The sequence below is a fragment of the Caretta caretta genome, chromosome 2, assembly GCF_965140235.1.
Source record: "Caretta caretta isolate rCarCar2 chromosome 2, rCarCar1.hap1, whole genome shotgun sequence".
Classification (NCBI taxonomy): Eukaryota; Metazoa; Chordata; order Testudines; family Cheloniidae; genus Caretta; species Caretta caretta.
Window position 1 is genome coordinate 168694713 of NC_134207.1, and position 144179 is coordinate 168838891.

At 41.2% G+C, this 144179-nt stretch overlaps 3 protein-coding genes across 8 annotated transcripts; 2 read left to right on the forward strand and 1 right to left on the reverse strand.

Moving 5' to 3' along the window:
* Positions 1–10423: 10423 nt before the first annotated feature.
* On the reverse strand, positions 10424–37369 carry C2H7orf57 (chromosome 2 C7orf57 homolog). 5 transcript variants are annotated; one of them, XM_048839227.2, is made up of 10 exons: positions 37170–37369; positions 36481–36544; positions 33800–33997; positions 32528–32636; positions 32216–32375; positions 24079–24123; positions 17992–18092; positions 16293–16429; positions 13911–14082; positions 10424–11717 (listed from the first exon to the last, which is right to left on the reverse strand). In XM_048839227.2, exons 2-10 carry the CDS (start codon positions 36533–36535, stop codon positions 11648–11650), a joined length of 1047 nt encoding a protein of 348 aa, XP_048695184.2. In that variant the 5' UTR covers positions 36536–36544; positions 37170–37369; the 3' UTR covers positions 10424–11647. The 5 variants fall into 5 exon arrangements, with proteins under 5 accessions (XP_048695184.2, XP_048695185.2, XP_074981679.1 ...); XM_048839228.2 differs by having other exon boundaries at positions 14068–14082; positions 37170–37362; XM_075125578.1 differs by lacking the exon at positions 13911–14082 and having other exon boundaries at positions 16286–16429; positions 37170–37365.
* SUN3 (Sad1 and UNC84 domain containing 3) lies at positions 37343–57833 on the forward strand. The gene is made up of 13 exons (XM_048839231.2): positions 37343–37418; positions 38486–38623; positions 42628–42725; positions 43806–43893; positions 44311–44372; positions 46141–46241; positions 48516–48556; positions 50425–50584; positions 52136–52220; positions 53128–53243; positions 53858–54025; positions 54804–54896; positions 55611–57833. The coding sequence occupies exons 2-13, from the start codon at positions 38511–38513 to the stop codon at positions 55755–55757; spliced, it is 1272 nt and encodes a 423-aa protein (XP_048695188.2). The 5' UTR covers positions 37343–37418; positions 38486–38510; the 3' UTR covers positions 55758–57833.
* A 1717-nt stretch (positions 57834–59550) lies between these two features.
* HUS1 (HUS1 checkpoint clamp component) lies at positions 59551–68646 on the forward strand. Of its 2 annotated transcripts, XM_048839224.2 has the most exons (8): positions 59551–59708; positions 61034–61161; positions 62917–63093; positions 63781–63888; positions 64955–65029; positions 67062–67161; positions 67537–67668; positions 68321–68646. In XM_048839224.2, the coding sequence occupies exons 1-8, from the start codon at positions 59657–59659 to the stop codon at positions 68401–68403; spliced, it is 855 nt and encodes a 284-aa protein (XP_048695181.1). In that variant the 5' UTR covers positions 59551–59656; the 3' UTR covers positions 68404–68646. The 2 variants fall into 2 exon arrangements, with proteins under 2 accessions (XP_048695181.1, XP_048695182.1); XM_048839225.2 differs by lacking the exon at positions 64955–65029.
* Positions 68647–144179: the final 75533 nt, after the last annotated feature.

The window sequence follows — 144179 nt, forward strand, 5'->3', positions numbered from 1 at the left end:
TAGTGCAACACTGAACATCACAGCACCTCTTAGGCACCGAGAAAAGTCACAAAAGCACTGCAGTACACAAAACCTGTGTTAGGTGCTCAGGTTCCCTATGCAATGAATGGGGAGAGATAGGAAAACAATCCACAAAAGCCAGCATGCTTGGAGGGAAGCTGCCTAATCTAGCCGATGGGAAATGCTGATCAGAGGGGCCTGCAACCTTGTGCATGGCCTTGTAGCATCATTCAGGCTTGGGCCAGCCAACCTCCACTATAACAGAGGGGTGGCTAGGCCAACTCTGAGTGAGTAGTGCTGTGACTTAGTGCATAGGGTCACAGCACCACTCAGGTTTGGCCTGGCACCTTCATGTTAGAGGGGTGGCTGGTCCAAATCTGAGTGGCACTGTGACCTGCACAAGGTTGCAATTCCTAAAGCAGGGAACCAGGCTCCCTCCCCTGGGGTAAGTGCTGGAACTAACTCACGCTCCAACACCCTGTCCCCCATCCCAAGGCGCCTTCACTTTGCATCAGGCTAAGACAAACGTATGTTTGCCTAGGCCAGGACCCAGTGATGGGTCAGTCCAGCCTGACAACCCATCTAGAACTTCCTTGTGACTCACTGGTGGGTTGGGACCCATGGTTTGGCAAATACTACTCTAACCACTGGGCTAAAAGTTAAAAAGTGGACATACTACCATCTCCTCCTCCAGTTAGATTTTGAATGGGATCCAATCTGGTAGGCAGCCTCTGTGTTTGCCCACTGGATAGGGCCCCACATGTGATGTAGGCAGCCAAACACCTGCCTTCTCCCAGTTTGTGAATTGCTCTGGGGCCCATGCAGGAGATAGGCAGCTGATTCCCAAGAGGGAGGCAGAAGTGCGTGTGCACAGGTAGAACCATAGGTACTGAGGGAACATCTTGACTGAAGACTCAGGCACCAAGTAAGTTTAGGTGCCTACAGGTTCTCCAGGAGTTTTGTGGACTGCAGTAGAGCATAAGCCTTAGGTGCCTATGGGATTGAGCGTAGGAAACAATGGTGTGCATGGTATGTGTTTCATATGTGCAGGGTGTGTACGGGAAGTTTATATGCAAACTTCATTGCAAAAGTGCAACCCAGTATGGTAAAGATGTGCAAATATATTTAAAACTAGACTAGACAAAGCTTTACAGGATATACTGCCAGGTGGAATCCTGTATTAGCAACAGGATGATAGGTGAAATGACCTTTCTAATTTCTATGATTAAGAGGTTAGCTCACTCAGGGCGAGAATTTTACCAACAATGTATATATGATATCATAATACCAAACAAATGGGAACCAATAGGAATTGAATAAGGAGGAAAGTTCTAGAAAGGTGGTGACCCTTACCTTCTGCATAACTAATGAAAAGTAGCCCTGTGTTCAGGTATCCTCTGAGTTGATTCCTTCTAAAACCTAGCCATTTTTTCCTTATGCCATACCCAAAATTTTCTTAAGCCACATGAGCACAATTATTGTGTCTCTATGAATTTCTGAACAAAATATAAATATTACCTAATGGACCTTTCACAGTGCGGTTTTGAAAAAGCAAAATAGCTTAGTGAGAGAATTTGATACTGTTTAGTTATTCTACAACAAATATTGTGTGATTAATAGATAATAAGACTTAGGCAAATCATTAGTGTTATGTTTTTATACAATTGTTAAGGCTTTATTATTGCAAATTAAGTGATATAGTTATGTAATACCAAGTCTGATCTTCAAGTCTGATCTTGAAGCTTAACTTCCCTCCCTGCTTAGGCAAAAAAGTGGAAGTGTTATCAATAGGAAACAAAGGAGGTGAAGCAGGATAATTTAAAACGTTAGCAATCTTAATCCATATTGACCCACGTATGGCAGGAGAATGGGTTGTTTAAAAGACATACATATCAGATTTGGAAATAATTGGAGGATCAGTTTTTCCCCTTTAAAATGGTGAATTGTTTAATTTCCAAGCAATGTTGTGTTGCATGTCACCACAGAACCAGATTTTCAGTTCTCTGGCATATGTTTAGATAAGCATTCAGGCACTCCCCATGATGAGCACCATAAAAATATCTATAAATAGGTTGCATATGACATGGATGTCAGATTTGATATTTGGGAAAATGGAACAATGAGGAATGCAGTTGAGCCTCTCTACAAATAAGATTTTTGTAGGATGGATTTTATTTCATTGAATGGTTCTTACTCACTTACCATTGGCATTGCTCCAGAATCATTTCCTTTAATACATGGGTTCTTGCAGACAGGAAGCTCAGGATTTCCCTAAACATATTTCTCTTATTAATTGATTGGCACAGCAGGAAAGTGGGTGAGAAGAAAAAAATTCCGATGGCTTCTGCTGTCTCCACATTTTGCTTCCTTCCTGTCTTATTAAGAACTGAGTTAGTCACAGGCATGCCTAAATCGCTGCAGAGTATGTCTACACTGCACCAGAGAGTGAGCCTCTCCCCCGCCCCCACGTAGACTGACTAGCACTTGTGGGGCTTGGCTTGAGCTAGCCCATTCAAAATAGACCTTGGGGCTTGGGTTCTCAAGCCTACAGGGAACAAGCTGCAGCTGGAGACACAACATACACTTGGATATTCAGGGGTGGCACCAGGGGCTGAGATGGGCCAGACAGAAAAATCAGGGGGGGCTGCACTCCCCACGCCATGAGACCTCACCCTGTCCAGGTTGGAGGCTGGAAGCTGGAGTGAGGCAGCACAGGGCGCTGACTGCTCACAGCTGATAAGACCTGCCTGGGTAGGGGGACCTGGGTCTAGGGCCAGCAGAGCCCTCGGGGAGCAGCAACCATGGGGGGAGGGCCCAGTAGCCTGGGTCAGAGTGGGTCAGTCCAGGCCACTGTGGGGAGTCCGGGGCGCACCACCCACCCTGGGCGATGCACCCTGGCAGGCGGGGACACAGGCTGGGGGCTGCTCTTGCGCACCCCAGCCTCCTGGCCAGGCATACTTCACTGCTGCTGCTGGAGGTGGGCACCCGGTCAGCAGCCACCGCTTTCTCTGCTCTACCTTTAGAGTTGGTAGCTGCAGAACAGCAGCTGCTACAGGGTGGTAATGGAGGGGCTAAGGCAAATTTTGGGGTGACTATAGCTCTCAGTAGCCTCCCTCAGTGCTGCCCCTGCTGATATTTTTAGTGTGCCCACTCGAGCACTGCTAGTATGAGTCTATCTACTTGGGCTGGGGGGCGTGCTCCAAGCTGCGGTATAGACATAGGCTAAAGGAAATTGACCACCACTATTGGGCTTCTTTGTAAATATCACAACTCAGGACTAAGGAATCAGGGGCCCAACAGCCTCCCTCAGGGAAGACATACTGAAGATGTGGGAGCTTCTTAGCTTCCTTAAGTTCCCCCTCAGAGTTGTGGATGGGAAGCAAGCTACTGCCAAGCAGTCTCTTACTGAAGTTAATTCCATTTGTAAACCCCGTATGACCCACCGTGAACAGAGCATCCAGTGTCCAGAACGAACAGAACTGTATACTGGTGGGCAGTTTCACCAGCCAGGGAAGGGAAGCAAATACCATGCCCAAGTCTTTTTAAAGCCCTTGCCCCAGGGCATGATTTATTGTTTGAAACAAAGGACTTAAACAGCAACATAATAAAACAAAGCAACTCAGGGATTGTCTTCACTCCAAAGTTAACTTGAGTATTGCCCCAATTTGCACCCCATCCACACACACAGACAAACTCTGAACTGGAGGATGTTTAAACTAAAGCTCAAGTTAGCACAGCTCATCAGCAGCTAACATGACCACTCTGCAATATGGACACAAGCTAACTGCACTCTAGTGCCTCTAGGACTCCAATCCCATCCCACAATTCCTACCATCTGCCCAGAAAGGACAGACACATTCTCCCACAATTCCCTTGGGAAATAATTCATAAAGTTGCTCCACTTACTGCAGTGCGAAGAACCCTGGGACAAGCCCCCAGAAACACTAGCAGCACGCACAAGAGGGTGCAGCACCAGTATGGACACCACAGCTTTCACATTATTTTGCAACGTAGCTATTCTCACTGGAGTTAGGCAACTGGAGCATAGGTATCGCCAGTTACCTGCAACAAAGAGAAACTCTGACAAATGCTGACTATACTCCCCAGAGGCACAGTGTCCCTCCACCTGTGAAGAAAAAGAGGACACACTCTTCTGCTTAGCTTTCTTTTTCTTATATACCCCACCCAGCTACATGATAGGCTGGGACCCGATAAACCTTTGAAGGCTGCTGCCTCACCTTGTCACAAGAACATTCAGACAGGAATCTCAGGCACATAAACAGATCAAATAGCTCTCCAGGCTACTTTCTACTGGAAACTAATGAAAGGTTAGAAAAATATGCACTTAGTAGAACCAAATGGAGGAACATATTCAATTTACAGTTCTTCTCTTACAGCTCTCTAAAAATGTGAGCTTAAAAAGTTAATTAGAAAGTATTCTTTAACATTATAATTTGAAAGATCCATCTTAAAAATGTCCTTAAAGCTCATTTATTCTTCAACTACAATACTGCCTGCTATTCTGTTCTGTATTAAGTATTCTATATAATATCAGGTTGTGACCCAACGTAAGCCCTTTGGGGCTGGGAACCAGTTACTTGATTGCACAGATCACCAATTCAGCAAGTCTGTGTACACCAGTTGTGCAATAAGAATATGTATTTTGGTAGAAATTAAACTGTTATCTGTAATATGCATATTATACTTACAGTCTAGGTATTAAAAGTGTGCTACATTCTTAAAATAAATATTAATTATACAACCGTATTTTGCAGGAAAAAAATAGCTGATGCATTACCTGGAGAAGGAGCAGGGACTTTGCTTTGAGGTGTTGGGAGAAAATGTAGGGTACTGAAAAGAAATTATATATATATATATATTCAGTCATCCAGTGTAAAATAATGAGGATGTGGATTCAGGAGATTTCCCTGTGTTGCTACAGACTTCCTATGTGACCTAAGTACTTAGACCCATATCTAAGACCCAAATTACAAAGGAGTATACGTTTAAAAAAAAATCAAATGAATAATGTGATTGCTATTGAGAAAATACACAGTATGTTTAAAGTAAAAGGAATGTAAGAATGATTGGGATAGCAAAGACAAAGACACAAAAATAAACAAGAAAAAAATTCCCAAGTATTTAAAGAACAAGAGGTCAGTGAGAGAGACTTCAGGCCCCTTATGACACAAAGGAGAACATGACACGTTGCTGAGAAGCTAAACATTTTCTTTATCTCAATAAGGAGAATGATAAAAATGTGGTAGGAGTGGAGATATATATATTTCCCAGGGGCAGGAAGTTTAGGGCCCAATCCCTCACTCTTCACTCAGACAAAACTCTCATTGACTGTAAGGAATGCAGGACAGGGACCTAAAAATTACCTGTGAGCTTGACAAAAGGTAAAAAGTAGATTAGAACAAAGGTTTTCCAAACTATGACCTAAGAGACATTGTTTGGAGAAGGTTCTACCATGAGGCACCTCTAGATGGCGGAAAATCTTAAGTGTGAATATGCAGAACCACTTGAAGAACTACAAATACTTTTTTGATGGACAAGCACAATAAATAATGCCTCTCCCAGACTCACCTGCACCTGGACCCCACCCAAATGAACCCCACCTCCCCTGCACCTATACCCCCCCCTGCAGAGCCCCAAACACATTCACCTGGATCCCCTGTAGAGTCCCATTGCCCTGCATCTGGAACCCCGCAATGAGCTTCTGTGCATCCAGATCTCCCACTGAGCCGCCCGCACCCAGATTGCCCCACAGAGAACTCTCTTACCCCCACCTGGATCCCTCTGCACTAAGTCCCTCTGTACTTAGAGGATTTGGCCAAAAGAAATCTAATGAAGTTCAACAAGGACAAGTGCAGAGTCCTGCACTTAGGACGGAAGAATCCCATGCACCGCTACAGACTAGGGACTGAATGGCTCAGCAGCAGTTCTGCAGAAAAGGACCTAGGGGTTACAGTGGACGAGAAGCTGGATATGAGTCAACACTGTGCCCTTGTTGCCAAGAAGGCCAATGGCATTTTGGGATGTATACGTAGGGGCATTGCCAGCAGATCGAGGGACATGATCGTTCCCCTCTATTCAACATTGGCGAGGCCTCATCTGGAGTACTGTGTCCAGTTTTGGGCCCCACACTACAAGAAGGATGTGGAAAAATTGGAAAACGTCCAGCGGAGGGCAACAAAAATGATTAAGGGACTGGAACACAGGACTTATGAGGAGAGGCTGAGGGAACTGGGATTGTTTAGTCTGCAGAAGAGAAGAATCAGGGGGGATTTGATAGCTGCTTTCAACTTCCTGAAGGGGGTTTCCAAAGAGGATGGATCTAGACTGTTCTCAGTGGTAGCAGATGACAGAACGAGGAGTAATGGTCTCAAGTTGCAGTGGGGGAGGTTTAGGTTGGATATTGAGAAAAACTTTTTCACCAGGAGGGTGGTGAAATACTGGAATGCATTATCTAGGGAGGTGGTGGAACCTCCTTCCTTAGAAGTTTTTAAGGTCAGGCTTGATAAAGCCCTGGCTGGGATGATTTAGTTGGGGATTGGTCCTGCTTTGAGCAAGGGGCTGGACTAGTTGACCTCCTGAGGTCCCTTCCAACCCTGATATTCTATGATACTTGGATCCTGCTGCCGGGCTGAGCCTGCTCACCCACACCTGGTACGCCTTGTACAGGGGGACAGGGCCTCAGGGTGTTTCTGGAACAGGCCTGGCCATTACACTGTGTCAGGGTCAGGTGAAGCCTCACTGCCGAGTCCCTGTCCTGGGGTGGGGTGAGGCTGCAGGGTAATCTCCCACCTCCATGCAACCAGTGGCCTGTGCTCCCCACTGCCATGTTGGAGCCTCCACATGTATTTATTGACAAATAAAATTTGCAGAATTTTAGAATATTGTGCGCAGAATTTTTAATTTTTTGGTGCAGAATCCCCTCAGGAATATGGGGTGCTGTGCAGCTGTGATGGTGGGACTGTGAGGAAGGTGGTGGGCAATGGGAAGGTCTATGGGCAGGGGGCGCTGGACAAGTGATGTGGTGTGCAGGGTACTGTGCAGTTGTGGTGGGAGGCCAGTGGGGGAGGTCTCTGGGCGGGGCGGGGTTGGGCATAGAGATCTGTGGTGGAGGTCTCTGGGCAAGGGGGTGCTGGATATAAGGGTGGGGCACTGGGCAGGGAGCGGTATGATGTGGGCCTGCCCTCAAGGGGAAGGAGCATGCTGGCAGCACAGGGCTGGGCAGGCCAGTGTGCATCTGGCAGTTGCAGGTTCGTAAACAGTGCCTTCCTGCTGGGCTGCACAGAGTGGGGCTGCTCCTGCCACGCTGTGCCTCATTGCCCCCAGCCCGCCCTTCATGCTGAAGACTGACCATCCCGCTCCCCTGCCCCGTGGGCGCCCACAAATATGTTTGGCTCCGGGTCCACAAAAAGTTAATTCGGACCTGGCTACATGGATGTTAAGCAATTGTTTTATACCCTCCTATTTACATTCTCTCTATTCAAATGTAGTCTACACACTGAAAAAGTTTGAGAGCTCCTGATGTAACTGCTTTTAAGTGAGTTAAATAGGACAGAGTGAGGTCAGAGGGATTCAGTGGCCAAGTCAGGAACAGACTGGTGAAGCCTGACTTCCATTCCCCTGCTACAATCTCTACACAAAATTGTTAGGTAAGAATCCTATCAGAGAGGTAAATTTCAAGGAAGCGGATTTATGTACCCAAGCCTGGATTTTTAAATTAATTTGGGAAATTTTGGATAGAGCTGTGTGAGGAGGGAGGAGGAAATATTACAGCTGTGAAACAGAAAGAGCAATACAGAAAAGGAAGGCCTAACCAGACTCTTCTGCTTTGCTTATAATTCCCCTGTCCAAGTCAACAGTATAAAATAGATTACCATATTCTCTGTAGCAGTTCCTTTAAACAATAGATTTTTTTGGCAGTGCATGTACCTTTAAGTCTGTATCAGAGGCTACAAACAAATAATTTGATTAATTTCAGAACATTTTTCTAAGAAAAGATTCAAATAAGTTGTTTCCCACTCATTATTTACTCAATTCCACTATATATGTTCTTGAAGGGAACTCCTTGAAAAGAAATTAAACAGGCTGTTAGTGCCCTGTCAAACAGACTGAAAGAAGTTCAATATCTATCTTAAGTATTTAGGTCACAAATCACCATAGTACATAGGAGTACAAACCCCCCCACAACATTAATAAGAAACAATATAAAGGATTTAAAAGTGGACTTTGCTCATAGCCATCCTTTAGATGGACTGCTTAAATTTGAAGAATTATTTCCACTTCCTCCCTTTTCTGACTCTCATTCCCTCTTCCTCTTGTTTTCCATCACTAAAGCCCATGACAGTGAGCATTGAAGAACATTCCACTTAACACAGGAGGGGTTTCTTTTACAGTGAAAAAGAGAGATTAAGATGGCAATATTACTTCTTACAATTTAAGTAATATAAGTTGTCATAAATATAAAGGGAAGGGTAAACCCCTTTAAAATCCCTCCTGGCCAGAGGAAAAATCCTCTCACCTGTAAAGGGTTCAGAAGCTAAAGGTAACCTCGCTGGCACCTGACCAAAATGACCAATGAGGAGACAAGATACTTTCAAAAGCTGGGAGGAGGGAGAGAAACAAAGGGTCTGTGTCTGTCTGTATGCTGCTTTTACCAGGGACAGAACAGGAATGGAGTCTTAGAACTTTTAGTAAGTAATCTAGCTAGGTATGTGTTAGATTATGATTTCTTTAAATGGCTGAGAAAAGAACTGTGCTGAATAGAATGACTATTCCTGTCTGTGTGTCTTTTTTGTAACTTAAGGTTTTTGCCTAGAGGGGTTCTCTATGTTTTTGAATCTAATTACCCTGTAAGGTATCTACCATCCTGATTCTACAGAGGCGATTCCTTTACTTCTATTTACTTCTATTTCTATTAAAAGTCTTCTTGTAAGACAACTGAATGCTTTTTTCATTGCCCTAAGATCCAAGGGTTTGGGTCTGTGGTCACCTATGCAAATTGGTGAGGATTTTTACCAAACCTTCCCCAGGAAGTGGGGTGCAAGGGTTGGGAGGATTTTGGGGGGGAAAGACGTGTCCAAACTATGTTTCCCAGTAAACCCAGTTAAAGTTTGGTGGTGGCAGTGGAAACTCCAAGGGCAAAGGGTAAAATTAATTTGTACCTTGGGGAAGTTTTAACCTAAACTGGTAAAAGTAAGCTTAGGAGGTTTTCATGCAGGTCCCCACATCTGTACCCTAGAGTTCAGAGTGGGGAAGGAACCCTGACGTAAGTATTCCCGAGGCTTTTATGAATGACATTGATCTTATGATCATAAGTCATCATTGTTAGAAATGTACAATTAGAACTGTCTATTGTACTAGAAGGTAGTCATTCTTTTCAGACACTAACAATAGATGTAATCCTGTCAGCAGGCATACAGTTTACAGTGCTGTTTCAGCTGACAAATGCTGAATTCCCAGGATGTGGCTTGGAGAAATTTATATGAGTGTATGGTTCTACAAGATTTTTATAAAGCTACATAGAGTACTTATTCTCCTGAATGCTTTGTGGAGCTACAGGTAGGTTGTACAAGAAGTATGGCATTTTGTAATTGACCATATCATCTGTCCATTATAAAGCAGGAGCTCTTATACAAAATATATACCTTATTATATTACCTTTTTGAAATCCTGATACAGAACTGTCCACAATCTGCCTGCTAAACGTAAACAATTTCCACACACAAATTCCCTTTCTCCCAAAGACACGAATCATTATGGAGAGGCAGTAGCCTCTGCATGGTTCAGGTTGTAACAAACTTTCATTATAAAGTCTTATTTTAACATCCCTATAATTTTGGGGATGTGTTTGGGCCCAAAGTTTCCACATTTACTCTTAAGGCAAAAGAATTCTGCAAAGCAGGAAGAAAATGTGTCAACTATTTTTGATTTACAGGTCGCAAAGAAATTGCCCTGAATTTGAAATTCTGACTTTCAGCTGACATTCTTTGTCTTCCTCTTTCTGAGAAATAGCTTGTTACTACCTTTTCAAATAGTTAAATCTCTTGGGAAAATTCATGCATTTCTTTATGCTTAATAGGAATGTGTTTGCTTATTTGCGAACATTATAAGATTTATTTAAGCACTTGGGTTTTGTAAATAATGTGATAAGTACAATGTTTGCCATTTATTTAGAAACCTGAACCGGTGTTTGAAATGACAAGTGAAGTCTTAATCCCACTTGCCTGAATGGCATAACTCCCACTGTCTTCAATAAGGTCAGGATTTCTCCCTAAGTTTTTTGGTTTTGAATTAGTAATAGGCTCACTTTCATAATAGTGTCTAATCAATTTTCATACCAAACTAATTTAAAAGTATTGCTAAATCAATGCAAACTAATTCAGAAAACACTGTATTCAGACAGATGCTTTTTTGGTAATATGACTTAAAACTTTTAATTTTGGATTAACAGATGTACAATGAATGGTGAGTATATTCTGAAAAGGAAATAACCAAATTAACATTTCAATTGTAACAATTTTTGTTTTTTTTTTCCCCACAGTATAAAAAGAAATTTCTTAATAAACCAAATCTAAAATTATGTCCATTCTCTAGTGGAATCTACTCAAACAGATTCAATGTTTGTATGGTTTATGGGATTCAAGGGACAAACACTAATTCAAACAGACAAAAGTAAATGTGAAAATGCAGTACTGAAGATTGTTAATACGTCCCAGCTTTCAGAGTAACATCTTTACCATTAATATGCATTGCTATTTCAAAAATATAACCTTTTTTTGCTTAATATGAACCAACAACACAGAATTCTAGCATTAAATAGAATTTTCTTTACCCAGTCAAAATTACAAGACGTACAAAATTATTAAGACTTTAAAGGCTTTAAGTGCAGACAGCATGCATTGCTCAGATCAGTCTCATTGTTTGCGCTATTGAACCACTTCCAGTGATGCAAAACATGCAAAACTATGACACATGATGCTACAGGATCTGCTGAGTTGGTCCTGTTCCTGCAGCAATGCCACTGATCAACCAATTCTTATGTAGCAAGTGCAGCGCCGCAGTACTGTAAGAAAGCCGTAAACCTGGTCTAAGAGTTTTTGTACCAGTATAACTTTTCAGTTGGGAGTGTGAGATTTTATCTAAGTAGTTATACCAGTACAATCTTTAGTGTAGACATGTTTACATCAGTATACTTTCCCTTCCTTAACGGCATAACTGTGTCCACAGTACAGGGGATTGTACTACTTTAACTATACTGGTACGGTATTTGTGTGTAGACAAAACCTTAGTGAAAGGCAAATTGATGGTAATGATGTAGTACTAGTCTGGTGGAACCAGTGATAATATAGGCTTCAATTTGTATGCTGACATGACATTAAAACCAGACCTAGAAGTATACTGCAGAAGCTATTGCCTATACTGTAGAACTTGCTGGAGTGAAGCACTGAACCAATTTCATCTCTGGTGTAAAGCTACTGAAGTAAATGAAGTTGCACCAGGGATGAATTTAACTACAATGGTTAGATACATGTAATTAACAAATATCAACCTATAAATATAGGAGCCTGTTTCATAAGCCATATCATGCTTTACTGTTCTTGATGCTCTTTTTGAAATATTAATATATTTATTACATCTCTGAAGCGGCAGCTTTTACTTGTTGTCTGTTGGAGTCAATTCGGGCTGGGATGTCTCTGAACCTGCAATACAAAAAATGAGAGACTAGATGACAACTTCTGATAATAAAACAACTTCTGACAATAAAACAATGTGGCCAAACGCTAACCTTTCACTTGCAAAAAATACCTACAAAGTCTAATACTTCTATATCTGTAAGTGACCGGGAGGAAAGACAATGCTACATGTGAAGTTTGCAATGCATTGCTGCTCTCTGACCAAGAATCAATGCCCTGTAATGCTTCCTTATCCATTGCTCACTTGTATGCATCCTGTGTGGTGGAACAGTGGCAAAACAGCATCAGATATAGCAATGCTCTCCACACATGAAGCCAGCTACAGAGAGAAACTAACTAAGACCCTAATTCTGCTAGTTCTGTGTGGACAGACCCTAGTGCATTTGCGGAAGTCAATGGCCAGTGGAGATGCCTAGCTGTAGATCTGCCACTTCAGCTGTACGATGCCCCTAAACTACCTCTGGCCGTGAAAGCACGAAGGGAGCCCAAGCAGAGCTGAACTCCATTTTTTGTGTAAATGTGTGCTCCCTGTGAGGGGCCCCCATATTCTGATATTCAACTGTTCAGCAGAATCACAGTAGCTGTGCTCCATTTGTGAAGCTCCATACCCACTAAGGAGGGGGCAAAATTTTATAACTTGATTGTAATGTAAATTTACAATCCTACTCAGTGAAAGTCACTTTAATTGCAGAAGAGCTCTACATTTGTAACCCTCCAGCCCCACTTCTATATACAAAGCTCACTCATAATACTACTGTTGCTAACTGTAACAAGAGGAGGAAGGGAACAAGATAAAAAATAAAAGACAGGGAAAAAAATGTTTGAGGTAGGGGAGGTAAGGATAGATAGAAAAAAGTAAGTGCTAAATACAAAAGTAGAAATAATCGTCCAAACATTTGTATCCCATATAATTTTCCAACTGATTATTATGTGGAATACCAAATTGAGAAGTAAAACAGCAATAGATGAACTTTAATAGCTTAATACCATGCAATAAAACAGTTTGTCCTCCCATTCTAACTAATCTTAGATGATATGGAATGGGTTATGTTTCATGTGGGAGATTTACAGGATCACAATCTAGGGAAACTTCAACACCTGTGCCCTTTTAGGTATTTCTTTGCATAGTTGTTACTCAATTTAAAGTTGCAAATTAAAAACACTTCATTCTCACTGTCACTGCACATAACTCAAAACAAGACCCTTAACAATTTGACATAATACCAATTGGCTAACTACATCACCGACAACTTGCCATCTCTCTCACACACCATGGAACTCCAAAATCTAGATACTTTCTGGCAATTTACATAACACCAGTCAATGTGGTGGGTGTTTACACGGACCTGTCAGTTTATGAAGTTAGTACTTTGGGACTGTTACAATTTAAGGATGGTGCTGTAGCCATTAACCCAACTGGAACCCAGTAAATGTGCACAGCAATTATAGTGGTAGTATCCTAAGTTCTAAATTATAACGTTGCCAAGCCTGAGCCTTGCTGTGAAGTGGGAAGAGATGTACTGCTTCAGCACCACTGACTGGCAGTACTAAGTCTTTGAAAGAGTGTGGGAGGTGGAGGGGCGTGGAAGAAGGTACCGCAAACAGTCCTCCCAATGCAGTTCTATCAGCATGGTTGATGTTTAAATTCTATTTGAAGTCACACTATATAAATTAATTAAAAAAATAAAAAAGAAAATGAAAAGTGAGAGAATCAAACAACTAGCCATTACCCTGAAATTCCTACATCATTGAGACAACATCTAGTCACACATACCTTGAGTCAGAGCTTGGCAGGTTAAGCTACCCTACCTAACCTGCCTCAGTTTCAGATGCACTACAGTAAAACAAACATTAAAAATTAAAACCATGCATGCTCTGAGACTCAATGTATGTGCCTTTCCTTCATTTCCTGAGATGCTCCTTCCTAGGCTCACACACAAACCTGCTTCTACTGAAAAAATTAAGTTGGAAATTTAATAATGCAGTATCTTAAATTTCCACATACAGAGACCCCAATAGTTGAAAAATTCAGGAAGAAGAAGTGTTCTGTGTTAAGTAAAATCCAAAACCAAGAGTAATAAAAATATTAAATGTTTGTGTTAGGGGAAAAGTTTTTAGGTTGTTTCGTTGATTAATGAAGTCTTTAATTCTCTAAAGACAGCAATGGGTTCTGTGCGGATAGGGACTGGGGTGGCATACATGTTGAGTTTGAAGAGTGACTTCTTAGGTGGGGCACCTATTTCAGGTCCAGATTGAGATCTGGTTTCATCCTTTATTTTTGCAACAGTTTTTCTTTTGAATGACAATTTATATCTTTTAGCTTTCTGCTTCTTTTCTATTTTCTTCTGGTACTCACTTGGAGGAAGAGACTCTGCAAGAAATAATGCAGAAAGAACACTTTACTAAAGATGCCATAATAAAAATAAGTGTATTTAAAAAAAACTGATTAAGCAAGTTTTAAAATTCTTAAACCAACCTAAATCAATTACCTGTCTCTAAACCTATTTATAATTACTGGCTCTGTGGATAAGGGGAAAGCAGTGGATGTGTTGTTCCTTTACTTTAACAAAGCTTTTGACACAGTCTCCCACAGTATTCTTGCCAGCAAGTTAAAGAAGTATGGGCTGGATGAATGGACTATAAGGTGGATAGAAAGCTGGCTAGATTGTCGCGCTCAACGGATAGTGATCAATGGCTCCATGTCTTGTTGGCAGCCGGTATCCAGTAGAGTACCCCAAGGGTTGGTCCTAGAGCCGGTTTTGTTCAATATCTTCATTAATGATCTGGAGGATGGAGTGGATTGCACCCTCAGCAAGTTGGCAGATGACACTAAACTGGGAGGAGAGGTAGATAACGCTGGAGGCTAGGGATAGGCTACAGAGGGCCCTAGACAAATTAGAGGATTGGGCCAAAAGAAATCTGAGGTTCAACAAGGACAAGGGCAGAGTCCTGCACTTAGGACGGAAGAATCCCATGCACCGCTACAGACTAGGGACCGAATGGCTAGGCAGCAGTTCTGCAGAAAAGGACCTAGGGGTTACAATGGACAAGAAGCTGGATATGAGTCAACAGTGTGCCCTTGTTGCCAAGAAGGCCAATGGCATTTTGGGATCTATATGTGGGGGCATTGCCAGCAGATTGAGGGACATGATCGTTCCCCTCTATTCGACATTGGTGAGGCCTCATCTGGAGTACTGTGTCCAGTTTTGGGCCCCATACTACAAGAAGGATGTGGAAAAATTGGAAAACGTCCAGCGGAGGGCAACAAAAATGATTAAGGGACTGGAACACAGGACTTAGGAGGAGAGGCTGAGGGAACTGGGATTGTTTAGTCTGCGGAAGAGAAGAATGAGGGGGGATTTGATAGTTGCTTTCAACTACCTGAAAGGGGGTTCCAAAGAGGATCAAACTAGACTGTTCTCAGTGGTAGCAGATGACAGAACGAGGAGTAATGGTCTTAAGTTGCAGTGGGGAAGTTTAGGTTGGATATTAGGAAAAACTTTTTCACAAGGAGGGTGGTGAAGCACTGGATGGGTCGGGGATTTTGAGGGGGGCAGGCAGTGGGCGGGAAGTGGGAGGGGGCGGATAGGGGGCAGGGGCCAGGCTGTTTAGGGAGGCACAGCCTTCCCTACCCAGCCCTCCATACAGTTTCGCACCCCGATGTGGCCCTCGGGCCAAAAGGTTTGCCCACTCCTGGACTAGAGAATTGTTGTAAACAGCTAGTAGGGTGGTAGGGAGTCTTGCCAACTTGGGGGAAGAGAGGGGGAAAAGGTTACATGAAATGGAAATGAACTGTAAAAGTCTGGTGGTCCAAACTATATTTTTGTATTTAGTATCAATTAATAATGGTTGTGTGTCAGTGAATATGTAGCTTACAGATTACCATATAATTATTAATAGAAGATTTCTTGAAGTCAATCGTTGCTTATGAATGTTGCTCACTTTAAAACACTCAAATACACAAATAATAACGCTATATATTTGTAGTTTTATGGAACAGTGCATGACAAAGTGAGATTCTAAAGCATGAGCACTGCATAGCTGTGTTTTATTTATTGTTGTTGGATTTTTTCACCCTAACAGTGTTTCTTCTAAACCTCCAGACTCAAAAGCAGACAGGAATTAGTTTTTGCATAATGACACTGATTGATCTACCTATCATACCGGTGTCTTTTGCTGTGTTTGGGATGGAGATTTCAGTAAAGAACTAAGAGCCAAGTTCTATGTACCCAAGCCAGGATCCAGAAGAGTATTTAAACATTTGCTTAACTTTAAGCACGTGATTGGACCTGTCTCTTCAATCTCTTAGATAAATAAAGCAAGCAGAATTTAGCCACAAGACAAAGCCAAAGCATACTTTCACAACTTAAAAGATATACAAAGCCACTGACAACTTTGCCCTTACAATTAAAGTCACATGTATTTTTTAAATTGAGCCTGTATTGGATTAATTAGAGCAAAATAATAAAGTCAGTGTAATCATATTCAAAAGTAAGATGTGTGAGCGGATAGAGCTAATATTGGTTACTAACTTTAGATAACTGCTAAATTAAAGAAAAAAATAGTCACAATACACTTCACCTTCAGGCTGCTCATTATTTTTTGAGGTTTGCTGAATCTTTTTCTCCCAGTCATTACGCTGCTGAATCCAATCATCCCTGTAACCATTGCTAATCAGTTTGCTGAAATTTACTGGTTCGTTGTTTTTCTGACCAGGCCTATACAAAAATAAATAAATACAAATATATAATCAGACAAGAGTTCAGAAATAAAACATAAGAAAGAATTGGCAGCAACAGTTTTATTTTACAGAAAAGAGAATGGTATCTTATACCAAGTTCTTTTATATGCAAGTAAATAACAAAAACAGAAATGTCATTTATATTATTTATTTTTCCCAGGGGTTAATTAGCATAATATGAATTTAACATGCTTCTTATAAAATGTCATAAGGTTTGCATAATCAATCATAAATAACCACTGTTTTTTTTATCATCATTAAGAGACAAAAATTTTTAGTCCTCATTCAACAAAACTCAATTAATGAGAGATTTGTGTGATCGAGGGCTGCAAGATTTGGCCCTGTAGCGGAATGGTAAAGTGAGATGAAAAGGGTAATTCATCTCAGAAATAGAGAAGTAAAGCAAATAAAGTCATTAAGTTCAAAAACTAGATTCCTAAGCAATGTTAACTCTAAGGGTATATCTACACACATTTTGGTGTGAGCCTCCCAGCCTGGGTGGACAGACTTGGGCTAGTGGGGCTCATACTAGCACTCTAAAAATTGCTGTGCAGACAGCGCTTTTAAATTGCAGTTCAAGCTCTGAAGCCCACGGAGAGGGGTGGGCTTCAGAGCATAGGCTTCAGTCCGAGCGGCAACGTCAAAGCACTGTCTAGAGAACTGTTTTTAGAGGGCTAGCCTGAGTCCCATTACCATGTCTACCAACCCAGACAGGCAACTCACTCTAAAATGCTGTGTAGAAATACCCAAAGTTACATAAATGTGGCATTTTCTATTCCCATTTTTGCTGTTAAACATATACATAACGTTTTTGTTCAAATTATTAAGCATAGATTATAAAACATATTGGGACTACACATTTATTCCTTTGTTTTATAATAATTAAAGTAAGTATTCTTTTAACAACTTGAAACCATCTAATTATACACATACTATTTGATGTAATCGCATGTTCCTATCAGTTACCCTGGTTCTCCCTCCTATAATTTGTTATACCACTTGTTTCTCGTCTTAAATTAGATGGTAAACTCTTCAAGCGAAGATGGTAACTTAATGTGTCTACATAGAACCCAGACCAAACATCAGTCTCAATCTTAACTGGATTCTTTGTGCACTACTTTAATACAAATAGTGATAATGGACATTATGGTCCATTCACTGCATTGCACTGAGAACCAAAAACAAACACTATTTTAAAGTCTTGTGTTTTAAAAACACAACAACAAAAAAGTACTGGATGTACACAATAAACTTCATTGTAGGAACCTAAAAGTTTTGAATGTACTGACTTATATGTGCTTACTTTTTCAACTTTGTAGTTACATTTAATGGTATATTCTAAAAATTAAACAACATGACTTAAGTTATTTATAAAACCATTTTAATATTTCAGATACTACATGTGCTAGCCTGAGAGTCAAGGTAGCTCAGGCCCATTACAAATATAAGCCCTGATCCTACAAACATTTATATAGGTGAGTAAAGTTAAAATGTTTTCAGAATCAGGGCCTTAGTTAATACAATGTGTGTGCTACTTACATAGGTGGAAAGTAAAGCCTATTTCCCCCATGGAATTCCTTATTTGCAATAGAGGGTTGTATTCGGTTTGGGTATTTGGGGTTTATAGCAGGAAGCTTTACCTGTGTTAAAGAAAACATTGTTATTAAATTAGGTTATGATTAAGGAAATATACATGATCAAGGGACATCAGAAAAAGGGATTACTTTGGTAGCTCTAAATATCTTCAGTATCTGCACAATTCAAGGTACAGTATTTCTAGCAGTAAGTTTAGGGAAGTAAATGATAAAACTGAAAAAAATTAGGTAACCTTATTTATTTATCACTAGTTATATTAGTAGGCTTTTAAGTGACACCACTAATAAATCTGAGCCATAAGCATTTCTCTCTGACAAAAAGAGTTGTAGTACATTTCTAACTAAAACTAAGCTGCCAAATTAAAATTTAGCAGTCAAAGGTTCTCATCACGGCTCAGTCCACTGCATGGAAGAAATGAAACAACTTTTGAAGTAAAATCCTGGTCCGACTGAAGTCAATAGCAATGCTCCCTTTGATTTCAGTGGGGTCAGGTTTCATCCCTAGTTTAAGAACCACAGTCTATTTGGTTAAGAAACAAGGTCTCCCAGACAGTAATAAATCCATTGTACTATATTATTCTGAGGTGAAAAATGCCAAACAACAGATACACTGAAGGTGGCCTCAAAACTGAGCTTTTGCCCTCTTTTCTTAATTATGTACACGGAAGACCTGAAAGGTGGTGGTTTTTAAATTCTGCTTGTTTATTTACACTGCAAATTCAGGTTCAGTCTAACATAGAATATTCTTTGATACTTGGAGACCTAGTGAAATGGTCACATCAAAAGAGCCAAGAGAGTAAACAATGAGTAACTGAAGAGAGAGAGGAATCTTAATCGGACTGTTTAAAACTGTTTGTATGTTTTAACATCTTTATCCAAAATGTTAATTAGCAAGTGAAGTTAAAGGAAGTCTTTGTTAAAGTTTCGATACCCTTGCCCCTTCAATTAAGGTGTTGAAGTCAAAATAAATATCCCCCAAATGTCTCAGAGGTTCTTCAACAATAATAGAGAAGACCAAACCTGACTTTTCCAATAGTTCTAAGGTTAAAAAACATAGAAATAATGTTTTAAAACATTCTTTTAAGCTTCCTTTATACATCATAAATAAGCTAAAAATGGCACAAGCCCAGTATTTAAAGGTCACCTCTAAGAATTTTTAAAATCTTTGTGTATTCTTTTGATTATTAGAATCAAAATTATATTTGAACATATTTTTATCTACTAAAATATCTTATGTAGCTAGTTGAAAGTCAGAGTTACCGTGACATTCCAACACCAGAAGATATAGATATAATCACTGCTATCATATTATTACAAAAGCTTCAAGACTGGATGATTAGAAGCGAATTTTTTTTTGCTATATAAATTAGCTGTATACTACTGGGCATAGAGCCATACTGTATTAAGTTGGATCTGATCATTACAAGAAGACTACATATAAACTGTTAAAGTACAAAATAATAAATAATATTAGTGGTTGCAACCCTTACAATATATTTTATTTTTGTATTGTAACATTCATATGAAAATATAATTGAAACACTTCCAAAACAAATGCAGCTCATTCTTCTAAATACAAGTATATTATGAAGGTTACAGGTAGCCTGTGCAGATGTGATATGAGATGAGTGAAGACGAGTGCAATAAAAATGTGAAATGATTGAGCATGTACTAATTAGGAGGCCAGTGAAAGACAAGGTACAATGAGAGGTGGTGAGGAGAGGAGGAAGAGGAGAGATGAATATTTGTTGAGTCTGAGGAACTGGATCATTTCCCCTGCACCTCTATTTTATGGAGGACACCTAAGTCTAAGATGGAGCTTTTGTACTGATTCTGAACTGGAAAGACCAGGGGTAAAATCCTGGCCCCCAGTAAATGGAAAAACTTTCAATGACTTCAGTGGGGCCAGGATTTCACCGAAGTTGATGGATTGCAGCATCTGGTAACAAGTAAGATGATGGGGTTATTTCATTGTGGACAAAATGACCCTTGAAGAGTTGGGGCTTGAAAAGATGAAGAGATGGGAGATACTGTTGTTAAAATGAAAAAAGTTTACATGAATACTAGTTTTATGTTGCGGTGTCTTTTACCCAGACCTGGGAGTTGTAAATTCTAGTGGTTTAGAATCAATCAGTCATTCTCCTACACTATCAAGTACTGAAAAATTGAGGCTCAGTTTTTCTAAGTAATTTGTTTGTGCCTTATATTTCAAAGTAATATGCTTAGGTGCAATGAATCTGTCTTATTGTTGCCTTCCTCTATCTCCATTACCAGCATTGTGAGTGGTTTTTTTTATTTTTATCAATTTAAATGTTCAATTGCACAAAATTATGTTTTAAGCATTATTTTAATTTTTATCAATTTAAATTTTGACAGTTGTGGGAAATTATGCACAGTCACATAATGAGGGGGTCAGACAATAATTATTTAATGACAGTAGACATTGAGATTCAAAAAGTTAAAGCTTTATAACAGTGAAAACACAAACTGTCAACATCACAGCTCAAAATATACAAAATAAATAGCCTTAAATCAATCAGTATTTTTCTTACTTTGCCTATCTGTAAATTTTGATTAGTATTGATGGAAATATTTTTTCATTGGTATGTGTGTATATGGTGAAAACAACATATATTGAAATTTGCTGATAAAAATCTAATCCTCCCGACCCTACACAGAGAGTACCACAGAACACAGTTTGATATGGTTATGTATATTATGAACAGCAGATGGAAAAACAATACATAACAGGAACATCAGATGGAAAAAAGAGAAGCCTAAACAATTACAAATAGTAGGACAGGGAAAACAAAGTAAAGAGGTAGGCAAAACCCTACTGCTTTTGATTTTTATTAATCATTTTTTATTTGTCTTGAATTTCAACAAACAGCCACATTGCAGCTGAAGGCCAAAGCATAATTCACTGAAGTGCTTCCTGAAGCTTACTTGATGATGGACATGAGAAAACTAAAAAGCTGTTTTGCCATACTTATTGTGTAGTCTTGTGCTCAGACTGTGATCAAGGCAGATTCTCATATTTTCATAGTTAATTTTGATTCTCATTTTATATGCATTTCATGGGAAAACATGAAACAAATTGTATGTAACCATAGATTTCCTTAAATTACAAATGAAGCGCAGATCTCGGTTTCTCAGCTAGAAAACAGCTCATTCTTCATCTTAGGAAAATCTAAATAAATTGGGATAGATGTTGGATTTAAGTTCAAAAATATAATTCTTCTCTTCTCTATGAAAAGTTTTTCCAACTGCCTTTATGCTAAGTATATATGAATAATCCGAAAGCCATTCAGGCAGCTAACCCACTTGGAGAAAACAGCTGTCTCCAGGGCTTCTCAGGCAACAGCCACCACAGCAACAACTCAAAGAAGCCAGACTAGAGAGAATGCTATCGGGGGCAATGAAGCCAAATGTCACTTACTTTTTGCTAAGGAGTACAGTTATTTACATTACTAATAGCGCAAAGTTCAAGCTATCACATGGGTGTAATTTGTAAAGTCATCTTTGTAAAAAAGCCAGAAATGGCTGAGAAATTTAAAAAAATGGAGGTTTACAAACTGAGAAACCCAGTGACAACCAAATGTGGTGATATTCTAAACAAAACAAGCTCTCTGCCATGCTTGCAGCTCTTTCCATTGCTTCACACTGACTGAACGGACATCGTAGGTTTCAGAGTTAAGTTTGGGGGTCATTGTGTGTACTGGTTCTGCTGTTGTATGGGTGGCTGTGTTGATTTCTGTGTGGATTGTGCTGTGCTGGGAAATTTCTTTTGATCTGTGATAGTGGGAAATGTGTTTGCAGTTGTTGTATGTGCTGGTTGTGTTGTTACGTGCTTGGTTTTGAAGAACTCTGGCATTTAGGCCAAAGTAATTCAACATCTGTTCAGTCTCTCTCACAACCAATGAAGCTGTTGCATGAAAATTAGCTGTATAGTAAGGGTGGTGATTGGTTGAGTTATCTCTGATATCACAGTGATCTAGGACTCTTGGCATGGCATAAATAAATGCCTTGCTGTAGCAGGGATGTAATTCATAAAAGTCATAATGGCTGAGAACTTAAAAATTGGATGGGAACATTCTGCAAAACCTAATGATGACTGAATCTGGTGATATTCTGAACAAAAAAAGCTCTCTGTCATGCTTATAGCTGTTTTCATCACTTCACACTAACTCTACAGCCATTTTAGGTTTCAGAGTGACAAATTGTGAAAATCATGGAATCTTATTACTGTATATAGCTACAATATTAAAAGCTGTGTAACTGTGGTTCACTATTACTATATTTTAAAGTCTTTTTTTATGCAACAGTGGGTCATTTATGCACATTCCAGTGTAAAGTGTTCCAACTTTTTTGAAGAGAAATTGACAATTAAAAAATGCTGTAAATAAATACATTTCTTTACCTATGTTTTTAAAAGCACCATCAATTACTAAGTAAAATATATTTTTAAATGCTCACATTTCATTATTTATGCTCTGCTTATTTTTGCATTTTCCCTAGCAATGAAGTTGATTCCAATGGGTGAAATTCCTCTCTGTGTAGGATGTCAGCACAAAATTTATGCATCATTTCAGTCTGAATAAGTGGACCACAGGCCTTGTGCTAGCCTTTTGCATAGGAGTGAATTTCACATTCAGGTTCTTAGTTTCATATATTACCTGGGACTGATTGTTTAAAAACAATTGCTTTCACTGAAGTTTTTTAAAACTGTGGAGGTGAGTCTACTGGCCTTATATTTTATAAAAATGTGTCAGAAGCACTTAATTTTCCTCGGAATAAAGGATAAAGAAATATGAGGAAGCAAAGAAATTTTAAGGTATCTATACATAAAACCTACATTTTATTCTTAAACCTTTTTGCTGTTGCTTCTCATATGCTCATATTGTAAATAATGACCTTTCCTATGTGTTAAATAAAAATAGATGAATTTAAGATTTCTATTTTTAGCAACAAGAATGAGAGAGGAAAGAAAGCTGAGTAGTTAAAGTAGTTCAAATAAAAATCGGTAGTAATATTGCACATCTCTGTGATTTAGTGTTTAAAGCCCTATTGAAGTCTAGGAGTTCTCAGATTACACTTTAGAGCTTTTTAAAACTAGTTTTTAAATTGTATGATGTGTCCTGCTAACTATATATAGGAGGATTCTGACATAATTTTACTACTGAGCTCAAATATAGTCATGGCAGAAAAACGGTTTCGTCTTCCAAGGTAACGGAGCAAGTCCAATAGTTCACTTAGGAGCATATTCTGAATTCCACTGCATATCAGTTGGGAATAAAAGAACAAAGATAGAAAGGGCCAAAGCACAGAACTGGTACACAGGAGATTTGAGTTTTAGTACCAGCTGTGTCACAGACTCCTTTAGGGACTTGAGCAAGTCACTTACTCTCTGTATCCCAGCTTTCCTATCTGTAAAACTGATGACAATGACTGCCCTACTTTACAGGTGGTGAGGCTTAAATCATTAATTTTTATAAAATGCTTTGAGGTCCTTGAAGATAAGGCACTGTAACAGTGCAAAATAACTATTATAAAGCATGTCCAAAAAAAGGAAGAAGATTGACTGAGTGACAATGATCAGGTTATCCTTTTAAAAAAATCTTTTTAACCTTTGATACTGAACTTAGTTTTTAAAAAAGTGTTAGACAATTGTAATTATAACCACATAGCTACATCTAAATCTTGTATAAAAGTGATTTAAAAATACATAATTCCCAAGAAGCTGTTTACAATACAATGTAAACTGTCCTGTACATAACAAAGTTAGCAGATGAGATACGTTTTAAAAAAAAGAAAAGAAAGCAAGAGTAATTTTAGCCCTAGAAGAAAGAAAATTTTAGCAAAGAAGTTGAGACGGTCAAGTGCAGTATTATAACATAGATTAAGTCTGCTTTTGGGAACAATACTTTTTGGAAAGGCAATTTATACTTTTGGACAGTACTGTAAAATGATTACTGCATGAGGCAAATTTCTTTTCTGTCAAAACACACCCCTATTTTAGTGATATACGCACCTCTTTTGTGTTGCCCACATGGACCTCAACTTGAGCAGCATTTTCCTGATAGGAGAATTAGCGAATATTGTAACTTATGCAAGAGACATGATTTAAGATGCTTGCCTTTTGTAAATTGCAATAAATTTTACTGATAGTTGTTGCAAAATTTGACCTGCAGGGTATCACAGCTAAAATGGGGAAAGAGACCAGCCCTGGAAACATTGTATCACTGCCTTAGGGAAAACTAATCCCACTGAAATACCCTTGCATACCTCTCAATCTGCCAATGCTCAATTGTGAAATAATGGCAAGGAAGGAGCGGGAGGAAAAGTTACATTTCAGGATGGTTATTTTTTAAAAAAGTCAGTACCAATACCTAAATGTCAAATTTCAAAGATTCAGAACAATAAGGCAGCATGATTTAGTGGCTGGGGAACTACACTAGAAGTGGGAGGTTTGGGTTCTATCCTCAGCTCTGTCGCTGACCTAGTGTGTAATCCTGGGTAAGTCGGTTCATCTCTTTGTACATCTGTTTTGTCTTCATTGCCCATTTAGATTGTAAGCTTTTTGGGACAAGATGTGTGTCTTTCTATGTGCCCACACAGTGCCTAGAATAACAGGACTCCAATTTTGATTGGGACAGTTGGGTGCTACTGTAATGAAAATAATTAATAATGTGTTAATCATCAGTACGCTGTTCATACTCTGTTCAGCATCTCTTTCCTTTAAACTTTGATTCCATGATTTCTTAGCATTCCTCATGCCTAATCAATGTGAGGTCATCATGGATGAAATCTAGCTGGTTTAATTCAATTTATAATATGAAATCTAAATAAAATTGAAAAGATGCTGGTGGCAGAGAAACATATTGAAACGCTGATGGATATTACGACTGCTCCTTCCAATGAACGGGTAATGTTCAGACTATTTCTAAATGGTTCACAGTTTCCAGGTCTTATTGGATCCTTCATTGCAGCTTCTCTGATATAGGCCTCATCGCTACAATACATGTTTTGGTTATTTTCATGTTGGACTAAGGTAATGTGATATACTTAGGGTTACTGTTAATAACTACTTGAAACCATCAGTATATCATAGCTAGCTATTCCTCTTTTAAGAGGCAAAATCCATGTGAACATCTAATACCAGTGTTCCATGCACTGATTTTCAACTTTCATCCGGGTGCAATTAAAGATGGTGGTTGGGTATCTTTAAAGCCCTTGAAGTCCCAGGGCCTAGCTATCTCAGAGACAGGAAAAATATATATTTTTGTAATTCTGCTTCTCCAAAAATACCACTTTGAAACATTCTCAAAGTGGGTCTTAGCCTCTTACAATAAGATTAGTGGAACTCTGCTAGCTCTTAGGCTTTTGACCATTAAAGGCAGTAGTAGCAGGGCTGAGAATGTTTCAGGCCTTAACTGGTTATCATGCATCAACTCCACTCAAGTCCAAATCCTCCTCTCCAAATAGTTCACTTAGTTCTGATTGCATAAGATGTGAAGCTCCTACTAGCAGTAAACCAGAACAAGATGATTAACATGATAAAAAAGCATTAAATAAAAATGAAAGAAAAGGTACAAAGTGAAAGACATCTCAAAAGATAATCGGTAAACTCTGAATAGAAGTAGGTGATAGAGAATCCTACAGCATATCTTCTGAGAAAAAAAGAATTATAAAGGTAAGTATTTTTTTCTTTAAAAATATAATCTATACAGGATTCTCACTCCTGAATAGTAAAAATTTGAGGGATGTCTGCCCCATAGAAAAATAATACAGCTGCCACGATAAGGCCAATGCCTATAATATGACCTAGGAAAGTATAATTTTTTAAAATAAATACATATAGAAGGCTACCTCTCAATAAATAACATCAGACATAATTCAAATCTTTAGAATGAATGACTAGTCAAGAAAGTTGATATAAAAGTTGGCTAACTGAAAATAAGAAACAAAAATATTTGGGGATGGGTGAGGAAGTTTGGCCACCTCTATTTGTGAACAAGTTCTAGGGTTCTGTTGAAACTGAATTCCTTCTTGAAACCAGAATACAAGCAATAATTATATGTAAGTATGCACAGAGATCACCATGTAGCTGCTACATATATGTCTGTGATGGAAACATTCCTGAGGTAAGCAGTGGTGGTCATCTTATCTTGGATAGAGTATTGACATGGTTTAGCTTCATGTCAGTCAGGTCATAGTAATGAGAAATGCAATCACACAGAACTTGAAGAATATTGGCAGGACAATATGCTAGGTAAGGTGGAACTCCAATATCACATTGGAGAGGAAATGAAAATGAGTCTGTAGCAGTACCATGCCCTTATGAAATTTGGCATAAGGCAGTTCAGTCACTACAGCCAGAAGTTTATTTAATCTATGAGCTGAGGTCACTGCCACCAGAAAAATGAAGTTCCATGTAAGAAATTCTTCTATGTAAATTACTTTAGGGGTCAAGAGAACACAAGCCACCTGCCTGTAGACACCTTGCCTACAGATCTCTATCATGACAGGAGCTACCAAGTTAGAGAGAGAGGGGGTCTGGAAATGGGATGGAACAAGGTGTCCCCGTTATAAGTGATTATCTGAGGCCAGACTCTCAGCTTTATTGGACTGAATTTGGCCATCTGCAGCAGAGCTGAGCACCTTATTTGTCTGAATCACCAGGAAACGCAAGATAAAACATAGTCTCGTCTAAGGTCTGCCATTAGCTTTGTTACAAATTGGATCAGGTGGAAGGCATAAAGGAGCTTCTCACCCCAGGGGATGGAGTTGTCACTTGCTAATGTGGTCTTTTCTTGGTGTCATTCATAATGTAACTTCTTGTTCCAGTAAATGGTGAAGAGATTCACCTTCAGTGTAGCCCACTGAAAGGTCTGACCCCCCCCCTCCACCCTCCCCCACACAGTGATACAGAGACCACTCATGAAGATCTGTCATTGTTTGACTCAGTATGTTTGTGATCATATTATTCTGCTCTGCTATGCGTATGACAACCAGGATTGTCTTGAGACAGAATGCATTTCCACCTGCAAGGCTTCTGGATACAAGAAGCCCCGAGTCTCACACTTCCTAGTGCCCTTCTCCAATATAGAATGTGGTGGCCTGCTTCTATGTTTGAATCAGGATCACCTTTTGGAGGCATTTTGAAGCTCCATACAGCATTCAGGATTAGAGCTGTCCGAAATTTTTTGGATGAATAGCTGATTTGCTAAAATATGCAGTTTCAGTTGACCTAAAACTATTTGCAAATTTGAAGCAAATGGATGAAATGAAGAAGAAAAAAAAAGAGGAAACCTCCTTATAAAGGTTACCCCAGTGGTTAGAACACTCACCTGGGCTGTGTGGGAGACACAGGTTCAATTCCCCTTGTGATGGGGTGTATCTACCCCGCACTGACCCAGCTGGGGCTAACTGCACATTGTGGGATGAAGAGGCAATGCCCCCTCGCTCCTGCTGGGCAGGCTCAACCTGAAGACAGGATAGAAAAGGGAGTGACCCAGCTCAGCTTGGGCTGACTGAGGAGAAGAGTGGATGTACGCTGCCAGCTCCTGCCAGGGAGTTACTGGAGCTACAGACTGCGAAGGCCGAACCAGTGAGATCAACAGTGCAAACCCCATTGACCCTGGAGGATGAAAGCGAGCCAGAAAGCCAAGGTCCCCAGGAGAACTGACAGAGCAGGAACCAAAGGTAGGAAGTGACCTAGGAAACATGATTGTTAAAATAGGAAACTGAGCCAAACTGCAGACCACCGATTTCACAGGGCCCTGGGTTGAGACCCTGTGGAGAAAGGTGGGCCTGGGTCCCTCTACCCCACCCCACACCTACCACAGGGTGTGGGCACTGCTTAGGGACTTTGGCCGTTATGCCATGCTGCCCCAAGAGCAAGAGCATGGACTCTGGCCAGTAGGCTGCAATGCCCTGCTTTGTAGATTAGGACAGCAGTACCTACTCTAGACACTTAATTCATAACGCCTTATTGTGGCACGCAACCGGACACCCTGTGGCACTCTTCCTCTGCCTTATATGGAGCAGGAATTTTAACTGGGGTCTACCCCACTGCAGGAGTACACTCTAACCAGTGGACTATGGGATATTCTAGTGTAGAGTTTTCTCAGTCTCTCCTGTTGAAGCTGTTCCACTTTGTATGAGTAGTCATTAGAGCAGGGACTTGAGTCATCCACAGCCTATGAAAGTGCTCTAACCACCAAGCTATAGAGTCATTCTCTCACTCTTTTCCTGGACCAGTGACCATTCATATTCATTTGCTGTGACAATTCATATTAATTCACATCACATGCCTCCAGATGTCCTAGTGACACATATAGGTGAGCATAGCACCAGTGAAGAGAGAGCTGAAATCTTTAAGGACTGAGCTTTGTTCACTTAAATGTTTTGAGTCTTAAAAGTACCAAGAACCACCTTAGAATATGGCTTTTGAAAAAAATTGCAAATTGTACAATTGTATGATTGACATGGAACTTGAGCTTCAAGCTTCTTGCCAAAAATTGTGTTCAACAGTGTAATACTGTCCTTAACATTTAAGTGAGGGGGGATGAAGGTTAAAGAAAAGATCTCCCAGGCCCCAGTTTTCCTGGACATGGCAACTGTCAGAAACCCATCTTTCAATATCAGGAATAAGAGTTTCTCACAATTCAAAAGATAGAGACACAAAAGGTTGAAGAATCAGCAGTAGAGCCCAGAAGGGAACAGGAAACCTCAGGGGTAAAATGTTTTTGCACTTGCTCTTAAGGGTTTCTTTCTATGACTGCAGCAAACAACTTTTGTACCCTAAAGAATTGTGCCTAATGATTCTGAACTTTAAAATGGCACTTTGCTTTCAAATTTTTAAACCAAAGATTGTCCTGTTTCTGCAGAACCTTAGCTCTACCCTAGCAGCTAACTACAAATTATCGAAAGCATCACCATAAAATAAGGAAATGGAAGACTTATTGGAAATTCGTTTAAACAGCATTAAGAACCATTTGTAAAAGTTCAACTATATGGATTGGATTGCAAGGCCAAGAAAGTAGAATAAAAATTATTTCATGATGCTCTCTCCATTTTATTTACTAGAAGAATCTGTAGGAAGGAGAAAATATTTGGTAGGAGGGCATTCTTAAACAATAACAAGATAGAAAATCCTTATGAGAGGCGGGCAAAGAGGTAAAAGTTGCTATGAAAGTGGGGCATGCCATGATATTTCATGTTAAATGGAAAATTCTTCATAACTGCAACCAGAAAAGATTCATGAACAAGCAGAGAAAAAACTCTTGAATCTTCCCCAGCCAAGACATTTTCTTCAGTAAAGGCAGACCATTTCCCCAACCTATACGAGTAGTGTTTGGATTGTAAAAAGAAAAGGAGTACTTGTGGCACTTTAGAGACTAACCAATTTATTTGAGCATGAGCTTTCGTGAGCTACAGCTCACTTCATCGGATGCATACCGTGGAAACTGCAGAAGACATTATATACACACAGAGACCATGAAACAATACCTCCTCCCACCCCACTGTCCTGCTGGTAATAGCTTATCTAAAATGATCATCAAGTTGGGCCATTTCCAGCACAAATCCAGGTTTTCTCACCCTCCCCCCCCCCCCCCAAACTCACTCTCCTGCTGGTAATAGCCCATCCAACGTGACCACTCTCTTCACAATGTGTATGATAATCAAGGTGGGCCATTTCCAGCACAAATCCAGGCTTTCTCACACACACACCCCCCCCCCCCCCCGCCCCGGGTGAACACACACACACACAAAGAAAATAACAGAACGCCACTAGCCGTCACCTTCAGCCCCCAACTAAAACCCCTCCAACGCATTATTAAGGATCTACAACCTATCCTAAAGGATGACCCAACACTCTCACAGATCTTGGGAGACAGGCCAGTCCTTGCCTACAGACAGCCCCCCAACCTGAAGCGAATACTCACCAGCAACCACATACCACACAACAGAACCACTAACCCAGGAACCTATCCTTGCAACAAAGCCCGTTGCCAACTGTGCCCACATATCTATTCAGGGGACACCATCACAGGGCCTAATAACATCAGCCGCACTATCAGAGGCTCATTCACCTGCACATCCACCAATGTGATATATGCCATCATGTGCCAGCAATGCCCCTCTGCCATTTACATTGGTCAAACTGGACAGTCTCTACGTAAAAGAATAAATGGACACAAATCAGATGTCAAGAATTATAACATTCATAAACCAGTCGGAGAACACTTCAATCTCTGTGGTCACGCAATCACAGACATGAAGGTCGCTATCTTACAACAAAAAAACTTCAAATCCAGACTCCAGCGAGAAACTGCTGAACTGGAATTCATTTGCAAATTGGATACTATTAATTTAGGCTTAAATAGAGACTGGGAGTGGCTAAGTCATTATGCAAGGTTAGTCTCTAAGGTGCCACAAGTCCTCCTTTTCTTTTTGCGAATACAGACTAACACGGCTGTTACTCTGAAACCTGTTTGGATTGTGTAACCCCTCAGAAACACATTCTTCCAACTTATCATAGAAGTCAGATATGTGCTTGCCCTCCTCTTTAGGGCCTAATTCATCAAGGTACTTAAAGCAGAAAAATCCGGAAGGAGAAAGCTGGAATGACAAATGCATGAACCAAGGGCTCTAGGGAGGACAATCAGGTAGGAAGCAAAATAAAATTTAAACTAGAAAGAGTTAAGTGGTCAGAGATCATCTTAGATATCTTAGGGCATTTAGCCTATGGGAGTTAGTTTTTAGATTTAGCATTTTTGGGTCAAATTCAGCAGTGGTGAAAATGGTGGCATAAATTGCATGTTGGCCCTCCACAGATTAGAAAGCAGGTCTAAGTAGCATAGTGTAATGTATTCCAATTTCAGATTCAGTGGAGCTACAACTTGAATATAAGTTACTGACTTGGCATGCTGTGGACCAAATTCTGGCCTTGGTAAAAATAGGCCGAACTCCCTTTGGAGTTAACTTGTTATGCCTGCTCACCCCAGGAATAAACTTGGCCCCAGATATGTTGACAATAGAGGGGGCATAAGCAGGAGGATCAGGGGACCTGTTTTATCTTACACCATCCTGTTTTCATCCTTTTAAAAAAGAAAAAGCTTCCTCCCTTGTTTACATCACCTTGAAATTTAACCAGGAGGCTTCCTTGGGAGCTAAAGCTTCTATTTTAAGTATTGGCTATTTAAGTCTTCTTGGGGACTGGATAGTTCAGGAAATAAACTTCATGTCTCTAAATTATTATCTAATTATTATCTAAATTACAATGTAATCACCTGACAAGCATTTGATTGCTTATGTGGACTGGCAAGATGTTCCCTGCCCAATTCTGTATGGACAAACATCATTACAGGAGCCCCAATTCCCAACTTCACTAACTAGCACTTTCAGCACAATCCAAGGGAATTTCGCCCAAATTTTCACAAGTGACTTAGGTTTACAACTTGAAATACCTAGAGCCTGATTTTCAGAAGTACCCCCTTTGACTTGAAGAGAAGTGTTGGTGTTCAGCACCTTTGAAAATCAGGTCCCAGGTGTCCGAAACAAAGCATGAAAAAAATTGATCACCCAAAATTAGTGAACACATAAAAAAAAAAGTTAGGCTTTAACTGCCATCACAGATGGTTTCAGCCAGGTCAAGATCAATCCAAACTAGAAGGATAATGTGTGAAAAATTGCAGTAATGACTGCTTGTGCTGTATCTATTTTGTGGATAAATGGAGGCTATCTGTTTCCAGAACTGGTACCACAGCACTTTTCAGAGTATTTCCTCAATTAAACTAAACAAAACCCAAATAGTACACCTGAACATTCACCTGTGTCTAACAAGAAAAGATCTGGAGTAAGGCCCATATTGGCAGAGAGTGAATAGAAAATAAACACTATTATGAGAGATGATTAGAGAATATTTCACTTTAATCAACTTTGCAGTACACGAAATATACAATGTGATTGGAAAATATATTCCTGGTACAGTATGCTGAAACAAGAACACTTCATGACAGAACTATGTATTTTAAATCACTTCTGTAACTTCAGTACAAAAATGTGTTGTTCTAATGCATTGCCATTCCCCTTAAGTAAGAAAAAAAAAAACCTAGATTTTTCAGAAGCTTTACACCAAGAAGAAAGTCTTTAAATCGTACCTTTTTTTTCTCTTTGTTCTCCTTGTCCTCAGCATCCCTCTGCCAAATACTTTTTATATCAAAATCAAAAGGCCCTCTTTTTGTTTCATAGTTACCATTGAGCTGATCAGACTTAAACTCTTCATGAACCATGTAGTCAGGCATTGAGGAAACATGGGCTCTGTAGACCAAGATTTCACAATTATTTTTCCTATATTATTTCTCTGTTGCAAAAGTATTAATTCAAAGCCTAAAACTTAACAGACTAACAAAAGGAAAATACAGTAGGTTATAAAAAGTTACATAGCCTCCATGGAATCATAGCATACTTACTTAGATTCATCATCTGTTGGAGGTTTACTGTGGTGTGTATACCAGTCAGGTGCAGCATAAGCTACTGGGGATGTTTTTCTTGTACTAGGTGTAAAATGTTTCAACAAATCTTAAGTTAAAAAAAAAAGACAGATACATTAATGCTGTAGTATTTTCCACAGTTATAAATGAATATTTTTATGTTGCTGTTTATCTTTTACTAAAATTTTTATAAAAAATATTTCTATTTGTAGCCCTTACTGAGATTCAGTTTGGACAATCAGAACTTTCACTACTTTTTTAATCCGAATAGGATAATCACCAGCAGTGATTACCCACAAGGCCAGCAAGTGGCAGTAGTTTTGAAGGTCTGGCCAATTCATTTTTCCAATATTATTTCCAATACGGTATTTCAATTATATCAAGCATCTCATTTTACATATCTTGACATACAGTTATATAATACATGTGGATATATTTCTCATTTTACAGACTGGAAATCATTGAAACTCTGTGGCAAAGCTATGTCCATTTAAGTTTTTCACATCTTCAATTAACTGAAAACAAAATATATGTACAATAATAAAAAACATTTACTGCAAAAACTGAAAAGTAATTTTAATAAAACCTTTACAGACTTTTTCCAATTTTATGACAATTTCCTTTTGGGATTAGACCATTCCCCCCCACCCCCAAGTTTCAATGCTAAAGGTATATATTTACAGTTATAATAAACCTTCCAAAGCTCGGTACCCAGGTAGATGTTTTCTCTGTTAAACACAAAAGAAATTGTTCAGATCCCTGGGTAATGCAGCTAACCTGCCAAATAATTTATACTATAGTTAGAATGTATCAGCATTAACATACCCAGGTTTTATCATAAAGGTTTAGCAATGCTCTAAATTCAATTGAATAGGAATAGAAAAAACATTCTGGATCAGATGGAATATACTTTAAGAGCTAATCAATGGATTTTAGCCTAACAATAATATTTTAGCCACGAAAGATAAAGGAAGGGCAAAAGCTGGAGCAGAAAACAGTTAAGACTCCAACAATGAGGTATTGGGGTTATTGCAATGTGACATTAGACTATAACAATTACATTTACTGATAAAGATTTTTGCATTGTTTTCTTGAGGATTCAACATATTTCAACAACATACAGCATTTCCCTTTCTATAGTTTCCCCACAAATGTGTCACTTTTAAAATTGCTGGAATAGTCTCCAGTTATCGTTGTCAAATTTTTAAGCTCCCCAAACCACAAACAATGCTAAAATGAACTGTGGTTCACCAGGTCGGCCTCCTTGCTTTGCCAGCTTTACATATTCTGAGTCTGTGTCTTTGATCCATTTCCTGCGGCTCCCAAATGTAATTTCATTGTGATGCTCTCCGAGGTTGCTCAGACCTGGGATCTGAGATGGTGGAGGGATTGGGATTTCTGAATTCACAGACTTCTCTGATCGTTTCAGTGGAACATGGTAGTACCATTCTATAATCATTAAGAAAAAAATATTTAGGTTATACATTTACTGATAACATTACTGTGTCAAAGAGCAAATGTAATAATCAAAGTCCACATTAAACTACAGAGTAACATACTTTATTTTATGAAAGATGTAACAGAAATGAAATGCTCACTAAGGAGAAAATAAGAAATACTTGATACTTCTAGGTGATCACATAAAAACTGTGATACCACTGTAGAGCCTTGTTTAAAAAGCCTTTAATGTTGTTTCAAATTGTCACTACAACTGTCCTACAATACAATGTTATTATCTTTCCCATTCAGAGAACTAGGTTAATGGATTCCAATATCAGTAAAATGCAAAAAGACAGCAGTGGAAGGCATTAATTTTTTGGTGACCTTTCCTCCTTCAACTATTAACAAAAAACACTTAAATGCATTCCTACTTTTCTGCGATCAGCTCTTTACTTGTTTAAGTTAACTACTGAAATATAATCTGAAGAAATATAATGATTAAATTAAACAGAGCCCTAGAGAGTAAGCCGCTTTCACAACGTACCTAATTTCTTCTAATTTAAGATGAGTTCCAAACATTGCATGGCTGAGCAATATTTCAGTGCACTAGAACCAGTCAGGTTAAGTAATTTGCTGGACACCTCTGCATACTGCTGACATGCTATTTTAAAAGACAACCTGAACTCAAGTCAGTTTCAAAAAGTTAGCTCGGAGTAGCTTGATGTACTACATCTGCCCTTGAATCTGACTCCCAAATTTTGTAGTTTTACACTCACATTTTCCCTTTGTTTTTTTCAAATATTTCCACTCCGATTATTGTAGGAAAGACCACACAAATAAAGGAAATGGACGGCTGACTATGTGGGAAAAATGGTTAAATGGAATACACATGATTGTGCTATCAAAGCACAAAGTAAATATACAGAACAAAAGAGAAGATTTTTATTTACTCACCTTAAATTATAACAATCTGAGGTGTTACTTATAGCAAGTGTAGGTAAAACATTTTCAGAGAGAACTGTGGTTTTTAAGTTAACAGGTTCTCTATAAACAGATATTCCATTGAAATCAGTTAATATATTCCATGTAATGGCAATGGAAAAAGTGTATACATGATAATTAAAAAACAAAAGAGCTTTCCTTAGTAGCAGAGGCAAGAAGCATTAGATTGTTTGCGGGGTTTTTTCCACCACACTTACTCATTGGTCCACCTGGAATGGGATGTTTTCATCCATCAGGAACCTTTTCATCCTAGTTAACTTGCTGGATAACTACCAACTTGGAACCCTACCTTATTCAAACATATTTGTTGTGTTTGTATTTAATACTTTAAGCCCAGTGAGAGTTTTCACAGTTGAATTACAAACTCTTTAAAATTAGTTTATAATGGAAAATGCCACTGGCCTACCCATTAGCAACAGAAACAGTTTGAGACCTTCTGGGAACCTCCTGTAAAAAGGACCTGTGACCCCAACTGAACAGACTACCCTATGTTCTGATTTATAAAACAAAGTGTGAAATTTTAAAGCTGGTTTTATCTCAGTTGAGTTTCTCTCAGGCAGCATTGAGGAAGCAGAACATCTGCATGATTTAGAAAGCAACAAAATAACTCTTGGTATGGAAAGAGTAAAGGGTTCAGTCAGGAGCAGCAAATAAAAATCATGCTCAAATCTGTAGGAAGAATTTCAAGAAGACATACGGGGGTGGGTGGGCATAACCCCATTATGTACCTTGGAATCACCCATAAATCCTTAAAACTCTGTTAATAAACTAGAACTCAGAAAACACAAATTACTGATTTACACGAGAAATAACATTCCATCACTATAAATTTCACACAAACTACTACATTAAAAAAATTTAGTTAACTTAATCAAAATAAGTTTACTTCCTTCTTTCACAATGCTATTTATAAGAAAAAATTATTTTTAAATCTGAGTTGACTAGTTTTCATGAAAAGTGCTGGCTGTTGCTGGGTACTACAGTATGCAAAACTCAAGTTTAGGAACAACCTTGGGTCTTTAGGCCAGTACTCAGGCATGTCCTGGATATGATGTCATGATGCCTAGGGGCAGATAAAGTCACTTGGTAAAGTGCATCTAACTAGCTGGATTATAGTGTGGCATTAGCTTCTGCCTTGAAGCAAGAGAGGGGGGTGTTCCAAACAAGGAAAACAGAAGAAGGCCAAAATGGGAAATGGTGGTTTCCTCACATTGGTGGGGTTGAAGAGCATCTCAGATTCCTGTCTTGAATATCTTGTGTGACCAAGACAGAAAGAACGCAAAGGAAATTCCACTATCAGCCTCATCCTTCCCTCCAAAATATATCAAGCATTATGGTATTGTGCATGTTCCCCGCAGCATAAAATGCTGATATAGTAGGTAGTATATGTGAAGGCTTCCTTCTTAGGAAGCAAAGGCTTCATTTCATTTTTCACACCTGAGACATGTCAAAATGTACATTTACATACAGAGAGCAAACAGTATACTTGCCACAAGAAGCGTATCGGTTGGGGGGTCCAGAGGGCTCTTTACTCATATTCCTCATTCCTCAAGCCTATATGAAGGAAGGGACAAAAAAGGAAAAAATAGCAAAAAAAATATATATAGGAGTGTAGACAACTTTTTTTTTTTTATTGAGGCAGGGCTAAAGTTAAAAAATAATAAAACAGCAGCTGTTGGATATCGCTTCAATTAGTAGCTTTGTACCAAAATTAAGTCTGTCCACTTTTAATTAAGTGAGATAAACAAACTTCTGTTCCAGGCTCAGTGGTTCCTGATTTGTTGTTCTTTTTGAGGGGTTAGAGCCTCTCCAAATCCCCTTGTATTTGCCCCTGTTTAACCAGATGGTGAATAACCCCCCCCCCCCCCACCCCCACCCCCGAGCTCCTTAGACTCCTGGTGCCCTACAACAGCCTGGCCATGATCAGCATCAGGCGGGGTCCCCCGAACTAAAGCAGCACGTGGGCATGGTGGGACGTGGCCTGGAAGCCCCCACCCCCAGCAAGGGAAAGGGCTCAGCTTGACACCCCCCCCCACACCCCCACCACCCGCGCCCAACCTGGTACCCACAGACACGCCACCCCCGACAGACAGACAGACAGACACCCCCACCCCCTCAGATACCCCCCCTACCCCTTGACAGACACGCCTCCCCTCCCCCCGCTTTCGGGGTCCCTTACCGGGAGTGCGGGGGGGGGGGCTGGGGGAGGGAGCGGGCACGTCCCCTTGGAACCCGGCTCACGCGCGCGCTGGAAGGAACCGACCCAGCACCACGCCGCCTTCCGCGACAACCACAACAATCCCCGTTTCCATGGCAACGGGGACTCTTTCAGGGCCACGCGTGGCGGAGGCGGGACTCCAGGGGCCAGAGGGAAGGGGCGCGGGCGGGCCCGCGAGCCGCTACGAGCGCCGCGCGCGCCAAGGGGCGGGTGAGTGAGTGACGGGCACCCGCCCCGCGGCAGGACCCCCGCCATGCTGGACCTTTCCCTCTTGTGGGTGCAAATGACACTCAGCCCTTTGGTCCAGGAGGTGCGGTGCTGCCCAGCGCTCAGGATTGACATGCCTGACAGAGCTGGGGGCCTGAGTCAGGGGCTTTCACATTTTCTTGGGGTCTGCTCCCGTTATTCCCTCTGTAACTGATTGCCCAGACCATCTTCCATCTCCTTTCTGATTGCACAGCACCCCTCTGGCAACCGTAGCAAATGCTCACCTAGAAAAGTAACAGGAAAATATTTTTGACTTTTCTGATGATTCCCACGGTGTCTAAAGGTGGCTCCTGTTTCCTCTCTTCCTGTATAGCAGCAACTACAACTGGAGGCAGCCAGGCTACTTTCTCCTTTTGCAGACATGCAAACTCTTGTTTGCAATGAAGGACCTGGGTACCTATAGAAACAACTAGTGGAGACAAGAGACTGTAATCTGCCTGCTCTTGACAGATTGTAAGAAATGTATGGGCCTCAGTTTGGGAGCTCCTGCCCTTAATGCTCATTAATGAATTCAGGGAAGTCCTCTTGATATATGTATCAGAGATGGTAATAATGGTTTCTTCTGGTCCTAAAATCTAAATGCCAGTGGGAATAAAAGGAGTTCAGCCTTTCACAGGAGACAATGTTGGAGGATTCAGCTCCATGATATTTTTTCACTTGTTGAGTCTCTTGAAATAAGAATGTTGAACATATGTCCCATCTTTCCAGGCTGAGCTCAGGGGCCTTATGCTTGGCTTGTTCATTATGATATCACCAAGAACAGCCTGTGACATATTTAACAGCACTGAGTAGGGCAAAGGACATTCTAGGTTGACTCCTCTTATTATGATGTGATTCACTCTATCCTGAAGGCAAGTGCAGTACAAGGACAGGTTTCCTTTCAAAGAAGACTTATAATTACTAGATATTACCTTATTTTAAATTCATGATTAAAATTGTGGGTCATAAATAATAATAATAATATAATTAATACCTTATTTCACCTCATTTGCATGCTCCTATTCTTTCAGTGGTGAGTGCAAAGCAAATAAAAACATGTACAGAATTCCAAAGTCTTCAGGAAGCACCTATCTACCTCAGGATGAAACAAGCCATGGCACCAACAGTGACAGCTCAGACACAGAAAATCAAAGCCAAGATCTAAACTGGTATGTATATGGATACTTTTCTTTTAAAATATTCAGTCTCTGTTAACTTTTGTCATATGTATACAAGTTATACAAATAATTATAAAATCTTTTTTAAAGTTCTTATGCTCCCAAATACACTTACCACTCCTTCATCCATTTAAGAAGAAGAGAAAAGAGAAAAATAAAACAATGGCATATTCTCAGGGCCCAATCAAGTGCTCATTGAAGTCAGTGGCAATTGTTCCACTGATTTCAATTTGTCCTGGGACCTAAATAGGATTTGATTTTGTTTCAAATGGGCAAGGGAGGTGGTAGTTATGTAATATGATATATAAAGTCATAAACATTTGCACTGCTCAGTAATATAATCTAATAATTTACAGATATTAAATAAAGCCATTCTGTTTTGAAGCCTGTAGATTAGCTATTTAGTAACATCTAAGTTATTGAGTAACTTAGTGTTACTGTCATTTATGTAAATTGTGGTTTGGAGGATAGCCATTCTTCCTCTGTCAGTAGTGTGTTTTGCTTCCGTTATTTCAAGATGCTCCATTTGGCAGAAATCAAGTTGATTCTTAATCAAGTTCTCTTTTATGAAGTAATGTCCTTTATTTAATTAGGGATGTGACAAATATTCCATTCAAATGTGATTTGTATGCAAATATTGCCATTTTAAAAGGATTTCTATCTGGCCAAATCGTGAATTTGTGAGGGAAAATATGAACAAAAGAAAGCAAAACTTTGTCTTGGAATCTTTTACTGTTTGAGACAGTAGGCCAAGTACCCATTTTTCATCTAACCAAATCGTTTGCTTTTCCTGCATCTCTGACCATGTCAGGCCCTTTTTCAGTCCCTTCACTAGCTTTCTCTTGATTGCCCACATTTAACTTGAAAAACGTATTCTCTCCTGAAAGGCCCTGAAAACTTTCCCTATACCTATTCTTATTCTCAACTACCATCCAGCGCTCTCACTCCACCCTTCAGTCTGTCCAAGTCACACCATTTATTGCCCTCCTCACATTCTTTTCTCATTCCCATCTCTTGTCCTTCATACATGGTGACCTATCTGCCTAGAGCATCCTATCTCCTAGGTAAATACTGGTACCCTCCAGGGATCTGTACCTGGACCAGTGCTGTTCAGCATATTCATAACTGTTCTGGAAAAAGGGGTAAACAGTGAGGTGACAAAGTTTGCAGATGATACAAATTTTTTCAAGATAGTTAAGTCCAAAGCAATCTGTGAAGAGTTACAAAGGTATCTCACAAAACTGGGCAACAAAAGGGCAGATGAAATTCAATGCTGATAAATATAAAGTAATCCACTCTGGAAAACATAATCCCAACTATACATACAAAATTATGGGGTCTAAATTAACCGTTATCACTCATGAAAGAGATCTTGGAGTCATTGTGGATAATTCTCTGAAAACATCTGCTCAATGTGCAGAGGCAGTCAAAAAACTAACAGAATATTAGGAACCATTAGGAAAGGGATAGATAATAAGACGGAAAATATCATAATACCACTATATATATATATATCCATTGTATGCCCACACCTTGAATAATCTGTGCAGTTCTAGTCATCCCATCTCAAAAAAAAGATATATTAGAATTGGGAAAGGTATGGAGAATGGCAACACAAATTATTAGGGCATGGGACAGTTTTCGTATGAGGAGAGATTAAAAAGACTGGGACTTTCAACTTGGAAAAGAGACAACTAAGAGGGGATATGATAGAGGTCTATAAAATTGCGACTTGTGTGGAGAAAGTGAATGTGGAAGTGTTATTTACTCCTTCATATAACACAAGAAGTAGGGGTCACCCAATGAAATTAATAGAGAGCACGTTAAAAACAAACAGAAGGAAGTATTTCTTCACACGACGCACAGTCAGCCTGTGGAACTTGTTGCCAGAGGATGTTGTGAAGGCCAAAGCTGTAACGGGGGTTCAAAAAAGAACTAGATATGTTCATGGAGGATAGGTCCATCAGTGACTATTAGCCAAGATGGTCAGGGATGCAACCCCATGCTCTGAGTGTTCCAAGCTTCTGATTGCCAGAAGCTGGGAGTGGACAACAGGTCACTCAATATTTGCCCTGTTCTGTTTATTCCCTCTGAAGCACTTGGCATTGGCCACTGTCAGAAGAAAGGATACTGGGATTGATGGACTATTGGTCTGACCCAGTATCGCTATTCTTATGTTCTTATAACCCAGACTGCATGGCTGCTCATTAAAGTCCCTCCTCAAAACATTGCTCTTCCCAAAAAAAACCCATAAATCAAAATCCTCCCTGCAATCAACCACTGAACTGAAATACATACCAATAAAGCTAAAGCAGTCTAGCAAACTTAGAATAAGCTTGCTGTTCATAAGAGGCTCTGGATCGTAGAAACAGAGAAAACTGTGAAGATACTGTACAGTACACAATGGTCTTTACAATGCTTACTCTTGATAATAAGAATGGGTAACATGAAATTTTTGAAATTCTTTGAATATCAAATCCTTGGTCTTTCTTATAAAACAAAAATACTTGATTCTAAAAACTGTGGGGATCCATAAGAGCCATCTGGTCAGGGTTACAGGCAGCAATCCTCTATACCAAGCAGCATGTGGGGGCAGGCTACAGTGTTTCGGTGGCAAGAGACAGGTGACATTAAGAGGGAATGGATGGGACATTGGGCTCAGAGCTGGGCTGGAGGGAAGATGCTGCAGTAGAAGAGAACTGATGAAAGATAAGAGTACAGGGTCAGGACAGTTGAAAGCAGGACCAGTGGGAGAGAGCAGGTGGGAGACTGGGAAGAAGTGCTGGGACAAGATGGATGGCAGAAGCTGGGAATCTGATGAAATGAGTACAGGACATGACACAGTATTTGTGTCAAATTTCAGAAGCAGATTTGTATAAATTTGAATCCAGCAAAATGGCCAGATTTGTGTACCAGCAGATTTCATTTTGAGATTCATCACATCTCTACTTAAAATTTTAAGCATGTTGTAGATGACAAAGTTTATTAGACTGCTAAATATTTTTGGACCATATTATAAAATACTGTCTCCAAATCTCTGAATGTGTGTACTGTCACTACTCATGCTGATAAAAAACGCCTTATCTCATCTTATCTTTCTCCTTTGAACATTCAATTAATTTGACCAGGAGTTTCACTGAAGAACTACATTTCTGCACTGTGAAGCCTTCTTAATCTCCCACAGTACTGCAACTGCAGTGTTTTATAGAAAATGCTGGATGTTAGTAAGGGTAACATATGTGCTGGTCATTGCTGCCTCTTCTTCATCCCTGAGGGATACAGAAAGGCTTAGTTTTAAAACATGCAGTGTGTCAATTAAAAAATTGCAGGTATGGTTAAGTGTGTTTATTGCAGGTTGAACTCCTACAGTCATAGCAAATAGTATTCACTACAGATTGTACTCTATTCTTTATCTGATATTGTTTGTTAATTGCCTAAATATATTCCATAAATAGAAAATAAGTTGAAAACATTAGGGTTGCACAGTTAAACACTCCAAAGTCAGGCAAGTTGCATGTGCAACTTAAGTGCTGGCATTTCCTGGCTTTTGAAGTTTTTATGTGACTTTAAAGTTTTTTTAGTATAGGATTTTTAATGGAATTTTAAAAAAGATTTATAAAACTAAGGTAGTTTCTTAATTATTTTTGTTCATTATTGCCAAATTCCAGAGCCGAGTGATAGTCCAATTAGTTGAATTGGCTGTTAGGTAGATAAGCTAGAGAACACAGGGTAAAGAATTCTGTTTCCTGGTCTGTGAAATGGTAATTAAATCAAGGCTTAAAATTTTGCCTCCCAGTGTTTACATGTATAGTTAATTGTACCCATTTGGATAACTAATTGTCAGTCAGATATGGGTAGCTAGGCATCTAAATGAGTGCAACTGTGGGTGCAAATACTTGTACCTAAGTTCTAGAGGTTGTTTTCCTCTGTTGTTTTGCCTGCATCTGGCCACTCATACAACTCTTGGATTTCTAAAGCCCTTTTCTATTTTCTAGGCTATCTCACAGACAAGGACCCACACCCAGTAGTACTGAAAGCCAGACCCCTATTAGTCTCAGGCAGGAAGATAGGCAGCTTCAACGCTCACCCAAGAGTAAGTTCAAGTGATTAGTGATTGTAAACTGTCCAGTTGTATGTTGTGCACTTACAACATTTCTGTTTTATAAGTTGTTCTGTTGTATGTGTTTTTACATTTTTGATTGTTTACGCACCTAAAGAGATGTTGTTGATAGACACATCCTATAAGGTGGGGGAAAATATATTAAAGCAGAACTGAATTAGGACCATGTTAAGGTTGCATGGCTAAGCAGTCAAAAGTCAGGAAGTTGAGGTTGTGTGTGCCACATTAATTTTATTTCCTTATATCTGTGCATGACAATACAGCCTTTAATTACATATTCATGTGCTATTTCACAAATAATTCCATGTAATACCATGTAATTTTTTCTACAACCCTAAATGCACAGGAAGCATCTTATAGTATTATGTACTAATCAGACAAACAGAGTCTATGGCAGTTATTTATATATAATATTGGCAGAGACCAAAGCTAGAGCTCCACAGAACCCCTTGTCTCATTCACTGTGCACCTGGAAGGACTGGCCTTATAATGTTGGAGACAAAAAAATAAAAAGATCATTGTGGAAGCTCCATAATGGATCTAGAGTTAAGGTTCATTGAGATTAGGTTAGTTCAAGTGGAGTTAACTGTTGCATTGAAGAGAAGACCTTAGTGGTAAGGATGCTTGAGCCAGAAAGAAACCAGCTGGACGTTTTACAGAGATGGTGATAGGGAACACAGCAACATCTCTTTATTTTATAAACTGAGAAAATGTGATCTAGAACAACTGAGCATATGTCTTTATTGAAAAAAAGAAAAAGTGTGTTTTTAAACTTGGGTTAAAAGAGCAGTGAAAATACAGGGTTAACAAACAGCTCCAGGTCAAATCCAGGCCCTCCATGTACTTTAAAATAAGGTGATAATCCAAATTAAAAGATGAGTTGCCATGTCTTCACTGCTACGCTAACCCAAGTTAAGAACACACCTTTTTTGCAGTGAAGACATAGCCTGAGAGACAAACTTGAACCCCATTATGCCTATTTTGCAGCGACTTTTGAGAGTAGAACTGCATTTTTAACTACATCTGACTGTATGCTTGTTGCATGTTTTCCAGAAGGTATCAGGCTTGTCTTCCACTTGCTGGGGCTATGCATAACAGTTCTGTGGCACTTTGTGTTGAGAATCTGCGGCGCTTTTGCAAGGTAAAAATGAACAAGAATCTTTTTCTCAAGGATGGGTGGGGAAATAGATAAATGCAGGTGGGCAGGAGAGACAGATTGGTATTAATCACACTCCCAAACCTGACAAAGAATTAAGAGAGTGATTTACATTGGTGTCAATCCAGGCTCTTGCTGAAACCAATTCTGGGATCAGGGGTCACAAGACCAATCACTAATTTTAATGTCTCTTCAGTTTTTGATATAGTGCCTGAATCTCCACTGCAGAAGTTAAAAGAAGCTTCACCATTAATTTCAATAGGTGCAGGATCAAGCCCATGATGAAGCCAACAATATGGGCTTCAAGAAATCCTAAATAAACTTTTTGCTAATACAGAATATGTACATGAAATGTGTGGATGCTACTAACTTTATGCTTTCTTTCTCCTTACTGTTCTCCAGGAAGATTTGGGCTCGAAAGATTATTTCACTGGTGCTGTTCCTCCTTTCTTTATTCTTTTTTGGTGAGTTTCTATAAAGTACAGAGTTAACTGAGACTCTGTAAGGGGGACCAACTTCTTTGCTCTGCCCTGGCCCCTTTGTGCTGCTTTGACAGAGAAGCCCAGCTGAGAACTGAAGTAGGCAGTTGGTATATCCAAGCTGGATCTGCCTGCCTCTTCCCAGAGAGTGGATGGGAGGGAAACTGATGTCGGGGTGGGGAGACCCAAGTGCCCTCTCCCAGCCCAGCCGTATGGAGCCAGAATTTTCCCAGGCTTGAGGAGCAGCAGTGATTGGCCTTCACTCACCCCAGGAGGCAGAGAGCCCAGCTTGGGAGGAAGAGCAGCTGCTGGGGGCAAAATCTTCAGAGCCTCAGAAGCCCATGAGATATCACTAACTCTTTTTATTTAAAATAATGAAGAAGAAAAATGTCTTTACTGACTATGGGGCAATGGCACTTTGTGAAATTGGGGGTCCCCAGGGAACTGTTTGTGTTGTTTTGATTCAACTGTTTTGTATCTTTTCTGATAGTTATAAACAGTTATTTAAAATGAAGTTAATAAAAAGAGGGAAATAAAAATAATTAAATAGAAATAGGCAGTAGCAATTTTTTGAAATAGGTGGTAGTAAAAAAAATTAAATAGCGGGAATTCCACAGAATTAATGAAAACATAAGCAGGTAAAAAAGTGAAAATAAGCAGAGGTTAAAAAATAAACAACAAATAAAGCTACTGTCCAGTTTCATCAGAAATTATGTTACCACCTATCTCATCCTTCCTTCTTTCACCACTGCTTACAGTTTGTTAAACCCATTAATTGTCTCTTATCTCAATTTTTCTCCTGTGCATAAAGTTAAGCATCTGTAATTCTCTACAGGTTTATAGCCAAAAAATTAAGTCCATGTGTAATTCTTTGCTGGACCAGTAACTTCGACTCTGGTGTCACAATGAGATCTAATGAGGCAGATTTTTAAATGTGCACAGAGCTCCACTGAAGCCAGTGCAACTGTGTGTGGCCACAAGGTCCTGCCTGCATGGAGATCATTGCAGGACTGAGGCCACAATAATCCCTGTTCCAAAGAACTGTCTTTTTATATGACCCCCCAATCCTGCAAATCCATACACTGGTGAATAGACCCATTAACTTGACAGTGAGTAAAGTCAAATACGTGCTCTCAGGATTAAGGCCAATAAATATAGGGGACCCTGATCCTGACTGGGATCCGTAGGTGATACTTCTATATAAATAAAAAATAACACATGTAATACGTGAACAATTTAATGTAGGATAAGCCTTAACTTTTGCATTTGAAAATTTATTTTAACCATGTAAACCATAATGCTCCATTAGCATATGTTGAAAATGTATTTTCAAAATTTTTCCCCAGGAAAGAGTATCTCCCCAACTCAAAAATCTATAAGAATGTCATTTCACCCTCCCTTGCAAGATATCCAATTTGGAAACTCAAGTGGAGGGATGGTAGGAATGTAGAAAGGGAGAGGAGCCATAAAGGTTGATTTTGCTTATTGAAATGCTGATGACAACTAATACAGCCCTTGGATGTCCCTCAAGGCTGCATTTTACATCCATTCCAAAATTAGACCCCAGTCTTGCAAACACTTAAACGTGTATTTAATTTGACTTTGGTGGGACTATTCACTGATAGCTTTACTAAAGCTAAGCACATGTATAAGTGTTTGACAGATTGGGGCCCCTTACTTTTGCAAGAGAATAATCTGCTGGACATGATAATGTTCTAAATTTAAATAAAGTTGTTCTTTTTATGACTAACAGGTACTTACCACATGAGATTGCTTGATGGAGGAGGAATTCAGATGTCCAGGGGAATATATAATGGCTTTGTCCTCTATGATTTTAACCATTTCTGGCACAAGGTGACTTATGATTAGATTTAATCAAATAAGGACTGCCACTACCAGTCTAGCGCTAGGACAGAAAGTGCTTACACAATAACTTGCACCTTCTTTCTGTGGGGTTTCAGGTACTGTATATTGGAGACTCCAGTATCTTGGGATTTAATTATATTGCATTTAGCCACACATTAATAATTATTTCGTTTCCGGGTCTGCTACTCTTTTACTATATGCCTTTGAACAAATCACTTGGGCTAACATTTTCCGAAGTGGCCTTTAATTTTGGTCTTCTTCATTTTTGGTTGCTCAGCTTTAGATATCTGGGATCCCATTATCAGACTACTGAGCCCCTACAACTCCAGTTGAAGGCACGTAATTAAACAAAAGGCTTTATAATATAAACACTTAAAAGAAAACTCCTTTTGTTATAGTTTCAGTATTAGTTAGGGCATGGCTACACTTGCAGATGTAGAGTGTCGGGAGTTAAACCAGCTCTCGGACACAGCAGCAGGGAAAGCGCTGCTGTGTGTTCCCACTGTGTTCCTTGTGACTGTGGAGCATGTCCACATTAGCAGCTCTTGCAATGCCACAGAGAGCAGTGCATTGTGGTAGCTATCCCAGAGTGCAAGTGATTGCAGTGTGCTTTGGAAAGGGTTTGCAAAGCATGGGGGCTCGAGTGTGTCAGCATACTATCTTGTAAGTTCAGGCAGTGGCAGGGGGAAACCCAACATCAGCCCCCACGCACACACACACACACGCCTCTGCAGCAGGAGCATTACACAGTAATGGTTTGCTTTGTGTCCCAGAGCAGATAAGCATGCAGGCTGTCAGAAACGGAGCTTTGAAAGAGGGTATCCACGTGCCTGCAGCCCAGTTCAAACAATGACCAGAGTGGCCAGTTCAGGGGATTATGGGACGTTTCCGGAGGCCAATCCCAGCGCAGTAATGCAACACGTCATCCACACTGACACCCTAGCGCTCCAGCCAGGACACAGAAAGCTCTATGCTTCTCATGGAGGTGGACTACCAGGAGCACTCCAGATGCAGAGTCCAGGTTCTCCAAGTGCCTTGCCAGTGTGGACACCTCAGGAGTTAGGGCACCCAGGACTGATTTAATATGCTCTAACTTGCAAGTGTAGCCAAGGCCTAAGACTTGTATCAAAAAGAGAAACTGGAATAGTAACGCACTTTATCATAGAGAGTAAAAAGAGTATGGCCATAAGTATTCCAACCTTCCTCATAGATAATATATTTACTTGTGTCAGAAGACAGTGAAGTAATGTTGTATTGATAACGTAGAGGAAATCCTTGGTTACAGGGGCCCCAGAAAACAACCGGAAAAGAAAAGAGTCAAAACCTAAAATGGAGATAGTAATGGAGAAGTTTTAGGGAAGGTTCTGACCTCCAATTGGCTGGCTGCTATTCATTTGACCCTTTTTCAGAACTGTAAAAGCTGGTTAGAGAGGGGAAAAAGTTATTGGATTGAGAGTTTGGAAGACATACTTTGAGGATAGGGTGGTTTGATGGAAGTTGACATAAAACTAGATGTAAATAGGTGTGTCCTTGATGTATCAATTAATTTTTTGTGTTAGCAAACTAGATGGTTTGTTTCCTGAAGGGTCTTAACCAATATCCAGGAGCCTGTCATGTAAATTCTTCTTTTAAACAATTATTATTAATAAGAAAAGTAATGTGTAAAATTCTGGATATTGCTTGCAATCAGATAAGTTTGAATTATATTATAACAAACATTTATCTAACAACAAGATTCAAGTTCCAGTGTTTTCCATGCTCCCTCCACAGGAAAAGATGTTTCTTTTTATTCAGATGTCTCTTACTTCCAGTCTGCTTGCTGCAAAAGAGCAGCCTTTATGGAATAAGCTGAGACATTTACAGACACAGAAAAGTTGAAAGTTCAGTACACATTTTGTGTATATGTTTACCGAGATGATGATTGGTTCCTATGGTGGTGGTTTGTTTTTAATAAATTATATTTACCATCTTAGAATAAATAAATCAAATGCATGATGGGAGACTGTGGTATCTGCTTCATGAATAAGGAATTGTCCTGCATTAATCTTATGATCTATATAACTGTCTTTCTCTCCTGGGTATTTATAAGGTGCCAGTTACTGTTTGTATGTTAGTGTTACCTACTTGTAGTATGCAGGCATTGTGTCTCTGAGTGTCTACCATCTCATGTTCCTGTAGAGAGTGATTGCCTCTCTCTGCAGGAGGCTCTGTATGAGCGGTGTTAGTGTTTGGAATGAATGTTTTATTAATATTTCCATTTAGGATGAATCAGAGATATATGGAATGGATATGGAGTCTCTAAGGTAAGGTGGATTTCTGGATGACTTCTTGACTCATTGCTGTAAAGGAATTCAAACCCTGAGCACAACAACTGCACAAATGGAGGAGTTGGGTCTCCCACAAATTTTATACACATTGATGATGTTCCCAATCCGAAAAGTATCTGTAGGGATTTTTTTCTCCCCCTCCCTTAAAATCCAGAGGCAGGGAAGATGTTGGAGCTGGCAATTTTTCTCCCCTGTCTTACAAGCATATAAGTTGCTCATGTGCACAACTAAATAAGAAGGAAAAACTGCTTGCACTTCCATCTTCCTTGGATGTTTGCGGAGAAGCAGTAAAGATTATTATTCTCCTGCTGTTCAGCTTTGTCTTCCTTGTGGTGGAGGGACGGAGAAATTCTTTTGCTGGTTCCCTCCATATTCTGAAATGAATAGGAACAGAAACTTCTGATTGTTCTGCCTTCCTGTAAGGTGGAATAGAAGCTCCTCTGTACACCTTTCCCACTGTAGGTGGAGGAAACCTTTGCTTCTTCCCGACCCTAGCCTGGTGGTGTAGGAGCTGCATGTGAAGAAGCCCTGCATGGTTAGCCAAGATCAGAGGAATAAGAGGATCCATGTGAGAATAATCATCCAAGTCACTAAGGGGAGAATATAGGAGTATGGAGGGGGGAAAGAACAGCTGTGGGGAAAAATGAGAAACTAGAACACTTAGGGTAAGAAGGTCGTTATTGGGGAGAGAGAGTGACGGGGGGAAGTGGTGGACATGAGGAATGAAGGAGAAAAATGTTTAACAGAACAAAGATATTTAAAGTGGAATACAGGAAGATCGGAAGGAAGGAATAGAAATTACCAAAACCGGTGCAGCAGATACACTAAAATGGACTGTAAAAGGTATGAATGAAGAATGGAAAGAGAAGGAAGAACAAAAACAAGGGAGCCTTATCAAGCAGCAGTTTTTGAAAAGTTGATGTCAAGATGCTAGAAAAATAACATGAATGTTTAATTATATAGGAGATATTAGGGTACTATACAGAACTGTGTAGGCTGAAAAAGTGATGGGAGCTTTGGAGTTCAGGTCGGAGGGGGGCATGGGAACCCACTGTTCCCATGTGTAAGGAAAGGGGGACATTTTTGGTCAAGTAAAATATGTTTTAGAAGTTGTTGCAGTGGTGACTGCACTTTTTAATATGTATTTTTCATTGTTTTATATCTGTTTGTGGTCTGTGTCAGAGATGGCAATTGAGAGATAGGAACTGAGCATATTCTTTTGTGGTCCTGTGTGCCATTTGTGTGAGTAGTTTTTAATCAAATGTAACCTGCTGCTGGCTTGGTCTGCATTCCAGATAAAACCGGTTTACTTTTTCAACCATATGTTCTTTCTTGTTTTGAAATGCCCTGAAATCTTTGAAAGTGCAGGTTATTGTATCTTGTATGCCAGTATTTTCCAGGCAGAATCCTTATTCTTTTGTCCATATTTTTATTTTTTTTTCTACATCAAACAAAATCGTAGTCCTTCAAACCCGCCCTTACGCATTTTTTAGGATAGTTGCAGATATGCTTCCACTCACCTCCGTGTTACTCAGGAAGCAGGGTAAAATTTTTGAAAGTGCCTAAGTCCTATTGAAAGTCTATTGGACCGAGGGTCCTAATTGTTTAGATATACTTTTGAAAATTTTGCCCATGGGGCAGAGAGGTAGCTTCGCCATCTGAAGGTATTAGAACTGGTATTGAAGTCTAGTTTTCCTATCACTTACAAATTGATCATCTGGAACAGATTTCTTTAAAGGTATAAAAAAAGGTGTCTGTTGCCTGTGTCTCATTCTCATGACATACTGCAAGCCAGACAGGCCAGGAAAATAGTGTTTTCTGTCACTTTTTCCCACTTTTTTTAGGCAGGCAAACCATGTTTTGAAAGAAATCCAATCTCTTAAAGAGCAGGTAGATAAGCTACAGACAGAGCTTCATGCTCTGAGACAAGGTACAAAGGACATCACCCAGCGTGCTATCAGTGAAGCCCTGGAAGGGAGTGAGATCAAAGGCGTTACAACATGGGTAAGAGGACATTGCAGGATTTTGTAGGTAGAGATTTCTGTCTTTCTTTGTATCTACCACAGTTCCTTCTCACACATTTTTTATACTTCATTGACATATGTAGTGTAACAGTCTTGGGAATCCAGGAACAAATGTTCACCCACAATAAAAAAATTCTCTTTGGAATGTAGACTTTTTTGCAGGGTAGCTGGAAGGGTGGGATAACATAGGTAGGAATTTCCATCACCCTAACCATTAAAAGAATACCATCACCTCCTGAACAAAATGTATACTACATTAGACATTTGAAGGAACAATAGTCTAAGCTACAGTACTTATTTTTCACTTTTACCCCGAGAGAATGATCTGGTGGAAAATTCATAAGGAGAACCTGCAACTCAGTCTCCTGAGTCACTTCTGGTACCGTTGGGCTCCTTTTGGTCCCTGTCAGTGTCGCCCATGGGAGACCTGGCTGCTGCCAAGGCTTTCCCCAGCCTCTCCCCAGAGAAACTCTGTATGGAGGGGCTATTTCACAGGGCTTGCAGGAGATATTATGTATGTCCTCCTAGCCTTCCACAGTCTGTCCCACAGGTCTGTACAGGGGATCCTCAGCACAGGTAATATTGTCTAGAGAATCTGTCCTTTCATCTTCAGCAGCTGGTCTTTGATGTAGAAGTAAATAGTATGGTAAGGGTTTCCCAAAGGCAATCTTGTTGGCAGTATGCGCTCAGTGTTCCTGAGGACAGAGTATATCAAACATCTTTGCTCTTTTGAGTTTTGTTCTATTTCTTGGAAGTTACAGGAATTTAACCAATTGGTGTGATCACTCGCTTTTATGAACTACTTGGTGGGTGGTGATTAAATTGCACATATATAAGGGGTCATTATATAATGACACGAGGGGTCATTATATAGGTAGTTACCACTATTATGATATAGTAAAACAACTGCACAGAAGGAGGGCTATACACACTCTCCTACAAAGGTGGCTATTGCCAAAATTATAGAACAAGGTGAACACAATAGTTTTTTGACACTTTGGTTGAGATTCCAGGTGGTTTTCAGAACCTCTAACAAGTGGTCTCTGACTCAAGAGATAATACCTGCACTTGATACCAGGCATCCTAACCCAGCCTCTTAGGGTATGTCTACAATTTGAGCTGGGGGTGTAATTTCCAGTGCAAGAAGACATGCCTGTACTAGCTGTGATCAAGCTAGCGTGTTAAATATAGAGTGTAGCCACAGTGGTGTGAGCAGCAGGAGGGGCTAGCCACCCCAAGTACATCTTAGCTGTTTCAAGTATATACCCATCCATCTCATTGTGCCACCTTGACTACACTTTATTTTTAGTGCACTAGCAACATCTACACTGGGGGAGTTAAGGATTTTTTACGCCCCTCACTGCTGTAGCTATGTCACCCTAAATTTTAAGTGTAGACCAGACCTTAGTCTAACATAATGGTTACTTCATGATTGTTTTACACGTACTTCAGATTGTAGGTGATCTGGTGTGTGTACTACTTTCAAAGTCCTTTCCCCTCTCACAGTTCTTACCTTTATATTCTTTCACAGACTGTTAAAAGGATGCTGAATAAAGTACTTGAAAAGCTGGATGAAGACCAAGTCCAGATGCCTGATTATGCCCTAAAATCAGCAGGTATTATTATTCTCCCCAGTTAGAATCAGGCTCCCCATGCTGTTATGCACTGTAAAAGCATATAAGAAGACAGAGTCCTTGCCTTCAAAAAGCTTACAATCTAGTTTAAGACAAGATGTACAAATGAATGTCACCTACACTAGGAGGGAAGAGGAAGAGAGGACAAGGGTCACAGTAAAATAAGATTATGCATTTACATAGTCTGACAATGTTCCAAGCCTTTTTATAAAAACGAACGTGTATTTTATATTGTTTTTATTAATCACTATTTTCAGTTTTATTACCCACCGCCTATTATCAATTTTGAATATTTTAATTAGCCACCATGGCCTGTTACTATAGAGAAGGACAGAATAAGTGAAAGAGAGACAAATACTGTTGCTAGAAATCAGTCAAAACCTGTGCTTGTTCAGGTCAAAATATGGTAAGAGCCAAAATTCTTATGGTATTACCAGTGTGGGAAAGCTGTGCCAATGTCCCTTCATGCCCATTTGAGAAGAGTATATGGAAGTAAGCATGTGGGGAAGAGAGAGCTATAAGAATTATGGCTGGTGTATGTTGATTGAGTCACATAAAAGAGTTGTTTGATAATGAATTTTTTTTCTGAGGGTCACATACGGTGATGCATGTCCAGTTTGAATGAGTCACTCACATAAATGATAATTGTATTACAGGGCTTTGTTCTCTATGTATTAGGAGTTAAGCACCCAAAACCTGGTGTTGGTCATTAGATCCTCTGTATATTTCACATTGTTAGGAATACCTGCTGTATTAGAGAGGCAAAGTGAGTCCAACTTCTGTTGGTGAGAGAAACAAGCTTTTGAGCTTACTTAGAACTCTTCTTCAGGTCCATGTAATGCTATATGCGAGATATTATCTCATTATTGTATGAATATTTTAATTTCAGGTGCCAGCATTGTTCAGTCCAGAACTACTAGGAGCTACCGTCATAATAGAGGAAAATTCTTTTGGTTATCATTTCCAATGCTGGTTTTTGTAAAGTCTCCAGAAGTTATTCTTCAGGTAGAAGTCAAAATAAAAGAAGTCTTGAGAGTTTCCTTTACCCTTTCCTCTCTTCCTTTTGGGTCTCCTTTTCCCACTACCATTCCCCATGTCCGCTTTCCCTGTTCTTCTCTCCGTACTGCTTGAAGTTCAGGGAAGGATCAGTGAAGATAGAAGGCCAGCGTATGCTGCTGTATTTCATGACATTTTTGCAGACAAACCCAGGTTGGCACCACACCACAAGTGAGGGAAAGAGAGAAATAAAAGCAACAGAATTAAGAATTGGGACCTGGGAATAAACATGGTTCATAAGTGCGGGGGGAAAGTGAAGACCATGGTACTAGAGCTTTTATGAGTGGTGCAGCCAGTACAGTCCATCTGAATACTGCAATGTGGAACTAGTATTTATCCTCAGCATTAAACAACATATTTTATATTTAATTTTTAATTAGACTCTAAACATATGAACTTTGTGATGATTTAAATATCATTGGCATGTTTCAAGATAGATTCTAAGGTGCCAAAGGAATCCCTGGTTTCAGGGATTCCACTGATTTCAGTGGAATTATACCAGTGATATCGTTAGCCACATGGTTGCCTAAACCAATCATCATTGTTTTGTGTTCTGGTTTTAGCCCAATAATTATCCTGGGGACTGCTGGCCTTTCCCAGGAAGTCAGGGTGAAACTGTCATCAAACTGGCTGTGGAAATAATTCCAAGAGCGGTTACAATGGAGCACATTCCCAAGAAAATCTCCCCTACAGGAGAAATCTCCAGTGCTCCTAAGGACTTCGCTGTCTATGTGAGCATCTTCCTTAGCTTTTTATATAAGATTTCTAAGAAGGGGGAAGGGAAGTATGGGGGAAAATATAGGAAAAAAGCAAATTCTGTATATTTCCTTCACATCTACAACTCACTCCATGTTGTAGGAAGGGAGCAATTCATATATATAACTATCAGCACAATCCTTGTTATTCCATTTACTCTTAAAAATGAGACTTTCCCATTCCTGCACAACCTGCTGTGTCTACATGCTACCTATAAGAGAAGTAATGTGATTTAGGGGATTCTGCACAGGGCTGGGTACTAGGAACTTCTGATTTCCAATCCTGGCTTTGCCATTAACTCACTCAACCTCTCACAATTTCCCCAACTATAAATGGGGCTAGTACTTACTTACCTATCTCACGGGACTATTGTGACTATAAATTAACCAAAACATGAAGTGGTAACTAGTAGGCCACAACTATCAGGCTTCTCCTGATATTTGTAACTTTGGAGATGTATTTGAAATAAATCCTTGGTTTATGAACAAGAGTGATATATTTCATGTGTTGTACCATCTATGTTTGGATTTTTTGGATATCCTGTGATACCACCATCCTGGTCAAACCTGGCTTTTGGAATGGACTGGTGCTACAAGGACCCTTGTTTTATGGATTTAGCACATCACTGTGCATCTGGGATATCATGTCATGCCTTTTGTTTTAACTGTCTGCATGAAGACAAAACACATTTAAACCTGTTGTAATTGGGTTTTCACTGTCTTTTGTTTTCTCCATGCCTGTGTTTTTCTGCAGGGTCTGATGGAGGAAGATGAGGAGCAAGGAACTTTCTTAGGACAGTTCATATATAACTGTGAAGGAGATTTATTTCAAACATTCCAATTGAAGGTACATTAAGGAAGAGGGGAAGTGACTGTGAGATTAAGATGGATTCTATTGCTTGAATTAGGGGGTTGTTTGAGCTTCCCAGCAGCAGTGATCTGGAGAAATAGCCCTGGGTGGAAAGGATTGTAACTTAGTCTGTAGTTCTGTCAATGGTGGCTTTTAAACTAACAATTTTTCTGCAGCACTATTGCTGGAGTCTAATCTGCTGTGTTACCTGCAATGAATTTGGGCAATCTTCCCTTAGTCTGCATAAAAAGAAAACACCTCACATACCACCAGAATATTGGTCCATCAAATTAAACATTACTGATCATTGTAAGGAAATCTTTTTGTTATAGATTACTGAAAATAAATTCAGTAAGTTCAGTAAGTAAACAGTAAGTTCTGTTTAAGTGCTCGTCTGTGTAGAAATTCTGTGCACAGACCTCACATGGATATCAGTGGGATTTCTACATGTGTTGGAGTCAGCCTCTAAGTGAGGAGAACTTCATAGAGTTACTTTGCTTACTGAGGCAGGCTAGCCTATTTTGTGGCTATGGCTCTATAATTACTATTTTAAAGTACAGTTAGTAGAGGTATAAGCATCTTCATATCTTGTGGGCAGTGATTTCACATGAGTAAAATAGTGAACAAGTCACCCCTGCATGATGCTAATTGTTGATCGGCAGTGAAAGATACATAAAGTAAAAAATAATAGCTTTAATTTCTTTCTTTCAGAATGAACTTTCTGAATTCATGAGGTTCGTGAAATTGAAAGTGCTAAACAATTGGGGACACCCAGAATATACCTGCATTTATCGATTCAGGGTACACGGAGATCTAAAACATACCCAGGAGTTCTTTAAACAGAATCCCACACCTTAGGAACTCAAAATGGCAACAACACCAGCAAACTAAAAATGAAATTCTTAAGATCCACTCCACTTCATCACCCAAGTGAAAGGGTGTCCATAGAAGACAAAAATAGAAAAATAAAAATGCAAACAACATTATTTTTGGCAAAATTGTTTTTATTCTTCAAAATGTTATTGTTTCTATAGAAAAAGGTACAGTGTGTATAGTAAATAAATAGTATTTGTCTAATATTTCTGAGATTGCCTGGGGTAGGAAATTTGAATCTGAGCGAAGAGGGTTCTACAGGGCAGGATTTAACCTTAGGTGCCCCTAGGCACAGCATCTTCAGCACCCCCTCGCCCCACCCCACCTCCAGTTGACCTTCATATTTTCTGTAGAAAAATGAAATTTTTTAACCCACTTTTAACTTGTAGGTGTCCCTAGAACACTGGTGACCCTAGGCACATGCTACTGTGCCTAATGGGAAATCCGGACCTGGGATTCTAATGAGATAGAAATATGTCAGATGGATTTTTCTTCAAATCTAAATTATTAACCAGAGAAAATTTAGTGTTTTTTTCCTTTCCCCTTGTTTATTCCCCCCCCCCCCCCTCCTCAGACGTTCTTGTTAACTCCTGGAAATGTGCTGGAAATGGCCCACCTTGACTATCACTTCAAAAGGTTTTCTCTCCCCCCACCCCACTCTCCTGCTGGTAATAGCTCATCTTAAGTGATCACTCTCCTTACAATGTATATGGTAAACATCCATTTTTGCATGGTCTGTGTGTATATAAATCTCCTCACTGTATTTTCCACTTTATGCATCCGATGAAGTGAGCTGTAGCTCACGAAAGCTTATGCTCAAATAAATTGGTTAGTCTCTAAGGTGCCACAAGTAATCCTCTTCTTTTTCCTTAGAGATGGGCTCTTTGTATTTCCTATCAAAGCTTTCCCTTGTGTTCCATGTGGCATTCTTCTTTGCTTATCCTCTGTTGACCCACAGTATTGGTTAGGGGCTCCTGAATTCATAGACAGTGATTGATCTTGGAGAGTTTCAATCTTCACCTACACTTAAACTCATGGGGGCAGTTTCTCAGCTTATGTAAATTGTCCTAGCTCCACTGACTTTGCATTAACAACTTATACCAGCTGAGGATCTGCTCGTGGGATGCTATTTTTTCCTGGTGCATCCCCAATCTCCTCTCTCATTTTCACATAATTTCAATGGAAGTTAGGAGCCTAAATGCTATTGAGGATCTGGGCCTGTATGTTCCTGTTGGTGAAAAGAGAAGCTTATGTATTATATTCCCCAAGTTTTTTACCAAGGCAAGACAATTTGCTATTAAAATCCCACCAAGTCACACAGTTATTTTATTATGTATATATTCCCCTCTCCCTTTCTCTCTTCAGCTTCTCTCTGCCTTTTAGTTTTTGATTTATTAACTGTTTTTTTACAAATAGGAGAGCTGGCATTCACCTCTTGAACATTTAATGCACCACCTCTGAGACATGCCATTTTCTATCCTCATAGGATTCATCCAACAATATTAATAGCAACAGCATTGCAGCTTAGTTGCTGACTATCTGTGACATCAGACAGTAAGTTTAATAACAAGATTTAGGAGGCACTTGCATCAATCTTGTTATTTATTAATTTCCACCATATGCATTACTCTTATATAATGTTTCCCAGAGTCTCTGATAACTCCCCAAAATTCAGCCAGTAACCAAACTAGCACAATGTAGTTTTGTGGTCAAGTTAGGTATTGCAAATTCAACAACAAAATAATTGCAAAACAAAATAAATAGTCTGCTTTCCACATACGCTGTCACTTTGTGCTGTATGCAAGTCCTCTGACTGGATTTGAGTTTCTCCTCATTCTTTGTTCTTACAGCTTGCTTGCTTGTTTGTTAAGAATTTTGCATTTATATGTAGAATTATCTTCCAGTGCTATTGTCTCTTTCTTATGATTATCTTTTGTGATTCTTCTAATAATATTTTAATGATTGCTCCATCCATGTTAAATTAAGTTCTTTTTCGGGTTCTGTTCTATTTGGTTAATGCTTACATTGGTTTAGTATTGTATTTCTGTGTGTTAATTATGAAAAATGAAAACAATTAAACAAGAGAAATGATAAATCTATTTATTTTGTTTTGCTTTTATGTCAACTGTATTATTCACAACCCCATAGCTATTTTTAGTAAAACAAACTAGAAGTAAATACTCCTCTGGACTAAGAGCTGCAAAACTCTCATTGAAGTAAATATGTCATTGTTGATGGTTTATTATGTAAAAACCCACTGCTTTTATTGGGAGGCCAGACTGACACCAACATGCCTTACCATTCCAATGAGTATTTGCCCCTTTAGACTATTCCCTCCTAGTTGCTGGGAGGACATGCAGTAGGATGTACCAGTATACTGTACTTACAACACCTCTAGCTTCCCCCTCAGCTGCTCGCAGGTGGAAGAGAGCCTTATTTCATCCACTACACCCACTGTTGCTTTCCATGAGAGGAGCCTCTATCCTTCGTCCTCCCAACTGCAGAAGGTAAAGGATTTTTCCTCTTTCTCTCCTCTTTTCTTGTAGTTATAATGATTTCAGCTGCTACATGGCATCCTCTTCACACTCTGAACCACCTGCCCAGATAGTTATGGGGAGGGAGAGGATAAAGGACCTCCTAATAAGCTCCTTGGGGGTAAGAACTGTCTTATTGTTCTGTGTTTGTACAGCACCTTACACAATGGGATCCTGATCTATGACTGGGATTCCTAGGTAGGTGCTATGAATACAAAAAATACATGACAGCATTTTCAACAGCAGCAAGCTTGGATCCTGTGGCTTTGAGCACTGATTCCATATAGGGTTCCCCTTGTACCAAGAGCCAGAGGAGTATAAATTCTTTTGTACTGTAATGCTGGGTTTTTATTAGTATGCAGTACACCTGTCAAACCGTAACGCAGGTGTCCCGCCCCAGTCAAACTCCCCACCTGACACTGTCCCCAGAGCATACTATGCTTGCCATCAGACTGTAACCGACTGTGAGCTCACCAGCCCCATCTAGTGTTCACATTAAATCATTTCGCTGCCCCTGCCCCTCAAGGCAACTCCTAGCCTAACTTTAGTTCCTAAAAAAATACTCAGTTCATTTCCCCCTCTTTTCCTCTGCTCCTTTTCACTCTCTTTTCCTAACCTTTCCTTAGGCCTGATTCCCCACATAGCCACACTAGTTTTACACCAATCTAACGCCTTGATTTCCAGCAGTGTAACACTGGTGTAACAGTGGAGAGTCAAACACAGGTCTAGCCTCCATTTTTTTTAACTGTTACCTATTTTCACTTTTTATTTTCTTGTTTTATGCTTATTTCCCTTCTTTCATATTTTGGGCCGCTTCTAACACTATGGTTTTTGTCTTGTTCAACTCCTACCTTTTTTATGTGGGTAGTTTTTTGTCCTGTTAATAATTGATACCAACTTTTCCCCTATTTCCTTTGGCTCTTCATTGTTTTTTTGTTTTGTTTTTTTTTAAAGGAAAGACGTAACATCATCACCACCTTTGTACAGCAGCAGGGCACAGGCAGTGGAGAAGTGCATTGTCCGTGTGATCTGCTCTCCCTGAAACACCCTCAAACCACAACCTTGCACTCTATGCTGCTCCTCCTGAGCTCGCGCTGGCGCGGCTTTTACACCAGCTCAGCGCCACTGATCCCCCGCCCAATGGAGTAACGCCGCAGTGACACCCGAATCAGGCCGCTTCTTACACTCTCCCCGGGGCTAAGCGCACGCTGACGCTATACGAGGCCGCAGAGGTGGGCGGGGAGGAGAAGGGGAAGCGGAACTGGGTTGCGCGGGGCCGGGCTTCCCGGAGAGTTTGAGCTGCGCCGGGTTTATTTTGCTTCCAAATTCAGGGCGGCTGGTGCTGCTGCAATGCGGTTTCGGGCCAAGATCGTGGACGTCGCCTGCCTGAACCACTTCACCCGTGAGCGGGCTGGGCTGGGGGGCCGCGCTGCGCGGAGCCCCGGGGAGCCGGTCTGCAGCAGCGGGGTGGGAGGGAGCCCAGGGGTCAGGACGGGAGCCTGCCTGTGGGGAAAGGGGTAGGGTGAGGTGTGGCGGGGGCTGGGAGATGGAGTGGGGGGGAGATTACAAACCCTCATGCCCCCTGAGCTTTAAAATCTCGGGGAGATGTGCCGCCAGATCCCCTAGCCTCTCCCCGTACCCCAGGGAGCGATGCACCCCACAAAGAGTGGCACGCGTGAGGAGGGGAAACCGGGGCTGCTTTGCAAGCACACGAGCCTCATTTTTCTGGCTGCTGCTGCCCTTGGCCATACAGTGCTTTATAGCCAGAGCAACTAAACTGGAGTCACTAGCTGGTTTAGAAGACAGATTTCAACGCCTGCTGCCTGGGGAGTGTAACACCCGGCCCTTGCATAGCACATTGTATCCCAAAAGCCATTACTAATAAAGGTGTCCCTGTCTTCATTTTACAAATGGGAAAACTGAGGCACAGAGCCCTGCAACAACTTACCCAAGTTCTCAGAACAACTCAGTGGCAGATCTGGGAATATCTGTCCATCTGGGATATTTCCAGGGCATGTTGCATTGTAGCATGTAGGCACAATTATACATAAATAACATAAGAATAAAAAAATTACCATGGACCATTATTCTGTGTCTTGTTCCTATGTTCCAAAGATTTTACTCTGTAATCATCCGCTTTTGTGTGTGTGTTTGTTTACTGTTTGTGGTAATGGTAACACCCAGGAACCCTAAACAAGTGAACCTCTTACAGAGCAGTATACAGACAAAAAATAAAAAAGATAGCTCCTACCACAGATTTCTCACAGTTTAGATGTCAGACAGGATAGGAGATAGGTGACAAAGCAAAATAATTATGTGCAGCGTAGTTGTAGCTTTTTAGTTCCAGGATATTAGAGAGACAAGGTGGGTGAGATGATATCTTTTATTGGACCAACTTCTGTTGTGAGAGAGACAAGCTTTTGAACCATAGAGCTCTTGTGTGGCTTGAAAGATTGTCTCTTTCACTAACAGAAGTTGGTCCAACAAAAGATATTACCTCACCCACCTTGTCTCTCCAAACAAAATAATGATGGGGGGCGGAGGGTTTAAACCAAAACAACAGAATTTAACAAAATATCAAAGTCTTGGGTTGCCACTTTCCATTGATTTATTTATTTTAATAATGTTCTTTCCTACTGAACTGCAAACCACAACCTTGCAAGCAAAGCTTTTTTTGTCCTGTGCTAGAAGTTTTAGGAAGTCATTTAATGAAATTTTATCCCATAGGTGTGATCAATACAATTGCCAAACTAGCCAAGACATGCACTCTACGCCTTACAGTGGACAAACTTTACTTCATCCTTACTGATAAAGTGGCTAATGGAGGGGTCAGCATGTGGTGTGAGTTAAGTCAGGTACGTGCCATAGAAATAGGCTGATACTGCATAATTAACAGTATATGAAACATCTCTCAGTGTCTTTAAAACTAAGGTGGCTGTTCTAAAGGTTTAAAAGGGACATCAATGGTGTATAGACTTTTGCAGGAATGTATTTCACCAGCAATCAAAAAAGCTAACAATGTGAGGAACCATTAGGAAAGGGATAGATAATAAGACAGAAAATACCATAATGCCACTATATAAGTCCATTGTATGCCCACATCTTGAATACTGTGTGCAGTTCTGGTTGTCCCAACTCAAAAAAAGATCTATTAGAATTGGAAAAAGTATAAAGAAGGGTAACAGAAATGATTAGTTTCAGGGTAGCAGCCATGTTAGTCTGTATCCGCAAAAAGAAAAGGAGTACTTGTGGCACCTTAGAGACTAACAAATTTATTTGAGCATAAGCTTTCGTGAGCTACAGCATGCATGCATGAACAGTTCAAAACCGTGTACATACTGAGTGAATTACTTATTGTAAATCTCGATCTTTCTACCTGAGTCTTGAAGTACACATGTAAATACTCTTCTACTTCCTTCCTTTTTTGGCTCTTATTGTGATGTCAGTGCAAGGCTGTGCTAATATAGCCTTCGTGCTGTTTGGGATAAGGGTGGTATTGGTTTCTTGATGTCACATCTATTTACATGCGAGGAATTTGGAGGCTTAACAAGTCATGCAGCCTTCTCTCAGAGCAGGAGTCACTGCCATGCACTCTATGCCCGATCACAGTGAAATCATCAACAGACTGTGAATCGGGTTTTAAAGAGAATTAAATTCCAAATTCTTTGCATGTTCATAGATGTAACATCAAGAAACCAATACCTCCCTTATCCCAAACTGGCATGCATCCGATAAAGTGAGCTTACGCTCAAATAAATTTGTTAGCCTGTAAGGTGCCACAAGTACTCCTTTTCTTTTTGAGAAATGATTAAGAGTATGAAACAGCTTCTGTATTAGGAGAGATTAAATAGACTGGGACTGTTCAACTTACACAATGTGCAAGCAACCTGTGAAACTTGTTGCCACGGGATGTTGTGAAGGCCTAAATCATAACTGGGTTCAAAACCGAATTTGATGAGTTCATGGAGGGTAGGTCTGCCAATTGCCGTTAGCCAAGATGATCAGGGACACAGCCCCATGCTCTGGGATATCCCTACACCTCTGACTGCCAGATGGTGGGACTGGACGATAGGGGATGGATCAGTAGATAAATTGCCCTGTTCTGTTTATTCTCAATGAAGCACCTGTAACTTGGCCACTGTTGGTAAGCAGGATACTGAGCTAGATAGACCACTGGTCTGACCCACTGTGGCCCTCCTTATCTTCTTAATTTCACGCATAGAGAATGTGTCTTCATGTGGCTGAACTCTTCTGTTTCTAGGATGACTTTCACATATATTTTCTCTCAGATTTTGTGTGTAGTTGCACAAGGGATAAGAATGTTTTAACCTCTCTGTTTACTTATGGGAGGTGGCATGTAAGAGACTGAAGTTAATAGGTTACGCATTGAATTTGCCTCTGGGTCCACACAGCTGGACCTTTATGGCTGCAGAGCCTGTTTTGTAACATACAGAACACACAGAGCAAAGGGGAGTTTCAGCCTGTAGACAGTCAGTTCTGAATGTATGGTACAATGCTTTAATTCTGCTTACTGTGACTTGCCTTATTTTAAATTTAAACAGTTTTTCCTTGTCATTCCTCCCCTCTGTTTTTTTTTTTTTTTTTTAAAGGGGAACTTCTTTGATGAGTTCCAAATGGAAGGAGTAGCAGCAGAACACAATGAAATTTATTTGGAGCTGACACCCGAAAACCTATCAAGGGCTTTAAAAACAGCCCAGAATGCCAAGACGGTGAAAATCAAGTTGACTAACAAGCACTGCCCCTGTCTCACAGTAGCTGTGGAACTGGTAAGAGCAGAAATGCTTTTTAAGTGCCCTTGGGAACAATGTAGTAAACATTGTGCTGTTCCCTAAATCTAATAGCTGATTTTAAAATCATATATGTCCTTTCCTGGAATAGTCTGAAATGCTGCTGGGAAAAGAATCTAATTTAACTATATTGATAGGGGCATGCCTTCTTTTATGCTTGGAAAGCACCTAGGATAATGTGGGTGATACTAGCCAGGGAGGGAAAGGGAGAATAAAATATTACAGAATGAGTTACACCAAGGCAATGGCAAAAAAGTAAATGCTTCCATTCTTCTTTCCATCCAGTGGGCCAGGTTTTACCCTGACATATACTTCCCATTGAAATCAGTAGGTTACATAAGGTAAAATGGCAAAACTGTGGCTTTTTTAGTTTTGTTTTCTTTTAATTTAGATCTGCCCCCATTGAGGATTTTAATATTACATTATATTGCTGTAACACCATTCATTAGCAGATCCTAAGTTGTTTTACAAACATTAATTATTTTAACCTTGCAAAATCTCTTTTAGGAAGGGAAGTATAATTATGCCCACTTTCTGACACAGAAAGCTTAAGCATTTTGTCCGCGGTACATCACAAATTCCTGGCAGAGCCAGGATTAGAAACCTGGTCTCCCTGACTATTAATCCTGTTCCTTAACCACAAGAACTTTATTTTTCTCTCTCAAGCCCTCATTATCGACCAGTAGTCGCATTGTGACACACGACATTCCAGTGGGAGTTATTCCCAGAAGACTGTGGAATGATTTCCGAGAGCCCAGTGTACCAGACTTTGATGTAAGCAACGTTTTTTTAAAATCACTATTGAATGCACAGGATTGGGGTGAAACACTATAAGCTGGGTATGTTGTTAAACTTTAGTGTGTATATATGTGTGTGTGTAATATACATATATTATATATATATATAATATACACCCCCAGCTTGAAAAGGTAGCCCGATTATTGTCACTATGAGGTGTATAGATCACAGATATTATTATAGATGTTTCTTTTTCTGGGTACAAGAGACCACATAACTTTTGACAGAGCTATCATTAGATTGTGTTTTTTACTCTTCAGTAAGCAGCCCAAGTACATCATTTTGTATGACTGTATTCTTTATAAGGTACAAATCCTTTTGTCTTGAGCTCTAGAGCTATGTAAGAAAAAGACCTCTGCTCTAAAGAGAATACATTTTGTATGTAGTTTCTGTCTATCTGCTCACCATGTCTACTACACTAGATGTACAAAACCTTTCGTGAACAAGAGGAAACTAACAACAGAGTTTTGAGTTTACGTGGCTTGGAAATAACTGGGATGAATTGTGTTCTGTTTCACCAATGTAGCTCCACAGTAACTCCACTGAATAATGAAGTTACTTTGAGTTTACTATGTGCAGAACTCCCTCCCCCCCCCCTTCAGCTCTAGATGTTCCTTGTTATAACAAAGCCCCCCCCCCTCCTGAGTTCATAGGAATGCTTATCACTGAGGAATAGAACCTCTGATACATATTTTGAAAAGTTGTTTGGGCTAGACCTGCTGTTGACACATAACACAGATTAGGAACATAAGGGGAAAAAAGTATATAATAATTGCTCCTTCTCAAGTGTTGTGAACTGCTAGGAGGGCAGCATGCTGTTCTGAATGAACCAATGATGTAATCTGGTAAGGGAAGTGTTCTGTTCCTTGGTAGTTCACTGATTTATTTCAAGTCTGTTGTGCACCCCTTGCTGAATAAGCATTTGATAAATACAGAAGTAAAGGAAGACCAAGTGTCCCATCCCATCTATTTCACTTTGTGAAATATTATTTCATAGTGCTGTGTGTTTTATTTTTAAATGTAGTTGATGTGATTTTTGTAGGTCAGTATTTACTTACCAGTGCTGAAGACCATGAAAAGTGTTGTGGAAAGAATGAAAAATCTCAGCAATTGCATTGTAAGTTAAAATATCTCTCCTAATCCCTTGAAAAAAGGGGCCAATTGAATCCCTTACTTACATAAAGAATTTCCATCTCACTTTGCGTAGTGCTCCCTTGTTAGATCTTGCAAGCTAAGCATGCTTGGGCCAGGTTAGTACTTGTGTGGGAAACTTCCAAAGAACATCCAAGTGCTGCAGTTCAGTGTTACTGTTGTTTTACAGGGCCTAAAAGTACACTGTGCGCTTCACGGTAGGTAGTACTTTTCCTTCTGAATCAGTAATGAACAGTTGCTTCAGTGTGATGTTAGAGAGAAGTGTGATGCCACAGATACTGTCTTGCAGATGAGATGTAAAATTGAGTTCCTACTTGGGTTGTCAGAGTAAACGGGTTAATGCTGACTAATTGATCAAATTACAACCTGAGCCCCTCATCCTGCAAATACTGATGCATGTGCTTAAATGTATGAATGTTGATTTCAATGGGACTGTTCATTGGCACAAAGCTAAACATATGTCTGTGTTTCCAGAATTCAGGGCCTAGGATTTACCTTTTGACCTGTCTAAGTTCTCTTAGCAGCATTTCAGCTATAAATTGCAATCTTCACTTCTTAACTGAAATGGTTGGCTAGCATTGCTGAGCGCTATTAAAGGTCTGTCACATTCCATACTAGGAATAGCAGCATATCAGTGTTGGATGAAATGATCCTTGTATGTCCATTATTTTCCACTCAGGAATGTTGTGTGCCTTAAGTATTGTTTGTTTTTAAAGTGCTTTGAAATCTTCGGAGGGAAAGTGCTCTAGAATTGCGTAACATTAGAAACAGTAGTATTAGCAGACTTTGCGTTACAGAAAATTTTTAGTTCTATGGGATAACAAGAATTATTTTGAATACAGTGGTAGGAGCTCATAACTTCAGTCATTCAGATGATAGCTAGGCACAAAAATCATTGTTGAAAATTTTCTCATGTAGTCTTTCACTTTCAAAAGAATAAACATATCTAGAATTATCCTCTTTATAACTCTCTTGGGCAGAGTTATCTTTGTTTTGTCAGTAAAAGTGTGATCAGCATTGTGAGACAGGTCCATGCAATGACATACGTTTTTCAGAAGCTCTGTAAAGTTATAGTCGTCTAGCACCTTTTATCCCAAAGGGTCTCACGTTATATTGAAAACTCTAGTCCTGATAATACCCATATTAGAGTAAATGGCCACACTCCATCTGCTTAAGTGGTGATGGATCAGTCCTTGAGTGCGCGGGATAGGAATAATTTCATTCGCTACTGACTTGCAGCCACCTTTCCCTTTCATTTTTCTAAGGTGGTACCTAGGAGCCAAACACAACAGCTGTGACCTCTAAAAATACTGGAGAGTAAATGAATTTCTCTGCTACTACATAATGCCAGCTCCTTCCACCCTACCCTACCCCGCTTTTCTTTCTCTTCTCTCTAATCCCCATCAGATGTTAGTCATGGGAAAGATAGTTATTGGGTGAAACCTAAAGAAAACCCAAATCTAGACTAAAGTTTTCAAAAGCACTTAAATTCCATTTTTGAAAATGGGACTTAGGACCTTAGATTATGGCTCACTGAAAGTCTATTGGATTTAGGTCCTTCAGTGCCTAAGTCACTTTTGAAAATTAGATTTAAGCTCCTAAATCATGCAGGCACTTTTTGAAAAGTTTACCTCTTTTATTTTATCAGAATATAGTCAGGTTTGAGTTTTTTCTGACTACCCCTGCTAAGGAGTTCAGTTTTACATGATTTATCTCCTGCTGCCTTGTCCCTTTGGACCGTAGCTGTTGCAAAGAGTGAGACACTGTGAAATAACTTTAAAGTTTTAGACCTGGCCTTGCAGACTAGGGGTCTGAGCTCATGTCAGAAGCAATGAGAGAGTTTGTGGAGAGTGTAGTATTATCAGTGTGATGTGCTCATGTTGGTCATGGTGCTTTTGAGGTAGGATGATGCAAACTGTATAAGTTGTACATTTAAATGTAATTTAATTATTTTCAGAGGGAAAATTTGATTGACAAATGACTGACTTGTATTGTAGGTGCTTGAAGCAAATTTAAACGGAGAAATGAACTTGAAAATAGAAACCGATTTAGTGTCTGTTACGACCCATTTTAAAGGTCTTGGAAATCCTCCATGGGGTAAGTCTCCCGCTTTGCCCCATCCAGATGTCTATTTTATCTTAATGCGTTGGTTTTGGTACTGATAAACATAACTCTAAGGGCTGATCTTGTTAATACCTGGGGAAATTCACTCTTCAGAACGTTTTAACAATTAACATATAGTCAACAAATTTTAAATTCAAATAAAATGGATGTTGGCTTTTTTTTTTTTTTTCAGTTTTAGTTTTTGGAGCATTTGAGTTTTAATGAAAAGACTGCAGTTATTAATTGCGTAAGAGAAAAGGGATTTAAAATGATAACCCATGTACATATAAACTAGTGCATACTGACTAGAGCTGATACTCATCTTGTGAGTGTACTTTTGATACAAAGTCCTCTTTTATAACATTTTAGTATCCGAGGATGGTTCGCAAAGTTCTACTCAAGACAGAGATCCGGAAAGCATGGCTGAGGCACGCATAGACATAAGGAAGCTCCTGCAGCTACTTGCTGGGCAACAAGTAAATCCCACAAAAGCCTTGTGCAGTAAGTTCAATGGCTCTGACTTCAAGAGAAACTTATTCAGACTGCCATTTTCAGCTTTTAGGTGGCCAGCCTGAGACATCTTAGAAGGGCCTACTTTTCAGAAAGTGCTGAGAGCCCAGCTTTTGCAATATCAGACCTTTTTAAAGTGTCTGAAATTGGCACCAAAAATCACTAGTCATTTCTGAAAATTTAGTCACGTAAATTTAAGCTGTGAAAGTCATGCAGATGATGTGCCATTGGAAAGTCCAGTCCTGCCCCATGGCACAATTCTCAAATCTCTAGAAAATAATGTAGGTATTCTGGCTACTCTTTCTTTTCTCAAGTGGTTTCCCATTGTGTTCAAGGCTGTTTTTCTAAATCTGTTTAAGTGTATGATGTATGCTATCAATGTACACAGTCACTGTTCTTATATGTTGAGACCTAAATGTGTATTACAGCCACAGGCAGATAGGAATCGGGTGTAGGATTTTGTATTACATTCAATACAAGTTCAGACCCTGCTGAGAGGAGAATCCTGGATCACCGCTGCATTATGTTGAAGCGGGCTTTTCCTCTGAAGATGACAGAGCTTCTGCCTCTCCTATATAGAAGTTTCACTGTGTTATGTATTTGTGCCAGCCTTCCAACTAGCTTTTTGGTGTCTCTTTTACAGATATTGTAAGCAAAAGAATTGTTCACTTCATTTTGCTTCATGAAGAGGTTTCCCTTCAGTACTTCATTCCAGCACTTGCATGAATACTCTTCTACAGCTCAGCAGTTCTACCATCTGAGGCCTTCTCTACAAAGAGTGAAACAAGCATAAAGAATGGGGATTTTGTGAATTGATGGGCTGTTGGTCTATAACGTTTAAATAAGCTGTTATATATTTTATATTATATATATATATATATTTATAGAATTATTGTAAGAACTTGATTCCCAAGGATATTATATTTTTGTGCTGATTATATTTTGGATTAAAGTGAAAGTATACGGAAAGCTGGTCTTTCTAGTGTCCTGGGCAGGGAAATTGTAGAAGCTCATCCATGGTGCTGTTCACTCCACTCAGTAACTAAGCAAGTAGGTGAGTGAAGATGCTGTAACATGAATGTCTCTTCAGCATGTCATAAGGCATAAACAGAAGTTCAGCTCAAAGTACTTTGGGTTTCTTTAGATGAGGCCGCAACGTAGGCACATCAAAGAGAGCTTCTTGGGGGATCAGGGTAAAGACTGTGAAATAAATTCCCCTAGGATTTAAGGGCCATCACAAGCCTCACCACCTTCCACTCCATGGGCAAGGTGCATTTCTTTGATCTTGCCTTTTACTATAAACATAGCTGTGTGTATATAAAAATTGCAAAAGATAATGGACACACTTCTGCTGGGGAGGAGAAGAGAACAAATGAGACAGATGCTGCTCAGATGGCTTAATGGACTCCCAGAAGGTCCTTAGATGAGTGCAGTATAAGAGTCTATATAGAATGTTTGTTTATATTTGGATTGTTTCAGCTGCTGAGCTGTAAGAGTAGGCGGTGCAGTGCTATTTGAGGCCTTAGTGAGTAGGGGTACCAGTACTTACGCTTACTTTTATAGGTTTCAGAGTAACAGCCGTGTTAGTCTGTATTCACAAAAAGAAAAGGACTCGCTTACTTTTATATTCATGCCGACTGTTAACGTGGGTTATTTTCAACTAAGAGTCTCTCCAAAAACATCTTGTCCCTGTTCATGAAAAATAGCTTTTGCCCTAAAAAACTGATGACAGGGCATTTGGGGTTTCAGATAATACATTGGGATGACTTACCTTCTGTTGCCAAAAACTCAGCTTGTCAATGAGTTGAGGCAAGACTGGAGAAGCTGTGTCCTGTTTACAACAAGAGAGGTAGCCAGAATGCCAAGGGCTTTGAACACCAGAGCCTTTCAGATTTCAGAGTAGTAGCCATGTTAGTCTGTATCTGCAAAAAGTTCAGGAGTACTTGTGGCACCTTAGAGACTAACAAATTTATGCTCAAATTTGTTAGTCTCTAAGGTGCCACAAGTATTCCTGTTCTTTTTGCAGAGCCTTTTAATGAGACATTGGGTTAACAACTGGGATCAGCTGGTCTACAGTACTGGCTGCATTTGAACATTTTGTGTTGGCCATTATCACCCAGGGTTTGGGCTGCTTCAGCTGCCTCAGAGACAGGGTGACTAACACCACAACATGTGGGTGTTCAGTGGAACTGCAAATTGCCCCTCTGGCCTGCAGTGGAAGGTACCTTCACACTCCTGAGGTCAGTAGACCAGGACAGTGCTGTGCCTACAGGCAGAAGGAGGTGTTAATTAACATGCCACTTCTAGCACCCAAGGCTTTTAATTTAATTTAATTTTTGGCCTTGGATGTGGCAGCCAGATAGCTGGGTTCTTTCCAGAACTCATTTGTTTTGGGAGAATCCAGACTGATGAGATTCCGTAGCAGCCAGTTACCTAGGAAATTTCCAGCTGCAAACAAACAACCTTTCATCTTACTGTTAATTTTTTATAGTCACCTCTAACTACATCTATATGCATCTGTGCAACTCCTCCCCTTAAGTGAAGTGTGCCCAGCCTTCTCATTGACAGAGCAGAGGACAACCTGTATACCCTGCCTCTGTCACTCACTACCTCTGACCCCCAAACTGCCTTCAGACTTAATCAAACAGGGCTCAAAATCCACACCAGTTCTGTCAGTGAAAGGGCCTTTGGCATCTTAAGGATTTGGTTCCAGTGCTTTTTGTCACATAAGTGGGACATTCTGTAGTCCTGAGAAAGTATGTATATTACAGCTCATGTCCTTAGTTCTCCACAATGTAGCAAACAGAATACTAGTGCTTGCACATGGCAACACAGTCAAGGCTGAGCCAGAGGAAACAGAACAAAGATGAGGCATGAAAGAAGAATGAAGGACAAACCCATCAGCCTGGAGGAGCCGATGTATAGTGGCAGGGATCCCAGGAGCAGCAGAGGGCAGAATTTGTCAGGATAGCACAAGCCCCCTGTTCCTTCCTTCCATCAATAAAATAAGCAGGACACACAATTATGCTTTTGGGTGCAGGGAGTACAGAAAAAAGAGGGGACCTAACAAGTGCTTGGAAAGTGTGTGGGTAGAGAGTATCACCACTTACCTTTTGTTTGTTGGCTCTTTATGGTCCCCTGCTTGGCTGTGGCTGAACTCTTCCAGCTGAGACTGGAAAGAGGAGGCTTCAGAAGATGGTGGTGATCCTGCACTTTATCTTTCTCCATCCCCACACGCTCCAGGACCTGAGGTCATTCACACTTGTAGAGGTTGGCTCACTGCTTTGGTCTGCATGGGTAGACAGTTCGATGTTCCTGCAACATGCAGGAGACCATTTAGAGGGATGCGAACATCCTAAAGCAGTGGTGGGTAACCTGCAGCCCACGAGCTGCATGCGGCCCATCAGGGTAATCCATTGGTGGGCCACCAGAGTGTTTGTTTACATTTTCACGGTGGCCCATAGCTCCCAGTGGCCGTGCCCACGCTGCTTCCCGCAGCTCCCACGGGCCAGGAACGGTGAACCACGGCAACTGGGAGCTGCGGGTGGCCGTGCAAATGTAAACAAATGACCATTGCCCAGCATTGTCCTAAGGAGTCATTACCTGCACTACAACCAGATGTGACTGCTACCTCTCTGTAACAGTCTACCTACAAGTCTGGACTGATCTCTTAGAGGAAGGAGGTAGGTGGTGGTTTTTGTGGAGACAGGAAAGGATTGTTTTCCACTGAATGCATCCGATGAAGTGAGCTATAGCTCACGAAAGCTTATGCTCAAATAAATTTGTTAGTCTCTGAGGTGCCACAAGTACTCCTTTTCTTTTTACAACAAGTTTGTGGCAGACTTGACCTCCCTCTCACTCTGGCTCGAGGGGCCACCTGTGCTCCAAGCCCTCTCACCAGTAAGTCTCAGCAGCATTCACCCACCTCTAATTTCCCCCAAAGTTGGTCTTTCTGCAGGGCTTTAGTATAAATCTGACTTTCACTGATGACTGGCTTATGGTTTTACAGATGCATTTGTGATTCTTCCCCTTGGCTCAAAATTCCACCTTACACTTTGGCCTGCCTCTGTCTGACACACAAACAGATGAAGGCTTCTTCAAAGCTAGTCCTCAACTGTCCAATGGCTAGTTCCCAAGTGACCCATCACAGTTTCAAGAAACCTCTATCTGTGACCCCTCTGTGGTCTGGACAGGGATGCTACTTCTTTTGAGATTTTTACCTATCCCAGGGTCTGCAGCAATTACCCACCGCCACTAATTCTACTTCCTGGAGAGAGCCCTAACCTTCTTTGATGGAGCCAGCATACTATCCCTTGCTCCTAAAGATACACATAGCACTTATAAAGTTGATGTAATATCTTTGAGGTTATTGGATATGTCCATAATGTCCATCAAACCATGTTTATGCATGACAGGTTGAGGCAACCAGGAATAGTTAGCATATAGAGTCATTTGCATAGGCCTCTCACAAGCAAGGAGGCCTAGCGCTAGACAGTTCTCTCCTTAAGCACCTAATTAGAAATTCCACCCATTTCCTAGACACTCAGATTCATAGGAATCTCCCACCAACCCTCCTTCATGGCTTTGTGGATGCCAGCATGCTCTGTATTGCTGCCCCTTAGCCCATGTGGCACCCAACAGCCAGTCTGCAGTCCTTGAGCCAATAAGCGCTCATCCATTTGAAGAGAATGTCCCTTACTTCAGCAGCATTAAGCCTGTGTTCTTCTAAGAGAGGTTGTGAGTCCTTTGCAGCCCCTTTCCACTTTTTCCCTTCTTCTGATCCCTGCTTTACTCCCACATGGGGCTTATTTTAACAGTTCCCTGTGATTCTGAGCAGATGTGATAAGTGATCACTTCAGAGAACAGCCTTGAAAATGGGAGGAAGAGATCAGTGATTTAAGCCCTGAACAAAGACAGCAAACCAATAAAAGCTAATCTAACAGCAAATCTTTAAGGCAGCCTTAGCTGGTTTATGGCTCCTGAAAGAGCCCTGCTTGCCTGATCTGCCCTATAGACTAACTCGGAGACACTCTTTTCCTCCTCAGATTCTCCCCTCTTTCTTCCAACTTTGTTCTCACACAGGACTTAGCTGCAGGTGCCCAGAACTACTGGTGTTCACAGCTTTTCACTTTAAGAAAGATCCTTGAAAGCAGAAGGGGGTCAAAAATATGCCAAAAGCAGCCTTATCTTGTCTTTATGGCTACAAGCTGGCAGGGAACCTCCTCTGCTCTCTGGAATAGCTTGCAGAATCCAAGGCTGTGGGAAAAGAAACACAGAAAGATCCCTAAAAAGAAAAGGAGTACTTGTGGCACCTTAGAGACTAACCAATTTATTTGAGCATAAGCTTTCGTGAGCTACAGCTCACTTCATCGGATGCATACTGTGGAAACTGCAGAAGACATTATATACACAGAGACCATGAAACAATACCTCCCCCCACAAACTCACTCTCCTGCTGGTAATAGCCCATCCAAAGTGACCACTCTCTTTACAATGTGTATAATAATCAAGGTGGGCCATTTCCAGCACAAATCCAGGTTTTCTCTCCCCCCCACCCCCCTTTCCAAAAGCCACACATACAAACACACTCTCCTGCTGGTAATAGCTTATCCAAAGTGACCACTCTCCCTACAATGTGCATGATAATCAAGGTGAGCCATTTCCAGCATAAATCCAAGTTTAACCAGAACGTCGGGGGGGGGGGTAGGAAAAAACAAGGGGAAATAGGCTACCTTGCATAATGACTAAGCCACTCCCAGTCTCTATTTAAGCCTAAATTAATAGTATCCAATTTGCAAATGAATTCCAATTCAGCAGTTTCTTGCTGGAGCCTGGATTTGAAGTTTTTTTGTTGTAAGATAGCGACCTTCATGTCTGTAATTGCGTGACCAGAGAGATTGAAGTGTTCTCCGACTGATTTATGAATGTTACAATTCTTGACATCTGATTTGTGTCCATTTATTCTTTTACGTAGAGACTGTCCAGTTTGACCAATGTACATGGCAGAGGGGCATTGCTGGCACATGATGGCATATATCACATTGGTGGATGTGCAGGTGAACGAGCCTCTGATAGTGTGGCTGATGTTATTAGGCCCTGTGATGGTGTCCCCTGAATAGATATGTGGGCACAGTTGGCAACGGGCTTTGTTGCAAGGATAGGTTCCTGGGTTAGTGGTTCTGTTGTGTGGTATGTGGTTGTTGGTGACTATTTGCTTCAGGTTGGGGGGCTGTCTGTAGGCAAGGACTGGCCAGTCTCCCAAGATTTGTGGTCATCCTTCAGGATAGGTTGTAGATCTTTAATAATGCGTTGGAGGGGTTTTAGTTGGGGGCTGAAGGTGACGGCTAGTGGCGTTCTGTTGTTTTCTTTGTTAGGCCTGTCCTGTAGTAGGTGACTTCTGGGAACTCTTCTGGCTCTATCAATCTGTTTCTTCACTTCCGCAGGTGGGTATTGTAGTTGTAAGAATGCTTGATAGAGATTGTGTAGGTGTTTGTCTCTGTCTGAGGGGTTGGAGCAAATGCGGTTGTATCGCAGAGCTTGGCTGTAGACGATGGATCGTGTGGTGTGGTCAGGGTGAAAGCTGGAGGCATGTAGGTAGGAATAGCGGTCAGTAGGTTTCCGGTATAGGGTTGTGTTTATGTGACCATCGTTTATTAGCACTGTAGTGTCCAGGAAGTAGATCTCTTGTGTGGACTGGACCAGGCTGAGGTTGATGGTGAGATGGAAATTGTTGAAATCATGGTGGAATTCCTCAAGGGCTTCTTTTCCATGGGTCCAGATGACGAAGATGTCATCAATATAGCGCAAGTAGAGTAGGGGCGTTAGGGGACGAGAGCTGAGGAAGCGTTGTTCTAAATCAGCCATAAAAATGTTGGCATACTGTGGGGCCATGCGGGTACCCATAGCAGTGCCACTGATCTGAAGGTATACATTGTCCCCAAATGTAAAATAGTTATGGGTAAGGACAAAGTCACAAAGTTCAGCCACCAGGTTAGCCGTGACATTATCGGGGATAGTGTTCTTGACGGCTTGTAGTCCATCTTTGTGTGGAATGTTGCTGTAGAGGGCTTCTACATCCATAGTCGCCAGGATGGTGTTATCAGGAAGATCACCAATGGATTGTAGTTTCCTCAGGAAGTCAGTGGTGTCTCGAAGGTAGCTGGGGGTGCTGGTAGCGTAGGGCCTGAGGAGGGAGTCTACATAGCCAGAAAATCCTGCTGTCAGGGTGCCAATGCCTGAGATGATGGGGCGCCCAGGATTTCCAGGTCATCCACAGCCTCAGAAACAACTCTGACATCATAATCAAAAAGGCTGACAAAGGAGGTGTTGTTGTCATCATGAATAGATCAGAATATGAACAAGAGGCTGCTCGGCAGCTCTCCAACACCACTTTCTACAGCCATTACCCTATGTTCCCACTGAGAGTTACCAAAAGCAACTACAGCATTTGCTCAAGAAACTTCCTGAAAAAGCACAAGATCCAATCCGCACAGACACACCCCTGGAACCCCGACCTGGGATATTCTATCTACTACCCAAGATCCATAAACCTGGAAATCCTGGGCGCCCCATCATCTAAAATAAAATAGTTCCCCATGAAAGTGCAGCTGTCTCCTGGCAAGAGTGACCTGTGGTGGGGTCAGAGGGCTGGAGGAAGGAGGAAGGAGGGGAACACTGGAGATCGAGGAGAAGTTAGTTCAAAAAGTTGTTAATTTTGGATTTTAATCTTCCTCCAATCTTGATGAGATCCAAGGGAACCAGAGAATCTCCTGGGCCCAATGGCAGCGATGTCCTATTTCTATCCCCTTTCATATGTTCCATGTACCTAGTTTAACCATGCATTTAATAATTCCAGTGCAGAGGTCCCAGGGCACCCCATCAACTCGACAGTAGAGATATACCACTGAATGTTGGGGCTGGTGAGAAAAGCGTCACTTGGTGGCTCTCCCTTGGATCTCTTGGTGCCCCATTGGCCTGACGGACATGACTTCAGCTTGTAAAATATGTGGCAAGCCTACTACTTTCTCCCATCCCACCTCTGCCCACCCAGATTAGCTATGGGATGCCATTTTCTAGGACTGGGTGGCTGCTCTGTGGTCAAGAGCTCTTCCTTGCTGCTTGTCTCCCCTTTAGGTCTCTGGCAGCTCTGGCTGATGCTCAGGCACTAGCTCTAGGGCCTGGGTGCCCTCTCTGACCAGTCACGGATGCACTGGGCTCTTCCCTCTTCAAGGGTCAGTGTCACCCGGTGACAACAGGTTTTAAAAAAAAAAAGCATAAAAGCCTTTAGTTACTTAGGAACAGAAGTTTTTCCTGATTATTATCTTGCAGACTTAGTAAGAACTTCAGGATTGAGCCCACAGGGACTACGTGTAGCTGTAATACCTGTAATAAAATACTCATGTTAGAGAGCCTGAAATAAATTAACCAGTACAACACTTCATTTTCCCCATATTTGGCCTTTCCAACATGTTTCTATCCCCCACTGGCCAGAAAAGCCACAAATTAAGTTAAAAGGAATTTGTCTGGATCAGAATGCAGGAACAAGTGTAATACTACTGATATATACTATATTGATTCTCATTTTTACTTGGTTATTTCTGTCAGAAGAGTAGGTAGTTATCCTTCTGATTCTAGTACACAAAACTATATTGCATCTATAAGCTCTTTCGAAATGTGTGCGCATCCATATATTGATTAACTTAGTCCTAATCACATGTGTAGCTTGCCATCTAGTGGTAATTTTGTTGTACTGCTTCATTATCCCTCCTCCCCTCCCTTCCAAGTTATTTTATTTCACTCTACAGATAAACTTATTGCTGTTTGCCTCTCTGTGTATAACCTACTGTATTGAATTTCAGTGTTCTGCAAGTCAATAACATTGCAAGGTTACAGAACATTAGTAATACTTTGTTTTGAAAAAGAGACAAAGGGATGCATGCCCCAGACGTAAATAAATTGTAAATCTGAGCTCCCCCTTTAGTGATATTTTGATCATTATGTTATACTTAAACAGGTTTGATCAAGATCAAACTTTAAAAACAAAACAAAAAATACCAGAGATAGAGATACCAACTGCTAAAAGCCTCCCAGCACAACTATACCTCATGGGAGTTGTTGCATGACAGACATTCTGTTCAGATATAAAAACAGAACATAAAACACACTACTAAAATTTTTCCATGAAAATCTGCATATGGGAGTATAAAATCTAGGAGTCAATTAATATTATGTTATGAAGATTTTGCTAATCTAACCAATATAATGAATAATAAGAAAAATGATTAATTAAGTGACATTTTAAAAAAATCAGGAGGATACAGGAGCAAATCTAGCCAGTCATCATTAAATGTATACACACACACAAACACACACACTCCAATTCAAATTATTGGACTTTACACAGCTGCTTAACAAGTTCAACGATTACATGAAATATTGAGGTACATGATATGTGCTACAGGAAGTCACACAACATTGAGATGTAATCTAACAAACCAATGGGAGCAGAGCAAACATGCTGGGTGAAATCAATAGCAGCAAGAACTGACCAGTATCTTCCTCAGCCGGTAGGTTTTCCTTGTTGATGTATACTAGCAGTGGATTTTAATACCAATAAATGCTGAGCCATCACTTACTATTACTCATTTATTGCCCCAATCCTGCAACTGGAACCACATAGGTAGATACCAGTCTCCACTGACTTTTGTGAGGTTCCATCCACCTGAATCCAGCAACAGGATTAGGACCAATTTTACCCCCAACTCTTTGGTAACATACCAGCCAAGAAAATTTGCTTTTAAAATAGTCTCCTCCTGATTTTACCCTTTGGGCTTGTATTTATCATTATGATTTTATGCACACATTGTACATAAAACAGTGTGAACTAACATCTACAGAGACAGGTTGTAACTAGTGATTAATTTGTGAGATTCCTATACAGGCAAGAGTCACACAATGATATTAGTGTCCTGCAGTATGGTCAGCAAATAAAAATGCAAGCCACCAAAAATTATGACATGGAGAACGATACAGTCCCTAGCTGGTAAACTGAAGAAGGCTTAGGCCCAGGCAGATTGGTTGAGGCCAAGAGAGGAGGAGAAATGTCCACGCTCAATCACTTCATAAACTTACTGTGTATATGTACAATAATATATCAAAAGAGCTTATTGGTTAGCAGGCAAGGTTTCAGGACCAGGAACAGTCCCTAGGGGTGGAGAGGGAAAATGTATTACCTTAAGCAGATCTCTACTGAGAGCAGCAGAAAATAGCAGTTTATCATCCCCAAAGGAAACATTGCTTTGCTGCTTTCTATGGGCTGTATGTTGAACCCAATCGAGGAAGGGGAGCAAGTCATTTCCCGTACTCCCACACCTTTGCTGCATTGCATAAACAGTGAATCTGAATCAATATTTTATCTGTGGTGATGTGTAGCCCCAAGGGGGAGGAGGGGTCCTGGTTGTTACTTTGGCTCCCATCTGGTCTCATCCTGCTCTTCAAACTTTCTGCTCCTGTGAGCAGCACAAATAATGGTAAATTTATTACTTTAACCTCCCACACCCTCCAAATTATTGTGAATTTCCTGTTTGAAAGGCAGCAGGTTCAAATAGTCTCCCGTTAATGTATTAGCTGATTCCACTTCTCTATTTCCATTTTCATGAGAGGATAATCACTGCCTCTATTTCACTGGAATTTAAGTTCCATCTAGTTGCTAGCTGCTTCCCCCCTCAAGTTTCACAGAAGGTGTGATAAATGAAGGGGATCGGGGGGTAGCTCCCTTTTATGGATATCCAGCCAGTTAGCTATAAAATCCCTGTTAGTAGCTGTTCTTTACTTGCTTTACCCGTAAAGGGTTTAAAAAGTCCATAGGTAAAGGGGAGGGAGTGGGCAGCTGACCAAAAGAGACAATGGGAAGGCTAGACCTTTTTAAAATTGGGAAAAAACATCCCCTTTGTCTCTTTGTTGTTGTTCTCCAGAAAAAGGGGACAGAGCAGGGACAGGGCTGGAACTATGCTGTAAAAATATTGTGTCAGGTATGAAAATCATCAGATCATACCTAGAAACTACTGATTTGAAACCCCAGATATGTACGTAGATCAGGAAATGTCTAGGAAGACACAATTAGGTTAATATCTTTTATTTCTTTATGGTCTGTGGACTCCTCTGCGCTAACCCCAGGTCCTTTTGTTTTGCTTGTAACCTTTAACATGGACCTCAAGAGAGCTATCTTGATGCTTGATCCTTGTAATTGTTTTATTTTAATCTAGCAAAAAGCCTAAATTCCAAATGTATTTTCTTTCTTTTTTGTTTTTAATACAATTTATCTTTTTTTAAGAACAGAATTGGATTTTTGTGTCCCTCAGATGTTTGTGCTTATGTTGTTTAATTAGCTGGTGACAACAGCTGATTTCCTTTGTTTTCTTTCTCGGCTATTCCCCGGAGGGGGGTAGAAGGGCTTGAGGGTACCCCACAGGAAGGAATTCCCAAGTGCACCTTCCTGGGTCCCAAAAAGAGGGTTTGGCACTTGGGTCTGGCAGCATCTACCCATCCAAGGTCAGAGAGAAGCTGTAACCTTGGGAGTTTAATACAAGACTGGAGTGGTCAGTTTTAATTTTTAGAATCCTTGCGGGCCCCCACCTTCTGCACTCGAAGTGCCAGAGTGGGGAATCAGCCTTGACAGATGGATAGGGGACATAATATACCTAGACTTCAGCAGGGCTTTTGACACAGTCCCACATGAATAAGCAAGCTGGATAAGCAAGCTGGAGAAACGAGGGCTTGGTGGAACTACCATTAAGTGAATATGTAACTGGTTAAACAATCAAAATCACAAACAAAGAGTAATTATTAATGGAATGATGTCAGATTGGAGGGAGGTCTCAAGTGGGGTTCCACAGGGATCAGTTCTGGGTCCGGTGTTGTTGAATAACTTTATTAATTACCTGGATGTAGAAATAGAGAGCATACAGATCAAATTTGCAGATGACAAAGCTAGGAGGCTTGCCAAAACTTTGGAGGATGGAGCTAAAAATCAAAGGGCTCTTGATAAGTGACCACAAATGAAATTCAACAAATACAAATGTAAGGTGCTTCACATAGGGAAGAAAAACCAACTGCACAAATACAGAATGAGGGATAACTGGTTTGGCAGCAGCACTGCTGAGAAGGATCTGACAGCTGTGGTGGATCACAACCTCAATATGAGTCAGCAATGTGATGCTGTTGCAAAAAAAGCAAATGCAATTTTAGGTTGCATTAACAGAGGCATAGCATGCAAGCCACAGGAGGTGACAGTACCTCTCTGCTCAGTGTTGGTTAGGCCTCAGCTGGTGTACTGTGTTCAGTTTTGGTCACTGCTGTATAGAAAGGATGTAGAGAAACTGGAAAGGATCCAGAGGTGAGCGACAAAGATGATCAAAGGGATGGAATGCAAGTCATATGAGCAAAGGCTGAAGGAATTGGGTATGTTTAGTTTGGAAAAAAGATTAAGGGGGGATATGACAGAGGTCTTCATATACTTGAGAGGCTGCCATAAAAAAGATAGAGAAAAGTTGTTCTCTCTTGCCATAGTGGGCAGGACAGGAGGCAAAGGGTTCAAACTACAGCATAGCAGATTTAGATCAAATCTCAGGAAAAACTTCCCAATAGTAAGAACAGTGGGACCATGGAACAGATTGCCTAGGGAGGTTGTGAAAACTTCTTCACTGGAGGTTTTTAAAGGAGGCTGGATAGCCAGCTGCCTTGGATGGTTTAGATACGACAAATCCTGTACCTTGACAGAGGGTTAGATTCGATGACCCTTATGGTCCCTTCTAACTCTATGATTTTATTAGTAGGGCCATTGCTAGAGTGGAAGATGCCACCCCACCTGCCATGTACCTGGGAGAGAAAATTCTTCTGCATGCCCCTTGCTGGGGAGTGGAGTGGGCGGGAGGAATCTGCTGCCTAGTCCCTTCTAGGGTTGCCAATTTTGGTTGGATGTATTCCTGGAGGTTTCATCACATGACATAATCTTTAATTCAACATTAACCTTTAATTCCTGGAGACTCCAGGACAATCCTGGAAGGTTGGAATCCTCCCTTCCCCAGGAAGATGTGAAGATTCTGTTGCCACTGGCCATTCCCGTTCTCTCGTTGTTGGTGAAGATTCAGCTGCAACCTTCATCCTCTACACAGAGTGGTGTAAAGTTTATACTCCATCACCTCTTCTGTAGGGAAAGGGTTGAATGGCTTTTCAATGGCAGGAGAGTTCAGTACCATCATCTGCCTCCAAGAGCATGAATCCTGTGGTTGTAATACTCACTGGTGACTTAAGTAGGCAGAAAATGGGAAAGTGTGTGCTCTCAATAGAGACGACCTCAGTCCAGCCTACACATAGTTATACTCCCCCATTATCTCAGACATGATGCTAATGTGCACAATATACGGCAATAAGACTGACTTTATCTTTAGACATCAAATGCAATTGCACCAACAGTTGACTTTCCCTATTACTAGCCAGCTTCCATAACACAATGTCAGTTGTTTTATGGCTTAGGGAGTCTATTTGGAACATACCTCCTTGGATGGACATGGCTCTGTTAGCACCTTGGGAATTTCCCATACTTTGTACCTTCCACTCTTGAAGTGATCAAACAGGAAATTAGTAAAGTCAGAGAAGAAAACTGCTTCAGCCACTACAGTAGATTTCAATTCTGGAAATGCTCAGAATCCTTGCTTCTCTTGAGATTGTCCAGAAAGTATTAATAGATTGAGATTGCTGAGGTTCTGTAGGAGAGATATGAATTTCTACAAGATAGAGATACATCCCTTTCCCAACCCCAAAGCCACCCCTGTCCCCACAAGAGTTGTGCTAAACAGATAGTACTGTTGACTGGCTGCCTAGTTTGTTGTACTACCTCAGCCCTAGTAGGGAAGGTCCGTAACATTTGTTTCAGCCTGATTTTCAGCCTGGCCTTAACCTGGACCTCTAATTTTACACCCACAGTTTTGCAGTTCAACTTGTCACTTATATGACTAGCTACTTGATTGTGCTCAGGTTAAAATCCATGGAGTTACACTGGGTTGTTAGAAGAATTTGGCCCTTTTAATATAATGTGTGATATTTATGTAATATAATTATAGTATGTAGCTGACACACAACAGTTTTAGTATTACATGTGCCAAAATGCCAGTAGTTACAATCTCTAGTGAGGACATAGGCAGTATTCTGAGCATTGTAGAAAATCTTTTGTACAGTAAGGCCATATTTTGCTGTTTCTTACACAATAATGGAGTTACTCAGATTGATAGATTCCAAGGCTAGAAAATATCATTGTGATAATTTAGTCTGATCTCCTGTATAACACAGATCCTAGAACTTCCCCAAAATAATTCCAGGAACATATCTTTCAGAAAAAACAGTCTTGATTTAAAAATTGTGGACTATGAGCCTTGGTAAATTGTTCCAATGGTTAATTACTCACTTGACTCACTGTTAAAAACTTACACCTTATTTCCAGTCTGAATTTGTCTAGCTTCAATTTCCAGCTGTTGGATCATGTTATAATTTTCTCTGTTAGATTGAAGACCCAATGATCAAATCTTTGTTCCCCAGGATTTACAGACTGCAATCAAGTCACCCCTTAACCTTCTCTTTGTTAAGATAGATTGAACTTCTTGAGTCTTTCATTATGAGGCATGGTTTCTAATCCTTTTGTCATTCTCTTGGTTCTTCTCTGAACCCTCTCCAATTTATCAACATCCTTCTTGAATTGTGCACACCAGAAAGGGACATAGTATTCCAGCAATGGTCACATAAGTGCCAAATGAAAGGTAAAAAAAGCTTTCTGCTCCTACTTGAGTTTCCCCTGCTTATGCATACAAGGACTGAAATTAGCCCTTTTGGCCAGTGTTGCACTGGGAGCTCATGTTCAGCTGATTTTCCACCATGATACCCAAACCTTTTTCAGAGTCACTGCTTCCCAGGATAGAGTCCCCCTTTCTGCATGACTACATTTTTTGTTCCTAGAATCCGGCCAGTAAAACTACTGAAGCATGTGAGAAGAGAAACCTTTGCTTTGAATTCATTTAGCTTGTTAAGTTAGAGAGTTGTTGTTTTACTTTTTATTATCTTGTAACCAATTCTGACTTTTAGCATGCCTCATTACTTGTAATCACTTCAAATCTATCTTTCTTTAATAAACTTGTTTTATTGTTTGATCTAAATCAGCGTGCTTGGACCGAAGGGTTTGGGAAACTCCATTTTCTAGGATTTGTGCATATCATTTTCGATTAATAAAATTATGGCGTTTATATGAGCTTGTGTTCTCCAGGAGAGGGCTGGGCAGTATGAGGTGCACATTTCTGGGGGCAAGTCTGGTACGGGGAATTTGTTGATGTTACTCTGCTGTGTAATTCAAGAGTGGCTGGCCATAGCACTCATACAGTATAGCAGGGAGTAATTTACATGCTGGAGGCTGTGTGTGAGCAGACCAGCAGGGATTGCTCTCCCAGAGAAGCCGTTTAAAAGGCACCCCAGGTTGGAGAATTGAGGGGACACAGCTGTTCAACAGACTGTACCCTGTGTAATGTCACAGTCATGCAGCCTCTGTCTGCAGTGTACTTGTAACAGTGTTGGTCTCAGGATATTAGAGAGCCAAGATGGGTGAGGTAATATATTTTATTGGATCAACTTCTATTGGTGCGAGAGACAGGTCTAGGGTATACTTCATGAATCCTATTGCCTACATCAATCAAACTTGTAACCTCATCAAATAAAGATGTGTGTGGATGTATCTAAGAACAGAAACTGGCCCTAGGTTTGGGAGTTGGGTTTGGCAAGAGGTGCGGGTTTTGTGTATTGTATAAGAGTATTGTAAAAATGTTTAAAACAGATTATTCCACCCTTCATGTCAGTAATACCTTCCTCTGAGAGTGATCCCATTGATTTTGCTCAATGTGAGTAAGGCTGAAAGACTAGTGACCCTTAATTTGTTGCTGGACCTGTTAAAGTATGTAGTGATAAATTAAGGAGCTGTTGTACTACCTCTAGACTGTGAAATCATTACTGCATATGAAGGAAGAACAGTCTACCCTTCACAATGACTGAAGGGTAAATAACTCATCTTCCCATACTTTAAGTTCAACTTTGGCCTGAATTACTTTATCAAGATAAATCTATTAGTATCCATTCCAAGAGATCATATATTAAATGTCATACAGATTTGCTAGTTTGCTATTCGCTCAAGAGATCATTAACCTATTATCTGCATCCAAAAACAAAAGGTTGTCATCCGGAACCAAACGGTTAAACTATTGAAGCAAAAAACTGTTTCCTTTAGAATCTTCTTTCTGGCATTCAACAACTTTAGTGTTCTGGATTAGAATCAAACAAATCTTTAGTCAGCAAATAGAAATGTGTGCAATATAAATAAAAATATATTTTATTTACTTTGGAGCAAATTCTGCTACCCTTCCTCAGATTGACTAGTACTTCACATGAGTAGCCCCATTTCAGTATTAAAATGTAGACAATATAAGCCATGCATTAACTGGGTGCCTGGCTTGTGTTTTGCATACTTTAATACACCAACAGTTGTTGGTATGTTTTGATGGGAGGCACAATGTTTATCAGGAACTGTGCATATTTGTTTTATCCAGACACAATGAATGGGGGCTAGATGGTGACTGGGCAGTAGCCATATACTCAGGCAAGGTGGAGATAGTGGGTGGGGGTTCCCCTGGGATGGGAAGACCCAGATCTGTGGGGGTACTGCCAGGGGGCAGCACCCCAGGGAAAGGGGCACCAGGGTCCGGGAGGGACACGAGGGCCAGCGGAAGTGGGACACTGGCCTGTAGAGGGTGCTCCGAGGCTGGAAGAGCTAATTCCCTGAGAGACCAGCCTAAGGCGCCACAGGGGTGAGTCCCGCCCCGTTACGGTGTGGTGGAGAATGCGGGCATAGGCGGTCCACCCCCAATAAAAGGGGAAAGGGCAAGGATGGTGGAACTATTGCCCAGAGACTGAGAGACATAGGGGATGATGGATCCCAGTTACACGGGGGTCTTCTACGCAGAGACCCCAGGTGCAGTCCCTGGCAGCGCCCCGGCAGAAGGGGGCAGAAGATCTGCAGGGGATCCAGGAGGCCCAACAGGGACTATGGGAGGTGCATTTGGCCATCCATGAGTAGGTGGGCAAGCTGGTGAGGGAGCAGCGGTCCCTGGCACAACTCCTTTGGCAGGAGTTCTGAAGGGACCACGGAGGGCGTGAGCAGCAGAGCGCCAAAGCCAGGAGGCCTGTGGCAGGGTGCAGGGCTTGCTACGCCTGCAGGAAGATGGGACATTTAAGACGGAACTGTCCCTATTGGGGTGGGGGCAAGGTGCCACAGCCCAAGCAGGGATTAGGACAGGTCCCGAAGACAGTCCGCCAGGTGAGGGAACCTGGGCCGCTGTTGACCTGTTGGGCCTGTGCACGACAGGGCCACGTGCAGTGGACATGCCAGGCCCAAAGCAGATGGTCCATGTCAGTCCCTGCAAGGGGATGGAACCCCAAACGGAACATGGGAAGCCCCGGGCAGCCCAGAGACGGGGTGCCTGCTGGAGCTGCCATGTGCCCAGACATATTAGGAGGCACTTCCCCCTCACGGGAACTGAGCGGCGGTCAGAGGAAGTGCCTGTAGGCCTGGGGGGGGCCAGAACTGGAGAAGGTGGTAGTGACTGGGACAGCCGGGATGCAGCAGGAGGCTGGAACCCAGACTGTCGTTAAGCCAGTAGCTGAAGGGGAAACCCAGACTGGGTGGGGCCAGCAAGAGGCTGAGTCCCAGGTGGTCCAGGAACAGGCCACCAAGTGGACCCAGACCCTGCAAGGGGCGGGGTCTGGGAGATGCCAACCTATAGGTGCAGCTGGAGGCCACAGAGCTGGGCCTTTGGAAGGCAGAGGTGGGAGGTGGGAGCAAACAGTTCCCAGGCTGATTGGGGGAAGCAGGCTTAGCTGTGGCCACATCCCAATCAGGTCTCAGCTGGCCTTTATAAGAGGGCAGTGGACCAGGAATAGAGAGCCTCCTCTAGCTGTAGAGGGAGATGGGCCTGGGGAGCTTGAGAAGGTATCTGGAGTGGAGCAGGGCTGGGGGAAGGCCAAGGGAGCTCCAGCCTGGAAACCCCCCCTGGCTGTGGCCTAATATAATGCCAAAAAGGGTACTGGGGTTGTGGGGGCAGCCCACGGGTAGGCAGATGCAGCAGGTCCAAACCCCCCTTGCCTGTGATAAGTGACTTATATACTGCAGTCTGCCCCAGTGAACGGTGGCCAAATGGTGACTGGGCAGTAGCCATATACTGAGGTGAGGATAGTAGGTGGGGGTTCCCCAGGGAGGGGGGAGACCCAAATCTGTGGGGGTACTGCCAGGGGCAGCAATATTTTGCTACCATTACAAGCAGCCTAGCTCAGTCTAGGCTGACTACCAATGAGAAAGGACGCTTGGTAGAGGCTCTGGCCCAGGAGTCGTTACAGCCCTTACCTACGGGAGTCAAAGAGCGTGAGACCTGGACCAGAAGCCTGCCGCCATTGGAACCCCAGGTAGAGTCTGGCACCGAGGAGCCTGGAGGCCCCGATACCTCCCACCCCCATGAGGTCAGAGCGTTTGGGTGGGACTCCCCATTGACCCAGTGGCAGACCCTATTGTCGAGGGTGGGACTCTGAACGCTAGGCCACCCTACCCTGCCTCTGAGGGTGGCTGTATTGACTCTGGCCGTTAGGACATGCTTCCCTTCCCTGCATCCCAGGGTAATTAGCTTGACTTTGACCACTAGGCAACACCACCCTATAGTCAAGGGTGGTTGTATTGACTTCGGCCACTGGGTCAAAATTCCCTACAGACAAGAAAAACCCTATTGACTCTGGCCGTTGGGCCTCACTTCCCTCACAAGGGAAGTCCAATTGACTCCACCCATTGAGCCACGCTAAGAGGAGCCCTACTGACTCTGACCACGGGGCCACACTTCCCTACTGACAAGGGAAGCCCTATTGACTCCAAGCAGTGGGCTGTACTTCCCTGAATACAAGGGGAGTTTTATTGACTCAGGCCATTGGGTTAAGCGACCCCGAGGCTGGGCGTAATCCCCTTGGCTTCACTGTGGGGCTGTCACGCCCTTGCTACAACCCCAGGGTGACTGGGTGTACAGGCCCCATGACAGTGAGATTCTTGAATATTTAGAATCTAAGGAATAACTACAGGATTTAGCTTTCTCTTAGGGGAAACAAACATCATATCAACTTTAAAGAGATATAGTCATCCTGAAGCCTAGTCAATTTTAAAAAAAAGTTAATACTTTCAGGTCCTACCACCTGTCCCTGGGATCTCCTGCCTGTTAAACTTAGTCAGATTTTCCTATTTTTAAAGATTTTTTTCTCTTTAATACTGTGGGAAAGATCCAAACAAATAAATGGGGGAAAAATGGCTAAGTAGGTGACTATACAGGTGAAATGTGAAAGCTACTGCATGCTATCAAAGTAAACAAATTATCAAAGGAATATTTTTCTAATTTTTCATTTAGTCATTTTAGGTGTTACATAAGTTGGTAAAACTTTCATAAAGAAGTGTTAATTTTAAGTTAATTGTGGTCCTTTAGATTTTAAATTAATCGCTAGTTTTGCTTTGCCAGTTTTGTCAAGGCTTTGAAGATGAATGTTGATTCACTTATAAATATTATGAGCTTTAATTGTTAAGGCCAGTGTATGCCTAATTATATCTCATCTATCAAAAGTTCAGCAAGCATGTTTCTACTTGCCTACCTGACATTTAACCAATTTCTTCAAAGTTAATGAGCCTTTGAAAATGTATTCTCATCTAATGAAAATGCCTGGGTGGTCAGGTGTTGCAGCTCCAAATACTTAGTTCTAGTAACTAATTAATCATATCAAATTTCTTTTCATAATCTGGGATTAGCCTCTAGTTAGTGTAACTGGAAATCTGCTATTAAATTGAAGATGCAAGATATTTTTTCAAGGTTTGCATGCAATATATTCATGCAAATAACTGAAACCCAAATAATCCTTTTTAGTTGTGTATTTGTTAAATTTAAAAAACACTAAAGTATTGGGTATTGAAGTGAGCCTTATTTTTTTCTGACTTTCACTGACTAACTTGCCTGTTCACCAAAACAGGGCCAAAAGAGAAGGTATAAAGACCAAGACTGTATTCTGGGCTGCCTTCACAGCAACAAACCAGGCAGGGCTTCAATAGGTTGTTTGCTGTGAGATGCTGCCAAAATCTTAAGATTTTCTTTGCATATTGTTTAATTGTCAGCTATGGGATGACTGCTGTATGGAATGAAACTGACTGCTTTTTGCCAGAGGCCTCAAAGTATCTCTAAACAGGGCTACCAAAGCAGATGGTGGTAGTGCAGATATATTTTATAGCAAGTGGGACAATAATTCAACCCCAGCAGCTAGAGAATGCAAAGACAGATATGTTTGATTCATTATATATCCGTGCCATAAGTCACGTGAAGCTGAGACTACCTGCACTAAATAGAAGTCTCTCTCTAGTTTTAGTGTTTTTGTACATGGTAGTTTCTAGGAGCCCCAGTCATGCATCAGGACCTCATTGTGCTAGGCACTGTACAAACACACAACAAAGAGACAATTCCAAGTACTGGAGTACTTCCCCATTTGATACTGGGTAATCTGATGTATACCTTACAAAATCTTGAGCATTAGAGACCTAATTTGTCATTCACTGGTACTAAGAAATGTATGTTGTCCCCTGTGGCATTGGAAAGCAATAGATGGATACAGTTATTTATTTGGCTTATGCAATCTGGTCAAGTCAAGCGAGAGTGTTCCTATCAACAATGTTCAAGGCACAAAGACCTCCAGGAAACCGAGTCATTTTGCAGTCAAGGGCTCCATTTGGGGGGAGGGGGGCTGCAACCCCCAGTTTCGTACCCTAGCTGGGAGCAACACTGCTTCCTTTTCTGCCTCCTTCCCTCACCAGCCATTAGAGTGAAAGCAAGGCAAGTGGCTTGCCTCCCTTACTCCTCTCCCCAGCCAGAAGCAATTAGGCTCACTCTTCTCCCCCCTCTTCCCTGGGCTGGCTATTCTTTGCTCAACCAATAGGAATGCAGAGGTGTATTTGGCAGAGCCAATAGCAGGGCTGGGCTTCTGCAGCACTTTCTTTCAAATTCATTTTCCTGAAACAAACCAGCTCAGCGATGGTGTGGGGGGAAGTAAACTCTGTATTTAGGCAGAAGATGCTTGCTGCAGGTTTCATCATGATCTGCCCCTCACCTTCACATGTTGACATGTTACAAATGGAGGTGCAAGCACCTTGTGGCACTAGTAGACACAGAGCTGTTCAGGAGGGGGAGGAGGCTGCTGCCTCAGGCCCTGCTGTCAAGAAACAAACATGTGCTGTCACACCCATAGGCACTGACTCAGTGGGTGCTCCATGGCAAATTAGCCGGAGCCTCATCATCCTTTGGAGTGCAGCTGGATAAACCATTTCCAGCCAATCAGCTATACCATGCAGCCGCCTATCATCTGTTTGACAGGGAGGCAGGAGATGAGCTCTTTTGCAGGGTGTAGCTGTAATTCCTAGCTCAGCTCCCACTGCAGGTAAAAGTGGTCCCTTTCCAGGGCAGAGGGAGCAGGATGCCATTTAGGGAAGGCAGAGGGGGCTTCTGCTTCTCCCTGAGTTTCCTACTATGGAGAGCAAACAGAAATGAACTGCTGCTCTGCACTGTCAGTGGAGGAACCCAAAGCCCATAGCTGCGAGCTGAGCAAGAAGTTGACAGGGCTGTCCTGGAGGAGCTGGAACAGCAGGTCCTCCCTCCCCCTCGGATTTGGGTGGTGGGAAACGTAAATTCCCCATTGTGCAGGCTGCTGCTGCTCCATGGTGGGGAGCCGGAGAGCTGTCTGTATTCTGTCCACCCCAACCCCTTCACACACCCAGGGAGTCTTTAATGAGTCTCTCAAATGACCCCTCAGGCTGGGTGGCTGAGAGACTGTGCCACTAGAAATCTCCCTGCCAGCCCCCACAGCCAGCAGCAGTGCTAGCAGCCCTGGGACCAGAGGGTCACTCAAAGCACTTCATGTGGGTAAATAGCTCCCACCCAGCTGATAGGATGGAACCCAGGAGACAGCAGGTTCTGGCTAGCCTTGACAGAGGGAAGGGACCTGATGAGTGCTGATCTCCTTAAGTCTCTCCCATTGTAGAACTGATCAATGAAATAGTTTTAAATTGTTCACTTTATTAATATAACTTCATAAGCAAAGTTATGAAACATTCATTCACAAAACCAGTTACCCCAATAACTGGCTAATTGAGTTTCACCCTTTAATCCAACTGCTGCTCAAATCACAAACTTGCACTGTTTCAACATTGTAACTTCTGCTCACTGTTTACCCTTCCTTACACTTGTCCATATTATAACTCAAACTCCAGCATCTTTTCCAGTTAGCTGTTCTCAGCAGGTTTTACTAGAAACATGTCCCAGCCAGTAGGCCAAAGCAGTCATGTTTTGACTGTTCATTAACCAGACCCTTTAACAGGTTTACTAGGATAAAGTTATCTAAAAGGCATTAAGTGATTTAGCAAGTCCAGGTGACTTCCAGATAGAAAATATCTGCACAACCTCTATCTTAGTTTATAATATTTAAATATCTTAAGTCTACAGTACAATAATATTCACAGTTGGCCCACATCAGCAAACTCGAACTGGGGTTATGGGGTGTTTAGTAAATCTTTTATATTAAACTCTCTTGACCAGACATCCCAGAATCTTTTCTGTGTTAGCCAAAGGTGTTGGCTAAACACTGTTGGAGGGTCTTGTTTTGGATAAATGAATATCTTTGTCCTAGAAGGCCTGAACTTCATTATTCACTCTAGTTTCACTCTAAACATTAGCTGACCCTAGTGCGTTACTATTAAGCTGGTTTTTTAGTTAGAACTTAGTGCATTATTAAATAATGGATTCATTGTGTCCTTTTTACTCTAAGCTCTTGATCCTTAAGAAAATATCCAAAAGGAACCACTTGTAGCCAATATGGGACAGGTGTTTCTTCTCCAATAAAATCTATTGAACAATGCTTGTAGTCTATTAGGAATTACTCAGATTTGTCATAATGACTTATCAATATATTTTGTAATTTATGTCTTTAGCTCATCAATTATGTAAGCCAGATGACATGAAAAGAAGTCCATGGTCAATAGTTCATTTTCTGTGAATACAAACAGTATATAAAGATGCCTGTTATTATAGAGGTATGCTGTGATGGGGTATGGCTCACCACTGCAGCAACCCCACTGGATGTCCCAGGGGATCAGCTCTCCTAGCCGGTGCACTTCTGCTCCAGGGACCCACATCACTCCCAGCATCCTCTTTGTGACACAGCCCTCCAGCTGTGCCACACTCTGTGCTCCTCCCTTCCAGGGGACAGCATCACAGTCTGCTGTCCAGCTACTTCCCTCAGTGGCTTCTGCTGCCAGTTGTCTGGCCACTTCCTCAGTGGCAAAGCAGGGAAGGGGCAGAACCCAGGCCCACCCACTATTCCAGGTCCCACCCCAGGGAACCTGTAGATGGTAGCCATATGCTGCATCCCCTCCAACCTCTCAGTACCTTTCCCTGGGCCACTTCCCCTTTGCCCTTGCCTCAGGGCATCATTGTGCAGATCCCTGTAGCCTGCCAGGAGCTGCCTTTAGCTCCCTGGGTCTCTGCCTGCAGCACTGCTCTGTCCAGGGTGCTTGCTACCTTCAGCTTGTAAAGAAGCCAGTCTACCTCCCTCCTCAACCTCCAAGAAGTGACTGAAGCTGCTCTGCTGTGCAGCCCTTCTTATATGGGCCATCTGGGCCCTGATTGGCTGCGCCTCACAGCGCCTTTCTCATTGGTTGCCTCCTGTGCAGCCTCCCAAGGACACTATTAATCTCTTAGAGCCCAGTGTGGGGCTTAGTTAACTTATTCTGTGCTGCAGTAATTGTTAGAATCTCAGCTTCCTTCTAAATAATAGATATGGATTTTGCTTGTTTCTATCTCTGCTTTCCTTTTACTGTCTCTGTAGCCTTGAATCAGGAGCTCATAGATAAAGCTCAGCTATATTTCAATGTCAATGAGGTGCCAGAAGAAATGGCATGCCAGTATAGCCAAAGCATGGCTACAAAATGTATACAGTTTTCAGCATCTTTTGCATTTCGGGCAAAGTATTGAATGTTTGTTGGTTTTTATTCATAGTTTAACATGATGGTATTACAGAACTTTCAGGCCTTAAGTAATGGTGCCTGTCTTATCTCTTATCAAAATTTAAGAGGTGTATTTACAAAATACAAAGATGATATTGTCCTTGAACTGACTCCAGTGTCATCACAGGAGTTATCATATGTTGACGTTTTATAGTTGACAACCTTGTTTATAGTGCCTTCAGCTGAAAAATGCAGCACTCCTTGGGGAGAAACAGCAGATACTTTTATCATTGATATGATGTGTTCTTAATAAGAGAATCTTCTTAATGTAATTTTTTCCTCCTGTGTTGTGGATTGGGTGGTTAAAACACAAGTCAGTCTTTTATCTAGGAAGCTTATTGTTCCTGTGCTAGACAAGTGTCTAGTATTAACTCACATTAATATTTTAATTATGTTTGAGTATGACAATAGATCTTTATTAGTTCATGAGCATGTATAGAGAATCTTTTGAGAAAATTGGGTTTGGTTTTTTTAAACGACATAATGACATGTTAATGAAAAGGCAAGCTGTAATAGCTGGTTAGAATTCACACAGCACATGGCCTTTGGAAGATGATTATTTTTTCTTCAGAGTTTGCTACTACATTGGCTAGGATCTCCATTATGAATTTAGTTACCACATAGGAAAGTCCTCCAAAAGGCCTCTCTACAAATGGAGAGAGATCCAGTATTGCATTAACTTGCCTATTGGTGATCCATCTGACTATAAAGGTTGGGGGTGGGGTGAGGCTGGAGGACTTTTTTTTTTTTTTTCCATTTCAAAACCTCTTTCTTGGAATTGTTTTCCTGTGAAAGGACAGATTCTTGGCTCTGTTAAACCTGCTTTGTTGTTCCCGAGCCCAGGACAGACTTAAAACTATTTTAAGTGGACAGCTGAGGATCTTTGTGCACAGAATTCTTCAGTGATCCAGAGTCAACATGATCTATTTCCACGCTAGAGCTGGTCAAAAAACATGGTTTGTTTTTTTTGTGTGTGTTTTTTTCCCCCCATGAAAAATTTTCAAACAGAATTTTAATTCAACATTTTTAAATTGTTCAGTTTTCATGAGAAAATTGCAAAACAAAAGCAATCAACATTTTCTTTCCTTTTTGAAAATGGAATTTTGTGTTCAGGGTTTTTTTTTGTTTGTTTTTTCACCTTCCTTTTTTTTCCCTGCTGGAAAATGAGGAGGAAAGGATGTAAAGGTGTGGGGGTGGGAGGAGGGTTTAAAAACTTACCAGTGCTCTTTTACTCTCTCCCTACCTGGAAAGGTTGAAAGGTTTTTTGTATATGTACCAATGCAAAAGTTGACTGCAGGTACTTAGATTAAATTAAAATGTTCGTTTTTTGTCTGTGTAGGCTGTATTTGACCCATGAATATTTACTTGGAATCTTTTTTTGCTTGATTCACATAGAGTGAAAATATTTATTGGTCTTGGTCCTGTGCTTCTGGGGTTTAGGGCTCAATGAATGGAGACACACAAATTGCAAACCTTTCAGAAACTTTCAGATTTAATTTTACTTCCTGTTTATTCCCTTTCTGCAACTATTAATATGACTGAAATTTTCTAATGAATGTTCATGAAAAGTAAATGGTGGGCCTGTAACCAGGATTTGTTAATAACTTTAAACAAAATGAAATGAAATTTGTTTTGGGCAGAAGTAATAGTTCATAAAGGTCAGGTCATCTAGTCAGGAAACAAACAATATCATATGACTTAAGTGACCAGTCTCAACTAAAATATCAAATGGTGAATAACTTGAGGCAGGGGGAACTGTAGGCTGAAATGTTGGATGAAACATTTTGTACAAAACATGGTGACATATTTTGAATAGTGAACAACTTGTTTAAAAATTGCAGTCTGTTCAGACAATTTATGAATAGGAAAAAGGACTACTAACATCACAGAAGAAATTGCTGGCTGTAACTTATTTGCCCAGCTATTCTTGGGTTATATTTCATACCCCTTGTGAGGGAACAAGTGTCTATGGAATATCTAAATTTAGCATTTACAATCATATTTGGTAATTGACATGAATTAACTATCAGTCTATTTAAATTACAATGCACAAAAAACTAAAGTTTAGACAATGACTTGGATTACCCTATGTAACTGTATAGTAGCGTGTGCATGCCTCCTTTATAAATTTCCCATTCCTTTATGATAACCAATATGTTATCAGTATTTTCATTTCAAATTTTTCATGTTATTTCTAACTTTAAAGCATTTTAAATTTAAACATTAATTTATTTTATTGAAACCTCCTCAGATAATGTATCTTAATGGAATATACATAACTGTTTTTACAGTGAGCTTTGGTTGAGATATATTAAATATAGCTCTGTTCTGTTCACTCCCTCTGCAGCACCTGGCACCGGTTACTGTTGGCAGACAAGACACTGGGCTGTAAGGATTTTTAGGGAGCCTATTTGACTAGAAGACTTTGGGGAGCCTTACAGAATACCTCCCACTAGGTCCCCCCTTAAGCCCATCTATCAGAGCTGGAATAAAAGAAACCACCAGACAGATATGAACTCACAACCCTTTATTTTACTAAAGGGGAAGGAAGGGGAGGGGGATGGATTAAGGACACTGGACCTTGAAATATAAGCATACACATGCACACAGACACACTCAATAAAGCAAAGATGGTTTTTCTATCTCCTTCAGGTACTGCCGGTGGCGAGGCTGCAGACTGGTGAGATCAGCAATAGACACCAGCGATGGATCACGGGTGTCTAAGACAGGTAAGTAACCCTATCAGACCCACCCTATCCCTCGCTGCGTCTATGGGTTAGGGTCAGATCTAACTAACCAGATCTAGTGCGAGAGTGCACATCTGCTTCCCAAAAGAAAATAACTTGTAAACCCCAAGATGACTACTTCGTTCAGTGAGTGGCTACTGCAGGCCAGTAGCCAATGTGGAAAGTGTACCACATCAGAGAGAGAGCTTTTAAACACCTGAGCCCCAAAGACTCCAGAGCTCGAGAGCCCCTGGCCCCTCCCTTCATTTCTCTATATAGAAACCGGTTACTTAGCAACAACTGATTCCCACTCTTTTCACTTTCCCGCCTTTTGCCCAGAATAGGAGAACAAGAAATTGTCACAACATGGAGGTCACCTTGTTCTTATCCAGACCAAGATGGCCACCTAACAAACAATGCCCTAAAAATCCAACTGGGTGTGTGCCTTCCCCCAAGAATTTGGCAGAGCTGTACCTAACAGGGCTAGATGGACCATTGGTCTGATTCAGAATGGCTGCTCTTGTGTACTGTTGATTTAAAATTTGAAAAATATTTAACCAACTTTTAAATAGACTGTTAAAAAGTCAGAGTCCAACAGGGCTAATACTGAACACAGCTGAAGCATAAAAATATGGTAATTTTTAAAACTTTGTTCCAAACTTTTAAAATTACTAAAGACATTGATCAGAAAAGTTTAAACATTGTATATAATGTTAAAGTAATTTTGGATTATTTCTCTATTGTATTTCATTGCTTTAATTTTTTATCATATAAACATTGCCATAACAATATAGCTATTTTACCTATAAAATGCTAATTATTATTTATCTTATTGTAAATGTTCAACAGTCACCAAAGAAAGCAGAAACCTAAAAAGTAACTTTGAAAATGATGCTGTTTCCCAGTTTTTGAGTTATGTGAAATCTACCAGTTAATGTTTCATTTCTTTATTTCAGTAATTTACAGTGAGAATGTCAGCATCATATTGTTCCTTTGTTTTGCTAAACTCAATGGTCAGTGAAAGGGACCAACTAAATAATAAGCTGGAGCATCACAAGAATGAACAAATACTGTAAACATTTCTCTACAGAGCTCTGCCTGAGCACCTGAGTCATAGCCTGCAAAGACCCATGTTATTTCCAGCAAGGGCCTTTCATTGCAGTGAGATTTGAGGGCGCTCAGCGCTCCATCGCAGCTTCAGGCCCAAATAGCACACCTCTAATTTGAGGGGTATTTGAAATGTCAATCCGTGAATTTCAAGGCATACTATAAATCAGGATGATTTGTTCAAAACAAAGTTCTTGATCTCAAAGCATTTTACAAAGAGGTTTATCCCAGCTTTACAGAAAGGGAAACTAAGACTCAAGTAAAATGCTCGAAGTCACCCAGCATGCTACCGGCAGAAATGGGAATAGAATTCAAACTCAGGTCTCCTGAGTCCCAGTCTAGTGCTTTTTCTACTAGGTGACACTGATTCTTAAATATGCTTTATGAAAGCAAATGTATATACTGCCATGAATCCTTCAGTTTATTAACTACTAGAATATTTGTTTTCTGTGTTAGCTTTTTTTATTCCAACTTCAGAGTACCTGGAGGATTTTCACATGTGGAGTTCAGTGTGCTGCCACCCTTTCTGTAGCTGCTTCACTCACACGCAGAGACTCACCATTTGTCTGGTCTTGCTGTTATCATACACGTGTCTCAATACTGTGCTGGCTCACTTGAAACAAGAAGAGGTAGGAATGGTTCCTGAAATGGGAGTTGTGGGTGCTGAACAGCTCCGAAAATCAAGCCACAGTTGCCCATAATATCTAGTTTTTATACAGTGGTTTTCATCAGTAGATCTCAAAGTGCTTTACAAAAGATGGGGAAACTGATGCACAGAGATTGGGTTAAACTTGAAGTGCCCTAATAAGATGCTATTTTTAAATATTTAGCCTGCTTTGCAGACCATTGTCTTTCCAAAATTATTTATTAACATTTTATTTTATGAAAAAAATGAACTAATCATTCATAAGTCCTGGTGTGTGTCCTGGCTACATTAGTGACCACCTCAATCTGAAGCCATTCCTGCTGTGATCAGCTGAAATTCTTGAATTGACTGCATGCATATGGCCAACTCTCATGATTTTATTGTGAGTCTCATGATATGTGGTGTTTTTCTAAAAGCCCCAGTTCCTGCAGTCATATTAGTTTCTGAGAATCTCTGCTTTTAATTTTACAAAATCTCATCCTCATGGTTGTGGAGGAAAAGGTTAAAAACCTGATCCCCATGCAGTCTAATGGCTCAGAAATCAAAATGAACCCCAAATGTATTACTTTTAAAAAAATCTCATTTTTAGTACTTGACTCAGGATTTTTGAATGCTTTGGGATACTGCTATATCTCAGATCAAACAGTAGGGGGTTGATGGCACAACATAAGGTTAAGGGCTGTCAACCCTGGCACTACTTCCCTTCTCCTTGGGCTAACCAGAGCTTTGATTCATCAAGCTATAAAGCCTGGTACAAGACCTATTTCTTTGCTTTTGAGACCTTCCAGGAGTGGGTGGGTTGATCTAGCAGGGGATTGTAGAGAGAACCTTTATTTACAATGGATGATGAATTTTGTGGATATTGTGTGTACTGAAAGACGCGACTTTCTTTAGGGTGAACTGAGGGGTTTGTATGCATATGAATCTATTCAAACTTCTGTGTGTTTTTTATATAATAGGTCAATTTATCAGAGCTTCGGATAGGTGCTCAATAAATATAAATGAGTAAAACTTCAAATTCTTTTTCCAGCCACATATTCTGGCTAAACTATAAGGTAAAGGTGGATGAATTTGTATTGAAACTCATGGCTAAATAGTTTAGATTGTATATCATTCACATCAGTGTCTTAGTTATGCTCGAAATGTTAACAATGAAATCAATTCAAACATTTGTATCTAGTCTTTTTGTGTGTTTAGCGTATATAGCTGAACTTGGTCTCATAGATGCCTTCATGACAAGTGGAATGCTCAGAACACTAGTCATTATTTCCAGTGGCATTATTGCTGTTGGCGATTTTCGGCTTCAGTCAGGTAATAGCTCCTATTCTGTGTGCAGCTAATCTCATTTTCCAGAGCTATCTTATTGTGATCCTATTTAATATCTTTTTTTATTCTTAGAGGATCAACAAGGTCAACAGTGGAGAACAATGTAAAGCTACTAGAGAATCTCGGATACATTCAATAGAGGGTATGGATAATGCTCAAAACTGGCATGATTCAACAGCAAAAAATGTGGTAAGAGAAGCACCCACAGCTCTGACCTGCACAGTGGCCATCCATCTGCTGGGGATTGCCAGAGCACAGGTATGCACTGGCTATATTTCTCCTTCCCTTGGGAATGTCCTTGATATGCCTCCTACTCCAGGAAGGGTTGGCATATGAGTCAGGTATCATGACTCAGTCTCTGAGGGATTTCCCCCAGAGATTTCCCTACACCCCCCACCGGTCAACTAGTTACATGCCGTGTTGCCAGTTTAGTCATTGTTTGGAAATTTGAATTGAAATTGAAACATTAATACACACTTTAAAAGCACATACAATATATGATAAAATACTTGTACCTGAAAAAGCAGAATAGGTTTGAAAAGTATGAACAAAGACTAGCTTCCTCACAGTTGTTTTTTATGACAATGTTGCCACATTCATTTTAGTGATGTGGTCAACCTTATAATTTCAAATTATGATTTGTAAGTAAGGTCTGAATGAGCTCTCCCTTGAGAGCTAGTGATGAGCCAGGGCATGGGGAGGAAAAGCTTCAGGACCAGACTGTATGCACATGAACATACCTACTATGCCTAGGTATCCAGCAGACAGAGTAGTGTTGCCCAAGTGATCAAGTTTGGCTGGTGTTAGGTCACAAATCACTTTGATATTGAATGTGGGGGTAATGAAATGTTATCCTTACATATGAGTAAAGGGCAGCAGGCTTGTGCTTAGCCTGTCCTGATTGAGGGGGTGACACTCAGGGCTTAATTTGTGCCAGGGCTGAGCCCTGATACCTCTAGGCTTGGCAGTTCATAGCCCCAGGACCTTTGGGCTTGCCACACTAGTGATGCATATAAAAAACTAGCTTGAGCTGTGGCACCTTTCATTACAAACTAAGCACTGGTCACCCTCAGCTGAACTACACTCCCTAAGTAAGGGGTTTGGATGCCAGATCCCAGTGGGGGTGGGGGTGAAAAGACAGGTGTTTTGCTTCATGGTGTGGGCTCTGCCTAAGTCACAGGCACCATTTGACCTACCCCTCTCTCCTGTTTGGAGAGAGCACTGATTAGGCTCCATAGAGTCTCTTGTTTTAAGTGACCACTAGACCTGAAATCACTGATAATCAGGTCTAAGTGCTTAGACCTGCTGTGGGACAGAGTCTGTGTGGAAGAGACAGCTCAGCTTGTACTAGCAGTCAGGTTTCCTCACTGAGAACTGAAATCGCTGAGAGCTGGGTGGAACCTCAAGAGACCAGCTCACAGAGGTCACAGTGGCAGCAGTAGTTAATGGCACAGGGCCATCTGCAATGAAGCAGTTAAGTGGACACTGGCATGACGAACAACAGCAGCCAGAGTGAGCAGCTGGAGCGAGTGGCTGAAAGAACAGGGAAAGTGCCTTCTGCCCTCCCACCCCCGAGAGTCCGAGGTGAACTCACAGAAAAGTGCCTCTGAACTCTGGGTCTTCACTGACCAAGGACCACAAATATGAGTGGGATGAAGTGGAGGGATAAAGGAGGGGCACATTAAAGGAACTTTTTTTTTTTTGGACTATATTTTAGTGACTTTGCTCCAGAATGCTAGATTTGTGTTTGGAAAAATTATATAAATATACATTTCCTAGTAGGTCAAGATTTTTAAAAGGCACTATTTGCCAAGGTTGTTATCTCACATTGTGGCCATCCTGGGGAGTTTCTATATTAAATATTTTTATATTATAATTAATTTTTACATAAGAACGGCCATACTGGGTCAGTCCAATGGTTCATTAAGCCCAGTATCCTGTCTTCCAACACTGGCCAATGACAACACTGGCCAATGACAGGTGCTTCAAAGGGAACAAACAGAAGAGGTAATGAATTGATCCATCTCCTGTCCTCTACTCCCAGTGTCTGGCAACCAAAGGCTCAGGACGCTTAGAGCATGGGGTTGTATCCCTGCCCATCCTGGCTAATGGTCATTGATGGACCAATCCTCCATTAACTTACCTAGTTCTGTTTTGAACCCTGTTATATTTTTGGCCTTCATAATATTCCCTGCCAAAAAGGTCCACAGTTGACTGTGCGTTGTGTGAAGAAGTATGTCCTTTTATTTGTTTTAAATCTGCTGCCAGTTCATGTCATTGGGTGACCCCTGGCTTTTGTGATATATGAAGGAGTAAATAACACTACTTTATTCACTTTCTCCACACCAGTCAAGATTTTGTAAACCTCTATCCTATCCTCTTAGTCATCTCTTTTCCAAGCTAAGAAGTCCCAGTCTTTTTAATCTCTCCTCATATGGTATCTGTTCCATACCCTTAATCATTTCAGTTCCTCTTCGCTGTACCTTTTCCAATTTCAGTATATCCTTTTTAAGATGGAGCGACCAGAACTGCACGCAGTGTTCAAGATGTGGGCATACCATGGATTTATCCAGTAAAAATGGAAGCACTTGGTTTGCCAGATCTAGCAGCAAAGCCAATGCTAACAACCTACATGAAAAGATTGCCAGTTACTGTAAAAGCCAAGTTTAGAAGTACTTAATGAGGCTGTTGAGAATGCTGGAGAATGCTGGAATGCTACACAAACAAACATGGCTGTAGTATCCTACTTTCTATTTAAGCAAAAGACACCACACACTACAAACTGGAGGCAGTGGCGTATTAATGCCTAGGCCAACAAATTTATAATAGCAGCCAGAGGCGACTGCTTCCCCCTGTACCGGTTCGCACCCTCTGCCACTGGCCCTGCTCTAACTCCACCCATTCCCCACCCCGGCCCCACCATCTCTCCTGAGCATGCCACATTTCCCCCCGCCCCTCCTCGCGAAGCTGTTTTGCACACAAGCACTGGCAGGGAGAAGCAGGACGCGGCAGTGTGCTCAGGGGAAGAGGCGGAGTCAGAGTGGAGGTGAGCTGGGGCGGGGGGGGGCGGGGTGGCAATTATTTCAGGGCCTAGGGACAGCAAAATCATTAATCCATCACTGACTGGAATCCAATGTTAAGTCCATTGTCACTTGTTAATGCTGAAGCTGGACACTGGTTCCAAACAAGACCAGCAAATGCTGAATATCTTTCTGCAAGACACTCTGCTGACTGGTTAGCAGCATGAAGTACAACAGTGAAAGACTCAACAGTTGAAAAAGTGAAGAACTCTCTCACCATATTCAAAAAATGTGCATACATGGCAGCTGATGCTCATTTGCATCGGTGCATTCAAGTATTCGGTCATTGTAGCTATCTTCATGTTAGTAGTAGGCCAATAGATGCATTTCTAGACCTTCAGGTTATAGAAGACAGATTGACTGCATCTGTGACAACCCACATCTTAGAGTTTTAAATGTTTTGTAAATTGAACCCCAAACAGATGGCTACTTGTGCATTTGATAGAGCTTCAAACTCCTCTGGAAGATATAGTGGAGTACAAGCTTTGCTCAGAGATAAGTGTAACCCTAATCTCTCCTATACACGCCTGGAAAACCTGCTGGCTTTCTCATGAGTGATCCTTGGCTATTGTCTTAAAATTACTGCAAGTGGTGTTTGGCTTTGGAAAGTACCTACCTCGATGGGGTGGACCTAAGTAGTGAAGCTGGTGGACTACTTTTGCTACTAAGTTCAGAGAATACTATCGCCATTCTTTCTCTCTTGCAAGTCTACTGATAAAACTACTTGGGTCATTAAACAGTGCCATCCAGGCATCTCCTACTGTTGTAGCAGATCTTGGACCAGCAATAGAAGCTACACTTGGATCAATTAGAGGGAGATCCATTGAAAACATACTGAAGAAGCAAAGGCTTCAGTCCAGGAGCTGGCTAATGAAGGCACTTGCATTGAATCCTTAAGTGAAAAGTACAAGAAGTGTGTGTTAAGCTAGCTGAAAGTACACAGATCTTACAAACCTACAATGGCTACTTCTGGATTTTACTCAACCTCTACATAGCTTTTACAGATGTCTATCTTAGAAAACACCAACCACTAAATGGAGTTAGGCACTAGCAGCAATGGGGCTGGCACGTGATCAGGACAGACTAGAGAATTTGAACACCGAGTCGAATGTCATATGGTGAATGAATGAAGATTTGAAAACAACCCTTTTATCTTCACTAGTGGTTTGACCCAATCTTTGTGCTATGTTTCCTAGGGTAGGAAAGGAGTAGGAATTCATCTCGTGTTACTCCCAGTAACAACAGCTACAATTGAGCGGTTTTTTTTCCTCATTGAATAGAATTTTGTTTCTCTTTTTGCTGGATCATGAACATATCATAAAGGACTGGAAGTATCGGACACATGAAAAGCCTTCAAAGATGAATGTGCTGCATTCGAGAAGTTCATTAACAAAGTTGTGCAAAATTACAACAAGAAACCAAGAAGACTGTAGATGTAGGAGGCTTGTGTAGCTAACTTTAATTTGTGTGATGATGATTTTAAAACAGGAGTTAAATCTAACAAAATGGTGGTGATGAAACATTTTTTTCAGTTTTTATTGTGGTGCCATGCAACCCACCTTCGCCTGCCTGGTCTCACCCCTCCCCCTAATAAATTTGAACCCTCCCTAATTTCAAATCCTGGGGAAAATACAGATTTCCCCCACCGCAGGGAAATCATCATTTGGGGAAATCTGCTGACTTTCTGGTCTGGAGAGCTGCTGAATCAGGCTCTGTACTGAACCTTGAATTTTTGCTACAATCAAATGGCAGAACACAAACCATGACAGCAACATCAAAACACCTTTTCAGCGAGGAACAACCAGCAGGAGAAATTAAAGTTGTAGAAGTTGTTGTATTCACTTATTTTACTGGGAAAAAATCTAGATCCAATTGCTTTTTCACCAGTTTCAGTGGTGATTTTGTTAACTTTTAAATGCAAAGGACAATATATTTTGCTCACTGCATTTCCTGAAATGGCCCCTGTCGCCACAGTGAGAATTCCATCTTATTTAGCTTTTATGTGTAAATGTGCAATGCAGCTCATCAAAATGTTTTATTAGCTGAGGAACCTATTTCTGAATCTTCCTTACCATGGCAAAATTTCGACCACAGGGAAAAGAAACATGCAAGAAGAAATATGAGGTATGTAGGGATAGCCAAAACCACATGCAGTTAATTATCTGGTTTCTTTTCTGTTTTTATTGACCTCCTTCCTCTGTTGGATCTTTAAATGTTTAGTCTTGCATGGATTTCTTCTCTAGTTTTTGTTCTTTGGAATAGTGGTTCTAAATGGTATAATGTTTGCTCTGGTTAATGTTACTGAGCTAATATATACATTAGTCCTCTTTTTCCCATATAAAGTAACTTTTTTTTTTTTTTATTAAATCAGTCTGTTTTCAGTGTATAGTATTTTTGGTCTGTATAGTCTCTGCACCAATAGATCTTATCTTTCCTGCCCAGAGTGGTCATGTCAGTGACTTGGAAGAGAACATATGTCAGCTTCTAAGGATATTCACATGCATACAGACAAAATGCATTGCTAATAAAGCTAACTGTATTATGTCATTGGTAGAACATATGAAGGGTTCATACCCATTATCTTAAATATTTTGTTTTCCATATGAGCAAAGTGTTTAACAGTAGTTCAGGAAACTACTAAAAATTAAACATGTTGCAATAGGGCTCGATGGGAGATGTCATAAAGGCTGAGCTTGTCAAATGGGCCTATGGGGAGTTGGTGTGCCCAAAATCCATTGGCTTTCAATGGGAGTTGGACTCCTAACTTCCCTTAGGTCTTTTGAAAATGACACCAAAATTGCTTTTTATCTGTAGGTTGCCAGTTGATATCTAGTTCTAATCAAAAGTGATTGCCATCTGATGGCTCTTACAGTCACCGAAGAGAAATGAGTTGGAGCTGTCAGCCCATTTCCTTGGGGACAAATGTCCACATCAATTGAACAAAACAGACACCACCATATTTGACACTAACAAGCATCCTTTATCTCAGTCTCAGATGAGACGCAATTACTGAATGGACATGGAAAATGAATTCCCTTCTTGTCCTCAGAGATGCTCCCTCCAGGTCGTGGCTGAGGTACATTGACAGGTGTGGTGAGGCGGTGCCCCACCCTCAGGCCAAATTGGGCTACAGCAGGCCAGAGCGGCTGCACAGACAGGCAGCCAATTAGGGCCAGGCTAGGCCCTATATAAAGGCTGCTCAGGCAAGAGGCAGGTAGTCTCTCCCAGGCCTTCAGAGGGTGAAGGTCTGTCTTCTGCTTGAGGAGACTAGCACCAGGGACAGCGCAGTATTGGGCAGGCGTGGGGAGCAGAAGGGAACTCCAACCTGGTACCTGCCAGGCTTCAGGCCCTGAGGAAAGTGCCTGGGTGGTGCAAAGGGGCCCAAGGGGAAATGGCTGAGGGGGGGAGAGACGGACAAAGGAAGAGAAGGAGGGCAGGCAGGAAGGCAGAGTAGAGAGCGGGCCTGGGTTCCCCCCCCTTGCACTTACCCTGGCCGTTAAGAGTGGCCATCATGAACTCCACCAGACACCTGCCAAAAGGGGTTAGACTTTGGGGGTGTGGCTGGCCACTGCAGCTGGGACAAAGTGGAAAGACTACTTTTAACCTTTTTCCCCCTCCTCCCCCCACCCCGGAAGGGGGTGAGTGTGGACTAGGGGGCACTGCTGGAGGACAGTGTCCTAAAAAGGACCCTGTGAGAAGGGAGCAACGTGGGTCCAGACGCCAATGAAGGGCGAGAGATGGATGGGACACCACCAGCGGAGAGCGCTCCACATGGACTGAGCTAATTCCCAGAGGTACCAACGGGAGGCGCTGCAGTGGTGAGACCCAACCCCGTCACACAGGGCAATACAGGAAAGCTTACATTTCTGCTACCCTAGGCTGTAATTCAAGAGTAGTCAATTATTTTTTGTCAAGGTCCAAAGTTATTGGTCAAGAAATAGTCAAGGTCCAGACTCCAGAGAAAATATAAGTGAATAAAAAGATTTTGGGATTTGTTCAAAAGTGCTGGCAGTCTGGATTTGACCTGTGACTGCCTATTAACTACCCCTATTGTAATTGTGCTGCATATGCAAAGATGATTTTGGTCTCTAGTGCTTTTGTTCTTGGATCCTTAATAAATACTAAGGCCCTAGTTCAGCAAAACACTTTGTGCAGATGCAATGACTTTAAGTGCTCTGAACTGGTATCTTTGTGCTCTTAAATATGGAAAATGTAAAGTGCAGTAAGACTATTGAATTTTTTTCAGTGTTGTGTATCATTGTGTGGCACAAAAAAAACCGCACTGAAATGCATACAAAGTTTGCGAATCACAGCCTTTGAAAGATTAGCAAAGATACAATGGGCCAATATATCCTAAGGTGTATCTTCATTGGCCTTACTCCAGAAGTGAGTCTGTCCCAAAATACGAATGCATTGCCAAGGTACTGAAATCCATCGTCCTGCATGTAACTGTGCATTTTTACAGCCTTGTATGCTGGACTCCTTTAGTCAAAGCAGTAACTCTGGAAACTACAGTGAGAGGAATAAGAAAGAAAGCCTTTGTTTCTCTGACAGGTAGAAAACCAGCCTAGAACTAAACTCGTGGTATAAAACCTTCAAAACAGTTTTGTTAATCAAATGGATTTTTTTCCAGTTGCTAGTAAATACTTAGTACATGTAGTCTAAGCAGGTATCTCTCATTGTTCTGCTATTTCGAGCACACCAACCTGTTTGAGCTACCAGCCTTCCATGGACGCAAAGTATCACCACTCTGGTGGAGTTATGTGGCTGACGTCACCTGTGTTCTAATTATTTTGGCTTGTGTGTCAGTAACAGGACTGCTGGGGCTGACTAAAGAAGCAAAGTATTTTAAACCTTTTGATAGTTTCTGAATCAGTCAATAAATGGACAGGCAAAGCAGCTCCTGGGGATTTTTTTTTTTCCTGCTTGGCTTCATTTGCCTTCACATCTCAGTTCTAAGGGTGTGAGACTGATCTCATGGAGACGGGTTTTACATTGTTGTAAATCCATTGGCTTCACTGGAGTTATTCAGAGTCTCAGCTAGTGTGAAGTAAGAATCAGGCATTCCGTTTACTTCTGCTAACGTACTCTAGTGTTACTCTTACTACAGCCTTCTTAGGACTGCATCTATGCTGGAAATTTTAAGCACTCTTCCCACTGTTGGTCTACTGGTAGTAGTGGAGGAGATGCTAAAGTTAGGCTGTGTCATCTAGCCCTACTTGGAATCAGCTGAAAAGATTTCAGTTCAGTGTTCTATCAACAGGATAGCATAGCCCCACCTAGTACTGCACTGTCACCGTGGTCTAAGATCCCAAGTCCAAGTATGTAATTGGAACCAGTGGCCTACAGTGCCAGAGGCATATGTGCTACCAGCTGAAACATTTAGTATAATCACAAATTAAAGTTGAAGACTGTACGTGTGAAAGCTATAAACATTAGAACTTTTTCTCACTTTGCAGATTTGGTTCTTCAAAATGCATTCAGTGGCTCCTTTCATTTTTCTTCTGTACTGTGTGCTACGTTTTCATTATCTGGCCACTTGCAGTAAAATACTGTATTGATTATTGGATAATAAGAGATGATTAATACCAGGAGTCTGTCTCGTAGTTGGACTGTAACATTATTACTTAGTATTTCTATTGTGGTAATGTCCACTGGCCACAATTTGGGATCAGGGTTCCACATATACCACTAAATATAGGATCTAAATATAGCATTTGCATTCCATTTTTCTTGAAATAGCAATTACATGTACATAGAAGAATCATTGTATAAAACTTGGCATGTAAACTCAGTAATAAAAGGAAGGTCCATTGAGATGGACTTGATATATCAGAAAAGAAAAGGCCATCTGAGTAGGAAAGGTTCTGGGATGTTTTAGTAAATCCTTGTGGAATATAAGGAAGCTATAGAGAAAGCAGGGAGGGCATTACAGTGATGGGAAGAAAACTGAGGAGGTAGAGTCCCAAAACATCAGGGAAGGGAGGGAGGCCTCGGTGGAGAAAGGTGGAATTCCATGAAGGAAGTGGACAGGGCCCCTGTTCTGGGCAAGAGATTCAGGGGAAATGAGGGATTGAGATTAGATTCTATATCCAATTAATCCCAAATGCTCCTAGCAAACCAAAGACTTTTCTAGCACAAGAGATCACAGCACTCCTGTCTCCCTTCACTGCCAGTGCTGTCTCCTGCTATGGCAAAACCCACCACTCTAAAACGGTAGTTCCCATTCCCATGGGTCCTTGGATGTAAACTTCATGGGGCTATGGACCCATTCCCTTCAGGGCACAGATTTTTGTATTCTCCTTTAATCCACCCTGGGAAGGGAAATGCCAGAGGCATGTGGAAAGCCAGAGAGGCCCTTCAAAGTGGGAAGGGAAGCAGAGAAAAGCAAACTTAATTTGGAAAATGTGATCAGGATAATCACCTTAGTTTTGGAGGTGATTTTTGCCTGGGTTGTCTAGACAATCCATGCCTCTCTTAGGTAAAGAAATGTATTTTAAAAAATCTATATTAAAACTCTAAAATAAACTCCATCTCTTGTAAGGTACATTTTCTTCTCTTCTAGATATTTATCATTGCATTGGTAGTGGAATGGAGAAATAGAGGCCACAGTAACTTTTTTGCAGAGGCATTACATGATGCCACTAAGCATCTTGTCTCAGAAACAGGTCATGTTCCCAAGAATTATGTTTCACATTCCTATCTCTGCTTTCATGATCCTGCCATTTTATTTGAAAAAAGTAAGAGTTGCAATCCCCCCATTTTAGCTGCTGGAAAGATTTTAGTCAGAGTAGGAGTTAGTAAATGAAATGGCTTTTGAAGGTTACCTGCAGTATTTATTTATACAGTGTTTTTATTTATTTATAAATAAAATATATATAGTATTCTCATACATAAAGCTACCACATTTATGTTTAGAAATGCATAAATTTTCCCTTCTTTCATGCCCTCGTACCATCTCCACCACCTTTTTTCCAGAATGAGAAAGTGGGAGGAGGAAAAATATTTCAGTTTCCAAAACTGAAAAATGACATTTTAAGCTGAAACAGGATCATTTTTAAAAGTCACTTTGAAATGCAATAAATAACTTCTTTTTGGAAAACACCCCAAAAAACCTCCTAAAATTGATTTTTTTTCCTATACAAATTTTCATAGGCAAAATGGGGGTTGTCTGACCAACTCTAGCGCAAAAAATACTAATATACAGATTACATGCTACACTACCCATAAGAGCACCACAGATCTCTGGTGCTCTTTACTGAGTGCTCTTTTGCCTGTTCTCCCTACCTTACAGCAGGAGCTTTCTACCTTACAGCAGGAGCTTTCTGCCTTCACTGTTACATTCTTCTCCCTCTCAACACAATGAGACCCTCCCATCTCCTTAGTCCTCCTCTATACACTCTGGAAACCACCAAAACATGCACATCTCCCTACCAGTGAGCTTGACTGACTCTTGTTGTCCTCCCACTCTCTATGGCCGCACATCCCCACTCTGGCATCCGGAGGTCCGGTCTGTGGCAATTTTTCCACGCCCTTCACACTGGAAATTCTAGTTATCTTCCTTTTCGGTCTCCTTCCTTGTATGAGGGACAGGTCCGGAAACAACAGCACAGGTAGGCATGTCACTCTGGGAAGTTAGGCCGGAGTAGGCCAGTCAGATTGAGCTGATCGCTTCCAAGGGTTCCAACCTGACTCACCTTCCAGCTTTCAGAATCCCTCCTTCCTCCCCAGCATAGTACCCTTAAGATCCCCAGCAGAAATCCTAAGTAATGGCCACTTCCCAAGATAACATTGATAAGCCTGTGCCATAAGGGTTAATACAAAGATATGGCTAAGTGGTTTGGTTTGGTATAAAAATCACGAAATTCTAAGTTACAATTCCCACAACCACCGTAACTCAAAACTAATGCACACTGGAAACAGAAACATCTTTCAACGTGCCTCTAGTTTAAGTCTTGTTTTAAAGTCTTAAAACTTGTGAAATATACACTTATTAATGTACTGCACAAGCATGTGTGTTTTAACAGGGTCAATAAAATGTGACTTATCAATGTGTCTTAGCCAATCATTTAAAAAATCATTGCAATGTGAAATGTATGAATTGTTGCTGGTGACTCGCTTGCCATTAAAATGTTCATTAGCTCTGTGTTGCTTGTTGGGCACATGCTGAAAATTAACCAGATGCCGTTCTCTTCCAGATTCTCTCTGCCCATCAGAGAGCATGGTACTCACAACTGGTTTGCCCTGCTTCATATGCACAGAAGCTAAGGACAGAATTAAAAAAATAAACTCTCCCAACAACATCAGACGCTTAGGTAAGAGTAAAATACATTCTTTGTACTTACCTTATGATCTGTTGCTGTGCTAGATACGCTATCCCGGGTAATGCTGACTAGTGTCTTCATATAAAGACAAATATTACCCTCCTCTTCTCTGAATATGTTAAACTTACTATTATTTTGAAAAGTTCTATGCTGAGAATTTATTGACTTGTTGTGAAGAATCAGGCCCAAGCAAACACTCAGGCCAAGATCTTTAAAAATATGTGCCTAATTTTCTAAGTCTGTATTTAGAAACCTGAACAAGTGGCCTGCAGAGTATCCTACTGCAGTCAATGGGAAGTGTTGAATATGCAGCACTTTTTATAATTATGCTGAGTAATTAGAATCTAAATGTGGACTCAGAACCCTGACTTTATACTAAGCATGCAGCTGCCCTCAGGACAGCCTGAAGTTCCTGTATCTGTAGACCACCCTGGTAACTGAGCAAAGACTTATTTTTGCCCTAATCCTACTTAGCAATATTCAATATTTCTTATCAATCTCTGCTTTATATTATTTTTGTCAGCAAAGGCAACAGATTATCTAAGGACTTCAAGTTCTAATGGCTACAGCTCAGGAGAAATCCTACTCTAAGTCCCCCACCTAGACGTGATTGTACTAAGACAGTTCTTTAAACACTGTCAGTTGATTTATGGCACTGAATCCTACACAGGAGAGAATGTGGCAAGAAAAAAAAAGGTGATATTATTCTGATGGCCACAGTTACAACACATTTCTCCATGACACAATGCACATACAAGTAGGGAGTTGAATTTTCTTGCACTTCCCATAATCTGTGGATTAAAGAGAAGACTGCCATATCCTCCTATTGAAGATGTTTTGTATATAATGCATTGAAGAAAATGTTTGTTTTTTAAACAAAACTTGTCTTGTTAAAGGAGCTGCCTTCTGAAGGCTGGAGATCTGAATAACTTCCTAGGCCATCAGGAGATTCCATGTAATACAACACTGCATGCTGCCTTTTATTTGAGAATAGTTCACAGGAAATATCTGGTAGGATTGGCTGAACATTTTCAGTCAAAATTGTTTTTTCGAACAAGTGGGTTTTCAGTTAAATGCAAAAAATGTTGATTTTTATTTAGAAAAAAGAACTGAAATATTTTTCTTCAGATATCCCACTGTGATGCCTCATAGGAGTTGTAATTCAGTTGCTTATGTCCCCTTTCTTCTCTATGGGATAGGGTTGACTTCCCAATTGAACTATTACTCATGTACTACAACCAGGTATTCTTTAATGCAATACCTCCCCACAGCATGAGAGTAGACCATGATTAGGGCAAGCAGATGTCCCGTATTTAAGACCTCCTACAGGTGTCCTGACTTTTTCTTAAAAACGGGCAAATTGTCCCTTTTTTTTGTCTCTCCCCCGCCCCTATCAGTACTGGTGGGTCCTGCTGCTGGCTGGATCCCTGCTTGCCAGCCACCTGCCCACCAGCATTGAGTGGGGGAGGGGCCTAGTGTCCAACAGTGGGGCAGGTGTGCAAGGCTGATGGTGCAGCAAAGATGCAGTGTGTGGGGCCAGCTGCTCCCCATGCTGGTCTGTCAGCCCAGCCCCTGCTGCGAGCCAGCTGTTGGCCAGCAGGGCTCCCTGTCCCGTTTCCAACTGGCCTTGGCTACGCGGTGCAGTGGTTGGTGAGTGCAGCTCTCTGAGCCACCTCTCTGGCCGGGAGGAGTGGGAAAGAAGGAAAAGTAGCTCTGCAAAGACTTGAGCCAGGTCATTCCTTCCCCCCTCCCTCCCTCATCCTCCCCTGCAGCTGGAAGCAGCTCCCGTCCCTTCTGTCCCGCACAGTGCCGAAAGGCGGCTGCTGGCCACATTCTGGTATGAATCCTGGCAGAAATCTGGGGGAGGGGATATGTGCCCCTCATGTGTTGCCTCAGGAAGACACGGCTCCAGGTACCAGAAGAGGTAGATCCATCCCAGGGCCCAGCCAGGCATGGAGAGCAGAGAGCACTAGGCAGAGAGGGTCAGGTCGGTCGGTCATCTACCCTGCGTGAGAGAGGTTTGTGTGTGTGTCACCCCTCCCCCTGTGAGCCCTAAAGCCTTAAAGATAAGAAAGTAAATAAAAATTCAACTGCGCAGTATTTCTTTTTAATGGGCTCAGTCAACTTGATATTAATTTGAACATTTGTACTGCATAGTTCTGACTGATTACAGTTGAACTCTTACCAGGTGTCCGGTATTCAGCATTGGGAAATATGGTCACCCTAACCATGATGCTCCATGGGAGATTAAATCCAACCAGGGAGCCTTGCCTATAGCTGTGAATGGGAGTATGAGAACTGAATTACAACTTCCATGAAACATTAGAGCAGCATTTCCAAATGGATATATTTTGGTTTTTTACTTTTTGCTGTTGAAATTTGAAAGTTGAATTTTTCCTCAGAAAATAAGCCCATTTTCCAACCAGCTTTAGTAGTACATTTTAAGAACACTTCTAGGGCTGGCCCACACTAGAAACCTCCTCACCATCCACAACCCAGTGAGACAGTGACTAAGCATGGTAACAGACAATGACTTAGAGTAATGCTGTTAAGACATAAGGTTAACACTGAGAAAAATTGGCACCACAATCTAATCTGCCATATTAGTTCTGGTTGTATAAGTTAGACCAGAAATAGGAGTATAAATTCAGGTTTTACAGTTTCTGGACTGACATTTAGAAGCACTACCATTTAATCAATTTCTCCATGCACAAGACTATGTTCAAATTTCATTGAATTTAGCTGCTTATTTGAGAAAGCAAAATTCAACTGTCAAACTATAAATGCTTAAAATCCTCCATCTATATCTAGGAAGATGTTGACCCACATCCTCTGGTCCGGCTCTGAGTTGTGTTCAGAGCAAGTTCAGAGAGAGGATGGAGTAAAAGTTACATTAAGTTACCTTTCTGAATTCCTGGGGCAGGAGTCATTGTACGATGCCCAGCACAAGACAGAGCACTTTGTTCTGTCCAGCCCACAATAGACATTCCAGCAGCTGTGGATCAGCCTGGCACACAGGTGCCACTGTCATGCCTCCATGGTGAGAAGCCATGGAGAAGTTAAAAGTAAAACTGATGTAGTTTACACCGTATTTTTTGTTGTTGTTGTTTTTCTCTTAGGTACACTTAAACTTATTTCTGAATTGGGCCCTTTGTGTCTGACCCACAGCCAGTCTTTATATCTTTGGACCATCTCATGTTCCATTATTAACTCTCTGAACTGTGTCCTCCAGAGGACTAGGCAGGCCTGTGGTCAGTAATGAGCTCAGATCACTAGAGTTCTCTAGTTCTGACAGCTATCTTTACTCCTTCACCTTTCTTGGGTTTAATTCTTTATTCTAGTTGTCCATTCCACTGGCATGAATCTTCCTCAGAAATTAGTTCTGCAAATTATCCAAAATGCTACCTGTCACTTTAAATGCTTGCCCATGTTCCATATTCATGAAATATCATTAGGAATACATCAAGTTCCAGTTGCAAGTCTAAGACCTGCTTTTCAAGCAGCTTTAGAGGATGAACACTCCTGGCAATCAGAAGTACAGAAACAATCAATTATTCAGTATAGTTAAATATAAAATCTTTAGAATGGTCTTGACTGCTCATGAGTGACTTCAGTGTAGTTTCAGAGCATATAAAACGTTTATTCTGGAAATCCTAGCATCCGGCATCTTGCTTTGCATGCAGACATTTTGGCCAACTCTTAAGTTAAATCATACGATTAGTGGTTTGGGCTGAAGTTCATAGGAAGAAGTAATGGCTGATATATCCATATAATGGCTAAATAACCATGTCTAGCAAGCTGAATTCATTTGGAACTTTATGACTAACTTAAAAAGACTGTCTGTCTTGAATATAGGGTTTGGTATTAAAACATTGTTAAATCAAGTTCACATTATTTATAAACATTCTTGACATGGCATTGTATATTTTTGGCTCCCAGTTTACATTTATAGACTCAAATCCTGCAGTCCTACTCCATTAATATTCAGACAAAACTTGCACTGAAGTCAGAGTGAAATCCTGACCCCCTTGAAGTCAATGGCAAAACTCTCATTGACTGCAATAGGCCTAAGATTTCACTTAAAGTGAACTGATAATCAGAACAAACCTGAACTATACATGTTTCTTAATTGATGCATATGTGTGTGTGCTGTATGTTTTATAACTGTATTTTAAATATTTGTTTTATTCTGTAACTTGATTCCTCTTAGGGGTAATTAAGTGAAAAAATGCCGTGGCATCTGTACAGTATTTAAAGAATTGATGTAACTGTTCATAACTGAACCAGTAGATGGTGCTGGAGGGCAGAGGAAATCTTCTCCTATTAATTCTCATAACAAAGTTCAGTTGTCTTAGTTTGAGGAAATCAAAGCAAATAAGAACAAAACTCCTTTCATACCTTTTGTCAATTTATTTTTGCTCTCCTCTTTCATGAATGAGACTTTTCAAATGTGCAGTCTGGCAGATACTTAATTTGTACTGGAACCTTCTGATGCACACAAGAAATATTGCCTTCACATAGGCTTCCTATGTGGGCTTGAGCAGGTTATCTGACCTCTCTGTGCCTTAGTTCCCCATCTGTAAAATGGGAATAATAGGACTTCCCTACGTCCCAAGGGTGTTTTGAGGATAAATCTATTACAGATTATGAGGCTTTGAGAGACTATGGTGATGTAGTCAATAAAAGTACCTAAAATGAATGGATGGATAGACAAAAGAACTCCCGACTCCAAACCCTGCAAATACCTGACCATGTGAATAGCTTTACTTACGTGACTGTCCTATTGAATAGTCAGTGGATCTAGTCACATGGTCCTTTGTAGGATAGAATCATAAGTTATTTACTTAAATTTCTCTTGGGGTGAGGTCTGATTTGTTTATGGAATAAAAAAATATTGAATATAGATTCTCTCTCTCTCTCTCTCCCCTCTGATCCTGTGAAATATATGATTAAAAGTAGGTTACAAAATTAGATTATGGCAAGCTGCATGTGTATTGCAGTTTGTCAAAGAAATACATACAGGCCTCCCCCCACTTTCTGGCACCAAATAATTTACTGGACACCTAGGTTGACACCTCTCCTAGGTTTAAAGATCATACTGGGCAAGCTTGGTTTTAACACTGCATTTATAATATATGTAAGTCATACCGGGGGGAGCAGAGGGGTAGAGTTGGGCTGGAAAATCATTCCTCAATGAGAAGGGCCCAGATTAGTGCACGAAGGATGTGTTATGTTTTCAGAGATCTGATGATCTGGCACAAATGGCAAGCATAGAAGGAAATATCCTACCCACAATATCAGCAAGTGAAAAGTGAGTTGAGTTATTTAACAATGGGAAGTCAACAGGTATATAAAAGGAATACATGGGAATGTCAGAGCACATTCAAACCTTTTGTATTTCAAAAAGAAAAGGAGTACTTGTGGCACCTTAAAGACTAACAAGTTTATTTGAGCATAAGCTTTCGTGAGCTACACCTCACTTCATTGGATACAAGCTGTAGCTCATGAAAGCTTATGCTCAAATAAACTTGTTAGTCTCTAAGGTGCCACAAGTACTCCTTTTCTTTTTGTGGATAGAGACTAACACGGCTGCTACTCTGAAACCTTTTGTATTTCAAGTTACTCAACCACAGATGGGCTCTTCCACCTCTCTAAACAAACTGTGAAAACAGTTTTTTCAAACTGTGTCTTTGTTTCCCTCAGAATAATTGGCAGAATTTGTAATTGCTACAGCAACCTTAGGTACTACTGTAATTTTTATGAGGCTTATGCTACACATCGAGAATGCAGAAGCAATAACCACCTCAGATTATCTTTACTTTTGTGAAACCATTTGCAAGTAGTTGTACATAGGTCTGAAACTTTAGTGAGGCTCAAGATTCCCTGCTTAAAAAGGGTTGAAAGTAACTTAAAGGACTTACCGGTACACTGGAGTCCTAAATAGGGGGGCAGGGCCTTAACCAGAAGGGGCAAGGCCTTTAAAACCTGGGGCTCCCGGCCCGCGCTGCTGCTACCCTGGGGCTCTGGCAGCAGGGCTCAGGTGGTGATTTAAAGGGCCCGGGCCTCTGGATGCTGCTGGGAGCCCCAGGCTCTTTAAATCGCCAGCCTGGGGAAGCTGACCCCTCCCGGTATGGTCGGCTGTGTACCGGCTCTTGCTGGTATTCCGTGCCGTACTGTACCGGCTTACTTTCACCTCTGTGCTTAACGTACAAATAGATCAGATCCTCAGATGGTGTGAATCAGCATAACCCCACTGAAATCAACAGAATTGTGCCAATGTTTTTCATGCATCCAAAATGGGGGGAAGGGTTGTCTTGTCCAATGGTGCAGGAGCCCTGTTTATTGCCCTCTTTGGTCAATATTTATTTGAAAAGCTGAAAATAAATCAAGGTTCTCAATAAGGAAATTTAAATTACCAGTAGGCATGACAGCTTCTAGAGAAGACACAATCGCCACCACACACAGCAACGTACTGGTTTTTTTGTTCTCATTTTTGGCTTTGCTCCCATACAGTCAGTCCTGGTCATTTAATTTGAGGAATCTGATTCCTAGTGGTTTCAACATAAGGTCAAGTAATGTAACGGAGGGCATCTAGTTCCCCTAAAGTAAAATCAATCTTATCAGTAGTTGAGAAAGCCCAGGGGAACCTTAAGGAATTTGTATCTATCACAGGAAACTCTGGCCTAGGCCATACTGCTGAATGAGATCAGACTCTCATTCCACTTTATCAATGGCCTTCTTTGCATTTCAAGGCCACCAAGCCAGGCCAAGCTCCCAGATGCTGAGAGGTTAGGTTAAGAACTTGATATTCAGAACTGAACCAGAGCCCATACAAAGCCTGTTGGATTGGAGTTGGCTGAGAGGGGCAGTAAGAGATTCAAGAAGCCAGGTAAATTGTTAGCCTGGGGCTAATTTTAAAAGTTTAATAAGGAAGTGGAGAGATGTGGACAATGCCTTAGGCTCCTTGACTCCTTCTAGAATTAAGGTGATGCAAACCATATTTGAAAATTTAGGGAAGTAGCACACATTAAAAGGTTGGTTGTATGCCTTGAAAAGAATAAGATAAGAAGATATGTTACTGTTTTATATAGTTCTGCCTCAAATTTCTGTTGGTCCAAAGTCGTAGCAGTATTTCCCCTAAATGCTTTGGTAGACTGCTTCATTTACCCTAGAGACACACTCAGGACCCAAAGCAAGGATGGTGGTGTCCAAAAACTCAGAGAAAGCTCCAGCCTTAGTGACAGACTGAGGGGAATATAGTGCTTGATCAACATCCGAGACCTGCAATTAGTACAATTAATGTGTTTCATTTCTAGAGTCTGTGATGCCAGAGTCATTGTAATGACCTTTTTTCTAGCCTAACTAAAAGTTTCCCAGCCTTATTTCGTTGTGTCTGAGGTGGTAGGGGGGAAAGAACTGGAACACATTTTATATGCCTCAGGTCCAAAGGGTGAGCGTCACATTCTGTGGTGCAAGCCAGATGAATGAGCGGTTGTCACCACCTGCCCCGCAACCTTGGGTGCCTCACAGTGCTTTGCTGTTGTAGCTCCCAGCCTGGGCTGCTCAGAAACAGCCTCCCAGCATGGAAAGTCACACCCTGAGTGTCTGTGTATAGCTGCTGCCCTGGTCCAGCAACTCTGACCTCAGCAGCCTGTCGGCAACACACCAGCCACACTCTGGCTTCCACCAGCTTTTGTTACTACTTGGAGGGTGACCCCAACACACTCCCAGTTCTGAATTTTCTCAAAAATGTGGGTTCTGCACTGTCCATTCCTCTCCTGGACAGTTCAGATATTAAAGGTCTATTGCCTATGTAAGGAGTCAGTATTCAATAGTTTGCTACTTCAGCTGGAGTTACCAAACAGTTCAGTTTAAGCACAGCACTGGGTGGGATTAGATTGAAAAATAAAGCAAGTTTAGTAACCAAAGAAGATAGGATTTTAAAGTGAATTCAAGTATAGGAGAGAAAGTTAGAAATGGTTACTAGCAAATAGAAGTGAAAACATCCATCTAAATGTCTAAAATTTAACCTAGCAAATTTTGGCTCAAGGCTTTGTTTAAGATGGCCTCTCTTACCCATCGTCTTCTAGCAAGATGGTCACTGACCCTCTCCTCTGTCAGGATCTCTCCCAGATGCTGAAAGTTGCTGGTGCCTTTGTCATCTTAGGTGAAAGAGAGAACTTGGGGTTTCTGCCCCTTTCTTTTACAGCCCAGTGAACCTTTGAAGTGGATTCTTCTAAAGACTTCCCCTCAAAGTAAGGTTTATTCAGAGGAAGATTACATGGAGTCTGGTGATGAAGGAGGCTCCATGCTCTTTCTCCCCCATTCTGCGTTTGCTGAAATGCAAATTTGCTGTCTCCTCTCATCTCCCCTCACTCCCCGCTTTCTGGCTGTCCCTGTTTACAATTTATATGTAAATTTGAGGTGTAAACACATTCCTTTGTTTAGGACAGGCCTGTTTAACAACTTTTGCCTAGGCAGGGCTGTGTGGTTTTGAACATATGCTAATAATATCAGACAGGGGAATTTCATAACTTATTGTTATGTGTACTTCTCCATGATAGTATTGACCATGAAGTTATTAGTGTTCAAATAATACTTCACAAGGCATATTTTGTACAAAGATTATTAAAATAGTGTGTAGGGTGTGACGACAAGGGTGATTTTGGTCACCGTACTATAAGTGAATTACTCTCTAAATCACTCAACATATCCCCCAAGTTTTGTGAGTTTATGATCAGACTTTTTAGACTGGAGCCTCAACTGGTATAAATCAGTGTAGGCCCATTGATTTCAGTGGAGCAGTTCTGATTTACATCAGCTGGGAATCTGGACCTTTACATTCTGCAGCAGTAGAGGAGATGACAGCTCCCATGAGAGAGGCCTCAGCAGTGGAATGTGTGTTTAACTTTCCAAGTATGGTGTATGTTGCTTATTCAGTGATGTGCTGCCAATATTTTAACAAGGGGAGACCACAAAAATTTCCTCATTTAGCCTGTGATAAACTCTGCATCCCAGCGGGAGGGGGAGTGCTTGCAGAAAAGGGAGGGAGGAGGCTCTGGGGAACATATTCATTTGCTTTCCCATTGAAACAAAACCACTTTCTCATAGACAGGGAAGTAACAACACTTTTCAAACAAACTTATATTCAGTGGCACTTGACTGGGAATGGGTAAACCCAGAGACATTCAGCTTGAGGGTCCATACTGATCTTAACTGCAGGGTTGCAACACAAAAAGGCAGTCCCTGAGGACATGCAGTATCTCAAACCATAAAGGTCTACTCCATCTGCTTACACTCACCCAGTTTTAATTTGCAACTAGCCATTAGTTTCTCCATCTAGGATCCATTTGAGCAATGCTCTTAAACACATGCTGAAGTCTATCCCTGTTCATCACAGCAGCAAAGCACATGCTGAATCCATTGACTTTAATTAGAGTTCAGAACATACTTAAAGTTAAGTATGAGCTTAAGAGTGGTGCTGAATAGGGATGGTTGGCTGAATAAGGGCCAGAGATATTACATAAATCAGCAGCTCCTATAAGATTGTAACATAAGAGGCTACAGTCATTCTTGACACAATTCTATTGACTTCTATAGAGTTATAACAAGGACCCAAAAGATTTATTTACAAGAAATACTAATACCATTTATAAATAGATCCATAGTATACAGTAAAATGCCAGAGAATAATTTAATGACTATTTAATTTGCTTTCATACCGCCAGAATGTTGCAATAATTCCTATGGAGTGAATCTTGTTGTTTTGAATAAATATGCCTTTGTTTGTCATTCCCCTCCCCATGCCTCTGGCAACTAGTCTGTCTGTCCTTAGAGTATGAGTTCTTCAGGGTGGGAGCTGTGGTTTCCTGAATGTCTGGAAAGTGCCTACATGTTGCGGGTGCTACCATGAACAACAAACTTGTCAGAGAAATGGTGGTAATTATACTCACAGCTTTGCTTGCTGATGTGATACCTCAGGTCTTAAACCCAGGCCTGAGAGTTCCCAGACAGCCACTGCATCCTGGCCTCACCCCATGTTGGCTGAAATCTGGTGAGCTGAGAAGCTAGTGGGACTGCAGCATCAGCCAAGGCACCATCCATAGGAGCCCTGATTGGATGATTGCCTGGGCTTCACCGATTGGTCCAACCATGCTATTTAAGACAGAAGGAGGTACAGGAAGTTGTCTGAGCAACGAGGTGGTTTTCTGTTATGGCTGCATTAGAGCCTGCTTCATCCCTGCCTTCACTCCTGCTGCAACCGTGCTCCTGCTCCATGCTTGATTCTCGCCTCTCCTCTCCTCCAATTCCTTCCCTTACCTCACTTCTGCCATCAGTTACCAGTCCTGTCTCCAATCCTGGCTTCTGACTCTGGCTTGACCCTTGGCTCTGGCATTTGGTATCTGACTCTCAGTTTAGACTCCTGACTCTGACTCTTGTAATAAATAGATGACTCTGGTGCTGACCCTCAGCTTTGTTCCCCAACCTGAATGCCTGCTCTGCCCACTAGTTGTAAGTTGATATAGTGTACTCAGTATGGAGACAAGAAATATTCTGTGAAATAGGTCAAAGCAGGACCGGGATAGTGATCGTTTCCAGTTAGGAAGCTCCTCACATCTCAGAATTCTCTGCAAAGTTATGTGCAAAAGGACAGTGCCCCTGGAATGTAGGCAACTTGGATGCAGAACATGTCACCTACACGTTGTGCAGCCAACAGTAGCAGGAGAAATGTAGTCCAAAGGCACAGGGTGAAGAGTGCCATGGATGTTTACGGTTGGGAAATCAAAATGTGCTCAGCTTTGATCTAATTCTGCTTGGGGTGAAGCCAGTGATCAAACTTCCACTGATTTCAGTGGCAGCAGAGTTAAGCCAACACTGAGGACTTTGGAAAAACTGAGCCTCAGTGCCCACATCAAACACCTAGGACCTCAGTTTTTAAAAACTCATCTGAAAGCCCTTTTCACCAGTGGTTCTCAAAGTAGGGGCACTGCTTGTTCAGGGAAAGCCCCTGGCGGGCCAGGCCAGTTTGTTTCCCTACTGCGTCCACAGGTTTGGCCGATTGCGGCTCCCACTGGCCACGGTTCTCTGCTCCGGGCCAATAAGGGCTGCAGGAAGGGCGGCCAGCACATCCCTTGGCCCACACCGCTTTCTGCAGCCCCCATTGGCCTCGAGCGGCGAACTGTGGCCAGTGGGAGCTGCAGTCGGCCAAACCTGCAGATGCAGCAGGTAAACAAACCGGCCCAGCCCACTAGGGGCTTTCCCTGAACAAGCAGCGCCCCTAGTTTGAGAACCAGTACTCTATACGGTAAACAGCATGGTAGGGTATGTCTGCACAGCAATCAGGAGGCATGATTGCAGCATATGTAGTTTTGATTGAGTCAGTTTGTTAAAACTAGCTGTGTAGCTGTGGCAGCCCAGATTAGCTGCCTGAGTACAGTCCCACCTGGAACCTGTTCTATTAAATTAGACGGAATAAATGTGCCAAAGGTGTTAACATAATGCAGTCACTGTATAACATTAAACAGTGTTAAACAAGGTCTGGGGTTTGGTATATAGAGATCTCAGCCTGCTTAGTACCATGGCAAACACGTTAAAAGTTCTTTTAACCTTTTGTTAAAGATACAGAAAAGAAGGGAAAACAGTTAAAGCATTTGGAATGTTGTAAATCTCTGTAAGTAAATCTTTCATTTTAACAGCATTTCCTTTTCCCTTTTTCTGGAAAGAGTTTTAGAAGGAAACCCTCCCTCCTTATTTGATAGGCTTAGATGTATCAAAGGTGCTGATAACTGTCCTTTTGGGGAAAAGAGAAGAAGTTAGCTGAGGTGAGCTAGTGCTGTTGTTAAAACACAATCCCATTTCATCCCAGGTGGTGGTTGAGTTTCAGTTGGAGCCAGGTGATGTTATCTGGATCTTTCTCTCTGGCCCTATCAGGCCAGGACATCCCTCAGGATTAGGATGTAGAAGGTCTGAGGTCCTAGGAGCTAATGGGGGTGGCAGCCATGGTGATGAAGTTTGTTTCAGTAGCTTATGTCTTTTCTTGCTTATTTCCATCTCCCCTCAAAGTCAGTCTTTATTTTTTTAGACCCAAAAAGGGAGTGGTGGGTGGAATAACTATCCCCTCATTATTTTGTCCACCAATTAGACCCAATATCTGACATACCAGTTTTGGTTCATTAAGTTCTGGTTCCACATCTTCTGTTTTTACCAAGCATAAGTTTAATACAGTCCTTGAGTTATATCAGTAGGACTTTTTGTGTTGACTAATTCACCTTTTAGGTCTCCTTGTTACCACTTCTCCAATCAAGAGTTGTCATAGGTTATCATTACATCTTATGAACTTTTACAAATGTTTTACAATTAAGCTCACAATGGCAGTAAACTTGTTGGCCCGATTTTTCACAACAGACCTTAGGTAGGTACTCTAATCTGTGTTGCTATGGCTCAATCAAAGCTAGTTCAGATATGCTTAAAAATCCTATCCTGATTGCTGTGTAAACGTACGCTTGGTCAATTTAGCTACCTTAGAAAAACAAAGAGCTCAGTTGACAAAGCTGGGATTTGAATCTGTGGTTGCAGAGAGTCTAGATTTGTCAGATCTGATGCTTGATGAGTAAGCTATTCCCCTTCTGGTATATGCAGTGATGATGAACAGTTACCAGAAAAGTAAAATAATATTTTCCAATTTTGACACTTTGCAATAGATCATAACGTAACCTGCTGTAACGTGGCCCCTTTCCAAGATATCTCAGCGTTTGTGCAAAAATATCTGGTTTTCACATTAAAATACAATTTGAACACAGTAAGATTTTTAGCTTGGCGTTCCATGTGTCAGTGGAATGAAATCCTTTATTCATTTTTTATTTTAATTGTTGTTTATTTGGATTACTTTAGCACCAGCTAGACACAACTGAGATTGGGACACCATTGTGCTACATGAACAGTCCTTGCCTTGAAGAGTTTACACTTTAAATAGACAAGACCAAAAAGAGAAGAAAAGAAAGTGCAGCAGAAAGTGATAAAATAACTTGGGTGAAGTCTGTGAATTAAATCCACCATCATTTCTCTCTTTGGGTGACTTACCTTGCCACCTGTTAAATGCTGAACTGTTACTGATTCTGTAGTTGATTAATAGCTTTTCTTTGGTTGCTTAGATTGCTTCTTCATTCTTAGTTTGATATAACTGGATGAAAATGCTATCCATTTGGTGCTTCTGTCCTCAGATAACTAAGATTTCCCAGCAATCCTGCATGTGTGGTAAGAAAGTGCTACCTTTTGATATAATAATAAGTGGAGTTGTTCAGACTTAACCAACTATGCTCTGGCCACATGAGTAAATGAAGTCTGAGTCCAGGCAGATCTGGGCTGCAGAAAGTAAGTTTTACTTTAGTAGTCTGTTGCTAAATTGTGTATTCTTCCTATACTTTGCCCACATTCGTACAACATCTATAAACTTCAGTTCTTGGTAGGTTCACTTGCTTCCTATGGAGTTGGTAATGGCAAAATTTGCAGTGAGGTTAGAGGTAATTTTGCATATTTATTGGGCAGGAGCAGATTAATGGGTCAGCAGAGCTGAGCCCTACACCTTAAAGTAGTCCCAGAATGTGCAGCACTTGTATCATGGGATTGTAATGTCCGATCGTGATCAATGTCTCCATTAAATCCTTCCCTATGGATGAGGGCATTGGCAGGTGCCTAGCTGGCTCACTGTAGGACATCTGACATATATCCAGCCTTCTTGCATATTCACATTGTACTTTCTAAATCAACACTCCCTTTGAGAGTTTCAATAAAGCAAGAGAGACTGGATTTTTGAGTACACATGAGGACAGGTACTTAATGAACTTGTTTAATTCTAATCTCTAATACACCCTCTATTTGGTCTGTGTGTTCTTTATTGATAGGTTAATGATCTAGATGATGTAACTGGACTTTTCCTTTTCTAATTTAAGAGGATTCATTTTAATATTTTCTACCCTATTGTCCATGCAAGTTCCCACCAGTTTTCAGTGTTCATTGAGGACTGTAAACCTCAATACAGCCCAACTGTTCAAACTTCTGAAGACTATAATACATTGGACGTGGAGACAAAGAGAGCGATGCAGGCTGGAAGGTACCATCAATATGGTCAGGAAGTGTTATGAAGGCGGGGGATCGATGTCAGCTTTGAAAAGACAAGATACGCTGTCAGTTTCACTGAACAGCTTCTTTGGTACTAGCCCTTTCTTTGCTCCTTTGAGTAACATTTTGCTAACAGCAGCAGACAGGTTGTTAAGAGAAGCACTAATAAGTCTCCTTGGGACTTACTGTGACATTCCAACCACCTGAGCCGCCTCAAACATCTACCATTTAAAAAAAAAAAAATCTTGTCTGCCTCCCAAGTGCAGGATTCCCCTTTACAAGCTTCTCCCCTGAAAAAAATAAATGAAATAAAATGAGCCCTGTTTAGGACCAGGATGGGGAAGATTCAGTCCTGCACCAGTAACATTTTTTCTACATATTCACATATCTAAACTTCAAAGTCCAAAACCATATGCCCTGCAGGATTTGAAATTACGGCTTTTCCTATTGAAGAGGGGAAGTGAAACATACAAGCAGTCTGCAGTGCCTAAAGTGTTAGGTGTTTTTTCTGAATGTCTTAAGGTTTCTCAATCATAATTTTCCTTGAGTAATAATTATTTTTGCTCTTTAGGAGTGAAGCCTACTGAATTTACAGAGAAACTGTTGGATAGAAAGAAGCACTAGGGCAATAGTAGTACAGTTTGCCCTCTCTTCCCTCCCCCCGCCTCCAACCTCTTCGCTATGGTGTCTCTGCTGGCTGAAATACCACCATCAGGGGGCATTATTCTATCCTCATTTATAGAGTCCATCAGTATCAACCAAGACAGCTCACTTCTGGATTATTGCATCATGGCTTCAGGGGTTAGTATTTTTGTTCTTGATTTAGACCTTCTTACTCCCTTAAAAGCTTTTGTTTGTTGTCTTTTGGTTTATAGAGGCTAATCTGCTTCAAAGATTTCTAAAATTGAGTAAAAATAATATCTTTTAACATACTATGTGTAGTGCATCTTTTGATGAGTACATGCTGGATTTAGAATTTCTTTAAAATCTCATTTTCACTTGATGATGTGACCAGGTCATCAGCCATGCCTCCCTCCCCATTCTTCTGATTGCTTATCCCTTACTCCGGGGGAAACAATCTGCTTCCCCATACCAGATGCAGATTACCTCATCTCTCCTTCCCCCATGCTTATTCAGCTGCACTGACCGTGTTTGGATGGGTGAGTGGAGTCAACACACATCTGCATGGGGAAAGTAGTGGCCTAGCAAAACCTGCTCTCTCCCCTCACCCAGAGTAGTGGTTTGAGGAAGCCACACAAGTGTGGGTTTGTGTCTTATTCCCCTTCCGTCCATTCACTGCTGCAGAAGGCAGGATCACAAACTGGTCCTGAGAGAAAGAGGATATGACATGGTGCAGACAGGTGATAGGAGGGTGATGAAGAGATGGCTATTCTCAGTTGGCATGTTGAGTATCTGATTCAATTTTGGTAGAGCAGCTCTCTGAGGAAACAACTAGCAATTCTCTCTGGTATGTGCAAACAGAAGAATGTTACGACTGATGTGGCTCTTGCATGATTTGTCGGCTTTTCAGTCCACCTGGGAAGTTATATATTGCTTTTTTTTTTTTTTTACCAGCTTGTTTTCCTGGGGCTCATCCTCATTAATCTTTATTTTCAACTGTTCAGAATGATTCAAAAGAGTTTCCTAGAGTACTGGCAGGAACCATGGAACTGGCTAGAGGTGAGTTCTTGTTTCATTGTAAAGCTGTAAAATACAGGTAAGAACGACCTTCCAACTGCATTTCAAATCATATTGCCACATTCTGCCTCAAATGCCCATTGACTTCAATGTCAGATAAGCACCCACATTCAGAGAAGCAATGTAGTTAACAAGGTGGACAATACTCTCTCTTGTAAAAATAAATAAATACTCTCTCTGCAATCACCAGCTCAATGTGGATTTCTCTTTAGAAAGTTCTGTAGTGGGGTAACCTGAAAACAGGAGAATACTTGTTTCTTCCTTTTGTTGTTTTCATTCTTCAGAATCACAAAGTGAAAGCGAAGTATGATGCAGTGGTTGGGGCAATAGCCTAGGACTCTAGTTCAACTGCCTGCTCCACCAGCGGGTTCCTGTAGGACCATGGGCAATTCACTTAGCCTCTTTGTGCCTCAGTTCTCCACCTGTAAAATACTTCCCTGCCTCATGGGTGTGGGGTGAGGATAAATACATTCAAGATGGAGGTGCTTAGTTACTATGGTGATGGGGCCACAGAAGTAGCTAAGGTGGATACAAAGTGTTCCAGGAACTATGCATTGATAATACCACTGAAATGCAACCACTTCTGGTATACCATACTCAACAACAGTCAAGAGGTAGGAAATTTGTCTAAGGACACCACGCTACCCCTTCTTATAAAAGTTCCATGGGATCGTTAACAGTGCTGAGGTTCTCCTGGTAGCTGCTGAACAATTTTAAATCCTTTTGAAGGCAATGGGGAGTGACTGGGCTTAGTAGAGCTGGTCGAAATTTTTCTGACGGAACTTTTTTTCATCAGAAAATGCTGATTTGGCAAAATGGAAATGTTCTGCTGAAAAGTATTGATTTTGTGGACTATTTCCCATGAAAAATTATTGAAATGTTCCATTACAATAAAAAATTAAATTTAAAAACATAATATCAACATAAAAATAAAATTAAACATATTAAAATATTCTAAAAGTGAAAATTTTTCTGCAACCATGTAATATAATAATATGAAATACTTTGGAAAGGTTGAAGTGAAATTTCATGTTCACTTTTCCCTAAACAAAATTTCAGATTTTTTCATTCCAATTCTGAATGAAAAAATACAAGTTTCAGAATTTTTTACAGAATGAAAATTTCAGTGTTCTATCCAGCTCCCAGGAGAAGCTCCCTTTAATCAATCAACCTTTTGTTTCAAATATGTTTTAAAATTGCACCTAGCAGAGTCCTTTATTTAAAAACAAATAAATAAATAAATAAATAAACGTGTTTTTTTTTTTTTTTAAATTTTACAGTTCTCTCGTTGGACTTTGTTTTTTTTCTACTACATATTCTACGTTTATCATTTTGTTCTTGTTGTGAGTATGATTGCTCAGTTTCATAAGGAATTTTTCTTGTAATTGTATTTGTAGACCCAGTTTTATCTCCCATAAGGATCTGATAAAAAATGCAGTGCAAAACTACAAGACAAGTAGCTGTGTAATATGGTATGGTCTGCACTGATGCATCTCTTTGTGATGTGCTCATCACTGTAATATCTGAGGTACTTGTGTTATGGTAACTATGTAAATCCCCTGTGCATCCTGAGAATAAGACCCCTAAAATGTAAGAGATGATTCCCAGATAAACTAAACTCAGAGTCTCTCTTAAATAAATAAAATATCCTTCTGCTTGAAATTCAGTCTGAATGAGCTCCCTCTTAAAAACTCCCTGTAACATCTTAAACGGTTGGGTTGCCTTTTTTCCTTGTTTGGAGGGCAAGTCTCTCCTTTGATTTCAGTTCAAATAATGTGTTTTATTGTTTGAAGTAGATATCAGGAAATATAAAAACCTAAAAAATAGCCAGTGGTTTTTGTAGTTAAAAGTAGGAGTGGTCAAATTTTTCTGTTGAAACTGCTTTTTGACAGAAAATTGGATTTTTGACTAAATGAAATTTTTCACAAAAACTTCCTCATTTGGAAATGTAATCCAGCTAGGCAGCCTGATCTGCAAAAGAGAATGGGTGTGTGAGGCACTGCAGCCATAATTTGGAATAGAAATATTTCAGTTTTCTTTTTTTTTCCCCCCTGAAAACATGACAGGGAAAAAAAAACATTTTCTGAACAGTTTTAGTGAAAACTATTTTCAGTGCAATACAAAGACTTGTGTACCATGTGAATGGAACAATGGTTTGTGTTAATCAATGTGAAATACAGCAGACTAAAGCAAACTCATCATTTTTATGTCAGAGAGGGATCACTGTTTTGAGTGGGATAATTTTATTCCTCTTGTTGATAAAGTGCATATGTCTTCTCCGGGTTCAAAAAGCACTGGTCCCTTGCGTGATGATGTTACGACTTTGCTGCTCCAGTGTAAACAGAACATGGGTGAGGAGCTCTCATCATAAATATGTTTTCTCTGGTAGAATTTCTGTTCAGCAGAGCGGTTCCAATTTGATATCTATGTTCTGTTCTATTAGTATGGGTCAGCTTAGGGTTTTTTCTTCAGCTAATGAGCTAGCAGGCAGCACCCCCCATATAGAAAGCAGCTGTGAAGTGACTACCTGCACTCCACAAATACAGGGCAGGGAGTGCTTGCCTGTGCTCACCCCCACTGAGAGGAGGCACATCTGAGCTGAAAGGCTACAGTGGATGTAGCTGCAACTGCCCATGAACACGTCCCCACACAAGTCTCTATCTGTTTCTCGCTACTAGGAGTACTGTCTGCCGCTTAGGTGGTGTCCATCTTTTCCTTTGCTCACTGTGTCTCTTAGATATAATAGAGCCCTACAGCAGTGGGAAACACAATGAATGTTGTCTGCATTGGGCCCTTGCTTACTTTTCCTTGATATCTTCATTTTGATTTTTTTTATTAAGGATTAAAATGCTTTATGTGAATCAGGAATGAGAGGGTTGGAAACAGAAATGCGGATTTCCCAAAACCCAGCAGGGTCCACCTTAATATATCATAGTTACCTATAGGTCAGTGATACTCGGACGTCAGTGGTTCAGGAGCCAAACTAGTGATCAACATTACCCAAAAGAGCCACAGTAGTGTGAATTCATTGTTTCATTTACTACAGTACTATTCATATTTAAACAGTATGACGGGAAATATTTTGTGTGTCTTTGTACATGTGTGTACTATTCCCACAATGTGCACTAAGTTGTTAACTTCATTGGGTAATAACATAGTAAAAGCATCCTGATTGGTTAATAACTTAGAGTGCTTAATAATGAAATCACACACTGGTTTAATATCATGCGCTGCAAAGAGCTGCAGGAGACACATTAAAGAGCCACTTGGGAGTCGCAGTCTGAGTATCGCTGCTGTAGGCCCTTTAAACCAGCAACCGTGTCTTCCTGGATGAAATACTGATGGAAGTGATACTTTTGGAAATGTGTGAAATGGGTAGGCCACAGAAAAAATTACAACCTATGCTCCAGCCTCTGAAATATAACCCTGTGTTTTGCGGTGCCTATTTTTCAATCCAGCCAACCTCATTCAAACCAGCATAACTAAATCAGTTACTGTACTCTTCATCTGTCTTTAATTTTCAGTCTGAAAAGAAGAATGTGGCCCTTTTTTGTGTTTTTCTTAATGAGAAATTCCCCATTGGTTTCTGGCAGCTGGCAGATACTGTGTTTATGGTGGCCCGCTCATATCTTGTAAGGTTGCTCCTGCCCATTTAGCAGCATAACATATTCCTTTCAGACATTGCTCTAGCATTTCCTGGGAACTGTTGAGATGAAAACCATGTCCTCTCTGTGCAAGTCCAACCAGTTCTTTGCAGTTTGTTGTTATGGAACTTTTTTCATAATCGTGGCAACATTGTGGACTGGAATGGTAAGTATTTTATGTTTTAAAAGTGAACTTTTGTGAAACGCACTAGACAGCAATTTAGGGTCAAACTTTTCTCTGATTTTCACTCTAGTTTTGTACTCAGTAGTAGTTGCAGTATGCTATTTTTTTTACAGTGTCATTTAAACTATCCAAAAATAATTCACTAGAGGTGGGCTGAAGAGGCAGGATTGGGGTCCAGACTCTATCAGACCAAACAACCAAACCAAGAAAAGCCACTGTCCACTTTCTTAAAACCCTGAAATGTTATGGTATATATATGATGGACGAATTTGTATAAGTATTACATTTCTGTAGTTTAATAAATAAAAATGATCTCTTAATTATTTAGTCAAATCTATCTTCCTCTGGAAAGCAGTTTCATAAATCCCTTCTCTTCAGTTGACATCTCCCTAACCCTAAGCTGCTCTTTTTGAATCTTCCAGTTAGAAATATATCAACCTTTCAGTGTTAAGATAACTATTGAAAGGTTAGGAAGAGGAAATATATCTTTACATTGTCATTTTTTGAATATTAGAATTTAGAATGTGGTTGCAAGAAAACATGTTTGAAGTAGAAGATTTAAAATTGATATTTTGTTGTGGAAATACTCTTTTAAAATCTATTCATATTTTGATTAAGAAGTTCTAGCTTCCAGTTTGGCTGGGTTGGTACAAAGGTCTAAGAAGAATCTCAACCCATTAGTACATTGAGCATTTATTGATCCTTTGTTTCTCTTTACCAGCTGAAGGGGGTTCTCATCACTTTTGCACAAGATGCAAAGAAATCCTTTCAAAATTAGCTCTTGGTGACATTGAGGGAAGTCACTCTCTGCACTTGTGGGAAGATGTCCTTCATTGGTCAACAGAAGCAAAAATCAGCTGATGGCAACTCTGTGCAGCCTGGCAGTGTAAGTAAATCTAATACTGTGAATTTCTCATTCCAAAACTCCAGGTATCTCCAAAGCTCCATATTAATTATAAAGAGGCCAAATTCTTTGCAAATATAAGTTAGGAGAGTTACACTAGCAGAGAATTTGGCCCAAGATCTTTCTCCTTACCATTTCTTCATCCTCCATCTGTGTTTATGCAGCAGAAACACAAAAATACTACGTGATAGCAGTATGCTGTGATAGACATCAACACCAGTGTTAACGGATCGAGTTTAATAGGATGCTACTGAATCTATTAGGTAAAAACTCAGTTATGGCATATCAGCTGCATTTTCCAGTACATACCATATAGCATGTATGTAAAATTTGATGCTTGACTGTAATAAAAAGTGAAGCTCAGTGTGACAGTTTCCCCCTTGGATGCCACCTGGAACTGGGGTACAACTGAGACCCCCTGATTCACTAGTCTGAGCTCTCTCTTTTACTGTACTGCTGTGACAAGCTGCGAAGCTCTCTCCAGGCTCCAGCCTACACTTTCACCAGCACACATACAGGTAGGGACACACCCAGCTGCAGTTACATGCAGATGCTCTGACCAGCTACTGCATGGGTATTTCGCAGCTACTCAGGCACACACCCCCTCTGGTGTGTAACCTCCAAATTATACTATCTTGTGCTGCACAGGGAACTACACAGTGTAAGGTCATGAAATTCACCCCCTCCCTCAATGTGGAGAGGAATATACCACAGCTTTCTGCCCTGAGTTATGACTCCCACACACTGGTTTTAGATAAAACCAAAACCAAGTTTATTAACTACAAAAGATAGATTTTAAGTGTCTATAAGGGATAGCAAACAGATCAAAGCAGATTACCTAGCAAATAAACAAAAAGTGCAAACTAAGCTTAATATACTACATAGATCGGATATAAATAGCAAATTCTGACCCTAAGTGAAGATACAAGCAGGCTGCAGATTTTTAGGGGGCAAGCTGCCTTGCTTACAGCTTGGAATCCCCAGGTGTTCTGTTCAAAGCCTGAGTCCAACACTTCCCCCAGTTCAGTCTTTGTTCCTCAGGTGTTTCCCAGGAGTCTTCTTGGGTGGGGAGTCCGTGAAGAACCCCGGATGATGTAACTCCCCTGCCTTATATAGCCTTTGCATATGGTGTGAACCCTTTGTTTCAAAGCTTTGTTCCCAAGCCAGTCAGTGGAAAAATACTGACATCCCAAGATGGAGTCCAGCACCAGGTGATCTAGTCACATGTCCCTGTAATGTCACAGCAGCCATTTTTCTGAGGATGTCTGTAGCATCCTCAGGAAGGCTCCCTAGGTGGGAGATAAGCTTCTCCTAAGGCCTATTGTTTCTTCCTAATGTCTCATTAACCTGAATGGGCCCATCCCAGCCAGCCATCTAGACTGAGAGCCTTTTGCCTCATGGGCATTGCCTAGGAATAGCTACATGTGAAATAGATGCATAGTCAATATTCATCCCTTTGGATACAAAAATTATACATGCGTACAAATAGGATAATCATATTCAGCAAATCATAACCTTTCCAATGACATCTCACATGACTCTTCTTGCATAAAATACATCATAACTATGTCAAAATCATATCATAATATTACTGTGAAGAATATGGGGTGCAGTGTCACACTCAGATGTCTCAGTTGCCACAGTGCAGCAAATGTTGGTAGATACGGAATTCTAAATGGTGACCACTGTTTCTTTGTTTTTCCCTTCAGAATTTCTATCTGGATGAGTTTGAAAATCTGACCGATGAGCTGCTGTTCAGAATCAATGCATTTCTCCAACAGGCTTCACTGCTCCTTCCCTGCCAAGCCCCCCACCATTCCCCATCCCCACATACACACTTACAAAGAGGAGTGGGGATGAAGAGGATGAAAACCCTTTAATGGCTCACTCTGATTATTCCGACAGTCAGGCATCGGAAAGGCCAAAGGCAGTCTGAATTTAGGTTACTCGGCTGAACACATTGAAATCACTTAACGTATTAGATAATTCTCCCCAAGGAAAGTACTCTGGGAAGTGAAATCCTTAATGTTCGCAGTCCAGCTGTCAAGTGTGTGCACCCTTGTTTGCAAAGAGCTATTTTTAATGTAATACTGTGGCTAAAAATTAATCACGTAAAATTTAATCACATAGAAGTCAACAATTCAAAATTTGGTTTTCAGAACTACTTTAATTCACATGCCTCACACATAATGGGCCCATTCTCAGCTGTTATAAATTGGCATAGTTCCATAGACATCAATGGAACTACCTGGATTTACCATCAGCTGAGAGTCTGGCCCTTTACTAAGAGGGTGAATGAGGTAGAGCAGGATATCAGGGTCCTAGTAGGATATTAGAAAGGCTAGTTATTGTGAAAACAGTGGGCCAGATTCTCAGATGCAGGACCCCTGAGTTGGCAAAGGTGATTTAAACCATCTTTGCATTCCCCCAGACCTGGAGCAGCTAGGGATGGCTTGGCCCCTGGAATCAATTTGGAGCAACTCAAAGCTGCACTAAATTTATGCCTGGCTGGTTATGGCCCATAGCAGATATTTCAGCAACTGCAAATCAACAAGATGCAGCATCATCCTGAGTGTGTTTCCTCTCCCCTAGCTACGTCCTCTCTGCCAGGGCCAGGAGCAACTACACAAGAGAAATCCTCCGTTGTCCAGATTCATCAGGCTTACAGCTGCTTTGCCACAGAAAACTGATGCCAAGTGGCTGCAGTGCAGCCACGCATCTCCCCTTGTCCAGGGGTTAGTATGTGTAATGTTGCAGCTGACGACCTCCACCATAAAAGTGCGTGAAGGGTTTGGTCTCTAGGCTCCAATTAGTGCATGGGCTTACAGGCCAGGGGTAGAGGTTTATTCAGAAGAGTGAGGTTCCTGGCCCATAACTGAACTGCTAATTAGCAATTTTTTCCTTATGTCTACATTTTAAAGAATTTGCCACTTGATGAAGATCACAGAATACAGAAAGCTGCTAAGGCTGACAGGAACTGTTCAGGTTTCAGAGTAGCAGCCGTGTTAGTCTGTATCCGCAAAAAGAACAGGAGTACTTGTGGCACCTTAGAGACAAACAAATTTATTTGAGCATAAGCTTTCGTGAGCTACAGCTCACTTCATTGGACGCATGCAGTGGAAAATACAGTGGGGAGATTTTATATACACAGAGAACATGAAACAATGGGTGTTACCATACACACTGTAATGAGAGTGATCAGGTAAAGCGAGCTATTACCAGCAGGAGAGAAAAAAAACAAAAACCTTTTGTAGTGATAATCAAGGGGGTTCCAAAGAGGATGGATCTAGACCAATGGTTCCCAAACTCGTTCCGCCTCTTGTGCAGGGAAAGCACCTGGTGGGCCGGGCCAGTTTGTTTACCTGCTGTGTCCACAGGTTCGGCCGATCATGGCTCCCAGTGGCCTCGGTTCGCTGCACAAGCGGCGGAACAAGTTTGGGAACCACTGGTCTAGATCCATCCTCTTTGGAACCCCCTTTCAGGTAGTTGAAAGAAGCTATCAATTCCCCATTCATTCTTTTCTTCTGCAGACTAAATAATCCCAGTTCCCTCAGCCTGTCCTCATAAGTCATGTTCCAGCCCTGTAAGCATTTTTGTTGCCCTCCGCTGGACTCTTTCCAATTTTTCCACATCCTTCTTGTAGTGTGGGGCCCAAAACTGGGCACAGTACACCAGATGAGGCCTCACCAATGCCAAATAGAGGGGAACAATCATGTCCCTCTATCTGCTAGCAATGCTCATACTTATACAGCCCAAAATGCCGTTAGCCTTCTTGGCAACAAGGGCACACTGTTGACTCATATCCAGCTTCTCATCCACCATAACCCCTAGGTCCTTTTCTGCAGAACTGCGGACTAGCCATTCGGTCCCTAGTCTGTAGCAGTGCATGGGATTCTTCCTTCCTAAGTGCAGAACTCTGCACTTGTCCTTGTTGAACCTCATCAGATTTCTTTTGGCCCAATCCTCTAATTTGTCTAGGTCCCTCCATATCCTGTCCCTACCCTCCAGCGTATCTACCTTTCCTCCCAGTTTAGTGTCATCTGCAAACTTGCTGAGAGTGTAATTCATACCATCTTCCAGATCATTAATATTGACCAATAACAAGATTAAATGACTCCAGAGCATGAGTCAGTCACCATTTCCAGCACTGTCTGTAGGTTCACTCACAGGAATACCAACTTCCAGGGTTGTGTTTCCTGGAATTCATGCAAAAAACATACAATGGCTGTAGACAGGGAGTAGCCTTATTACATAGCACAGCTGTCCTAATCAATAATTGTCATGCTTCAGGACATAAAATGACAAGCAGCTAGGGTCTGAGGGAATTTTCCACCCTGGTACCACATATTATTGCACATTTTTTTCATTATGCAGTGAGTACTCCTTCTACTGAAGTATCCAGCATTGGCCAATGTTAGGTACAGGCTATTGCACTAAATACCATTTCATAGATTTAGGTGAACCAGTAAATCTGTTGCATCCTCTGGTCCTGATAGTGGTCTCAGGTACTCCAGTGTAAATCCATCTATTTGTGTAAATATATCTGTTTTTTGCATTTCCCTTTCAAACAGTCCAAGAACTTTTGAGTTTTTGCTAGTTAATTTAATAGTATGTCTAGCACGTACTATTTTGATAGCCGCAATATCAGGTTAAGCTTGAATGAAAACAATTAGGTATGAGAGTGCAGAGTAAACTTGCAACATAGAAATTTAGCAAAAAGGGGAAAAAATTCTTTGTTTCCGGAATGGCATGTGAATCAGTTTATTAGCTGCCCAGCCATTTTCATTATTAGTAGCATGACAATTGCTTGGTCATTTCTAATTTAATAGGACTTTATCTAGATCTTGCCTTGGACTTGAAACAGTCCAACAATGTCAGCTACAACGTAAAGGTAGCTCACAAGCGGATTCATTCAGGGTTTCCGAGGAATACAGTTCAAATTGGTAACAGTCAACCAGCAATGTCTGCCCATCAGACCATAACCATAAAGCATCCCACTTCAGAGAGAGAGGATTTCGAGTGGAGCTTTTCTGTAGAGCAACTCAAGCAAAAGTGTCAGTGACCTCCATGTCAGATGCCATTAGTGTGTCACAACAGAACTCATGGAATCAAGGAGACATGAATCCAGATTGCTATCACCTGACAAAAATGGGAGATGCTTTGCCTCTTGTGTTATCTGGGACTCGATATCCAAAAAAGCAATCTTCATGGGTGTGGCACAAGGAGAGCAGAATGAACAGCCAGCCCTCTTGTGCACCAACTAGTGCATCTGCTAAAAGTTGCAAGCTGCTCAGACATTCCTAAACCACAGTCATTGAGCCTTTGTAGACCACTAATGCAGTGGACTAAAGACGACTTCTGTAACTCTGTGCTTGAGAGCCTGAAAACAGTTAAGGGACCAGCATCTCAGCGAGTCAAAAGTGTAAATCAAGTATCAAATTCTACACGTTCAAATAAGGTCAAGAGAAAGCAAAGGGAAGACAAGTATGTTGGAGGAGAAACCAGTGAAAATGGAGGGACAGAAAAGAAAAAAAAATGGATCAGAAATTTTCATGCTGCCCAATGAGGAAAAAGAAAAGGAGTACTTGTGGCACCTTAGAGACTAACCAATTTATTTGAGCATGAGCTTTCGTGAGCCACAGCTCAAGTGAGCTGTGGCTCACGAAAGCTCATGCTCAAATAAATTGGTTAGTCTCTAAGGTGCCACAAGTACTCCTTTTCTTTTTGCGAATACAGACTAACACGGCTGTTCCTCTGAAACCAATGAGGAAAGTGTGCCATGTCAGTCAAAGTAATTGAAAACAATGGGAGTAGCTGGGTGCTCTGATTTTTTTTTTTGACCCCCTACCATATAGTCATGATAAATAAAAATAAACACATATTCATAGCTGGTGAATGATGCTGAATTTAATAGCCTTGACAGACAATAATTCTCTATCGATTCATGGAACAGACAGTCCTCCCAGCACTCCCCCATCAGTGTATCTCAGTTATCACCTACTCCAGTCTTTTTACCTACTGAATTTTTTTTTCTGGCAAGGGTGCCAATTAGTGTCTGTTGTGCTAAAAGTTTCTATGTTCTGGATGCCTTTTCACTGGGAACTCGACTGAGATCATGAGCCCCATTCACAATGGCAACTGAATAACCACTAGATTATAACTGTCATTTTCTACCAACCTTATTTCAATTAGGACAGCTCACGCTGATGTAAAAAGTTTGATGTTGCATGGGGGCTAATGTTTAGTCCATTTCTTAAATCGTTATTTATCTTTCTTGACTTCATTGTTACAATCTCATTGTGCTTCTTTTCTAGCAAAATTAAACAATCTAAAATAAGCAAATTAAATTAACTCTCCTTTTTAAATAATTACTCTTGGTTAGTATGATAGAAATCAACTAAATGCAATAATCTGGGCCTTAGGAGACCTGTATTTTATTGAATTTGTGTTTTTAAAGAAAGCCTCCCAACCACAGTGATTCTGTTTTGTTCAGTGAATAACCTTCACTTGTTTTCATCAGCATTCACTTCTATTATGCTTCCTGAACAGGGATTTGTTAACCCTTTGGAGACTGCTTCCTAAATTCTCATTCAGTCTGGAGAATACCAGTATCCTCAGTTTAAAATAACAAATCAAAAGGAGTTTACTTTGAGTGTGTGTTTGCTTAAAAAGCAAAAGGTCACAAAATACTGAGTTGCTATATGATATTGGAGTCTTGAAAGATAATCCTACAGATAGAGTGTTTTATTTCAAGTTATATTTACAGTTCGTAAGTCTAGCATAGTTGGTCTTTTTCTCTCAAGACTTATAGGATGAGACATTCTATAAGATTCTGGGTTGCTCTGCTTTGATGTGAGGTTTTTATGGAGTTTCTAAGTATTGTGAATTTTTTAAAAATGAATTGAAAGATATTCTGTTTAAAATAATCAGTGATTTCTCTGTATTTATGAAAATCTAATAAAAATAAGTTTAATTGGAACATGATATTGTAGTCAAGAAGACTGAGCACAAGACTGGGTGCCAGAACACACCAGGGTTTTGTCCCTCAGTCTGCTTGGTGACCTTGGGTAAGTAACTTATACTCCTCATTTGCTGGTTCTCTATCTGTATAATGGGCATAATTGTACTTACCCATTATTGTAAAGCACTTTGTCTGCAGGTGCGAAAAGCACTGTATAAGTGCTCCTTATTATTATGTGTCACACTACAGCAGGCACTCTGCATAGAACAGTGTTGCCCAAATTTTTCTGGTCATGCTCCCCCTTACCAGTAACGTCTGCACCCCTTCTCCATTACTGGACAGTTGGCTCAGCAGGGGAGCTGGGGACAGAACTGGAGCTGCCAGGCTGAGAGGGAATGAAGGCAGAGCTGGCCTGGGGGCGGACCAGGGAACGGAGCTGTGACTGGGGCTGGAGTTGGGGCTGGGGCTGGGGCCAGGAGTGGAGCCGGGGATAGGTGCCGAGCTGGAGATAGGGACAGAGCAGGTCTGGGTGGTGCCCCCTCCCCAGGCCCTGCCGCCCCCTCCCCAGGCCCTGCCACCCCCCTACATTCTTCTGTACCCCGTAGGGGGGCATGCCCCACAGTTTGGGTATCACTGACATAGAAACACCTCCACTATATAGATGGCAAGTGGATTTGCTTTGCCATGGGCCCAATCCATTTCAAACTCTTTCCAGCACATAAAGCCTTTTTTATGGAGAAAGTTAGTATGTAATCAGACAGAGCCAAATATTCTAAATGTGGCCTTAATTTGTATATATGTACAAAGAGTAGTTTGGGCACTTTTCAAGCATTCACCAAAATGCTGTACATTGGTATCAAATTATATACTGTATACTATGTGACAGTGTGATCATATGCTAAACCACAGTAGCAAAATAACAGCATGCACTCTTTATGATGAGCAGTGGGACATAAATGTATGTCAGCTTACTCAGAGTTTTGGTAAAATTAGGTATATTTTAAGGCTTTATTTATATTCAGATTGTTGTACAGTAATTACAGGTACCTGAAAGGCTGATGGTCAATATTTAAGGTCCAGATATCTGAAGGTCACTTTTAGGCATTGGCTTTTGTTTGTTTATTAATCTTGCTGTGAGGGTGCTCCCCACATTGGCCCTGAATTAGTCCAGATGGGCCCAATCAGCCAATTAAGCTGCAAATGGGAAGATGTAGGCTGAGTGGAGGTGCTAATTAGGAGGAAGCTCACCTGTGAGGGAACAGGCAGAGCTTCTATAAAGCTAGAAGGCTGGCAAGAGGGTGAGAGGTCATCTGTAGCCTCTCTCCCTGAGGTAAGAGAGAAGAAAGGGATGATAGGAAAATCCTCTTGAGGTATTTCTAGGAGGCCAAAGAGAGAAGGGTCTGACTAGGAAGACTGGAGAAAAAGAAGCTTAAGAAAGCATGGTAGGAAATAGTTCAGGGAAGAGAGCAGAAAGGGTGATGAAGTCCCAGAATTTAACTGTTCACTGTTAGGCCCTGGACTGGAGCCCCAAGTAGAGAGCAGGCCTGGGTTCCCCTGCTATCCATTGCAGAGTGGTATTGCTAGAGGCAGTGAATTGGAAGACTGCCTAAGTCATTGCGGGAGTGACATAGCCCGGGCAGGACTGCCTGATGTTGCTTGTTCAAAGGGCCTTGGAAGAACTCCTCCAAAAGGGAAATCAAAGTGAGCTGTCCAGAGGGCTGAGTCACGAAACAGCCGTACTGTGTGGGGGGGGGGGAGAGCTGCAATGGTAGAGAAGAAGAAAGGGGGTGCTGAACTGTCTGGAGTTAGTTTCCAGAAGGGGGCATGACCAAGTGGTAAGTAAAGCAACCTAAGACACTTGCAAGACTTTCTCAGCTCTTCGTAGAATCCTGAGCATCCCTCCTTCTTCTTTCTCTACTTATCTTCACAGACTGGGCATCATAGTGACCCACCGTGAGGCTGGCTACTCCCTAAGGAGCTTATCACTGCTGTAATGGTAAAAAGGTCATCTTCTACAGTGCAGGAATCAGAGTTTGGTTTTCAGTCTCCTAGGTCAGCAAGTGCAGTAGAAGGAGCATGTTCCGCTTGTAGAGGAGCAGGACAGAGGTTCCCATGGTGGGATGCTGGGAGTTTTGAGGGCAAGGGGGAGTAACCAGAAAAATGATAGATTTCTTGACTACCTCAGAGGAAAATGATGAATTCTCAGACACTAGCAATAACAAAACCAGAGTGATGGCTGGCTCATTGGCCCTGCCAGCTCCTTGGTTTTATTTCAACAGTAATCAAGAGAGGTAAACTTTTTCACTTAAAATCAGAAAAGAGCTTCACGTCAGCTCTTTTCCCCCGCAAGCAAATCTTTGGAGCTAAATAGTGCCCCCACTTCTGTGAATGGTGTTGGATGCTGAGCGCATTTATCTGTGGTACATGTTGTGTTCTTCAGCATTAAAGAAGTTAAAATGAGGCTTGATTGTGTTTGTAAACAGATTTAAAGAACCAAACAATTCTCCTATTTTTCCTGAATTGCCTGTGTCAGTGGTGCTTTTGTGTGCCCCTCTCCCCCCCCCCCCGTACCGCCCTCCCCTGCAGCGGCTTCACTTAATGTACACTTTATAGTGACTTTTCACAGGGGTTAGTCTTGTCACTGATTCCCAAGAATGAAGAATTGTTAGCTTCTCCCAGATACGTAACATGTCCTCTGTGTAATTATGGGAAACCTGAAAGCATAGCAGTCTCATGACTGAATAACATCAGCACTCAGAAATCCAGGGAGAAAAGTAGAACCAAATTCTCCGTGTGTTCCCCAACTCATGGGAGGTATTACTCCCTGAAACTTTGTGTCTGTCTTTCAATTTGGCTATCATGTAAAATATTTAAATTCCCTACCCTGCTCTCTGTACTTCAGCATAGACCTTCCTTGAGTTGCCTTTTCTTTCTTTGTGGCGAAAATAAATTCCTAAATTTTTAATCTCAATTTTCCATAAAAAAAAATCAGGTATTACATTTAGCATTTTCATAGTTCCAGCAATAGATTTATAATGCTTTGTTTAGGGGCGTGAGCATGGTCACCATTTTAAGATGGGTGGTGCGGGGAATAAATCACAGAAAAAACACGAAGTGTTTTGCCTAAGTTTACAAGGTGAGTGAATGGCAGAACAGGTGCTAGAATCAAGGCTTTTGACTTACATTTCACTGGGCTATCGGAGAAGGGTCCAAACTACCTTAAAGCATGGGAATACATTAAGATCCATCTCTAATTTAAAGTTTGAATTTCTTTTTGATTTAACTTGTTGCTGAAAATTTGTTTGGCATTTCCAAAAAATACAATTACCTCCTGCTTTGGGACAACTCTAAAACGTGAAACATCCATCCTCAGGCAGGTCCCAAGCACAGATGCTTTCAGAATGTGAATATTTCAGGAAGTTGACTTGCTTTGCATTTTATCATCAGCTGCTATCTATGGTACTATCTGATACTGCATTACCATATTATGTGAGCACCACACAATCTTTAATATATTCTCATGGTACCCATCAGGTAAGACAGTATAATTATCCCCATTTAACAGATAAGGATTGAGGCACAAAGGGACTAATGATGGGATCCATAAAGGGACTTAAGCATTGCAGGACTGAGCATTACAGCGCCTACTTCTAGACACCTGGAAAATCACAGGATCCACAGTGATCCACAAAGCCTGAATTAGGTGCCGAGGTTCCGATGCCATGAATTGGGAGAGATGGAGCCTTAGCATGTGATCCACAAAGTCAGCATGCTGGGTTGGGAACTGGCTACACTAAACAGTGTGAGGAGATGTGGATGACACATATGTCATAGGCCCCACCTCTCTCTTGGAGCGAGGTGCCTAAGTTCAGGCTGCAGGGAGGTATGCTGATTATCCACAAATTGGTGGAAGATAGGTGGTACTCTACCTAAGTGGGTGGGGCCCAAAACAATACAGCTGGGTTGGAGGGGGAACTCCCTTTAACCTTTAGAGCTGTGGATGTGGGAGACCCTGCCCCCCGTTCAAGTCTCCCCTCCACCTGATGAGAAGGGATTTGAACAGTGATATGCCACCTCTCAGGTAAGTGTTCTAACCACTAGGCCATGAGAGAGTCTGAGGCAGGTCTCCCTTAATCTCTCCTGTTGAAATTGTTCCACTTCAATACTGTCCTTCTGCTCTGCTTAATATTAAGCAATCTATAGGTCCAGAATTAGGACACTCAGCTGTTGAAATTCTTTCTCTCAAGGAAGAGAGACTTGAACCAGAGGTCTCCCACGCCCTGGGTGACTTCCTTATCCAATAGGCTAAAGGCTATAAGGGATGTCCTCCCCACCCTCCCTGCCTATTTCATGTCAACTTGCCTGAGGGGCCCAGTTCTGAGCATGCCTACTAGATTGGGCTCTGCATGTCAGGTAGGCAGCTGAATGCCTGTCTTCCCCAGGTTGTGAATTGCTCTGGGGCTTAGGAGCACAGCACACATGTGCATGAGAGAGAGTAGAGGGAGGCAACAGTGCACATGCCCAGAGGCAGGAACATAGGTGCCTCGGGAACTTTTACTGCAAACACTCTCACTGAGTGAGTTTAGGTGCCTACAGAGTTGGACAGCAGCTGAGCAAGAGTTTATGGATCATAGTGGTGCTTAGAGTGACCAGACAGCAAATATGAAAAATCGGGACTGGGTGAGGGGGTAATAGGAGCCTATATAAGAAAGACCCAAAAATCGGGACTGTCCCTATAAAATTGGGACATCTGGTCACCCTAGTGGTGCCTAAAAATGGGACTAAGTACCTAAGTGGATCGCACCCTAAGTTACTTGCCCAAATTCCTCAGGACATCTGTAACGAAGCAAGGAATTGAATCCAAGTCTCCCCAGCCCTAGGCTACTAACCTCAAAATTGGACCAGCCTTCCTGTCTATTTGCTATGGAAGGGAGTGGCTTCTAGATAGAAACAATAATTTAGATGAGCAATTGTTCTGTTTATAGAGGTGGGTCACTGGCCAAATGCCTGGGTTGGGGTAGGTTTTCTGGAAGGTGAATCAACTGTTTCATGAATGTGCATAAAATAAGATCGGGAAGGTGTAATATGTTACTTTCTTCTGGCTCATGATCATGTCAGTTATACCACGTTAGACTCAGACTCCTTTATACATCGCTAATGTACAGCCCTTTATACATCACCTCTGACTCTGAGCCATCAACGCTAGTTGTGCCCAGAACTTAGAAAAAGTGAAAGTAAAAATAAGTGGGGTTAGAGAGTACTTATCTTATGACCTCCTGGAAGTTGATTTTCCTGCTATGCTCCTCTCAGTAATGTCACAGAGATTTAGATCCCTTAGTCCCACTTATCAATATCTCACTTACATATCTCCTTGTATTTGGCCCTATGATTTCAGCTCCTGGGTCTATAATTAAGTTGGACAGTCTCCCTACCCTGGAGCACCAAGTCAAAGTGAACAGCGGCTGCAGCTTCAGTTTTTGTATACAATAGAATTACTCTCTCTACCTTAGCGTCTATTGACTGCTTACAACAGCACCCTGCTGGGCTGGATGGTATCTGCTGGCATCGGCTTTAAGTAGCTTGTCTCTGGTTCAGGCTGGGCACCGGAATATACTTCTGATTCTCCATTGGGTAAAGCAACGTGTACATCTAGGGCGAATGAACTACACTAAAGCTGTTCTCTTTAAGTGGGGACTCTAGCTTCTAGGAACAACTTGAGTTGAGCTGCAACCTCCCAGCATCAGTCAACTAACTAATTAGTTTAGAAAGGTAGTAAGTGCTGTACAAATAAAAGGGCGTCCTGGATCATGGCTAGAGCTCGTACATGCTATGGTAATAATAAAAAATGAAGGGGGTGGTTTCTTCTCTGATTTTGGAGGAGTTTTAGGACCACAAAGTGCTATAGTCCTTGTGAGGAGAGAAGAGATAAGCACCATTCGTTCCTTGTTTGTATCACTCAAACATGCATGTACTAGAAAGGGCTCCTTACAGCAGAAGTAGTAACACAAAAAACTTCAATGTCAATGGAAAACCTGCCAGATCTTGGAAAGGAAAAGGGAATGGATCTTCTTTCAAAGATCGCTAAAACAAAACAGAGGTCACAACAAATCCCATTCTCGGTAGTATAAATTCATATATATACTTTTTAAGGCAAGACCACCTAGTTTGGCGTGCTGCTTAACGTAGACCATTGAAACACACTGAGGGATTCCAGCATCTAGCCCATAATTTCTGCTCAAGTTAGTTATAGCATCTGTTTGAGAAAGATCCAGTCTTGAACTGAATTCCTTGAAAACTACCTACCCCCTGTCCCCCCAACACATGAGCAGGCTAAAGCAGAAATAAGACTCCATATTAACCGAACAACCTATGACATGGCAAACAGAGAAAATATGGAAAAGTTAGTTTGTGTCACAATTGAAGTAAATATATTCTATATGGGGGAAGTTTGCTGTCTAACTTACACTGATAAAAAGAAAAGCAGTACTTGTGGCACCTTAGAGACTAACAAAGTTATTTGAGCATAAGCTTTCGTGAGCTACAGCTCACTTCATCGGATGCATACAGTGGAAAATACAGTGGGGAGATTTATATACATAGAGAACATGAAACAATGGGTGTTACCATACACACTGTAACCAGAGTGATCATTTAAGGTGAGCTATTACCAGCAGGAGAGCTGAGGGGGAGGGGAACCTTTTGTAGTGATAATCAAGGTGGGCCATTTCCAGCAGTTGACAAGAACGTCTGAGGAGCGGTGGGGGGTGGGAGGGAGATAAACATGGGGAAATAGTTTCACTTTGTGTAATGACAGATCCACTCCCAGTCTCTATTCAAGCGTAAGTTAATTGTATCCAGTTTGCAAATTAATTCCAATTCAGCAGTGTCTCGTTGGAGTCTGTTTTTGAAGTTTTTTGTTGAAGTATTGCCACTTTTAGGTCTGTAATTGAATGACCAGAGAGATTGAAGTGTTCTCCGACTGGTTTTTGAATGTTATAATTCTTGACGTCTGATTTGTGTCCATTTATTCTTTTACGTAGAGACTGTCCAGTTTGGCCAATGTACATGGCAGAGGGGCATTGCTGGCACATGATGGCATATATCAGATTGGTAGATGTGCAGGTGAAGGAGCCTCTGATAGTGTGGCTGATGTGATTAGGCCCTATGATGATGTCCCCTGAATAGATATGTGGACACAGTTGGCAACAGGCTTTGTTGCAAGGATAGGTTCCTGGGTTAGTGGTTCTGTTGTGTGGTGTGTGGTTGCTGGTGAGTATTTGCTTCAGGTTGGGGGGCTGTCTGTAAGCAAGGACTGGCCTGTCTCCCAACGAGACTCCAATGAGAGGCTGCTGAATTGGAATTAATTTGCAAACTGGATACAATTAACTTGGGCTTGAATAGAGACTGGGAGTGGATGGGTCATTATACAAAGTAAAACTATTTCCCCATGTTTATCTCCCCCCCCCCCCCCCCCCACCGCTCCTCAGACGTTCTTGTCAACTGCTGGAAATGGCCCACCTTGATTATCACTACAAAAGGTTCCCCCTCCCCCACCCCCCCGGCTCTCCTGCTGGTAATA

Bases quoted from the DNA above. Each gene is read 5' to 3' on its own strand.
- C2H7orf57 (XM_048839227.2), bottom strand. From the start codon at position 36,535: ATGAGGAATATGAGTAAAGAGCCCTCTGGACCCCCCAACCGATACGCT. The intron at 18,093-24,078 runs GTGCGTATATCA...TCTTTAACACAG, and splicing joins ATGTGGGCAACACAAAAGAG to GTAAAGCTTCCTGCTATAAA. The intron at 16,430-17,991 runs GTAAGTAGCACA...ATTTTTGTATAG, and splicing joins AGGCTTTACTTTCCACCTAT to GCCTGGTCAGAAAAACAACG.
- SUN3 (XM_048839231.2), top strand. From the start codon at position 38,511: ATGTACAGAATTCCAAAGTCTTCAGGAAGCACCTATCTACCTCAGGAT. The intron at 42,726-43,805 runs GTAAGTTCAAGT...CATGTTTTCCAG, and splicing joins GCTTCAACGCTCACCCAAGA to AAGGTATCAGGCTTGTCTTC. The intron at 53,244-53,857 runs GTAGAAGTCAAA...TTCTGGTTTTAG, and splicing joins CTCCAGAAGTTATTCTTCAG to CCCAATAATTATCCTGGGGA.
- HUS1 (XM_048839224.2), top strand. From the start codon at position 59,657: ATGCGGTTTCGGGCCAAGATCGTGGACGTCGCCTGCCTGAACCACTTC. The intron at 59,709-61,033 runs GTGAGCGGGCTG...TTTATCCCATAG, and splicing joins CTGCCTGAACCACTTCACCC to GTGTGATCAATACAATTGCC. The intron at 63,889-64,954 runs GTAAGCAACGTT...TGATTTTTGTAG, and splicing joins CCAGTGTACCAGACTTTGAT to GTCAGTATTTACTTACCAGT.